This window comes from Saccostrea echinata, unplaced genomic scaffold, assembly GCF_033153115.1.
Source record: "Saccostrea echinata isolate AGI-Se365-2 ecotype Australia unplaced genomic scaffold, CSIRO_AGI_Sech_v1 ptg000047l, whole genome shotgun sequence".
NCBI lineage: Eukaryota > Metazoa > Mollusca > Bivalvia > Ostreida > Ostreidae > Saccostrea > Saccostrea echinata.
This window is the reverse complement of record NW_026889796.1, coordinates 12,799,841-12,944,019: the sequence shown is the minus strand read 5'-3', so window position 1 is coordinate 12,944,019 and position 144,179 is coordinate 12,799,841. Positions and strand designations below refer to the sequence as shown.

The 144,179-nt window shown below is 32.6% G+C and overlaps 7 protein-coding genes and 2 long non-coding RNA genes across 10 annotated transcripts; 3 read left to right on the top strand and 6 right to left on the bottom strand.

Annotated features, from left to right (window-relative positions):
* Window positions 1–5,871: 5,871 nt before the first annotated feature.
* LOC133202289 (uncharacterized) lies at window positions 5,872–6,901 on the bottom strand. Its single transcript, XR_009723240.1, has 3 exons — window positions 6,816–6,901; window positions 6,125–6,221; window positions 5,872–5,900 (listed from the first exon to the last, which is right to left on the bottom strand). It is a non-coding gene; the product is annotated as an uncharacterized LOC133202289 (long non-coding RNA).
* A 359-nt stretch (window positions 6,902–7,260) lies between these two features.
* Window positions 7,261–8,096, top strand: LOC133203070 (uncharacterized). Its single transcript, XR_009723332.1, has 3 exons — window positions 7,261–7,417; window positions 7,749–7,847; window positions 7,999–8,096. It is a non-coding gene; the product is annotated as an uncharacterized LOC133203070 (long non-coding RNA).
* A 15,318-nt stretch (window positions 8,097–23,414) lies between these two features.
* LOC133203002 (uncharacterized) lies at window positions 23,415–37,243 on the bottom strand. The gene is made up of 4 exons (XM_061338855.1): window positions 36,466–37,243; window positions 30,582–30,618; window positions 24,454–24,549; window positions 23,415–24,349 (listed from the first exon to the last, which is right to left on the bottom strand). The coding sequence occupies exons 1-4, from the start codon at window positions 36,934–36,936 to the stop codon at window positions 23,913–23,915; spliced, it is 1,041 nt and encodes a 346-aa protein (XP_061194839.1). The 5' UTR covers window positions 36,937–37,243; the 3' UTR covers window positions 23,415–23,912.
* Window positions 37,244–42,962: 5,719 nt separating this feature from the next.
* Window positions 42,963–53,675, bottom strand: LOC133202584 (sulfotransferase 1B1-like). The gene is made up of 6 exons (XM_061338425.1): window positions 53,436–53,675; window positions 50,165–50,391; window positions 49,217–49,346; window positions 48,771–48,865; window positions 48,370–48,547; window positions 42,963–43,411 (listed from the first exon to the last, which is right to left on the bottom strand). The coding sequence occupies exons 1-6, from the start codon at window positions 53,581–53,583 to the stop codon at window positions 43,299–43,301; spliced, it is 891 nt and encodes a 296-aa protein (XP_061194409.1). The 5' UTR covers window positions 53,584–53,675; the 3' UTR covers window positions 42,963–43,298.
* Window positions 53,676–54,501: 826 nt separating this feature from the next.
* LOC133203040 (uncharacterized) lies at window positions 54,502–60,586 on the top strand. The gene is made up of 11 exons (XM_061338897.1): window positions 54,502–54,979; window positions 55,101–55,196; window positions 56,035–56,261; window positions 57,694–57,886; window positions 58,256–58,344; window positions 58,439–58,643; window positions 58,805–59,062; window positions 59,250–59,348; window positions 59,456–59,694; window positions 59,869–60,076; window positions 60,432–60,586. Exons 1-11 carry the CDS (start codon window positions 54,508–54,510, stop codon window positions 60,536–60,538), a joined length of 2,193 nt encoding a protein of 730 aa, XP_061194881.1. The 5' UTR covers window positions 54,502–54,507; the 3' UTR covers window positions 60,539–60,586.
* Window positions 60,587–63,964: 3,378 nt separating this feature from the next.
* Window positions 63,965–71,837, bottom strand: LOC133202448 (calpain-5-like). Its single transcript, XM_061338274.1, has 12 exons — window positions 71,655–71,837; window positions 70,891–71,022; window positions 70,585–70,793; window positions 69,864–70,050; window positions 69,542–69,732; window positions 68,655–68,732; window positions 68,192–68,366; window positions 67,788–67,910; window positions 66,233–66,429; window positions 65,204–65,328; window positions 64,899–65,032; window positions 63,965–64,534 (listed from the first exon to the last, which is right to left on the bottom strand). The coding sequence occupies exons 1-12, from the start codon at window positions 71,829–71,831 to the stop codon at window positions 64,346–64,348; spliced, it is 1,917 nt and encodes a 638-aa protein (XP_061194258.1). The 5' UTR covers window positions 71,832–71,837; the 3' UTR covers window positions 63,965–64,345.
* A 720-nt stretch (window positions 71,838–72,557) lies between these two features.
* Window positions 72,558–85,733, bottom strand: LOC133202432 (calpain-5-like). The gene is made up of 13 exons (XM_061338249.1): window positions 85,581–85,733; window positions 83,823–83,993; window positions 77,948–78,079; window positions 76,705–76,907; window positions 76,373–76,556; window positions 76,007–76,197; window positions 75,763–75,840; window positions 75,498–75,672; window positions 75,130–75,249; window positions 74,812–75,008; window positions 74,527–74,660; window positions 74,307–74,440; window positions 72,558–74,164 (listed from the first exon to the last, which is right to left on the bottom strand). Exons 2-13 carry the CDS (start codon window positions 83,982–83,984, stop codon window positions 73,967–73,969), a joined length of 1,908 nt encoding a protein of 635 aa, XP_061194233.1. The 5' UTR covers window positions 83,985–83,993; window positions 85,581–85,733; the 3' UTR covers window positions 72,558–73,966.
* Window positions 85,734–86,354: 621 nt separating this feature from the next.
* On the top strand, window positions 86,355–92,236 carry LOC133202305 (uncharacterized). 2 transcript variants are annotated; one of them, XM_061338098.1, is made up of 11 exons: window positions 86,355–86,389; window positions 87,552–87,752; window positions 87,958–88,110; window positions 88,352–88,494; window positions 88,807–88,947; window positions 89,223–89,371; window positions 89,722–89,751; window positions 90,767–90,847; window positions 91,426–91,570; window positions 91,726–91,835; window positions 92,112–92,236. In XM_061338098.1, the coding sequence occupies exons 2-11, from the start codon at window positions 87,555–87,557 to the stop codon at window positions 92,234–92,236; spliced, it is 1,275 nt and encodes a 424-aa protein (XP_061194082.1). In that variant the 5' UTR covers window positions 86,355–86,389; window positions 87,552–87,554. The 2 variants fall into 2 exon arrangements, with proteins under 2 accessions (XP_061194082.1, XP_061194083.1); XM_061338099.1 differs by lacking the exon at window positions 89,722–89,751.
* A 9,457-nt stretch (window positions 92,237–101,693) lies between these two features.
* On the bottom strand, window positions 101,694–103,346 carry LOC133202493 (peptidase inhibitor 16-like). Its single transcript, XM_061338333.1, has 5 exons — window positions 103,281–103,346; window positions 102,886–103,015; window positions 102,374–102,483; window positions 102,174–102,280; window positions 101,694–101,790 (listed from the first exon to the last, which is right to left on the bottom strand). Exons 1-5 carry the CDS (start codon window positions 103,344–103,346, stop codon window positions 101,694–101,696), a joined length of 510 nt encoding a protein of 169 aa, XP_061194317.1.
* Window positions 103,347–144,179: the final 40,833 nt, after the last annotated feature.

The following is a 144,179-nucleotide window of genomic DNA, read 5'->3' as shown; positions in this document are numbered from 1 at the left end:
GGGCCAGAATGTAAAATCTTTGACGCTTTATATTTCAAAAGTGTGAAATATTTTGATAAGCAATATTGAACAAAAGATGTTCAAAATAATGATCTAAACAATATGCAACGTTTCATTTTTCTTTAAACGTCACCATTAAGGAGTTAAAGGGCCGGCCCCTAAATACTTCTTTTGCTAATATCTCGGAAACGAAAAAGAATTTCTGAATAGTTGTTGAACAAAAATTGTTCAAAATCATAAGAGCTTCAAAGTGGTATGAATAAAAAGGGGCTGGCCCCTCAAAATAAGGACCAAGAGGGACCGAAAGTCTTTAATCAATAACTCGTTAACGATCAATATTTTGTAATGCATTACTGAAGCAAAAATGTTAATATTAACGATTTACAACTACATATTATGATATTCACATTATATGTTACATAATTAGGGGTCATAAGGGGCCAAAATGCAAAATCTTTAACGCTATATATCTCAAAAGTGTGAAATATTTTGATATGCAATACTGAACAAAAGATGTTCAAAATAATGTTCTGAACAATACACAACCTTTTATTTTTTGCTTAACGTCCCCAATAAGGAGTTAAAGGGCCGGCCCCTAAATCCTTCTTTTGCAAATATCTGGGAAACAAAAAAGAATTTCTGAATAGTTGTTGAACAAAAAATGTTCAAAATCATAAGAGCTTTAAAATGATATGAAGAAAAAGGGACTGGCCCCTCAAAATAGGGGCTGACAGGGGCCGATAGTCTTTGATGAATAACTCTTTAATGCTCAATATTTTGCAATTCATTATTGAAGCAAACATGTTTATCTCAACAATTTACAACTATATATTATAATATTCACTTCATATGTTACATAATTAGGGGTCACAAGGGGCCAGAATGACAAATCTTTGGCACTCTATATCCCGAAATTGGGAAATATTTTGATAAGCAGTGTTGAATAAAAGATGTTCAAAATAAGGTTTTAAACAGTATGTAACCTTTTCATTTTTGCTAAACGCCCCCATTAAGGAGTTGAAGGGCCGGCCCCTAAATATTTCTTTTGCATATATCTCGGAAGCAAAAAAGAATTTCAGAATAGTTGTTGAACAAAAATGTTCAAAATCATGAGAGCTATATGAAGATACCAAGAAAAAAGGACTGGCCACTCAAAATAGGGGCCAGGACGGGCCGAAAGCCTTTAATCTATAACTCTTTAATGATCAATATTTTAATACACACTACTGAAGCAAAATTTTCGTCTTAACAATTTATTCTTATAATTATATTTGAACAAAAATCTCAGTCAAATTCTGATCTCATCTTATCAAAAATCGGATGGAAGACCCACTCGTTGCTCGCAACGAGATCGCATCTAGTTATTATTATTTTTTTCTGTCCAAATTTTGTGCAGACGATTTCTCGGAGATGGTTGGATGGATTCACTTGAAATTTTTTAGAGATGATGTATCATGATGTAAACCTAATACATTTTCTTTATTTTTTGGAAATTCACTTCCGGTCGGAAGTTATCGCCCTTTAATCGAATTTTTAGTGACCATTTTGTCTACACAAAAACTCAAAAATGACAAAAGCTAGAGTGCTGAAATTTTCAGTGATAATAGAGGACATGTTCTAGTTGTGCACCTCAGTTTTCAAATTTTCTTGAAGTGCCTAGTATGGAAGCTCGGTAGGGGTCAAAATTTAGGACATGAATCAGGAGTGAATTTTCGAGACATTTTCTATCATATCTTCAAAACTATAAATATTTTCTTAAAACATATTGAACAGAAATTGTGAAGAATAATAAGATCTTTTTTATGATATCAAGAAAAAAGGGCTGACTTATCACATTAGGGGCCAAGAGGGGCCAAAAGTCTTAAATCCATAACTCTTAAACGATCAATATTTTGATATACATTACTGAAGCAAAAATGTTTATCTGAACAATCTACAACTACATATTATGATAAAAATCTCATATGTTACAAAATTAGGGGCCATAAGGGGCCAGAATGCTAAATCTTTGATACTTTATATCTCGAAAGTGGGAAATATTTTGCTAAGCAATATTGAACAAAAGATGTTCAAAATAATGTTCTAAACAATATGCAACCTTTCAATATTTGCTAAGCGTCCCGATTAAGGAGTTGAAGGGCCGGCCCCTAAATATTTCTTTTGCATATATCTCGGAAACGAAAAAAAAATCTGAATAGTTGTTAAACAAAATGTGTTCAAAATCATAAGAGCTTTAATGTGATATCAAGAAAAAGGGGCTGGCCCCTCAAAATCGGGGCCGATAGGGGCCGAAAGTCTTTCATCAATAACTCTTTAACGATCAATATTTTGTAAAATATTACTGCAGCAAAAATGTTTATCTGAGCAAACTACAAGTATATATTATGTTATTCACATCATATGTTACATAATTATGGGTCGTGAGTGGCCGAAATACTAAATCTTTGACGTTTTATATCTCGAAAGTGGGAAATATTTTGCTAAGCAATATTGAATAAAAGATATTCACAATAATGTTCTGAACAATATGTAACCTTTCAATATTTGCTAAACGTCTCCATTAAGGAGTTGAACGGCCGGTCCCTAAATATTTCTTTTGCATACTCTCGAAAACGAAAAAGAATTTCTGAATAGTTGTTGAACAAAAAGTGTTCAAAATCATAAGAGCTTTAAGGTGATATCAAGAAAAAGGGACTGGCCCCTCAAAATAAGGGCTGATAGGGGCCGAAAGTCTTTCATCAATAACTCTTAAACGATCAATATTTTGTAATACATTACTATGGCAAAATAGATCATCTTCACTTTCCTTAACTTTATAACATGTTGGTGGCATCATATGTTACGTTATAAGGGGACATTAGGGGCCAGAATGCTAAACCTTTGACGCTTTATATCTCGAAAGTGGGAAATTTTTTGATAAGCAATATTGAATAAAAGATGTTCACAATAATGTTCTGCACAATATGTAACCTTCAACTTTTGCTAAACGTCTCCATTAAGGAGTTGAAAGGCCGGCCCCTAAATATTTCTTTTGCATATATCTCGGAAACGAAAAAGAATTTCTGCATAGTTGTTGAACAAAAAGTGTAGTAGGGGCCAAGACGGGCCGAAGGTCTTTCATCTATAATCTTTAATGATCAATATTTTGTTATAGATTACTGAAGCAAAATTGGTCGTCTTAACAATTTATTTATATCATTATATTTGAACGAAAGTCTCAGTCAAATTCTTATCACATCTTATCAAAAATCGGACGGAAGACCCACTCGTTGCTCGCAACGAGATCTCATCTAGTTATTATTATTATTTTTCTTCCTGGGTACTTTTTTGTCCGTGAGTGATCTCCGAAACTATACATCCGATTGAGTTGAAACCTTTTTAGGGTTAGTAGGAATGTTATGTAGATTTGCGGAACGAAGGTCATTTTGCGCGCACGTGCATGCACGTGCGTGCGCGTGCAATGAGTAAAATGACCAATATACTTGATATAGCCATAACTTTTATATCTTTTGATGAAATACTTTGATACTCAGAATATAAGGATATATTAATAGTGTAGACAAGATGACATGGTCAGAATGTACATGCATGCACGTGCGCGCATGCGCATTGATTGAAATAACCAATACAATTGATATAGACTTTACTTGTACATTTTTTGATGAATTGCTTTGAAACTCAGAATATAAATATATATTAGAAGTGTAGACAAGAAGACTTGATCAGCGCACACATGCATGCACGTGCGTGCACGTGCGTGTGCGTGCAATGAGTAAAATGACAAATATACTTGATATAGCCATAACTTTCATATCTTTTGATGAAATGCTTTGATACTCAGGATATCAGGATATATTAATAGTGTAGACAAGATGACATGGTCAGAATGTACATGCATGCACGTGCGCGCATGCGCATTGATTGAAATAACCAATACAATTGATATAGACTTTACTTGTACATTTTTTGATGAATTGCTTTGAAACTCAGAATATAAATATATATTAGAAGTATAGACAAGATGACATGATCAGTGCGCACATGCATGCATTTGCATGCACGTGCATGCGCGTGCAATGAGTAAAATGACCAATATACTTGATATAGCCAGAACTTTTACATTTTTTGATGTAATGCTTTAATACTCGGAATATATAGACATATTATAAATGAAGACAAGACGACATTGTCAACATGCATATGCATGCACGTGCGCGCGCATGCAATGCTAAAATGACCAATATACTTGATATAGCTGTAACTTTTATACTTTTTGATGAAATGATTTGATACCCAAAATATGTAGATATATTAATAGTGTTGACAAGATGACATGATCATCATGGACATGCATGCACGTGCGCGCACGTGCAATGCGTAAAATGATAGATATACTTAATATAGCCGAATTTTTTTTATCTTTCAATGAAATTTGAATATAAAGATGTATTAAAAGTGTAGACAAGTTGACATGGTCATTTTGTACATGCATGCCCGTGCGCGCGAGTGTAATGCGTAAAAAAAAAACCCAATATACTTGATTGCCTTATTTAATGAAGCTTACAGGGAATAAGACACCAAAAGGAAGTTGGGGAGCGTTTGGGGAACATCTGTAACGGTCCCCGTTACAATTAATACTAGTCATGTATGTGCTCGACTTCACACGCCTTGGAAAATATGTAATTGGTTGTGGTAGATGCTTGTGTGTTTGCATATGTGTCCAGCTTCACACATTTTCATGTATGTGCTCGACTTCACACGCCTTGGAAAATATGTAATTGGTTGTGGTAGATGCTTGTGTGTTTGCATATGTGTCCAGCTTCACACATTTTCATGTATGTGCTCGACTTCACACGCCTTGGAAAATATGTAATTGGTTGTGGTAGATGCTTGTGTGTTTGCATATGTGTCCAGCTTCACACATTTTCTTGTATGTGCTCGACTTCACACGCCTTGGAAAATATGTAATTGGTTGTGGTAGATGCTTGTGTGTTTGCATATGTGTCCAGCTTCACACATTTTCATATGTGTGCTCGACTTCACACGCCCTGGAAAATATGTAACTGTGGTTGTGGTAAATGCTTGAGTGTATGCATATGTGTCATGCTTCAGAGAGAGAAGTTTTGTGTGGTCTTTTCTACAAGATAATGATTATTTAAATATACTCCAAATACATCCTCTAAAGAAATGGATAATCATAATGAGTTACATACTAAGTCCCTCAGTGCATAATATACACAATTTTACTGAAATTAAACTTGTGCAAAAACTCTCTTGCTCAATAACTTTCATTATTATAAATGCTTGAATGTTCATCTATAAATTTTCAGATATTTTCTAGTCAATGTATATATTCTTGATCACGATGGCATCCATATTTGATTCCCCTCTCTGCCATCTTTTCTTGGTCACCAATTCAACAGTAGGCTGGATACTCAGATCTCTCTGGTGTTGGACAAAAGGAGGTGCTAATAATAAACATAATCTTCGAAATTATAGATAATAACATCCAATTCTTTTCCAGGTTTGCATTAATTAGTTATCTTTTGAAATTAAAGCACATCTGCAATATCCTTGAAAACTTGCCAAGATACATAAAATGTTTGTAGCATGCTTTAACTCCTTTAATTTTATTTTTGGAAGTTTAGAATATTAGAAAAAGCGAGTTCAAATATAAAAATAAGATGTAAAAGATCTTAATAATGAAGATTCATTTACACAATGTGATAAACACTGAAGTCAATTCCTCACCTGGCTTGCTCGTAATTTATCTTCATAATGGAGTTGATTTTGTGCTGATCACTTACAATCATTTAAAAAAAACTTCTTCATCTCAAACTATCTGAAGGTCATCCATCTTCCCAACTGCCACTCACCCAAATTGTACCGAGACTTCTGACCTGTATAATATCCAAATTCAAGATTAAAATAAAAAAAAAATCTCTTCACCATATTGGTCTCTTTAAAAAATGTGAGAAAATAATTTTAAATACTTTTCTAAAGATGGAATAATGTAGTGAGTCTCTAACAATGTTTAAAAATATTTTGATCTCTGTACAGTAAAAACATGAAAAAGTCATGTCCCTTATATTTGAAAAAAAACTTCCATTCTTAAGGACATTACCCAACATGGAAATAATGTACATTTGTCTCTGGCACAACCAATCCACAAGAGACCTTTCCATACTTAGCACCATGCATTAGCTCTCCACTCTTTGTTTCTACAAAAGATAAATTATGAAAAGGTAATTTTTTGACAGCTAAGTCAGATTAATTATTTTCCAGCCAGTGATGAACAGAATATTTGATTTCCTTAATAATCAGGGACAGATTATTCATGTTTATCTATAATGAACAAAGTTTGACCCCCCTCCCCCCCCCCCCCCTTATTGCCACTACAAAAGGAAAAAAAATAAACTGACTCAGAAACTCTTATTTCAGTGAGGAAAAGGCAATAATGGCATCAGACAAGGAAAGATTATTATTCCCCTTTCCAGTTGAGATGAGATTATATCTCTGTACATTTTGGAGGTTAATATCTTTAACCCCCCCCCCCCGCATCAAACAAAAAATAGTCGCCTCTTTATTTAGCTGTCCTAAATCTATATCAAAATTTTTATTATGATGATATTTTTTCATTTTAATTTATTATATCCTGACACTGATACACAGTGGTAGGAGATGCAACAAATTAAGAGGTGACCCCTCTTCCCTCCCTCCCCTAGATGTTTCGTCTGAAATTTTAAACGACTGTTGTTCAATATCTTGAAAGACAGAAAACAGTTATACACAACAAATAAGCACATTTTCATTACCTTGCAGTCAGTGTCGAGTGACACACGTAAACAACATCCCGCAATCTCTTTCAGTCTTTGTTTATTCTTGGCGGAATTTTGTGGCCTTGTAGACTGGTTCCCATACATTGCAAATGCCCTGAATAAGTCATACGCTTATTAGTTCTGTTTATTAGACTGGCTTGCCTGTCTGATATGCGCGATATACAGTCTCTTTCGAACGATAGAGACAGGCAATACCAGTCTATTCTGTTTATAAGAGGTAATATCAGTAATATGTCCCATTCATTTGACAACCTTTACTTTAAAATACTGAAATATATATTATCATATTATACAGATGTTTTCCACCTCAGTATTGTGTAATCTTCTTCATCCAAGTCTTCTCGAATACAAAACGAACGATCTACTTTTAATAGTAACCCAAATATGGCACAGTGTATTCGGTTGAATAGCCAATCATTTCAAATCAAGTTGAGCGGGTCTCATCGGATTTTCTGGTATTTTTGACGAAAATATGCAACCAGTGATCAGTTGATTTGATACCTTTTCATCTACCGGTAGATTTAAGGAGGTTATTGCTTGGAAAACTGCTCGAGCTCCCGGGCTGGCATGCACTGCAGGTTTGTTTACGTTTTCCATCTGTTTTCAGCATACATTGTGGAACATTGAAACTGATGAAAGTCAGGAAAAACTACGCTAAATACGTATTTTAGATAAGTTACTTGATAAATTGGGAATACTGTTCCATTTTTTTCTGTAAAGGATCATGGATTAAACAAGACCAAGAAAAACAATTCTAGGTCACAGTTTTAGAATGTTTAGCAGTTTACATTAGTGCTAGAAAAAAAATAGAAGCCAGGATAGGGGAAATGTTCTTAATAGAGGGCAAGTTCGTTTATATTTTATAGATATTATTTTGTATTCTAATCCATGTCCATTTTTCAAAAACAGGTACAGTGAAATCAATTATGCAGGTTCTTGAAGAAAAAAAGTCATGGATGAGAACAATGTATGATTTACCAGACCAAGGGATACCAATGTTTTTTGACGGTACTTGTATGTATTAGTTTTAAAAAAAATCAATAAATTGTATCATAAAAATGTTACTTAAATTATTTACATTATCAATTGCTTGACTTGTTCGGGAGTCAGTATAATTATACATTTCTGTTTTCAAAAAATGTGTTATTACTTTTTCCAGGCTCCAGCTACTCAGCTTACTGTGAGAGAGTTAACGCCTTATTGACAGATCTTTCATGAAGAAGAAACACTTGAGAAGGGTTCAATAGTTTAATTTTATAGATGGCAAGTATTGCTTGCACCTAAAGTATTCTTTAATTGTGAAGAAAACAAACATAAGGGTGTTCGGCAATTCATAGCTATTGACTGTGATTGCATTGTGTATTTTTAAAATCATTCTTTGGTATGCTTCAAACTCAAATGTATTTATGAAAACATTGACTACATTTCTCCAGATGTATGAAATGTTTATCAAAATACGAATTCCATTTTAGCATGTTATCTTCAACATGAGGGACCCCTCAAATTTACAATTCCAAGATCAGGAAGTAATTCATGAGCAGCAACATGCTACTGGGAGAAAGGTACATATATCCTAAACCATAACTTGAGTATCACATTATAGCTCGATAAGCAGCAACTATTGGTCCTTTTGTTACCTAATTACTAGAAGGAAAATGGAGTTTATTATATGTGTTCAGTAATTATCCATAGATACTGATGCCAGTACTTTTTCACAAATTATCTTGCAAGTAAGACAAACATTTTCCAATTCTGCAAAAGTATCTTAGCTACATAAGGTCACGAGAAATCTTATATTACTCCTACATTAGTATATTTTGTAAATAATCCTTTCAAAAGAAAAATTAGGTAAGGATAAACAAAGAAATTACAGTTATTAAATTTTAATCTTATGGGTAAGATAAGGGCTAGTGGCCCAGTCCATTTATATCATAAAATAAGTTAATAACAACATGTTCATCTGTTTGTACCTGTCTTATTTAATAAGATTAACATCGTCTTTCTGGTAAAAATAAAGGCTGACATTAATGGTTCAAAATATTTTCTTTTTGAGGTTAAAGGTCATGTATGAAATTTTTATCTATTAATATGGTTGCATCTTGTTTCAATTTTAATTAGTCATGATACTGTGAATACTGATATCACAGTTTATTTGAATTTATAACACAGATGCCTATGAAAATATTCATATTCATGTTACTGAATATATATATATATATTTTTCTTTTAAGGAAAATAGTAGAAGACTGCCTGCATGAGAATAAAAGTTTTGGACTCTGAAAAGGAAGATGTGACAAAATATATATTTGGACAGTTGTTGATTTCCACAGAAACACATGTCCAGTAACAAGAAAGCGGAGTGCAGTTTCATGTCAATTCAAATCTTTAAATTCAAGGATGAACAATTGGTTCTTTATAAAACAAAATGACATGTTTGAAAAGGATTTTGGTGAAATGTACTCTGTCCTGGATACTTATTTATGTGTATGGGATTTGCAGGATAGACTATGAACAACAGATACTGTCACAAAATTTGATGTTTTTGATTATATATTTGTATAAAAATGTTTGGTATAGTAATAAATAAAGTTTAATTCAATCTGTTGTTACTTAGTATATTAAGGAAGGAAAAGCTTATTTATCATATGCACAAGCTTTATTCAAAAGAATGAAAAACAGTTATTATTAACTTTTGTGGCTATTAAAGATGGTATTTAATTAAATTTAATATTTGTAATTATCAGATTTAATGTACCCCAAATATTGTGTTTAATGTTTGTAAATATTAACTTTACTTTTTTGTAAAGTCAAGAAAAAGTGGGACATTACATCATATTTAAGTGCATGTAAAGTTAATGTAAAGGTTACCTTTTCCAACTTTGACTTTTTTCAGAAAAGCCAATTAAAGGCATTGTAAATATTAAATTTACATTATCTTTACTTGTTTTGTAAAGCCAAATTTTCATGCAGTGAGAGAGAGAGAGATTAATGAATGGAATCGACAAATTGTGCTGGTAGTGATGTTGCACATGTAGATATATAAAGGGCAAAAGAACAAATAGATAAGAATTATTCAAGATGTGTATATTTAGACACACTTTTATGATGTTTGCACCTGAAAAACCTATCATCATATAAGAAAAAATATCGGTATAAATCAATCAAACTTTGACCGGAGATATTGCATAATCGCTCTTTCGATTTACGAACAATTCTGAGAGCTGACATTAAATAAATAAATGAAAAATCACTTAAAATATTTTGTATCACTAACTCGACAAAAACTCAAAATGGGAGAACGTTACGATAAAGAAAAATTCGGTCCCTTACCTGACAAAGAAATCGAGACACTGTTAAATTTGCGATATCTTAAACACGAACAGCTAGAGTACATTTAATTATAAACCTAATTGAAAGTCAGACAATTAGAATATAAGCTAACAAGAAAAAAAAAATAGCGCACTTTATCAACTTACTGCCTTCCAAAATTGATGACTGGACATGCTGACCCGGAGAAGTCAAAATCTAAAGACCGCCAAAAGTAAAAATAAGCAACAACAGCAACAAAACGGATATTCGCAGAAGTTTGGAAACGGACACACAGACACTAGAAGGAAAAGATGGAAGGTCTGAGCAATCAAAATAATGGAATTTAAATAACTCCAAAATGTATCAGCATATTAGGGATTGCAGACTGAATATGTGTTCCGCATTTTGTGACAAGACATGCCACCAATGCGGAAAAATAGTTCAGCAAACATTTCATTCAAGTTTATGGGAATTAAAATCGCTACGAAAAATAATCAAAAGGCAAGATATCTTCACCATCCCTAACTCTACTAATTGTTGGTCATGACCCCAAACTCTTGACATGAAAACTTTAACCGAAGATCATTGACAACTGTAATATAGATGCACTAGGCCATCATTAAAAATATCTTTGTTTCCCCTAACCCGACCCTAGAATCTGAAGTTTGGTAGGTAGGTAGGTAAATATTTATTTTTTTCTGACAGCAGCTTTGAAAATACATTCTGAATTTCTGATAAGAACGGGTTTTGATGAAATTGTATTTTATAAAAGTTGATAAACATTTAAAAAAAAAAAAATTTGAATAATCTTCTTAAAAAAACTTTTCAGTCGGCGGGATTTAATTGGGTCGGTCGCGTTAGGGGAAACAAAGGTATTTTTTATTTTGGCCTTATAGATTTTGTATTTTTTTCAGCAATTAATAGAAAACTGTAATCTGATCACGTTTGTGACAAAAGTGAAAAATGGTATTGTCTCATGACCTTGACGAGTGATCTTGATTCAATATCAGCTATGCTTACATATATTTTAATTCAATGCATTCAAGGGAAAACAATTGATTGAAAATGAACTGTTCATGATATGATCTACATATTATATAAATATTGCATGTATGGTTTTTGAGAGGTGAAAATTTTCAATGTTACACTCAACTGCATGCAATATTTATTATATTATGCTGAATGTTTTCTACAAATACATATAACAGTGAGTCTTGTGCGCATAAATTCTGCGCAGGCAATATTTTTTGGAATATCACCAGTCGTCAAGCAATGTTGACTGTTGCTATGTGGCTTCATCATTCAGCGGGTAACAGTGTTTTTTAACAAATGTTTCTCGACGAATCAGATTCAACTAATTTACATGAAAGTATAATATTTATTATCATTAAACCTTGACACCATAAGTAAAGATCATAGCAAAAAACCTAAACATTGGACATTAGCATAGTCATTCTTATCCAAGGTAACAAAAGTTCCAACTGTTTGTTCACAATTTGTGACATGATTCAAAATTTTATTACATGTATCATGTAACCTTGACCTTGTATCAGATTACGACACACCTTAAGGATTCACTCTAATCATTGACAAAGACGGGATAATATGTTCAGTACTATTAGTGGCGGACAGCTAGATCGAACTGCAGACATTTGCAAGCATAGCAAAAGGAATATTTATAGTTATCTAATTATCAACTTTTTGTTATTTTCATTGACAAGTCGTCTTTAAATGCCAATTCAAATTGGAAATGAATTTTTAACAATGCGAGAATTTTTTTTTAATCATTCAACCACATATATTTATGGAGTCTTTGGAGTTTCAGCAAAAGAGGATCAGAATAGAATATCATTTGCATTCAATTAAAAAAATATAACAAGTTATTGTACAAAGAAAGGTATGGTGCTCTTGCTTTAAATAGGTATTTTTATGCCCCCAAAGAAAGGACAGGCTAACATAATGGGGTTTTTTTATGTCTGTCCTATCTGTCTGTCTGAGAAAGCTTTAATTTTTAATTATTTAATTTGGTTTCAAGTTTACCACATTTCTCCAACTACATGTACACTGTTTAGGTCCTTGCAGGTGAACTCTGATCCAGAACCCTGTGTTTGTCAGTTTGTCCACACAAAAGTATCCGACTGGATTGCACAATGTTTTATAACACAGATCTGGATCATCCCAATGTTTGTGTTTACAAGGAGGTGATGATCCAGACTAAACATACTTAAACATACTCCATCGGGATACCCAGAGTTCCTCGCGTGGCTCGTACCTCGCACACAAATATAAAGTTTGTATGGAGCGTAGCGGAGTCAGCCAAGGATTGCCGATTGCTTTACTTTAAACTACCATCTTGCCAATGACAGTTGCAGAACAAAATCAAAAGTGTAAGTAGGTCACAAGGTGATGGGTTGGACTAATAACATTTAATGGCAAATTTAAATTTCAATTAAAAACAGCCTCACTGTATCCTCTTAAATCTCATATAATTACATCCATGTAAATAGTATGTCTAGCAACTTATGTTCCCAAAAATTGATTGGCCACGTTCTCGGGCTTTTTGATGCATCAGACAGACATACAGTTTACTAATATAAACAGAATTTCATGTACTTATATATCACTTGTAAATTTCACATTTCAGTGAATTATTTTGCTCGACATATTACAATTTATTTAAGGAGGGGAACCAGTAAGTTGTAAGAACTGGTTTCCCATCCGGTTGATTTAGTCTGAAAATCAATAAAATATGTTCAAATCGTAAAATAAATATAGTGCATGTTTTGAAGAGTAATAACTGAAACACACATTATAGGATCTACATGACTGTACATATGCATGTATTACTTATTAGGTCAAATTCCAATATTCGGTTAATTGAACTGCCTAGTTTTAAAATAAAATTTACCATGGCTGAATACAGAAAATCTAACAAATAGCAGTCTTGAAATTTCAGAAATCGATTACGAAATACGCCAAGAACAGAATGGAATGAAGAATTAACTGTAAAAATCAGCTTAATTAGGAAAATTAATTAGGTACACACTAAGATTAAAGTCAGTGGTCAATAACTGTATGGAACTCATAGCAAAACTGGAAAAATTCCTTTTATTCTCCTTGGAAATCTGTTCACTGGCGCTGACAGTAGTACCACTTGTTGTGACAGATACTCATTATAGTTTATTTTGCTGGATGGAGTCAATTTGTGAAAGTAGAATTCCCCCCCCCCCCCTCCCAACGGTTATGCCTAAATATTTTCAGAGAATGTCGAATATTCTGATGAAATTAATTGATTAATTATAGTTTTTATCATTTTTTATGTTTTCGATATCCATAGCAAACATTTCATTTTCTTACCTATTTTGTTAAATCTTTACACATGTCTATTTTGTCTTTTCACAGTTAATTTATTTTGATTTCTAATTTAAGCACAATATTGATTCTTACCATTTCTTCCCTTGCGACTCAATATTTATTGATAAAATGGATTCCATGCATCAATTTAATTGCTGCTTGGTGCATTCGAACCTGTCCAGACTACTATGTCCTACGATAACCCTTAAACTTCTTGACACTGAATCATTTATTTACAGGCATGCATCTGAATCTGACGGCCCGGGGTCACCGATAAGAATTAGGAAGCCCTTTTTGACTTGCAAAGTAGCTTAATTAGTATTCCTAATGTTCATTATGAGGTTAAGGTACTTCGTTGTTAAATCTGACAAAACCACAGGTCCAGCCAAAATTAATTGTTACGTTGTCGTTTGTGGTTTTCTTTATTTTATGTGTGGTATTTGTTCCTCGGCTGAGGTGTTGACACCCCCTCCCCCTTAACAAGGACATATTTACTTACTTTCATATACGTTCCTGCAGTACCGTAATAATGTGCTTGTGCACAGGACCCATATATTAGATATTCCAGCCGGTTCCAGAGATTCTACATTAAATTATTCTTCGGGCAATATTAATGATGTGTTCTGTATAAAGTATCAAAAAAGAATGTAGAATGAACGTTTTGTTAAAAATCATATTTGTTGTACTATATATTTATTCATATTTTCACTATGTACCTGATACATGACATGATTTTTCATAAACGTCTATACCAACCCTATTTATGTATTTTTGATATTGAACACATTGTAAAAATATGCTAGAGGAATAGGTTCTGCCTAAATATAAATTAATATAGTATTTTAAATACATGTATAGGGTTGTTCAACTTTTTCATCTGATCCGAGTTTCATTTCTACGTAAGCTTCATTGGTTGAGGAAATATGAATATAATTTACTGATGCTAAAATATAACATATGGCTAAGATAAACAGGTGCCCTGACTAATACCTTATATATATATATATATATATATATATATATATATATATATATATATATATATATATATATATATATATATATATATTACATATGTATTAAAATTTGTAATTGGTACATATGGAGGAAAAACGGAAACAAAAGAAAAGGGGGTCTTTTGTACTTGTCTATGAGGAAGTATTGAAGAAAAGAAATCTTGTCTCGCGGTGTGCATTTTCAATCAGCGTCGATATAAATAAAACTAACCAAGGGTGAAAATTTGACAAGTTCATTTATAGAAATTTTATTAGTCTGCATTGATGAAGACAGCTACAACTGAAATCTGACATTTATCTGTTTTGTTAATGACACATTTAAGCGCTATTTAATTAATTCTTGCTAATAAAGGTTAACGGGTTCAATACAACTCATCATAATTATATCTTCGTCTACATCTATCAAATTTGAATAAAAAAATATAATCATTTTTAGTCTAGAGAACAGATTCTTTGATATGTTAATATTATTATTTGTGCATATTTGAGGTTTTTTAGTGCCAGTGGCTTGAATTTTTGCAGGTGTTTTAACATGTGAGCGAATTAATGTGGAACCCTTACCCTTCTCAATATTTCAACTCCGCAGTCAAAGAATTATATGAAGACTCGTTGCAGATCCATATTCACTCTTAATGATGATGATGGGTATACTTAATGGTGTTAACAGGTCAAAGTTCATTGAACTCTCACTTTCTCACAAAATCGATTGACATTATTCTTGTTCATCTACAGGCCCGTCCGTCATACTTTCTTGTCTTCGTTTTTGAAAAGGGACAGATTTTCTTTTTACATGATTATGATGTGCAAGAATGTTTTAAAATTTAATAATTAAGCATGTTCACGGGAACTCCTCCTGCATTTTAAGAGGTAACAAAAAATGTGCATATGGTCAGCGGTGACATACAGATGCGCTAAAAGGTTTCAGAATTTTTACATTGTATCTCTCTCCAAGCCCCCCCCCCCCCCCCCCCATGGGCTTTCTATAGTTTCCATATGAAAGTCCTTGGTACGTTTTGGGCCAGGGCTTTAAGAATTTGATGCTGTTATGGAAAATGGATGCTAAAATAAAAATGTTTCGGACGCAGCAAGTGACTTAGCTTTCTCAGATTAGTGATCAGGTGAAAATATTTCAGCAGGTCTATCTTCGCTAGCCAAGGGTTTCTGATACGCTACTCTCCTCATGAGGAGAGTAGCGTATCAGAAACCCTTGGCTAGCGAAGATGGTCCATTATCAAGAAGTTATTATTCCTATCTTGATCATGATGACAATAAGGACACATATATTAATTATGCTGCGATGACGACTTACAAATTACAGTCTATTCTTTCATTTCAAGCATTGGCAAGTCTTAAATAAATATTAAACCAATTTTGAGTGGAATTTTTCTTAAGCCAAATGCGTCTAAACAGCAGTCATGTTTAGATTTTTTTTTCGAAGTGTGTGTGTGTGGGGGGGGGGGGGGGGGGTACGAGCAAAAACTAAAAGAGGTGGACAGTTTCACAAAACTCAAATTTTTACATGTAAATCATGTGTGTGTGCGGGTGGGGATGGGTGTTCGAGGGCTACATTTCATTCTTAATTTCGGTAGAATTTATTCTTCGGTACAATAACGAGAGATGGTTCGACCATACTGCAACAAGAAGATGGGCAAACCGGATAAGAAGGAAAGTATTTATACAAATTACAATAAACCACAAAGACTCTTCTCATGAAAGAGTAATTAGCCTACAGGGGTCTAAAAACTAAACTGAATAAGTGATAAGAAAAAGTAAGCTAAATTTTCCTTAAATGTTAGACAATACTGTACACTCAAAAGTTAATAATTGCAGAATAATTTTATTTAAATGAGCAAAAGGTCATCGCCCCTTGATTTTATTCTTGACACACTTACAGGAATCAGGTACAAGTGTACCCAAAACAGTGGCGCAATATCAAGCTGCAATACCAATGTTCTGCTGTTGTTAATAATGTACTTCAAATATTTTATGATCATATTGTAAATTCAGAATTAAACGAGGGGTAGTAATACGTACAAAATAACTAATGTGTCAATTTATAATAAAATTTACTACCACCCTGTAACACTGTTTGACATTATTCTATTTGGAGTATCGACAGCAGAGTTTAGTTTTTCTATTGATTGAATATTTTGTTGGTATTTTTTTTTTTACGTATTTTTCGCAGAAATATAAATTTATAAGGAATACTTGACTTGTGTAACCATTATCAAGGTAAAAAAAATATATTAAAATTAAGGAAAAATAGGGATTTTTCACAAAAACATAAATAAAGAGAATCAGGGATTTCAGCCAAAAAAAATACATTTGATCAAAGAGAATCAGGGATTTTAACAATTTTTTAAAAATAAATATTCGCTTCAAGAATTCAGGTTAAATTTCGTAGAAACTCGTATTTTCCCCTCATGTGTGTATATGTATATATAAAAGTATTAGAAGAAAGACAACTCGGTCGGAATATGTAGTAAAACAATTTTGATTAAATTATTTCTCTTAGAATACGTGCTTGTAAACTGATTAAAACGATGATTCAATTTCAATTATTCATGATGGACCAGATTAAATGGTATGCTATGAATACTAGAAATCTTTGTTGACACCCTCGCCCTTTCATATATATTTCTTATACATATATGCTTTTATCTTCCAATATCATATCATGTATTACATTAAAAGCAGTTGTAGGGAATGATTTACATAGCATGAGATTCACAAATTTTTCTTTAGCTTTGAAATTCTCCGACTTTCAATACGAAATGTCGTGCATGAATTTAAATAGAAATTGAGATAAAATTAGTCGCAGTATAACACGCTTTAAAAAAACATTAAAAAAATATAAACACTTAAGAAAATACTGAAAATTTCCAGATAGAAATACATTTCCCCGATTTTTAAAAATAAGTACAACGTGGTATTTTACTTTAAAAGCGTTGTACATTGTACATGTATTTGATACACCGGTAATGATGTCTTTATCATGCTAGATAATTATGTTGACATGCAACATTTTTATGCTCAGCTTCACTTTTAAAATGAACTTTTTTCTTATCAACTTTAAATGTTGAATGTTGACATAAATAAGTCGCATGTCAACATAATTATCTTGCATGTTGACATATTTATCTTGCGTGTTAACATACATGTAATTAACTCGCATGCTGACTTAATATAGTCGCATATTAACATATAATTAACTTGCATGTTGACATAAATAAATCGCATGTCAACATAATTATGTTTCATATTGCATAAATGATGCAAGATACTAGCATTAGTAAGTAAATTTACCCATATTAAAATCAGATTCTCTACAAAAACTGGTAACTAGCATGGTAACCTTATTTTCTTGCATGTAGATCTTGCAAGTTGACATACTTTTCTTGCATGTGAACATAATTTATCTTGCAAGTAGGAGGCAGAAATATGCCACCATAAATTGGCTATCGAAAATTGTTAATTAGCGAAAGAACAGCTCGAAGTCTTACTGCTTCAAGAAGTACCTCAAGAGTTATATCCCCTAGCACTTGATTTCGAACCAGATGACGTTAAAACGGTTTGCAATCTCTTAAATTTTATGGCCTTACTGTCAAATCTCATGATAAATTTTCTTATCAAAATTGCAATTTTTATTACTGTATTGAGAAGAAAGGACAGTTTTATGATAATATAAATACGAAATTAAGTTGCAATACATCAGAAAAGTAACTTCAAAAATTAAAATGTCAGGTCGGAAGTTTAGATTTCTATTCTGATTATCAACCGAAAATAAAAAGAGGGTGTTTCAAAAATCTTCACACCCAAGGTCAGAATGCCTTCATTCAGTTTTGCAGACCCTGTTGTGTTTCATCATTTTTTTTAAAAATTCTGTTTTCATCTTTTTCCTCTCAAATTAAAAAAAAACTGATAACAGGGATTCAAATTGCTGACCTAAACATTTCTTCCTGTTCAATAACATTGATGTATACATATTTTGTAAATAGATAAAGTCTGCCAACACAAAAGCAGTACTTCCTAGTGATATGTAAAAAAGGAAATAGCAAGTCCGGTCTAAAACCCCATGTACATCAAATTCACAAAACTTGCTTCAGATTTATTCCATTTATTTGATTACCAGACGTGTTCTTTGCCATAAAACGCCACACAAAAATTTCGTATCATTGTAGGCCTTATCAGCAAAACTCCAGTGCGAAAATCAATTACAAGACGCAGTTAGCCGCTAGTATTCACCGTAAAAGATATCATTTTTGTTCCATTTCTTTAAAAGGGTTTTGATTTACATACCAAAAACAGAAAACGTAACTTGATAGTGAGTAGCAAATTAGCCTGGCGTGTTTTCGGGATGAAGAATCGCCTTTCTTAAGAGATTGTGACGGAAAATCAATGTCATTCGATACAGTGCGAAAAATAAATCATCTTTTCGTGCCAAAATTGTGAAAGTTGCCATAATTCTACAATTGAGTTCCTTTGCTCACGCCTTTTACGTACTGAGTATTACTAAACAGCCCCAACATCTACGGAACAAAGCTCTGCTTCTCCAGGACTGTGTATAATACATGTAATTGCGAGAAATAAGTCATGTGAAGCAATGTCCAAAGATATAATTCCTTACAATTTGTATTGATTAATATCTGCTTTTTATCTATCTGTCCGTCTGTCTGCATGCAAAGTTACCAAACATGTCATTGTCTTCATAGGAAGATTGTTGCTATTGGCACATATAGTGGAATATCAAAATGGTTATAATTATGTTTATTAGACTGAATTTACCGACGTGCGATTTTTCAATATTTAATCCCATTTAAAATAAATATGTTGTGTAAGTGAAGAAAATATATGCTACATATATTCCGAATTAGTACATGAACTATACATCAATTTCATTTTAATAATTTATTCAAATCATAGAATCTTTTTAGATATGTTTTGGAGCAATATTAATTTTCAATCCTGTTATAAAATTGTTATATAAAATAAATGTTATTCAGTTATTCTATTGAGCGTTATCTTGATCCCTATAATGCATGTATTGTGAGAACAAGAAGTGTCTATTTGTGTAAGTATAAGATATATATTGTCATCCAAAATTACGACATCCAAACTACTTCTCATAGTACGGCATCATAAAAGAGCTTTCAAGATTTTCTTAATGGTTTTTATTGTTACCGTATGAAAACACTACAGAGACATCAAAGTAAAGGCTGGTGATAACGCTAAGTCTTGATGTAGTAATCCAATCATTGTGAGCACAATAAAATGATGACTGAGAATATACAATGCTGTGTCTTGTTTTACTGCAATGTGTTTATCATTACGATTCCGATAATACGGAAGTAAAAATGATATTGAAAGCAATTTGTATACAATAAACATGTGATGCAGATTTTTTGTATCTTTCATAGAAAATAGATGGAAATTTTGCTTATATGGTTTGTTAGAACCTTAATTATGTTACAGTATTTCACTAATTAATAGATTTTAATTGCTACGCCACTATTCGTACTCACTGCAAATTGGAAATCGTTAATTAGTGAAATACACTTACATAAAAATCATTTTGACGAAAAACCTATTAATCCCTGGAATGTACCTTGGTCTAGACAATTGTCGTCGATTTGTCCGTAGACCCATCTTATTTTCATAGACATTGATTGTGAATGATATATACATATCTACGATACGGAGAGTACTTACTGAAAACTAATTAACAACAGACACAGCGCGGAGCTTGATAAAATTAGTACCGTATGCCTTCCTACAATCTGTTTTCGACATTTGGTCACATGACGTTCTGAGAATAATGGCGTACATGCATGCACACGGGGCTATTATCATTTTTGCTTGTCTTCGACAAACGCGTTCCCTGCTCATCGAAAATCAATCATGTGTTTTAAGAATTTACATGAAAATATATTTGTTTGATGTTTAAAACGTAATTAAGGAGTCATCTAGTCTATTCACAGAGGATGGAAGCTTTTGAAGTTTTTGTTTGTTAATACCGGTATTTCTTGACTACATTTTAAAGATCACAGTTCTTGTGGAAAAAATAGTCTTTATTTTTTTTATAACAATATGGTAAAATCATTCCATCAAATACACACTGGTTTTAGACACACCTTATTTCTTAATTTAATTCAATCAGATTTTATAATTTACAAATTTTGTATGTAAAAGAAACTGAAAGATGTCTCTCTTTACTCCTGGACTAAAACGCTACCTTTCCGTCGCGATAAAAAGTTTTGGTGCATAAAATCATATCACTGAACATACTGAACAACAGCATTGTAATACCTTATATTTTGACATCTAGAATATAAAGATTGTCTTAATGAAATATATAGCTTATTCAAAACAAAGGAGATGGGCGAACAAAGCATGCAAAATGCCTATAGCTTCAAACATATAAAAGTCATATTCAATTTGTAAATTTAATATTTAGAGTAAGGTTCTTATTATTGAAAGGTATGAAATTATGACAAACAAAACATTTCTACGGAAAAATCTGTCAGTAAAAATCATTCTATGATTTAAAAAAAATATGTGATTATCTTGTGGTTCGACCGTTCGAACCTGAGAATAAAAATCCTGAGTGTCACTTTTTTTTTTCTTCGAGACTAACACGCCAACTACTACACAACACAGTTCATGCCAAATTAAATCACATTTGTGAAATGACCCTTGGCTAAATGGACTTCAAATATTTCTCGGAAAGATACGAATGTCTATTTGTAGGTATTGTGGGTCTTTGTTCGATGTTTTTGTAAACCGAAAATATGAATAGTTTTACGCATACTTTGAGTGCAATCTTTTTGAAAAATGGAACGAAGACCCACTCATATGGAAAAAATTGTGATAAAGTATGAAAAATTGATCATTTTTGCTGTCTTTGGTGTGTATATGCTATTTCATAGACGAATATTTTCAATCTTTGTAAGATTGTTGCAATTGTGGAGATTCTACATAAAGAATACATTTGATATGTAAAAATGGAATATCAAAGAAAATTTTACACTTTTTTGTCTGTCACACAGTAGGCACTTTGCTCGCCTTGTTCGCCCATCTTCTTTACTAGGAACATGTAAGATAAAAAGGAAGGGGGGGGGGGGGAGTGAAAGTAAGAGACCTAGGTAGAAAGAGGACAAAACGGGAAGAAAATATGGGAAATTTAAAGAGGAGTTCCTTCCTGTTGCCACCCACATTTAAAGGTCTAGAATACCCTTGATATTGGAAATATGATAGGAACTGAAAGTGCCTTGACCTCAGGAAATTTAGAACCACCATGACCCCCAAGTGGATATAAGGACAATTGTGAGTTTGTATTTACCATAATCCCTTTTCTTCCCCCATGGAGAGGGGTGATTGTGGTGTCCATAAGTAATATATTGGGGCACAACTGGTTCACTTCTTACAGCTATCAAAGTTTATGAAGCAGAAATCTGTGCACAAGGTTTCATACAGAAGAAACAGCTCTTCATTGATATAAACATGATCTGCAGATTTAACGAAGCAGGTGCAACCTGTGCAGATATTTTATAATGAAGAGTCGATAAAAACTACACACCTTATCTTTGATCCATCATTATCTTTAATTAAATGTTTTATCGCATAATTCCAACTTCCTTTGATGTCCTTTGTATACAACATGGCACTGATTCTGCAGGCGGACAAAAGAAGGATATATAAATGTTAAAACCAAGGCTGTTGATTGATATATAAATAATATATAGCAAGAAGTATTTGATATGTTATGTGTTAGACTTTGATGACTAAATATCAATAAAGCAACTGTAAAACTAAACGGATTTAGTGGGTGTTTTTGTGGCGCCAAATTTGTATTTTCCCGCCCCCTTTAAAAAAATCAAATACATGTATATCATTTTCAGGTTAGTGAGTGCATTAAGAATTAAAAATAATTGATATCCATAAAGCGTATATATTAGAAATATTGATTTCTAGTATTATATGAAAGACGTTGACAGCAGTTTGATATGTTTTATACCCGCATATTAGAGTAGATTGTCATAGCAATTATTCTGAAACACTTCTATATTAATTGGATATAAAAAGGGGTTGGGTCATTCTCATTGACCAGCTCCCCTCATTCCACCTTCACCCACTTTTGAAAGATCTGTGACTGAACAAGTGCTTCGATCCTCACAACGTCAAGGGTCCTTGAGTTCACTCCTGGTCGTTGAACCAATGGCCCGAGTAGACTCGGGACCCCTGAGTGGGCTCGGGACCTCTGAGTGGACTCGGGACCCCTGACGTTGTGAGGATGAGGCGCTTCCAAAGTAAAATAAACTCGCACTTAGAAATTTTCTTTTATTTCTTTGACATTGCGTCAATTTCAATACAAAAATACATTAATCACTACATCAGGAACAAAACTATTTTTAAAATAAAAACTGGCTTCTCAAGTCAGGAACAAAAGAAAAATAAATTTCTACGTTTGACAAAAAGTCAAAACCCTCTAATCCACAAACACGTATAATTGACAAGCATTCAATATTACTTATATTGATAGAATAATGCCAAAAACCTGTTATCGCAAACAATATACATGTATATATATTTTCTTGGTTGAAATAACTACATTGTACTCCTAATTTAATACTTATATTATCTACTAAACAAAACCTATCTATAGTTTTATTTGACTTTTTAATACTTATTATTGCAAAATCTCTTGAAATCAAAGAACATAATGGAAAAACTCCTTTAGCTAACTATATCGGCAGTTTTACGCATAAGCAAGTTATCACTCAGGGTAAAAACTCAAACAAACAAGTTACGATCACCGAGAACAAATTGGGAACAAATTACATAAATTTCTCCAATATACCTTTCAAACAGATCCAAGCACACTGCCCCCCCCCCCTCCCCTTTCACCTTACATGCCTGCACTAACTTGCAACGATTAATGTCTTAAAATCTCTCTCACTCTCACTCTCTCTCTCTCTCTAGCTTGCTCAATCCGATCAACAAATATACATGTACATGTACTTGCTATTTTTCAAATCACAATATATTACATTACGATTGACAATCGACACACTGGTTATTGCAATATGCAATTTGGAACACATTTCTTAGTAAGCTCCAGTTGGGCAAAAATCGATGAATTACAAAACTGAAAATGAGATTTTTCTCTTATTCTAGATCCTTGCTTTTAAACTGTATCTCCAAACTAATTACATCTATACAATTAATAAGCATTTTTGTCTGTTTCGTTCCTAACAACTTTGATATTGTTGCTACTATAATAATGTTCAAAAAGCAATCACTTTCATAAATCATGTATTTATATAATTATATTAATTGAATGAAGGCATTTATGAAGAATGACAAACGCTGAAATGTGGATTTGCCTGCACTGTAGTTAATCGTTTTGTGTGATATTAGACAACTTAAAGATACCAAAGTAGTTTCTCCTAACATCTCGAACCATAAGAGATAAATCCGAGACTTTAACATACACTTCGTCGTCTTTCCGCAATTTAAACAACGCTCCAAGATGGCTGCTGTATTCTCCGACAACTTTGCTGTTAGATGCTTTGCTGACGGCATTTTTAGCCAGAATTTCCTCTCCTCCGTTAGGATAGATTATGTTATAGCGACACAAATAATGGGATATGGAGGATGATTGGGTGGCAGGGTTACTTCCGGAATATAGCTCTACGAACGACACCTGGCTGTAGACGTAATAATACCCGTCAGAGGGCACCACTAGTCTTCCGTGGCGATATTTCACGTTACTGAGGAATGCAATGTCCTTGTCGTATATCCAGTGTGGTACGGAAAACCGCGTGCCTGGACCTAAACAAGAAAGAAATACATTAGATTGCAAGATTTTTGCCTATACTCCCAGATAGAAGTACTTTTTGGCGCCATTTATATATTCTTATTCTATTAATACATACCGATGTCTTCGTCTAGTCTTTCTTGAGAGCCTAGCAGGTGCGCTGCCGTCTGTTGACCCTCAAAGGATACCAATTCACCAGTGCGAGGAACATTACCTTTAGAGCAAAGAAAATTATTCAAAAAATGTACATCTGATTTTTTTAAGAAAATCAACTTTATAACATTTTTAATTATATGAATTTGACAAGTTCATTACAAACTTTTACAAACTTGTATTTAAATAAAACTAGAAAGCTGAAAAATTTAAGGACATTAAGAAAAGGGCAGGGTTTCATAAAATTTCTATATTTTTCATGACACTCCAGAAATGCATTATTTGAAGCTAAGCTTGTATTATATATACATGTATACGTTGTTCGGCAAAGATAATTGACTAAGTGTCAGAAGTAAATAATTTCCGGTCCATGTCAACGTTCTAGCGTTCGTTTAATTTTTAAGACTTTTTAAGATTTTAAAAGCATTTTAAGTCAGGCCCTAAAGATATAAGTGATCCAATGAAAAGATGTGAATGTTGATTTGAAATGTGTATTGTACGCTGTGCATTAACCTCCCTCATTGATTTCATATCATTCTTCATCTAAACAACATAATAGCGGGTCCCGGCGCGTGCCTTAGAAATAAGGCATGAATAGTCCTATATGGATGTGCAATAAACGTAATGATATTTTAATCGAAATTCTGAGTTTTTGCTGAGAACATTGCTATGATCTTTTATTAAAGTCAACACCCTGTGATTAACACTAGAGTCCGTATTGTTAGTCGATTTCAATTTAGCAGTCAGGATAAATGATACACAAATCCATCGATATTGTAAGCTTTCGAAAGAGCATCACAATAAATTAAAAAAAAATATCTCAGGCAAATAAAAATTTGGAATTTAATATCTCTCTCTCTCTCTCTCTCGTTTTCAGCAAATATGCCTTTTTTGGTTATGCTTGTTTATGCAATAAATGTCATAATATGTATTAAAAATCGAAAAAAAATCATAGCTGTATTCAGACGAGTCATATTTCGTATCGATTACTTTTTATCACATCCAACGATCATTTAAACCCTGTCCGTGGGCAAAAACTCATCATTTAACGGTGTAAAGTTTAATGTAATTAGTGCCCCTGTCTCTAGCTCTTTGTCCTATGAGACTTTGACTCTGGTCCAAAATATAACGCCTCCTGGTGAAACGGTACACATATGCATTGCAGATGTTATTTACTTTTGAAAATCATAATATAATAACATGAATGGATATGTTTTAGTAAACAATCTCTGGTGGTTTTCATAACTGTCAAACAGTTACTTTTTGACAAGGGTGTGAAATAAAGCTGACGTTACACAAGGTCTAGGTGTGAGGTTCTGCACTTCTTCCAATAAAAATCTGAATGTCATAAAAAGATCCTCTTTACGCAGTGCATGCCTAATTTACTCCGCACAGAAAGAAGTGCTTAAATGCCAGATGATTTTTTTCTCTTCAGCGGCTGTTTTAAGTCATACGTCGGATAAAAAGAACAGACATATCAAGTTTTTTATACGATCTATTACATTACCGATACATTTCAGATTCGTTAACGTTTTGTCTTGGTAATTAATTTTACAATCATTATATGGTGCATTTCTTACTTCCGATGCACGAAATTCGTGACACAGATGTTTCTAAGATCAGATTACCAATGTATCCGATACCATCTTTTTCCTATATTTTAAAGGAAATAAAGTAATACAAATTCACATGCTATTCTCTTATTGATGTCCTGGAGAAAATTGCAGTTCCATGGTGATGTGTGTAAAACTAGAAATGATCCAGAGAAATGTAATAATACAGTGCTCGTTTAGCTGTTGTTGTTTTTCTCTGTAAACTCACAGCATGTCAAATGTAATTGATCCTCAATGAAACTTTATATATATATATTATATAGACTTATACACAGAAGGGAAATAACTCATCTAAATATAATAATTAATTTATACAAGAAACGGTAAATGCCAAGAAACGACAAGGAATATTCACATGAATAGAACACGTGTCGTTTTCAACAGAACGGAAAACTAGAAACACTTGTTGATAAAGCAATGACCCACCAGTTGTAAACAGAGCAAGTCCACTGCAAAAGATGAGGATGCTTGCACTATTTATCGAATTTCAGGGCTGATGAACTCTCAGAAAATGTGCACTCTAATGATTTTTTACCACTTACTGAAATAGCGATTAGCGTCAAATGTTTACTAAATTTTCATATCTTCATACAAAACTGTTACAAATAATAAGAATGCACTGCTTATTTTTTTTTTTATTTTGATCAATTTATAACTGAATCCACTCCTTATCAATGTGATATTTACACCATACATCATAATTTGTGTCTAGCCATTACATAACTGTGCATTTTCTATTTATTTTTACACAAAATTTTTAGAAACGGCTATTGACGGCGAATTAAAAAAAATGCTTGAGAAACCGTCCGATTTACTTTATTTTTGCTTTTAAGTAGCGTTCGGTTGTGTTCATTTTTTATATATTTTCTGCGTTTGTAAAAGTACACTGTTAGGATAGAGTGTTGTTTTCTTTAGTGTGTTTCCTATACAGAAAACAGATGGTCATTATATTGAAAGAGAAGCCTACTTCTGAGGTACATATTCACGACTATGTCTTTTAGATTAAACATATCAATCAAGAAATTACCGTATAGATTTTGGGGTTTATAAGGGTATAAACGTGTATGCACTGGATTACATGGTGATTCGCATAAAGGGCAAAGCCTAGGTTATATTTCTTACTTTCATTTTAATTATTTCTCGTGCCCACATAGACTTAAGGAGGCTGGGGGGTCAACAAATTAACCACAAATTAACCACCAGATTTAACTTAATTTTTTAGATATGATATCTTAAGCTGTCAACTATCATTTGGCAAAGAAAAATTTTAAAAATTTTAGTTTTAAAATTTGATTATTTTCTATATCTTCATATGGAGCTCTTCAATATAGTCTAAAAATGGCCACAACCCCCCAGCCTCTTTAAACACTATGCAGTAATAGTCACCGAAATAGACATGTTCATGTATAGAGTAAACGACTACATGTAGGTCTTTAAAGGTTATCGCAGTTCTATCATCAGTAAAATATAACAGATTTTTTTCTCGGTTTATCGGATAGTAAAAATTCATTTTGTCCTGTTGAAAGTTAATAATACATCAAATTTTATATCAATTTATTATTCTGCACGACACTAATTTGAATCGTAAGTTATAGAATTATTTTTAATGTTAAAAAAATAGCAAAATGCGATAAATTCTTCACTGCTTAAAATGCCATAATGTGGGTACTGCCATTCATGTTGTAAAAAAATATCTCAGTGAACAAAATATAACATATTTTCACCATGGAGCAGCTATGAAAAAGTGAATCAAAGCTGATATAAAATTCATTCAATCCTAAATTGTATGTGACTGACATGCATGCACGTGGGCAATTCTGGCAGAAATAAGTTGACGAGGTGCTTTTAAGAGTGTCATTTTGTCATTAATTCATACATATCTTCATTTCAAAATAAATCTCTTTATTTTTAATCACAACATTCTTTCCCGACTTTCATATAAGCAACAACTCTTATCCCTTTCAGATTACTGAGTTTTGTGGGATATGGATGTTTGTGTTTTGTGTAATATACATACGTGTATTTTTTTTCTTCGAATGTCAATGACGTCACGGTGTTTCGTTAGTGTACTCTGCATGAAACTAATCCAAAATCTTATTAAATTCTCTACCGGTTTAAAAAATACAACTTTTTTCCAGGGTTGATTTAGTGTAAAAGATTCACTTGTTTTTAAATAAAATATTTAATTGATACCTGTTCTTTGTCAAATCACACGATTATATTAAGATCTTTGATTTATGTAAATTAGTACTGAGGCATTCGATAGGAACCAATCCCCTCCCATAAATAAATAAATCAAACCTTAGTCAAAGTATATTTCAAGATCAAAGTTTCAACTTTCATAACAAGCCATTATGATCAATCAAAACAAATTCTGAAACATTGTAACATTATAAAAACTTAAACTTTATAATGTTATAACTTTCAGTTACTGAAAAACATACTTTAAAGTAGATATTACGCGTACATGTGTATATGAAAAAAGATTAAAGTTTATTTTTTTAGGATGGTAAAATGGAAAGAAGGAAGGTCTCGGGTACCAGTTAAGAGTTTACATATTTTACCTACAATTCAACTTTTCAACTTAGTAACACATTCACACTCATGACTTTGATCCCATTGTGTTTGCTCTTGAAGACACGTCTTGACGTTTGAATCAAGATGACAAAGCCTTTATTGAATATTTATGCCCTCTCAAAAGATTTATTTATTGGTTTCAAATGGGTTTAGTTCTAAGGGAGTATTTTCAACGCCGTTTGTGTTTTAGAGATGGGTATAAATAAACTGTTTGCGATCTGTAATGGCTTCCGCGATTTTCAAAGGAGTGCAATCTATCTATTGTTAAGAGTTAGAATTCGAGAATTTAAAAATCGTCTCAACTCCATATAGAACACAGGGCCTTGAAAAAATAATAAATAAATGTAAAACCCTGTGTCAACACTTAAAACCAATGAACCGTGAACGACGTATTGATTCTTCAAACTCAATGACTTTAAACTTATCTTTCCGAACCATAATTAAACAAATTTAACCATTTCAAAATGAGAGATATATTTGCTTTTTTAAATCTGATGGAAAGTGGTCTGGCGATCTTTCAAGTATTTCCTACAATCAGCTTGGGAATGTTTGTTAATTCAGAAGATAAACGGCTGACTTTGAATTATCCCAAATTGTGTTGCACATTTGAACCCTGTGACATTCAGTTAAACGTTTTACAAAAATACTTTAACTGCTTAATTATTTTTTAATCGTATCTACTTGCTCCTAGAATTTGCTCTGGTTTCACTGTTTTATCCTGTTCTTTAATAAATTTTGAATTAATAACCTCCACGTGGAAAATTAACCATTTACAAAACAAAATTGTATTTTTTATTTTTCTTATTTTTTGTATGTATAATTTCATACATGTAGATGTACATATGCACATTTGATGTTGCGTGAATTTGTTTTCAATTTTCTTATGGCGCCTTTAATAAACATTTGCATTTAATTCTATACTCAACTGGTCCACTCCGTCATAAGCAAGAGTCCCCTCAAATTAAATAAAATAAGTGTCATCCTTTAGTTTACCATGACCATTACGTCCGCGATTCAAAATGCAAAGATGACATTAAAATTTACTTAAAAGATTTAAATCCAGTCTCCTTGTTTGTTGAAGTAATTAAATTTCTTGTTTAATTGTTTGTTTCCCAGGCAACATTAATAGCACCGGAACTATTACCTTAATGTATTCTTATCCCAAAAGTTAAGCATTTCAAAGATATCTAAAGACTCAGTTCGAGAGATGCACTCGATTGATTTCCATTATTTCTAAAAACAAATGATAGTAATTTAAAATCGTTAGATCTTGTTTCTAATGAAACATCACCATACAACAAGAAGGGGGAAAAGAAGAATGTAAAAACATGGGAAAAATTCAGAAACATTAAATCGATGGATGTCTTTGTAAATGAATCAAGGAAACTAGTTTTAAACAGCATTAATGGAAATCAATGGCGGTTTTTGGTTGCTTCCGTGAACGATCTTAGCAAGCATCATTTGATGCTGTCAACAGCTTCTACATTCCAGAGAGCAAAAAGCTAAACGACGAAGCCTGCTCAAAGAGGAGTCATAAATCCCGGATCCTTCATCTAACGTAACGACATTTATAAAATACCAGGCTTAATTAAACACAATCTAATTTGGACTGCTTTTCCATCAAAGGACGCCGTTAAGCAAGTGGTTTGGGCAACAATATGAAGCATCTAATTTTGTGTCGTATAAATATTGATTTGGAGGGAGCGTGACAGGGCTAAGCAATAACACATAATCATAGCACTGAAAGCACTCGGCCGTTCTTGTGGCTATACAGCGAGAAGTAATATAAAAGTCACTTATATAAAGAACTATCGACTCAATGTTATTGAAGTTCTAATGAAATCTTTTTTTGTGGAATATAGTTAAGTGAATCTTTAGCAAGATTACAAATTGTCATGCTTACCTTTTGCCGATTCTTCTCTGTATCTTTTTTCAATGAACTACAAAAAATGAAACAAAATCACTCAATTTTATATCACATATAGATATTTTTCATGACTTACATCACGGAAAATTGAATTTTGTTCTGTGCAGCTTCGCTTTATTTTTGCCGTGCAAATATGACCTTTAGTCCTAATCATCGTAAATTCTGGGCACAAAATATAAATAAATAAATAAATTTCTCTCAGCGAGCAAGCTTTGAACAATTGTAACTTAACCAGTGGAATGAGGGAAAAAATCCTCCAAAAAGTGTTCCAAATGCGAAATTGCCATCACATTTAAACGCATATTAAGATAATACTTACATGTATGTATAATGTGCGAGATTGAAACAATTTAAAAAAATAAACTCGGAAAGTTATTGCTAAGAATTACTCTAAATTTACCATCCCCTTTTTAATTGACAAAAATCAGACAAATGTACGTATAAGTGACGTCTTGTTCTGATAATTAACGGAAGTCATCCGTCGAACGTCAGCTTTTACGACAATCATTCACGGCGATTCATTAAACGCCATGTCGACGCTGATTTCCAGAGTCGTTTGAAGATAAGTCAAAAATCAATACAATGCTTTTATGTTTCACTCAAGGGGTTTAGGAAGAAAATGTAAGTCTATTTAACAGAATCGATAAAACAGCCATGCCAAATCTCTGCAATACATGTTATGTTGGGTTCTTCAAACTGAAAGGTGTTGGTTCCAAACAAAGGCAAGGAGGCACACCAGTAATGTATCGAATAATTTGCCCCCCCCCCTCTTTTAAATTACATTTTTTACAGCAATTTTACATTTACAACAAGCACTTTTTTTTCTTAGTATCTCAACTATCAACATGCTCTATAATATAATTTAATCATATTGTATATATATTTATAACAAACTCTTTCCCAAATCTTCTTATTTAAAGAACATACTCCCTAGACATCGTTTTATTAGTAATTAAGTCTGGAAAAATTCCCTTAATTAAGTAACTTATTTTTACATGCACCATTCTATTGATCTCTTCATTAATTATCGTGAGGAGAAAAAAAAATTCTACAATTAATTAAAGCAATAAACAGAATTCACGGAAATATCGACGAATTGGGGTTAATTTGGGTTCCTTCTGAAAGCGCAAGCTAAATTCATCCTCCCTATTGTTATGACCTTGGGTGTTTGCTATATAATTATGACAAGATAGATGTCAAAACTTTACATGTGCATAAACCCAAAGAAATAGATGCCATAAGAATGAAAACCATATGACAGAGTGCTTAGGGGAAGGAAAAGAATGGCTGAGTTACTACTTCTTCCTTCAAGAGTTATGTAAGACCCGTCAGATTAAATGGAAAAGAAAACAATTGATGTAGAGAAGTCACTTGTTGCTCTTTGGTGCACTCTGAGGAAAGAAAAACTCTTCTCTCCTAAAGGTGGTTCTTAATTGAGAAGCGAGTCAATAAGTATTTTTAACATGACTAAAAAATATTATCACTTCTATTTTAGAAGTGAAAATTCATATTTTTAACCCCCCCCCCCCCCCCAATGTTATCAAACTTAGAAAAACATTTAAAGTGAAAATCATTATGTGGTTAAAATCATTATTTGTATTATTGCATTTTGATAAAAGTACATTAAACATTTTCCCCCTCTTTTCCTGAGGGCATTATTTAACGTATAAGCAGTGAGTTTTAGCGATATCATTAATATTGTTATAAGTGAAGGATACAATCTAATTCAATTCCGTAACTTTATTTCTAATCCTTTCAAACTGAGCAACATATTTAACCAAACTGCCAGAAAAATTCCATTAGGACAACTCATTCTAACGTGAAACCAAAGACAAAATCTCTGGAAATTGAATTGCTGGGTCATAATCCAAAAACATCCGACTATTCAATTTTCCTGCAGAGATTTTGACGTCTGAGTTTGGGGCACAGGGGAACAAATGTCACAAGGAATTAGCTACAATATGTATTTCATTTTAACAGTAGCCCCATAGTTAGGGGTAAATATGGAAAATATATAAAAGTCAAATGAACCATTGATAGAAACATCATTTTCTACTTCCAGGCAGACACAGGTTTGATACTGAGCATACGGCTGTAAAATATATACGGAAATTTAAACAATTTTGACATAGCAGTGAGCTTAAAGATAAACACACTCTTATCCCTAACGACTAGGAGCTATCCAGGTGGTTAGATTTGATTTAAGTTGGTCCCTGAATCTCGAATTGTGTGGAATATCGGAATAAATGTAAGGAGGAAGCAAAATTAAATAAAGCAATTGCTTTTGTATGCAAAACAAAGGGGCGCTATAAAATAGAGACATTTCTCTTTTTATTCATATCTAGAGCATACAAATATGGTTGCGGGAACAACGGTCTAGTCTGGGAAATCTGGTACCTAATTTTGTTTGGGACCGAAGATATAAAATTGTGTATTCTCTCGCGTCTTTTATCGGAACAAACAGATGCTTGTATTATCTTGCAATTTGTAGGAAATGGCACGCTCTAGCTTTTTTGTGTCCATTGATTTCGACACATGACAGTTAAATGCAAATAAAAGTGCTAGGATAATAAAAGGTTTTTTAAAAATAAAAGCTTCATGGGAATTTCTGCCCTATGATGATTTCTCCTCTGTGATTTAAAAAATATATAACTAAAGAAAATTTCTCTTTTTATTTTTTTCCCTGACTCTTCAGAAAGACTTTAGATTTTTTCTTCAATTAACATTATATAATTTCTATTTAGAAATGACAACGAGTTAATCTCTGTAATCCTTCGGATTAATGAATAATATCTGATCAATCATATGGTTCATGTAATATTTCGTCCCTTGGTATACGTAATGATAACAATTTTGTCGTTTATCCATACATGGATAATAAAACCGACACGATTAATTATTGCATTGGATTACCATATCTATTATTATTTAAAGCTATTAGTCATATTTCCACATTTTTTGTCTATATGTGATCACAGTTTGAAATAGAAGATTAAAGAATTTGTAAATATCTCGATTCTCGAACCCATCCTTATAAAAGTCCCTTTAACTCGGGTAACATTAAACAATAAGATACCGTTAAACAATAATTAAGTCGTGATTACGTATATATGTAGAAATATGACACGCATATCAAAGTTTTGGTTTTCTTAGCCACCATGGAGTGTTAATTCACAGCAGTACGCCACTTTTATCCGATATTACCCACGAGTATTTGACAGTCGGGGAGAGAGATAAATCTTATATTGGATTTAGGTAGGGAAAACCCTATTATTGCGGATTAAACTACATATCTATTGACGATACGTTTGCGATAAGTTGTAATCTTTAACAGATATACTTTTTCTAGAAATATTAATCTTCAAAAATTAATCGAGCGCATGAAAGGTTTGAATGTTTGGAGTTCGCTTTCCTGGACCGAATTTCCTTCTTCGCACCTTGATAATCTGCAACATATTTGAAAGATATGCAAAACAACACGTGTTAATCAGGAATATGTAATCGACGCTGTCTGGATACAGGAAATGTTTATTATTAATACATTTCTGCAACATATGTTATAAACTATAACATATTTATTATTATACTTCAGAATCATGGATAAAAAAGATTATCAATTTACCGAAATACCGAAAATGTTGATTTTTTTTAACTAAACAGACCGTTCTTATCAAAAACAGTGGGAAATTAAGAGATATTTCAGGAAAGTATAATACGAAGTACAATTCATAAACATGAATATCATGGAGACACGTTCCCGTTGTCAAGACGATAAAGTTGTTTAAATGAGAATCCTTTCTCGAAATAGGAGACGTGTTGCTATATCTTTGTATTGATTCCGAGACAATGAGGTTTGACAGGAAATAACAAGACAACGGGTCAAAGGTCCGCTAAACAGCACTTTTCTATTTTTCTACAATTAATGGATACCAGAATTAGTATTGAGCATTGAGAACGCATATACAGTACTACTAGATCTACAGAACAAAGGAAAATTTCATCCAAAGATATAACCGTTACGGTTTATCATGTTTATTGAGAACACATGCTATACGCTCGTCTTGTATTAGAGATATTCTCGTGACTGGCTATAGTTTAACTAATATAAGGGGCAAGAAAACACGGTATTTTGTTATATTTTTCAGAACTAAATTATATCTATATGTATTTCATACATTCTAAATTATTACATCTGTAAGCAAGCTGATGCTTCAACTTTTGTTAAAAAAAAATGCTTCCTGGATTGAAAATAAATGTTCCGACTGGAAGAAAAAAAAAACTGTGCTCTATGCATCTGTTTGACAAAATCGTAACAATTTATTATAGATTTATCAGATGCAGTATTAGATTTACAATCACTGCCTTACTACACCATTAAAGCATGTTCGATCCCTCCTATTGTCCGACGCTCAGAATGAATAGGGTGCGATTGATTACAATGACGACCCGATCAATCCCTAACGAACTAGGCTGTCAACACCCGCGAAAATAATGAAGTCTGTCCGTATTGACGAAAAGAGCTCGCCATTCGTTCACTGTCAGTGTTTGTTTATGCTTAATGAGGAGGGTTTTTCATAAATCACACGTGATTAAGTATAATGTCCAATTTCATTATCCAAATACCCCCATAATCTTTCCATAAGGAGAACTCATCACCAAGTCTTTCATTATTACGGAAGAAAATTACGATTCGTAGAAAAAAAATATGATCTATAGATTTGTTTTACCTATGTTAATTTGATTTTTTATTATTTTGACTTTGAACCCATTAGCCAAAAGAAAACAAAAAGTGTGTTATAAAACTTAACGATCAAAGTGCGATCAACGACCCAACCCTGAGGGACTCCGAATGCATCCGAGTCATAACGACAGAAACTGGGCGTCAACGGGAAGATGAGTGTTCACGAAATATGTATTTTATACTCAATTATACTTCATATCTCAATAAGCTAGAAAATAATCTCATCATTCATTCCTGTCTGTTCCAGACTCGGAAACAAATTACAGCAACTCAGATCACCGCTGTGGAGAGCAGATTTTTTTTGTTCCGTTTTCAGTTCGAACTCGTATCATTATCTTTGTAATAATCATTCGTTATATGAAACCTGTGCAATATGATTATCTGCAACAAATATAGATTGAAATCATACAAACTATAAAGCTTTACTTTAAGTTTTGTATATACCTGTAAAAAAAAAATCAATAGAGAGTCATATCCCATGAAATAGGAGGGAAAAAAAAAACATTTGAACAAACAGCTAAAATTTTTGCCTACAGCTGTCAATAATTTTATTGTCATTTAAAAAACAATTTTAGACTGAGGGAAAAGGGATTAGAATGGTTAGAGCTTAGTGTTTTAAAACAAACTTAATGATACTTAATGTCTTGCACAATAATTTTTAACATTTTTAACATCATTGCTTGTGAAAAAAATTTGCAGACTGCGAACTTTAGTTGTTTACATTTAAGAAAATTACATGAAATATATCAGCAGGATTTGTTTATGCTAATGTCAAATACACACTTTTTTCTGTCTTAATTTTTGATTTCATGTTTAGGAAACTTATAACAAAATGATTTATTGTTTTAGAATGTACAGCTGAGGTTTCAGAAACTTGAATTAGAATTACAAAAAAGACTCTACAAGGCAATTTAATCCACTCATGTTAAAGATTTCACAAGACGTCTGGATAATTACAAACTGAAGTGGAATTCAAGTATATACACTTATCTTTTCTCTCTCAAGTTTCTGCCTTTGTGAAGTACTTCCGAAACAAAAATGATATTTGTGACTTTTTGTGTATACAATTAAACAAGAGAGAGAGGGAGAGAGAGAGAGAAAGAGTTGTCAAATACCTACCAATTCTAACATAAGCAGAAGCTCTGACGGAGTTTCAACACAGCACATTTCAATGTTTTCTTCGTACTTTCTGGCAAATTCGTCCAAAACTTTGTTTTCTTCAACACTTGGACCTGACCTAATGCTGGCACATGGAACACATAGTTCATTTTCTTTCTGCATCGCCGAGATCTGTTCCCCTACTTTTGGTTTGTGTTCATGATTGACCAAGTCATGACTTAATTTCCCAAATAAAACAGCTACCACTACAATTAGTATCAAAATCCCAGTCACAACGACCGCCGTTAATCCGTATAGATATCGTCTGATTCTTATGTATTCACTCTGTAACAATTCCATCTTAAAGTTTGGACAGTCCATCTTTGACTTTCCGTTATTGTAGAAGTCATTTGGTTTCACTCCGTTCCTTAGTAACACATCGTAACTTTCTGGTTCTTGATCATCCGACATATTTTTGATATCCTCTGACATTTTTTCCTCAGCGCGGTTCTATACGCCCGGTCTCTATTAGCGAAACCAGCGTTTGAATCAATTACATGTGTTTGTTGGATAGCGAGGAAAACCGATTTCCACGGAAGTAAATAACGGGCGACCAACTCTACTGCACGGTAAATACAGACTTCACGCTCCCGATAGGTCTGACATAAATCTCTCGTTGCGTGATTTAAAACTTTAAAAATGTATAGATGTGTACACAGTCAATATATGTACGCGCACACTCTTGATAAGGATGGCTCATTGAGTCCCCGTGTTATTGTGTATGCCGTTATTAAAAGCAATACACACGTGGTTGTCTGTTTATCCAATAGATTTTCTCTGTCAAATTTATACTCAATCCTATACGCATGCAAGCTTTTAAGAGAAAAGGGGTACTGAAAAAAGGATATGCTTTTCCCCTGATTTAAATGTACGCGGATATTGTTTAAAGATTAAATCAATCGATTTATAATGAAAAATCGCAGGCGTAAAATCTATTGCCGATATGATTACACATATCTAAAAAAAAAAAAAAAAAAAAAGGCGGTTACAATACGATTTTTATACATGAATAAACATCGTATATCTATTTCAAAAGAACGAAAATGCAAAGTACAGGTTTTCTTTTCTTTACCTATATATCTTATCAATAACCACGTTATTTGCTTTAAAAATTTGACAAAAGGGGTTTCGGTTCTGTAGGAAAGCTGATTAGGGGCTTAAGAACTGTGATCTAATTTCTTAAGACTTTTAAGTGCCCAAAATGGATTTGACTTGATCGGGACACACATTCGTATATAGACTTCAGTAAATATTTCAACCGAGGGGGGCGTGTTGACACAATGACTAAATTTAATTTTATTTCAGTTTAAATTGTGGACTGAATTTCCTAAAATAATACTTATCTGCGATAACAAATGTTTTCCTTACCTGGTCATTCTTCAAAAATAAATTTAACCTTAGGATTTTAAATTTTACATATATTAAAGCAATCTTCCACCCGCTCGAATGTCCTGAAAACCGCATGCCAATTCATGGAAAATTAAAACATGATATCTTTTCATAATTATTATTAATTAGTTAATTAATGTACATGTCTTAAATATAATTAGTCTATTCATAAATTCTTATTATAAGATCAACCAGTTTCAGGCCCTTTTTAAGATATGGTATATTTTCCATTTTCTTCTAAATCTCGACGAACAAATTACGTCTCTGAATGACTCAAACATCTCATGAAGCCCCAAAACTTCATTACTACGAGTTTCCCCTGGTGTGTCATAAAAGCTAATTCCAATATCTTTTTCTCAATTTCTTGATGTGTTTTGTGCTTATATGCAATATAATTCCTAAAGATAAGAATCTTATAAATCTATCGGTCGATTTCTTATGGGAAATGTTTAAATGACTGCAATGAATTCGTGTGCAACCATATTTGTTCCATGAGTATACGTTTTAAATATCGAGGGTTTGAATACAACAAAGAAACTCGTCGAAATAGTTGGCCGATTAATTTGCACATAAATCCTCAATATGTCCTAGGTATATCTTTTTACCTACAGGGTATACGTATCAATTATGCAGACCTAGCACTTGTTACAACCTGTCCAAGTGTAAAAAACACGGACTTTAGACTGAGTTTAAATTAAAAAAAAAAAATGAAACGATCGGCAAAGGATATATGAAACTTACAGCAGAATGTATACATGTACTGCTCTTTTTGAAAAGCTGACATGCAAGATAGAATGACAAAATTGAGGGAAAATTATGAGTAACGTTCTATATTACAATGCGTTTAAACTTGTCTCCAACAGCTGTTCTGTGTACTTTCTTTGGGTAAAAATTTAGAATTTGATCAAATATTCTTAATTAAAACAACTGAACAGCACTTAAGAACATCTTCGATATCTGAGACTCTTTTTAAAACTGTAATGAAAAAGAAAGAAACTAACAAAAAATACGAGCTATTCAGTGAAGATGACATTGATAAAACAACATAGATTTATGTTGAGCATTATTTACAGTATTAATATATTATTTACACGGTATTTATTTCCCCCATTCCTTTCCTCTCCACCATGCATACCCCCCTCCTCTCATTTTGAAATGAAAATAAGTAAAATGTATTCATGTCAATACCGGGTATATATATCCTGATCATTAAAGTCATATATGACGTATTTTTGATAAGTTCAGACAAACTAAAATTAAAAGGATCTTACTATTTTCTTTATTACTTTATATAAAGATAGGACTTTCCTGTAAATTACACAATTTAAATCAATCGCGTTTCATAAATATTAGAAATTTAGAACAATAACCGATTAATTTACCGACACCGCATTTAAATATCAAACACAGTTTAAAGTCAATTTAGCTATAGAAACGTGGGATTATTCATGTTCAAAATCGGTGAAAATTTTAATTTGAACGTAAATAACAAATATCATGTTCATCTACATTCAATCTCGTTTTTTTTTATTTTTAGCTCAGATACGTCATATATAGCTTTAAGAAATAAAAGTGTTTCTAAATGAATACTGATAACTAAGTATCAAGAAATTTTCCCTTATATATCTATCTACTAAGAGAGAGAAAGAAAAACTTAGTAAAAAAAATCTCTTCCACGTCAATTTCTATTTTCAAACATGAATTCACGAGGAAACTCTTTAAAAAGTTTGTGTGGGTGATAATGATTTCCTAACTTCCACAAAATCTACAAATCGGGATCATTGAGTTCATACACATACAATATTTTCAAATACGGAATATTATATAAAACTAAAATTTTTCCCCTTTCTCAGTTGTATATGATTTTGAAGGCACACATGCAGACTTCATACAGTTTCCGTTAATCATAGATTGCGCAAAGAATGAAAGAAGGAAAAAAACCAGGATGGTTTTTACACTTGGACAGGTTGTAACAAGTGCTAGTTCCTCATAATTGATACGTATACAGTGTGGGTAACAAGAATAGAACTACAGAAGTAAAAAAAAATTAAAAAGTTAAAAAAAAAATAAACTGTAGAAATAAGGTACTATATGTACAATCAAAGAGTACAACAATCCAAAAGACTAACAGATATAAAATAAACCCCCCCCCCCCACTCCTACTCATATTCCAGTTGGAATATTAATTGAGCTTCGCTCTCGTCACACTTGCTTTTTTTTTTTTTTAGTAATTCATTCATTTCATTTTGATATTTTTTCACTTTGAAAATTAACAAAATTAGGAAAAGAAAATTTTAACTTACAGATTCAAATACCCACGGCGGAAATTTGAAAATAAACAAAGCTTATGGCAGGTGATTGAGCTCGCTACCAGAATGAATATTTTTTTTAATTTTAGCCTAAATATCTTCTTTTTTTTTTTTTAACTTTCAACGATACTGATTTATAGTGGTATTCGTACCATGCTTCCCTAATTATTGAGGAAATAAATTTGGTATTTATAACATGTGAATCTTTATAAATATATTTATATGGATGTTAATATATTTGCACTTTTACAATTTTAAACACATAAATGTAGAAAAGGTGGTTAAGTTTTGAACAGGAAAAGATAGGTAATACACGTATACATGTATAAGTATTTAAAAAAAAAAATCCCATCGTCATTTTTAGGCTTTAAACTTCTCTCTCTCTCTCTCTCTCTCCTTTTTTTGAAATAGGTACATGTAAATACTTGAAAACCTAGTTTATGTATCAAACTAAAATAAACATAGACACTAAAAATTCCCACCAATCTGTGTAGCAAAACGCAGATGATTTTTGTATAATAATTAAATTATGAAACACTAACTTGCTACATGTATGTGTCTGAATCTGTTGCCCATTTTGTTTTACTTTTATAAAACAAAAGCACTCCAGGTTCTCTCTTCAAATCAATTTAGTATATAAAGAGTCCACATGTGCTTTTTGCATATACATGTACATGTAGGTATATACGTAATGCATAATCTTCAAATGACGCGTACGTTTTAACTTGCAATGAACCACAAGGCCACATACATGTATTCTAACAATCTAAAAATCCTCAATAGTTGAAGCAAGCATAAATTATTATACCAGAACTATGGCAGAAAACTCCCATCACTATCGAATCTGCGAAGTAATGAGCTCCGAGCATATACATGTACATAATTAGCTCATTATAACAAATGAGTCACATGAAAGGACTTGAAAATTTGTTTAATTAAAACTGATATTTCAACCAGTTTATTTAAGATAAATGTTATAAAATACATATGTATTGTTTCATTATCTCATGACCTTATTGAAAAAAAATTAGTATTTTGTGTTTCTGAAATTCTAATTATAACTTAGTATTATCAATTTTGCATTCTTTAAATGTACTCAGTTGAAAAAAGAAAAATACACAGCTGATTATCACGAACTTCTGAACAGACTAACAATTATTTGATTTGTGTACAGATTTTTTCTGGTATATGGATTTAAGGAAAAAATAAATTTCTCTTATCATGACAGAAGTCTTTTCAGAGAAATTTCTTTCCTGCTTTTAATCGGCGTAATTTTGCCTGTAATTTTCCAGATTTTTTAAAAGCCGTAATTTTCTGGTTGAAAACAACTTCCGTCGCCATGATGAAGGGAGACATGCATGCCGACTGAATTTAAGATTTTTTTCCTCTGTCACCGAATGAACAATATTTGCTTCCATAAATATGACCGATGAAGCAACCATTAGCTTATCAGAACGTCAAAGCACGCTCGTAAAATAATTGCTTAATCAATATCGCTAAACCGGAAACACATTTTCGTAATATTTTCAACAATTCTTAATCACCATTGCGCTTGAGTTTGAGCATCTTTGTGTGTTGTTTCTGTATATCGATTTCTGGTAAATCTTGTTCACTGGTTTTATTCATGAAAAGCAAATAAAGACTAATGACACAAGACAGGCAATTAACAGCTTTATTAAGCACTGTGTTTGCCGACTTTATGCATACTAATGCTGGATTTTTATTACCGATTCCTAAAAGACCTGAGTCAGATGATGATGATGTTTTGCGCACGATCGGTTCGAGTTTTTCTATACATGTACATGTATATGTATCAGTCAATGAAATATGTATATATGGGTAACAATTATTAAATTTTATACATACACGGTAGCAAAAGTATGTTTTCCATGCTCTTAACACTATAAAAATTCTAGCACGAACATGCATGATTGTATTATATAAATACTGCATGTAGTTGAGTGTATCATTGAAAATTTTCACCCCAAGAAAACTATTGTCAACAGAGGCGCAGCCGAGGTTGACAATGGTTTTCGAGGGGTGAAAATTTTCAATATTACACTCGACTATACATGGTATTTATTTTATTATACTGAATGTTTAATGCCAATACATGTCACAGTGATCCTTACGCGCATAAATTCTGCGCAGTCTGTATTTTTTGGAATATCACCCGTCGTCAAGCAATATCGGACTGTTGCTATGCTGGAGGGCGTGGCTTCATTATTCAGCGGGTAATAGTGTTTCTCAAACAGATGTTTCTCGACGAATCAGATTCAACTAATTTACATGAAAGTATAATATTATAGATTGTTGTATACGTATACGTTGTTTTCAGTACAAGTCTGTCTGATCAACAAAATTTTGTGACCCAATGAACACAAATCGTTTCTTCCTTCGACACTTTCCATTTCAAAGTAGTTTACTTATACATCTTGAACCAAGAATTCGGCCGTGGATAGGGTTGTACATTTTTTTTTTGCTTTAACAATAACAGGCATAAATTTCTGCTCACAAACTATTATATACATGTATCCGAGAACTCAGAAAATAAATACTTAAACAATCTCTGCGTGTAATAAACTCAGTGTGAATATGAATTTCATATTCTGCTGAACTACAAAGAAAAAATTTATTGGTCACAATGCACAATCGCATTTAGGTCTTTTATTTAAATTTTATATTTATATATAATTCTTAGAATACAAGAATAATATTTATATAGAAAATCAGTTTAAAAAAAAAAAAAAACCATCACACTATTACATGTACAACAAAGGTGTATTCAACTTATATTCAAAATCTCTAATGTTTTTGAACTTCGACCATTTTATATACAGATTTTTATTCTTCGACTCTGTCCTGTTATGGCGTGCCAAGATATTGCGACGTAAACAATCTATGTTATAGTCGAATTTCATGGTCATGTCGGACTGCTGGTGAAAAACTGTCAATGTTCGAGATAACAAAGTTGAAAACGTTTCTTCCCATATATATTTTAAGAACAAGATTACATTCAGGTGAATAATATCAAAATAGCATTTTACTGAACAAGTGTATTGCATATAAATAAAGATTCTATTTTATTTGACTTTTCTAAAGCTGATACTGAAAAGGTATGTCGATTCCCTTCATTTTCTCGGCGTATAACAAGTCGAAATATCCCGACTGCTCGACAGTGAAGTGAGATTTCCAATCTCCAACCATACCTGTAACGATAGTCAACAGAACTACAATGTAGGTAATACCCTCCAAAAAATAATTATAATGAATTAAAAAAAAAAATAAAAAATTGCAGGGACGGATCCAGGATTTGCAATTCCCCACCATGCCAGTAACGATAAGTTACCCCCCCCCCCCCCAAATGAATAAATAAAAAGAAAAAAGAAAAATAAAATAATATGAAATAAAAAAATAAAACAAAGGAAAAGTAGCACTTGGATTTGAAACTTTGCAACATGCAGCAATAAATAGAATTATGTATCTTAATATAGTCTACTTGTGTACCAAGTTATATTGAAATCAAACAAAATCTGTAGGAGGAGTAACGTTTTTAAAGTATTTCACAGAAATTTCTATTTTAGTAACCATGGCAACACCGTTCATTGAAATCAAAAACAGGTATATACATGTGCTATTATGTATCATAGTGTAGTCTATTTGTGTGCCAAATTAGATTGAAATCAGACCAAAATTCTAGCAGGAGTAATGTTTTAAAGGAAATATACAGAAATTTCTATTTTAAGCATGGCAAAATCATTCATCAAAATAAAAAAAAAAAAAACCAATTTATCAAATTATGTATCTTAGTAAAGTCTACATGTGCCACGTTATATTAAAATCAGACTAAAACTGTAGGAGGAATAGCGTTTTCAAGGAATTTCACATACATTTTTTTTATTTTTAGTAATCATGGAAACACAGTTCATTGAAATCAAAAACTCAAATATCGATGCACTAAATTATGAATCCTAGTGTAGTTTACTTGTATGTCAAATTATATTGAAATCAGACCAAAACTGTAGCAGGAGTAGCTTTTTGAAGTAATTTCACAGAAATTTCTATTTCTAGTAACCATGGCAACATCGTTCATTGAAATAAAAAACCAATGCATTAAATTATGAATCTTAGTGTAGTCTACTTGTATGCCAAATTATATAGAAATCAGATCAAAACTGTAAGGGGGGGCGAGGGGTATCGTTTTAATGTAATTTCACAAATATTTCTATTTTTAGTAACCATGGCAACATAAGTCATCATAATCAAAAACCGATGCACAAAATTATGTATCTAAGTGTAGTTAACATGTGTGCCAATTTAAATTGAAATCAGACCAAAACTGTAGGAGGAGTAGCATTTTAAAGGAATTTCACAGAAATTTCTATTTTTAGTAACCATGGCAACACCATTCATCGAAATCAAAAACCGATGCAATAAATTATGTATCTTAGTGTAGTCTACTTGTATGCCAAATTATACTGAAATCAGACCAAAACTGTAGGAGGAGTAGCATTTTAAAGGAATTTTACAGATTTTTTTTTATTTTCAGTAGCAATGGCAACACCGTTCATCGAAATCAAAACAAGAGGCCCATGGGCCACATCGCTCACCTGAGTAACTTTGGCCATGCTGTTCTTTACCAGATTTCCCCCCATGTAATACCTACTGTGGCCCCACCCTACCCCCGGGGGCCATGATTTGAACAATTTAGAATCTACACTACCCCAGGATGCTTCCACATAAGTTTCAGCTTTTCTGGCCCAGTGGTTCTTGAGAAGAAGATTTTTAAAGATTTTTCCTATATATTTCAATGTAAAACTTGGATTCCCTACTGTGGCCCCGCCCTACCCCCAGGGGTCATGATTTGAACAATTTAGAATCTACACTATATCAGGATGCTTCCATATAAGTTTCAACATTTTTGGCCCAGTGGTTCTTGAGAAAATTTTTAAATGACCCCACCCTATTTTTTTCTTTTCTTGAATATCTCCCCTTGTAAGGGGACTTGGCCCTTTATTTTAACAATTTAAACTCCCCTTTATCCAAGGATACTTTGTACCCAGTTTGGTTAAAATTGGCCGAGTGGTTCTTGAGAAGAAGTTGAAAATGTGAAAAATTTACAGACGGACGGACGGACAGACGGACGGACGGACGACGGACAACGGGTGATCAGAAAAGCTCACTTGAGCTTTCAGCTCAGGTGAGCTAAAAACGATGCACAAAATTATGTATCTTAGTGTAGTCTGCTTGTGTGCCAAGTTATATTGAAATCAGACCAAAACTGTAGGAGGAGTAGCATTTTAAAGGAATTTCACAGAAATTTCTATTTTTAGTAACCATGGAAACACTGTTCATCGAAATCGAAAACCGATGCACTAAATTATGTATCTTAGTGTAGTCTACTTGTGTGCCAAGTTATATTGAAATCAGACCAAAACTGTAGGAGGAGTAGCGTTTTGAAAAATTGGTTACAGACAGACAGACAGACGGACGGACGACGGACACCTTACTATCGCATAAGCTCTTCTGGTCTCTGACCAGTAGAGCTAAAAAGTAAAAACCAAGTATATTCGGACAGGTCTTGAAACAGGTAATGCATATGTCAAATATAATTTTTTTTCTTTTTCCTATGAAAAGTAATTGTTTTTTTGAAAATTAGGTCAAACATCAAGGTCAAGGGGTAAAAAATCATAGCATGTTCGGAAACGTCTTGTCACAGGTAATGCACATGTCGAATATGAATGTAGCTGCAGAACTGTAGCGTTATGGTTTTACATTTTAGTCTTTGACCATAAAGCTTCAGGTCCTGTGATGCAAATATGGTGCAATTTACGGCGGAAGATTTTCTGCGCACGGTTGGGGATGTATTTCTCCACTTTCCGGCATTGGTCAATCAGCTATCTTTCATTCCCTAATTCTAGATATATTCTGTTACCAACCTGTATGTTTTATCCACCTCCTAACCCTTTTTAGTCGTCTATGCAGACCAATAAACTCGCTCGTTTTGAATTTTCTTCCACCCGACAAAAAATTCAAAGCAAGCGAGTTTATGCTGTATCTTATTTCATTTAAAAGTTATAACTTTGTAAATTATGAATTTTGAAAAGTAGGTCAAACTTTAAGGTCAAGGTCATGGGGTCAAAAATCACAGTACATTTTGAAAGGTCTTGTCACAGGTAACGTACATGTAAATATGAAATCCCAATCTCTTTTCATTCAAAAGTTATGAGCAAGGTAAGAGTAATGTTATAATTTTTGAACAGTAAGTCAAACTTCAAGGTCAAGGTCACGGGATCAAAACTCATAGTATATTTGTAAAGGTCTTATCACAAGTAATGTACATGTTAAATATGAAAACCCCATCTTTTCTCATTCAAAAGTTAATTTTTTGTGACAGACAAGCTGACAGACGGACAGGCTGACAGATTGGGTTTTTTTTTTTGTTTGACGTCCCTCTCGAGAATTTTTCACTCATATGGAGACGCCACCACTTGCCGGTGGACAGCTGCAAATTTTGACCTATACTCGGCACTCAGGGCCATTGAGGAGTAAGGGATCTTTTTCGTGGCGACATCTACTGCGCTGCGACACGGGACCTTGGTTTATACGGTCTCATCCGAAAGATCGGTCTTCACGTCCCTTCACGTGGGATTCGAACCCGCGAGGTAAGGATCAACTCCTTACTCCGCGACTCCAGAGCAGACACTCTACCAATGCGCCACGTGGGCGACGGCTGACAGGCGAATGAGATTTAATGTCCCATCGCTTTCGTGAAAGCGGGGGACAAAAGTTCTTGGAAAGAATGATTCAAGATTTCCAATTTCCCATCATACCTGTAACGAAAAGGAAAAAAAACCTAAATGTAAGTAATACGAAAACATTAAACAGGAGAGAATCCAGGATTTCAAATCCTCATCATGCTGTAGGGAGGGGGATGAAAAGCACAAAAGAAGCAATTTTCGAGAGTCAGACATACAATCATTGGCATGTCTCCAGAAAAAAAAGTTATATGGAGAGTACACAGTCTAGTATTCACGCTTTCATAAGGAAGAAAAGGGGTATACATTAACTTATAAACTGAAAATAAACTGAAAAAGTTTGTACTTTAATTCAATCATGTATATATATATATATATAGAGAGAGAGAGAGAGAGAGAGAGAGAGAGAGAGAGAGAGAGAGAGAGAGAGAGATGATGATGATGATGATGATGATTATCATTATTATTTTTTGCTGAAACCTACAATTTGTTACATATAGTGAAAAATGTTATTCATTTCAGTCAGTTTGGAAATAGCAAATGGATGAACACATTTAAATGACATAATATTTTGTTAATCATATTGATAGAGTACCTGAACACAAGAAACTAATATATCATCTTTTGATGCAAAAATGAAAAATCACGAATAATTCTCAGCATGTACTAAAAGATACATGACAATTAATTTACTTTTGTATATTGATATCCAAATACGCCCACTTTATCACAGCTTGAAATGTACCAGAATTGCAAGAAAACTTACATTGTATCATATTCCTTCATGAACATACTAATTATAAACCTACACATTTGTATTATATATAAGACTTAGAGTATAATCTTAAAAAGTACAAAACAACGTACTTTTAAAATTGTAATGTTTAGTACAGGTGAAGGGTGATTAATTTTGTTTTCAAATATTAAATAAATATTGATTATTTCACATAATAATGATATAACCCTAGAGATAAAAACAAGAGAGAGAAATCGTCTTTTCTCCTATAGAACAACAAAAGGCCATTTGGACAATTATTCATTTATTTATTTATTTTTAAAGTCAGTTACTTGTTAGCATTAAGCAAGCATAATTTAGTATTTAGACTCTCTAATAAATAGGCCTGGCTTTTAATGTGTATGATCATAATCATTACATACATTTTAACAATGTACTTTCTTTTTGCCCCATGAGGGCCCTTAATTGGTAAATAAACGAATTGAATTGAATTGAATTGTTCAAATCCAACCCCCACCCCCACCCCTCTTGAAAAGACGGTAATGACTACAGGATATGATCTTGAAATTAACAATTTACATATCTTCATCTTTTATTCAACAATTTAACCGACAAAGAATTACAATGTAATTTGATTCTTTAAATGCTTTTAAAGAAATACCATATATACAACCTTTTCGGAGTAAAGGTGAAATCTCTTTGTTGATGGAATATACGTCGTGGTGATTTGTCATAGGGTTTGTGCGCATGCTCTCAAAGCAGCAGTGATTGGCTATTTTGTCCACTGTATCTTCTGATATGTCGCTCTTATCGAGAAAGCAGCTCATCTTCTTAATTTCATTTTTCAGATCCTTACGAAAAGAAAAAAAAAGAGACGATCCTTTATACATCGATAAAAAATGCGGGCACAATGACAATCATATACATGTACATGTATATGCCATGCATAATTACATGTACATGTTATATACCCAAGGCGCACCTATACATATTGAATACCTTAAGAATTTATATCAATGAAAATTTTTAAATAACTTTTTCCCCTCACAGAAAGAAATGTCCGATAACTCTAACCTTTTTCATATCCTCGTAATACAAAATATAGACATCAGAGTTATCCCTCTTATCCCACCATCCTTTTGTGAAATCAAACCAGGAACCATGGTCGACTGTGGAAAATGAATGTTAACATTTAAAGATTTCCGGACGCCACGATAAAATTAAAAATTACTGTAAGCTTAGCAGGAATTTGAAAAAAAAGATGCCATTTAAGTCTAAAATTTTAAATTTATCTGGATGAAAATTCTGCACTTTTTATATTACACTGGGGATTTTCTGACGCCGTAGTGATATCGATATAAAAGAGGCCACTCGAGAGGTGGTGCTCACATTATAAATGCATATACAAAATAAATATTCAGTATAAATTTTCAGTCAATACATATATTAATTTTCCAACATAAAAAAATAAATTCAGTTTAATTTTTATGAAAAGGAAATTAATTTATTTAGGATTATACCATGTCCATCTAAAAACATTTCCAGAAACTCCGGCCAACTTCCTTGGAAGTTTCCAAAGGACGAACTGGAACGATAAAAGTGGAAATAGGAGACGCAAAGGTCCTTTGGATTCCTAAACAGGACTAATTTCTGTTGAGACAATAAAGAAAGGTAACCATGGAGAAATACATTTTTAAAAAAAATCCTGTAATATTTGTAGATAATAAAATTTCATTACTTTTTTTTTTTACTTGCAAGTGAACAAATATTGGATGCATGAGAAAAAATTATATAAGTTCATTAATTGTTGCATGATACTGAATTTCTGTAATTCACAATTATAGAAGAATTAACTTTCCTCATGAAAGAATTTAAATTTATAAATCAGATCATATGTTTAAGAAAATCTGATTACAATCAGATCCTTTGATCCGCTCACATTGATCGCTACACAAGGTGTGTAGCGATCTATTTGAGCGGATCAAAGGATCTGATTTTAATCAGAGTGATGTTTAAGATAAACAAAAATCATGTAAAAATTTGAAATGAAAAAATAATATTTGATTGATTGTGTGTTATTTTACATCTCGTTCGAGAAATTTTAACTTAACGAGAAATTTAAACTTCAAAACAGTTTCTTCCTGCAGTGGAATATCTAATATAAAATTAATTTTCATTTGGCCTCGTTCACTATAATTAGAAAATAATTGATAAAATAGTAAACAATTTGAAATAATAATAAGAAATAAATATATATTTTAAAAAAATACTTGGCAGGTAAATCTTGTTTTTCAAAATTCACTAACTAAGTTTAAACTCCGCTTGAAGTTATTAAAAACAGCTTACTCAAAAAAATAAATGAATAAATAAATAAATGAATAAATATATAAATAATTTTTTTTTTTAAAAACCCTCAAAATTAAAAGATAAATAAATGAATAAATAAATTTGAAATAAATAAATGTTACTTTGCATTTGGTTTTGAAGATCCCAGTAGGTGCCAGATCCACGGGGAGATGAGTTTTTATGACCCTTGGGGAGGGCATGGGTTTAGCAAGTTCGAGGCCTACTTCGTTTAGCACCAGGTCTTTGAATTCCAAAAATGGCGACCGAAAGTAGACTTGCTCCACCTTTGCTTTTTGGATGTTTCCATCGTTTACAATCAGCCATACAATTTCTTGAAGCCAAGTTGTTCCTAAAAAAAAATTGAAGATAAATTAATTTCTCAGGTAGGAGAGCTTCATTATAACGAAAAAAAAATAGCGTAAATTTGTTAAGATATGGTTAGTTCAATATATTAACAAGTGCTTTGTATTTCAAAGTTACAAGGACAGCATTTCGAAATACATGTAGTACGTAGAAATTCGAAGATCTATCGAAAGTATAATTCATGTATTCTACTAAATTACTTTACAGATCGATATTCATTAAAACAAGTACCTATTTACTTAAACGTATAATAGTTTTATTATATCAATATTGTTAAATCAGATCAAGTTATGTGAATATAAAAATATACAATTTGATCAATGCCACAGTCCCCCCCCCCCCCCCCCGGGAAATTCAGTTTATTTGATAAACTTATGGCTTACTGTAAAATGTCAATAAAAAACTTTATACATGTAGTGATTTTTTGAAAATTTGCAAGTTTGAATAATCTGACTTTATCGCAAAATATTTGCAAAAAATAAATAAATAAATATATAAATAAAATTAAAAAAAAACATGCGCGAATCTAAAGGGGGCGGGGAGGGGGGGTCCGGAACCCCCCCCGGAATTTGCAGAGTTATAAAAAGTATAAAAAATGGCATTGGACCCCCCCCCCCCCCAAGAAAAAGTGGACCCCACCATCACGACCTCGAAATAGGTTTTTTTGACCAATGGGAAATGGATTTCACGGTTTTTTTTTGTTTTGCTTGTCAAGAATTTTTTATGGTTTAATAGGTTTGGTTTGGAAGGATATTTATTTTTTTTTAGTCAAGGAATTTCTGGGTTGGAATTTTTTTTGACTGGGGTGGAACCCCCCCCCCCCTTCTGGAAAAAATTCCTGGATCCGCGCCTGAAAAATATAAAATAAAAATTATGATATTACTCTAGCGTAAATGGTTGTTGAAATAGGATTTTACTGTTGGAAGATAAGGATTTTAAGTGATTCAAAAGGACAAATTTCAGAAATTATTATTGAACAACATTATCTTTATTTAATAGTTTAAATCGAAATCCATAATTTGCATATACAATGTATGCAACATATATGCTATGAAATTCTTCGTGCTTTAAAAGAATGGTGTACCTTTTTAATAAAGGTAATGAATTTACCTTTTTATGGTTTTGAATATTTAATATACTCTTTTTCATTTTGTTTAAATACATAATGTATATCATTACGGTGTAATAAATATCAAACACTCCCACCGTTCCATATTTTAAAGTCAATTGTCAGCTTATCCGGAAATAAAAAAATTGGTGGGAAATTAAAGGGGGAGCCTGATCATAATTTTGCTTGTTTTTAAATACTATTTTTGACACAGCTGTCAAAGATTGGGGGTTAGGGTGGGGCTGGGTGGATCTCCTGGGTGTCCCTTTACATCAGCTTATGTTGTCAATTTATTTATGGGGAACCGAAAGTAGACTTAACAGGAAATCCCCACGAGTTGTAAATACCTTTGATCTATTTTTAGATACAGAAAATTCTCAGTAGTGAAAATTTTCTCCCGACTTCGACTCCACACTTTTTTTTTTTTTGAAAATTTTCTTCCTCAAGGTAAGTTGAATTATATTCTTAAGTGCATGGTCATTAATGGTGGGTCGCTGCAGGGCAAAACAAGGGTGGGTCGCCTGGGTCGGCGAGGTTATTTACAGTACTGCACGGGGAAAATGAATCTGATGACGCTCATATTTTTTTTTTAAATTCAAACAATTAAGGTTGTTAAAGGATTATAACCACGTCAGCAAATAAGGAAATGATTCCTAATCTGTTTTCAATACCGAAGATATGTAAATGTATACGCGTTTCATTCTAACTTTAAGATAATAATGAGCTGATCAATGCACATTTCAATACAGATTTGGATCCCTCTTGGTCATTAATTTTACTATTGCGAGGAGTACAAATCTCATATAAATTGAATTTTATAAAAGGACCTATCAAAATTGGTGTTTCCTTAAGATGGTTCTTAGTTATATAGCCTTGAAACTAATACAATTATGTACATGTCATCTTTTGAGATTTTGACGTTCAATTAATAGACTTTATAGTATTACACATTTCAAATTTAATATAATCATCTATACAATGAAAAACATGTATATTAATTCCTATAATTAAAACTTAAACATTGTAATGAAATATTTATTCATTATTATCGAAAAAAAAAATGAAATGGTTAAATACTTGTAAAACGGAAACTGTTTGATTGTTATTCATTTAATAAAAAAATCTAGATAATGAAGTAGATGTATATTTATTTCCTATAATTAAAAAAAACTTAATAATTGTAATGAATCATTCATCCAGTATTATTGAAGAAAAAAAAATGAAATGGTCAAATACTTATCAAACGGAAACTGTTTGATTGTTTAACGTTTAATAAAAAAGAAAAACGGGGAAAATATTCTTCACGAAAAAAGGGTATCGTTTTTCACAACCATCATATGTTATTATTATTAAAAATAAATTTGGAAAGAGATATGACATTTTCATGTTACATGGTCTCTTGTTATATAATGTCATTCTGGTGCAACATCCGGCCCTGACTTAAACAAGAACGGTCTGATAATGCGTCAAAGTGAACTATTTACATAATGTTGTTTGAAATGTTAGATGAAATTGGAGGGTTAAAGACAATAAATTTATAGGATGATAAAAAGAAAAAGATAATTTACAAACAGTATTATCAGAGGTTAAAATCAACTAGGAAAAACTCAAATAATTTTAATTTCTGTTTATAAAATATATATATCTGCAGTGAAGTTAATTATAATGAATCGATTTTTAATTATTACTAATAATTATTAAATGATTTTAAAAAGTTATTGGCTAATATAAAAATATGCCGAGATAATTGTGATTTTCATGATAGTAACAAAAAATTCCGAAGGATTATTATTATTATTATTATTATTTTTACAGAGAAAAACACATACTCTTTTATTCAATTTCCTAAATCCTTTAAAGTTTCTTTGTATGAAATATGTTCAACATTAAGATTCTGATTTAATTTAAAAAGTTATAGATACCTGCTTTTGGGTACGTCACAATAAAAACGTCATCTTCTCTGACGTCAAAATCTTTGACGGCATCCAGAACATCTGGTGGCGAAAAACCAAAAAATAAACGTCCTTTATAGACATGCTGTCCCGGTAGAACATGCTTATATTTCTCCATTTTTCCCCAGCTACTGAGATGACAACAAAAAACCTAGGTCACAACTTCACCATTAATGGAAGCCATTCCAGAATTGTTTATGTTTGGCGGTCGAAGAATTTGTCAATAAGTCTTTCACTGGGTATTACGGTCGGAAAAGCTCGATTCTTTTAGTCATTGCATATTGGCTCGAAAATGGACCTCTTATTGGAAGTTCAAAGCGTTTTCTCTAATCTCATCACGACATTATTGCAGTTTATTCCTGTTTTCTGCTCAGTGGCAATGAAAACGTCTATAGACTTTATAAATGGTTTTTAGTAATGGATATTTCAGCAAACATATCTAGGCTTTTCAGAGTAAATCTCATTTAGTAATATGTCTCTCAAATAACTAGCTGTATATAGAACTAACATGTGAAATGCATTTATGTTCTCATTTTCAGTAACACTGATCTCCAGAAATGATATACAGTGAAACCTGTCTAATCCGACTTGCACAGGAAGACAATTTTTGTGTCGGAATAGACAGGGTGTCGGAATACACAGTGTAAAAAAAAGGAAAATGTTAGTAAATTAGGAATGAAAATAAATTCGGAATTCACAGTAAACGAACTGCACAACTGTCGGATTCTAAAGACAGTTTTCATTGCATCTTAAAATTGTAGAGTTTTTATATCTAACTATTGAATCATAGAAACCATCCGTGATTTTTATGGGTAAAAACAAATAAAAGGAGAAAAAATAAAGCATTTTAATTACAATGAAGATGTATTTAGAAACTGTGTAACAATGCTGTAATGCTGTTTGCAGAAAGGCATTAATGCCTTTCAAAATAAGTGATTAACTAATATATGTGAAGTCTCATGACATGTACACGTAATTATATTAAGAAATTATCAATTCAAAAATGACCGTTTTCTTCTTTTTCTAGGGATTGAATTTTACAATGGCGGAAGCGCGCCCACCTGGTGACGATTCCAGTGACGAAGAATATGATTGGATAAAGGGAATAGACGACAGTGACGTCACTATCTTTTACAATGAAGATGACGAATATAGAATTCTCAAAACCATTTTAAACAATTTTGATCGGGAAAATATAAAATATATTCGTCCTGGTTTCTCTACTCCACTTGGAGCACATCAGTACAAAAGCATTGCAAAGGCAATTCAGAAAAGTCGAAAAACACTTCTAATCCTATCAGAGAGCGCAAAGGAAGTAGACTTTTCTTTAGAGACCTATCTCGCTTTAGAACAATGTCTGCAGACTGGTCGTTTGTCTCTCATGGTGCTTCTAATTGACGGCATGACTGTCCAAGACTTACCAAAAATTCCCTTCCTTCAACAAGCAACTCAGATGGTTTTAGTGGACAATTATCATGAACGTTGTATGGAAACCGTGTGTCGGACTTTAAAAAGTACGGAATTGTGATTTTCATTTCGAGAATATCGGTTTGTTTTCCAACTGTAGAAATGGTTTTATTGCATGCTATTGAATTCCGCTGAGTATTGTAACACATTGCTCTGTACGTTATACAGGAGAGGTACAATTAAATCAACTTCTACCAGCTGGAAACTTCGCTGTTGGGATGGCCTGGTCACATTTCGCTGGGTATTTGAAGTTGATATTACCAGGTATCATTACCTCTTCCATGATATGATTAACAAAAATATGTAGCGAAATTATTATTATTTTTTATATTTCCTGACTAGAAAATCTTACTTGAACAAAATCTAAAAACCTTTTAGCAAGAAGTTTCAAAATTCATGTTGACTAGCAAAATTGCTAAGCATACCGTCACTAGCGAACCCATTACCTTTAATATGCGAAGTGCATTTTAACTGAATTGCAAAAGGTGTGAATGGACAATTTAGCGGAAAATTTTTAGGACATTTTATATCCTAAGAAAATGTAGTTATCTGTAAAAATGCAATATACATTTTAGCGGACTTTTTTCACAGGTAGATTTTATTTATTTTAGACAATCAATACAATGTAATGTCAGCAAAAACTGACCAACTATTTACTAAGTTCCCAACATCAACAGATACAGAGCCAATAATGACATGTAAATGGTGTAAATATGTTTTTCTATGCTTTTTGGTTGTCTTCATATTTAATGACTGCTGGTGTTTTAGACATTAAGTGTATTTTTATGAACATTATATTCCGCTCAAAATTTTACTTCCACCTCCCCTGTTGCTAAGCAGGAGGCAAAGGAGTTAGTCGGACTAACGGAAGAAGCATAAATACATTTTACTTAGATTTCCGCTAAAATGTCCACATACTAATTTAACTTCCACTAAAACCTCCTATAAATCTTCCGCTAAAATATTTCCCCTTAAACGTCCACTTATTTTCCGCCAAAGCATTCTGTCTGTCCAACGCCGACCTTAAATATGAGTCAATAGTATAAACGATGCATATGGTGTTTAATTCTTCGGCTGATTGAAATGAAAATTGTTTTACTAGATCTAGCTCAACAGATAAAGAAGTCTGATATTTTCCAAAATAACCTAGGCAGAATGTCAACTGTATTTTTTATGCTGTGCCCTACAAGTGCAACAGGTCAACGAGACATCGCCGACGTAGACTCAAACGTTAAAAATGTAGGAAAAGTCGACTTGGTTATTAACGGCCGACCATTTAATCCTACAATCTACAAAGTTAAAGGGAGGAATAAAGAGGGCAATGAGGAGGTAAGGAAATATTAAACTAGCAAAAACTTCACACGTTTTCAACTTCTTCTCCAGAACCAATTGGTGAATATCAACCAAACTTGACACTGAATATTTTTGGGTGAAGGGATTCAATTGTACAAATAAATGGACCATGCTTTTTTAAGGAGAGATAATCAACAAAATGCAAAAATAACGATGGGAAATTTTAAAATCTTCTCAAGGACCACTGAGAAAATATGAAACGTAATCTATCTGAAAGCTGTCGGACTTCTAAATTGTTTGAATCATGGTCCATAGGGGTAGAATGGGCCAGGATAGGGGATCAAATTTTAATATCGAAATGTATAGGAAAAAATCTTCATAAACCATCTCCTCTAGAACTGTAGGTTCATGATTAGACTTCGATGATCAGGGCCATGATTTAAATGAAAATCTCCAGTACAGCAAGGCTTTGTTAGCCACATTGATATGTATGTATATATATATATATATATATATATATATATATATATATATATATATATATATATATATATATATATAGAAGCATCCCAATCTTGTGTGCTTCAAGTTTTATAAGTTAAGACCTCTTAAGCTTGAAGCTAGGGTGGGATCACCAAATGAGATCAAAATTTTTTTCACGAGAATAAAGAGAAATAAAACTTCTTCTGAAGGATAACATGGCTAAGGTACTCAGAGTGTTGAGGCCCAGGGGTCTCTTGTTTAATGATTATAAACTTATAAGTACATTTATTATTTATTTCTTGGATTCTTTAAGATTTATTCTAGTAGAGAATACAACAAAATATTGACCTTAGCATTTTTTTGAGCTGACGACATCTCTAAATATCAAACTTTTCTTAATAGTTCAGAGTAAAGCTATACGCTTTCAGCTTAAGTCACATGTTGGAGATATAACATTGCATTGTACCGTAAATAATTAGTTTATTATTCATAATATTATCCCTTATAATTATTCGGTGATCTCTTATTTCAGAAAATATCGTTTCAGTGGCAGTGGAATTGCCACACTCTGCAATAATTTGTAGATTTGTAGATTAATAATTGATTGATGTAAACAAAAAAATTGAATTTTGCTTTTGTGGTATATGTTTGTTTGACATAGATTAATATGTGACTTTGTTTCGAATTTAAAGTCATCTCAAAAGGTTCAAAACTACGGACTTCCGTCATATGTCCTCTTTTCCTTTGTACTTGCTTTTGACCCCATAGGAAAATATGATAATTTTATGTGGGGAAATATTCCAAAATAAACAAAAAGAACATATACATTCGTAACTTAGAACAAACGATTTTGATGAACCCCACCAATGTGTATTCCATGTCGGTAAACGAGAGCAAACCATTGCAAATGCAATACATGCATTCCTATAACTCAGTTATTAAAATACATGTTCCTGTAGAGATAAACATGCCTAATTTCTCTTAGGAGTATTTTTGCTGTGCCGAATATCCCAGTGCTCTGTGTGCTCTTGGGCTCATTGCAGACGAAGTACTCAATCTCCTAACTCCCCGACAGCGCAAAACGGAAGTAGAAAGATTCAAATACAAGATAGAGGAAATACTGAACCATAGTCGAAATGAGGAATGTATTGGAAGAGCAAGAGTCCTCATGTTTGATGGTTTGTTCGACACATTTTCTTACCTTAAGACTGAAATATAATAACGTTAGAATAATTTAATGTATATTATGAATCTGGAACATATATTTTGTCCTGAAAGATAGGAATTTTAACTTTTAATGAATCGAAGATTATATAAAATAATTTGTCGAAGTAGACAAATACTAGTAAATGTTTGAAGAACAAATAAACTCATGCTCTGCATATTTTTGTTTAATCTGTTTCTAATAAAATACATTCGCAATATTTAAAAAAAAAAAAATTAAACACAGAATTTTGTGGAAATTTCTATTCGTTTCGATATTCCCGTTTTAATTTATTTACTTTCGCATTTTAAGAATAATTTTACCTCCTTTTTTACCAATTTAGATGAAGGTAAGGGAGAGAAAAATACCCCTTCTTACAATTTGTTTAATGGTGTCAGAGACGCAATAGAAGAGACAATGATGAAACCACTGGTATTAGAATTGTTCCAGAGTCACTTTCTTTCTTTTTTTTTTTTTAATCTACCATGTAACGTCAGAAATTTAGCAGAGTATTTCCTTATTTTAGAGTGACAGACCAGCAAGTCATCTGATACGGTCGACATCAAATTGTGCAGTAGATGTGTGCTTTTTGTACAGTGACATTGACGCTTTAGAAAACCGGAACTCGGTTCGCAGTAGCCCGGATAATAGAACTATAAAGCAAATTCGGATGTTTTTGGAAAATAAGAAAACTCGATGCTCTATTGCACGACCACCCGTTGACTCTCCAGGTAAAATAGCAATAAAACAAAATGTATAAAGATTTTGTATGTTGCTTTTAAAATAGACTATTAACTTAAAGATGTTTTCTGTGAGCTTTCGTTTTTCCAAAACTTTTGAATGAGACAGTTTTACATATAAAAACAACATATCACATAATTTATTATTTTAGAAGTAATAGAAGAACGAATAAAAGATGCAAGATGGGTTTGTTGCTTGATATCGGTCAATACAGTCAGAAGAAAAGACTATATCGAATTTTGGTTGGCAGGGTTACTGAACGATTGTATCGAAAAAAATGAGTTGAAAATCATTATTTTACTAAAAGACGTTGATAGTTCATTCATTCCTAACTTTATTCAATGGGTGACTTATATAGACATTTCTAACGAGCCCTCTTATGAAGAAAGGATATATGAGATCATCAAAGGTATTTTTTTTTCAAATTCAACTCATTTCTGAACTTTTTTTTTTATTCAATGTAACTTGAACTCACAATTTGGCTTCTCTACGAAGAAAATATACTACAAATTACTTCAGTAATGCACCTGGTTTAATCAGTCACACAGTTCAAAAAAAATGTTGTGCAAAATTACATATATATTTTGTATTTGAAGGTGATGTTGTAACCTTAAGGTCACAGGTCCCGGCTGGTAACGTGGCTTTTGGATTGGCCTGGGCATTTCATGTTAACTATCTCAGACATGTCCTTCCAGGTACGGAATCCCGATCCCGATTTTCAACTTAGTTACTCGAAAATTTCATTGATCTGTTAAATTCTGGTATTAGAAACAGATTGAACTGTCATTTTTATTTCTTCTAGATTTCAACGAGCGACTTGAGAGCAGAATGGAACAAGACGATATTCGAAAATTTACAGCAATTAAGAAAAAATTTAAAGTTTCAAGAAGTCTCCTACAATTCGTCCCTAAAAGTTGTGAATTTAAACCATTATTAACTATGGCTGACGACAGAATACAAGGCCCGTTTGAGGTTAAACCTATAGTGAAACAAATGGCTGCTACAAGACGAGTTTTCCCGTGTAAGCTCTACAGAGTAGAGGTAAGATTACTTACTATGAATTGTCATTTCCACTGAAGTAGGGTTCAGTTTTTACCAAAGAACATCCCTTGGTTGATCTTTATTCTACCTTCACTTTCATATTGTTTCTGAAGAATTCTCAGTTTGTGCTTCAAAATACCCAGTAAAAGTTATCTTGTTGTATATATTTGACAGGGTGAAAATTGTGATTACTACTTTGCGGGCGAAATGTTGACACCAGTAAAAGCCCTTGCAGAAATGCACAAATCAATGATAGCAGGGCTGTCTAAGAAACAGATGTATGATCAGTGTGACTCATTAGTAGAACAACTTACCGCCATCTTAGATTCAGCGGCAACCCCGGAGGAGATGCAGAAAAAATGTAGATGCATTAAATATGACGGTAAGTTTTGTCCAACCTACTCAACCAATGAGTTTTTTTTTTATGATATAGGTGTTTCACCATCTCCAGAACTGGAGAACGTGAATTCCTTATTGGTATGTATGTTTTGTCGCTTTCTTGGCATTGGCTTCAATATTGGTCACAGTTAACAACTGCATTTCTCGAAAACGAAATTTCTAACTGTCCTTACCAGTTGAAGTTTTCAGAACAGTATAATATCTTAAGGTAAAGGTCAAGTGGAAATTTGCCTTAATAGACTACCCAAGTCATTCATTGTGTTTCGTAGATATTTCTTTGCTATAAGTGAAACTTAAATTCGTTTGAGAAACTTATATAATTGCAATATATTATCCAGATACTAAGCGGAAGTTGTCTGATGTCATAATGGAGGAAATCGACAAAGAACAAAGTCGTGACCATGTGGAGATGTATGCAAGCTGGTTAAAGAAACAAGAAAAATAACACAAACTTTAAGTTTTGATATCTTAAAATTAAATACATTGTAAGATGTTTTTCTTTTTTTTATTCATATTAAAACAGATTTGCAATTTCATGTCGGTGTCATGTTGGTAATGTGCTCCTTTTTATAGGTATATACTAACACACAATATTCTTACGTTATCTTACCTGTATGAAATGTATCCCTCATTCAAAAGAAGGTAAATAATTATGAAAAGGCAGCTGTTCACATGGAATACTCATAATGATAGTTTAGTTTTCATCAAAGAATCCAAACCGGCTATTGCGAGTATGAAGTTAACGATATATACTTCATTATCTATTTTTGTTGACATGAAAAACTCGTTTATAATTATCCAGAAAATTTTGATACTGAGTTTTCCATGAACAATGTGATGTCCAATGAGATCCTACTCTGAACTTGATATTAAAAAGATGCTCGAGTTTCTGATTGACAATATCTATGTGGTTTTTGGAGACCAGGTCTTCCAACAATCTATTAGAATTTTCATGGGTACTAATTGCGCCCCGTTATAAGCAGACCTATATTTGCATTCATATGAAGCAGAATTTGTTCAAAATCTTTTATGTGAAAGGAAGAAAACACTTGCTGTTGCCTTCAACTCGACATTTAGATATATCGACGATGTATTGTCAATTAACAATGGTTATTTCCATTCTTATGTCGACACGATATATCGCGGTGAGCTTGAGATAAAAGATACCACAGAGTCTGACACATCTGTTTCATATTTGGATATTTTATTAGAAAAAGACGTTAATAGTAATCTAACAACAAAGCTTTATGATAAACGTGATGACTTTTACATTTCAATCGTCAACTTCCCTTACTTATGCAGCAATATACCCTTATCACCTGCATACGGGGTATATATTTCTCAGTTGATTCGATACGCCAGAGCATGCTGTACGTATGAACAATTTCTAAAACGAGGTAAGTTATTGACAAACAAGTTGATGAAACAAGAATATCAGCAGTCTCGTTTAAAGTCATCAATTCGTAAGTTCTGTGATCGATACAATGACCTTGTCAGCAAATAAATCTATCATTAAGTCAAATGCTGACTGACTTTTTCCATACTAATTGTTAAGCCATTATTTACACACTGAATTGTCGACGGATTTTCCGTTATTTCCCGATCATGACAAGGAGCACACGGCGGGTGTGACCGGTCGGCAGGGGATGCTCACTCCTCCATGGCACCTGATCCCAACTCTGATGTCTTAGAGGTCCGTGTTTGCTCTGCTCCTATTTTGTAATGTTTAATGACCTTTTGAGCTCGAATACTGTTCGTTATCCCCACATATTTCATCTCGAAAATTTTGATACCGATAGTTTTTCATTAACAATGTGAAAATAAGGGGGGTATATCTCTGAAATTAACAAACTATGCTTAGCATGTAGACATCTCTAAAACGCTACTATATTGCGTCGATATAATACGAATGTTCTTGTTTGTTATCAGAATATTTTGTAACTTGTTTAAGTTTGTTTTTTTAAGTCAATTTCAACTATAGTAACTTGAAACTTCTTATAAATTTATTGTTAACTCGTTTTATATTAAGTTTTCATATTATATTAATTATACGAGGAATATGTGTTCATTCTTGATTTCCAACAATTATTTTACATGTAGTTAATATTTCATATCTTACTCATGTATCTAAAAATAACGTGCCATATCAAAAGCCTTTGAATTTAATGATTAATGAGTATAATTTTAATGTAGTTAAGATAAAAAAAATTTCGAATGTCATTAATGGTTTTAAAATATTATCATACATGCATTGGAACTAAAAAAATATCAAATCATTGCATTTTTCCTTTTGTATTAAACATACCGCATAAATCGAAAACTGTTTCTAGTCACTTGTGCACAGTGTGAACATTAATGGTTAAACTGATTTGAAATCATTTATTTTTTTTTTAGAACAATTGCAGTTCTCACAAATTAAATTGGAGTGTCATTTTTTTGCAATATATATATTAGTCAAATTAAAGAGAATTAACAGTTTTTTTCTCTCTTAGAAACTGTGTAATCTATTATGTCAATATAACATCTTAAATTTAACCATCATGTTTACTAAAATTCATCGATTTTATTTGGGACATTTATTTTATGTATTACTATTTTGTTTTCTGTTTTTGTTTTGTTTTGTTTCTTTTTTTGGTAAAACACTAATTTATTACTCGGCAATTACCTCAGCACATTTTTAGACTATAAACAAGATAATCAAATCGTGGTTTCGTTTATTTATATATAATATAATAAATACATATTTATTTATAAATATGTACAATAAAACAAGTGACTTCCGAATGAAAACCATAAATGGAGGGGACTCCAAAATAAAAAAAAAAGTCTTGTTTTATTTAACGAAGCTCAATTACTGTTATATTCAGTGTTGCCAGTGTCATTAATAAGTCGGGTACTTTTTATATTTTACAAGCAGTTTATCTTATCTATCATTAAACGAAACCGGAAGTTGATGTACCTTATTTGGTCTTAAAATGTTTTGAGGTAATTATTTCGAGTGCACGTACATTTACTTCTTGTTCGTAGTTGTTTTAGAGGAACCACCACTCTATCAAACATGCAATGTGTTTTGACTTTGATACAACGGAAATACTGGTAACTGAAAAACCTTATTAAGACAGAGTTTCGGGGTTTGCCGATAGAACATTCCAAAACATTTGGTCGAGATGATTTACAAGGTGGTTACGTATTACAAATTATTTGAATACTCTTCAATAATATACAACTTGGGAGAAGACTTAATTTGTCCCTTATAATTTATTACTACTGTATCGAAAGAAAGTGAAAATTCATTCCAAACACCCCAGCATTTTGTCGGAAATACTGCTTTGTTTATTCATTGACCTAGATAAAGTTCTGTGGACCTTTTCACAAATATCTTCGTTCTGTAATGTACCAGGCTTCAAAACGGGGCATTTTTCCATATGTCCGCACACCTTACGACTAAGACAAAAATTTCCCTATTCTCCAAAAAGTATCTAAGATACAAACATATATCTAACACTAATTCAGACACCCCCACTTCAAACTCTTATTTTACAATTTTATCAATCATTAATCTACATGTACTTTAACAAGACATAGTTCGCTTCGAGATACTTTTTCCTTTTCTCATGAATCGTTCCAGACGTCCTTTGTCGAGCCTCTTTATTGCAAAACAATCATTTATTCCTCGAAAATTGCCTCAACACATTTTAAGACTTTACAGAAGATACAACTTCGGGTTAGGCTTATAGTGTAGAATAAAACCAGATATTTCCGAATGAAAAGCAATTTTTTACAAAGTGTAACATTAATATTTTTATTTATCTAAAACAATTCATGTATATAAAACACTTAATATCTGGCAAATGCAACAACAATTTACAAGTTCATGATATACAACACTCTTAGAAACTGTAGTTATCATAATAGACTAAGTATGTTTAATTTCCATTTGTTTGCCGTAGAACTTGTAATTTCTCCAAAAATTACGTTGACTCAGTATACACTGAGTAACTTCCCTCTAGATCTGTTAAAAAGGAGGGGAAGAGGGGAGAAAGTAACTTTCTGTATAACCATGGGAAATCCAAGGGCTAAATGTTGGTGATTAACGAAACACTCTCTTTGCACGTTACATGTACTTATGGATGTATGAAGGCGAAACAGTGGTAGTTTTTTGCACATTACATGTACTAATAAATGTATGAAAGCGTGGCTACACTTGGTCTGATAAAGATGTTCCAGTCGGTTAGCCTCGAATTCGAGGTCATCATACGGTGTCCATTTCCTTTGTATGTAATATAGTCACACTAATCGTTCCTTTTTGTTTCGTGCTTTCTTCCTTTCCTTTCCCCAAAAGAGGAAATTGTATCGTTTTTCCTGTGTATTTAGATTTCTCTTTCAAAGGAATCACACATTGTCCAAGAAAATCGTCCTTTATTAAATTGTCATTCCAAATCTAGTATGAATTAAAAAAAAATGGTGTAAAAGTCAAACTAAAAAAACCTGTAATTTTTTATTAGATCTTCAAGAATATTCAAAATACTTCCACACTACCATACATAAATTTATAAGAAAAAAGATAGTTTATATCTTTTACTTTTTTTCAATGAATTTTTGGAAAATCTAGATGTTCATTTCATCCCATGAATTAAATCCACTCATTTTTGAGGGAAAATACCAACTTAACTAGTTTGGTATATCAATGGTATAAATGAATTGTAGTAATGTACTGCTAAATTTTTATAATTTAAACGACATATTGCTTTATAATCACCAAAATTACAGAGACATTTTTTTTTATATTTATAGCAAAAACGTACCTCTATTTTGATATCCCCGTCTTTTTTTTGGTAAAAGGTAATTCTTTCGTTCCAGTTCGGGTTTTTGGTACTTTTACAGACACTGGTTTTTACTTTGTTCCCCTCACAGAAAATCTCACAATAGGGATCTGGGTCTGTACGGGGATTTAAAAAAATGTAAATATACTGTTATGTGATAACATAAATATTACATTTTCAGTAGAGGATTTTTTTTAATTTTCCATTTTTTAACATGAAAAACACTTTCATTGATTTGTTTAATATTCTAGATCTAGAAGTTTCAATTTTCTTTGAATTGGCTATACCTAGGAGGGGCGCAGTACTCTCTAGATTGTCGGCACTGTTTATCGTGATTTGTGTCGCAGCTGTTGGAGGTTTACACAAGAATGAACAACACTGAGGAGGCTGTGGCTCGTCAAAACACAACTCCCTTAAAAATATGTGCGTTATAATAAGTTTTTTTTTCATGATGTTTTTTTTTCTTGCTTCGTCTTGGCGTCATTTTCCACTTACATATAATACCAAGTCACACTCACACATACACACATGTACATGATTGTATATAATTTATATAATTTCATAACTAACTGTGACAAGATATTAAATATTTCAAAATAATTATATATATACGAATAAACGTTTTCTTCGAGATAAATCCAAAGGATAATCTAATCAAGACTACAAATATTTTATAATTTCTGTTTTAAGGTTCATTGACCTTCAAGTAACCAAGAACTACAATGTAACAACTATTTCACTAGGATTGATGACTATTATTGCTTTATAAAATTTCTAATTAAGGTTGATCGCCCCTCTGTTCAATCATATAAAATTTCGCTTTGAAACTTACGAATTTCTTAAAGAAATCTAATTAAAATAAAAATAGATACAATTTCAGAGCATACCCTGGGGGGGAGGGGGGAATTTGAAAATTGTCTTTTTACCCGACCCTAAATAGTATTTTACACTATTTCTTTTATAACACTTTTTATGACCCCCTCTTAAAGAACCTCTGTTTTTTTTATAATGTCACAAACTCACAATAATTACCTATCAGTTGAAAAATCGTTTGGAAAAAGAATCAGTTTTAAAAATGAAAACAATTTTTTTAATCTCTGATTTCTTTATTTGATAAATCGTGATAAAGTAACTGCTTTAAAAAATGATAATAAATACACTTCTTTTTCACTGCACTGTGCAAAGTACATGTAATGCAAATCCCAGTCAGCCCCCTTAACTTCGATGGAGGGACGATGAACCTTAACTTCAAATTGTGGGACGATGAACCTTAATTTCAAATTGAGGGACGATGCACCTTAACTTCAAATACTCACTTGAAGTCGGGGGAGGAGCTGAAGTACATTCGTAAAATATATTTCGTTTTCTGGTCCGGCTTATGTGTTGTAGGAAATATCACATATCGCCCTCGCTTGAGGGTGGCGCGTTCCATAACATCTCTGCTAACGGCATATCCTGAACAATGGGCCGTCTCCAGCTTATCGTGCATTCTATACTCACGATTTAAATCAGTCTGAAGTAAATATTTCAAAATCAATGGGTTAAATGATAAAGAATGATTCAAATATCACGAGTTTCTTATAATATCTATTTTATATTGAATTGATTAATTTCTATTCTTTAAATGCAATGTGTTAAATAAATGATGAAAAATCAAAACAAAATAAAACTTCTTTATTAAAATACGATGCTTAAGATATCCTTGCAGATAAAATTTCAGTTTCAATTATACAATAACGTGTTAAACTTCTTGGACTTTTCCCGCAAAGTTCGGAAAACACTCTGAATACATTAACATCGCCAATTGTTAAACTTTTGTACCAAGTTGAGCCGTTTCCCATCATTTAAGCATCTGACAAGGAAGAGTTGGTTTCTCGTCTGTATTATGCTATTATTATATTGTTGCTTTCAACAAAGTTTAGTCCCAGAATTTACAGATAAGAAAATTCTTTACATTTTTCAATGAGTTGTAATGGACGCCTTCATGTATGTAATACCATTGAGGTTGTTCTTCCGATTGCACAGTGTATTAGCCGTTTTCCAAACCAGGAAAGAGGGGCAACTTGTACACATGTGCTTCAACACTAAGGGATCCTGCACCAAGGCTCAGCCTATTGCATGGTAAAAGGGTTATAATCATGGAAAGTCACTTAAGGATATCCGATCCTCAGTCAGGAAAGATAACTCTTAAATTTACTATTTTATTTAAAAAGTTTCAAATTGAAGCATGAAATTGAGATTTTTTCATGCAACAATTTTCATTTTATGCATCTTATTATGATTCAAGGTTCTTTGAAGTCTTAGAAACAGTCTTGTAAAAAGATGACATTTGTAACCCATAAAAGAAAAAAAATTGAATTCATTTTTAGAGAAATCGAATTTCCTTTAGTCTAGCACTAGATACCATTGCTTATTAGCATGATAAGAACTTAGATGTGATATGTGATGTTTAGCAATGATAGCACAAGCTTTTTACACTATGTATTATTTGTCAATTGAAGTAAAAAGAAGAACTAAAATACTATACAAGCATAAAAAGATCCAATTTTCTCCAAATGCCTGGATACCTATATTTTTCTATCCTAAATTATATTTGTTCATCAATTTTCAATTAGAAAATGCATAACTGGTGTTTTTATTCGCATTTCCTTAAAATATATTTGAGATTTGATAATTTTCCCTACATAATATGATTAACTACAATGGTGGACTTTGAAGAAATTCCATGGGTCAATTCACGTTACTATGTGAAATCAGAGACATTTCTGTGAGCATTTTCAATTACTTAAAAGCTGATTTTCAGAACCTGAGGATCTGACTACCTTAAAACAAAAGTATGTTTTATGTTTCTGAATTTTTTTCCATAGTTACCTTAGTAATGAAGAAACCAATTCCGTACATTTCTTTTCCTTCCTCGCCCTTAAATGCCCGTGTGTCTGCTTGTTGTAAAGAGACCAAAACCTCGTCCTCTTTATCATTTACGTCAAAAACATACTGGAAAAATAAATAAAATAAACTAAGTAATTTGAAAAGATTGTCTTCAACATTGCTTGAATCCCAGAATATATATATAAGAAGTAAAGTCAATCTATTTTGAAGTCAAACGGGGTCGAACCAATTCGAGATTCCGAGGATTCGACATTGAAGTTATAATGCATATAGAAAAAACGGGTTGAGAGTTCAAACTCATTTCGACATATCCATGGTATTCGTGATATAAATGTTTAACTGTATGCAGATATAAAACCTTGGATGCTATAAATAAATTTTGTTACCTGTGGATTTTTTAGGTAATCTTCGTTTCCAAACGATCCCCCACATCTACTATCTGTCCATTCGCCTTTTCCTACACCTTCGTGCCACGTCTTAGACAGGGAGAAAAATGAGGTATTGATTAGGTGGCAAAGGTCAATACTTGTGAAGTTCTTACAGAAATCCTCAAATGACATCCTAAAAAAATATTGAATCCCTATATCTATGCAGCAACTAAACAGAAAAATAAGCGAAAGATTTTCGATGGAATGTGAGTACATAAAATGGAAATTGTATTTCAAAAGTGAAATCGGAAATATGTGGATATTTCTACATTTTCAAAATTTAAAAACACGAACTTTTGTATTGCAGTATGCGTATAATCATATAGTAGCTGATCTTCTTGCAAACTCTACTCAATATTTTTTATACATATTTCTGCATTGTGCGTAAGATTTTGGAAAAGATGATTCAAATTATTTTTACCAAAATTCTCCATTATCTTCTATGGTGATTCCTAGTTCCTTTTTCTCGCTATCGCTGACTTTAGCCCACTCTTCGGACCTACAAGTACATGTACATGTAGCAATTCATTAAAAAAAACCTACCCCGATTTAAAATGACAGTACAGTTCCTATGCATACACATTAACATGATATACATTTTTCTTTCGATACAGACAAAAATCGTTAGTAATGACAGATAGAGATTTTGTTGTTGTCTTCATCTAACACATTCAACACAATTCACTGAATTTTTAGTTGAATACCAAACACCAAGATACAATTTTAAACAAAAATCATACTGTTGTGATTAAAGTGATACTGTTTTCCATTTTTCTAAGTAGACTGATAATATTTACTAAATGTTTTATTTTTTCCGGGAACTTAATTTGGCTTATTCAAAATTCAAACTTTAAAACATTTTTTTCTGAGTATTTGAAACTTGAAAGTTCTGATTCATCGGCGTTATTGCATATTTTAGGTTTACAATAATTTATTGACAATCCAAAATCTACTATATGTCTTAGTCTTTTTTCCCATTTCAACACCTTCACAACGTCAGGGCCACGAATAGACGTGGGACCCCTGACGATGTGAAGATGTCCAATTGCAAAACAAATTTTTGGGCAAAAAATTAAATTTCAGAGTTTTTGTCGCACTACTACCATCTTATTAAATGATCGCTCCCTATAATATTATGTCTTTCTAAGATCAACTCCCCCATCTCCTTTCTCCTTCCCCAACATCAAATTCCTCTTCCTCTTTCTCTCTTCTCCCATCCACTATTACATCCTCCCAAATTGCATTCGAAGCAGTTGCCCCGTCGTTCAACTTGACAGGGAGGTATACATATGCTTTGTGAATCCTTACCCATCACTCCAGGCCCCAGTCCATTCTGTGCCACCCCAGGGATTGCGACATCGAACCATCTCCATAGACTCTCTTTTAAAAAAAGCCAGAAGACCTTGACCTAGTTTTATTTTCCTTACGTCTGTGACACTGTAGGCGTGACCCTTCACCAGGCCTGTTTTGGTCTTATCCTCCATTTCACCGTCTTTTGCCTAAAGGAAATAAATTTAAAAGAATATGTATGACTTTAAAAGGAAAGCGTTTAACACACTTCTAAGTGGATGGTTAGGCTATGTACATGTATCAGCATAATTTACCTTTTCTCGTCAATATTAAAACTTACATTGATTGAAGCACTAATCAGAGAACGATTAGAAATGGCTGAGCTGAGTATATTGAATAATTTTTGTTTCTTTTCCTCTGACTCTGTGTAGTTTGACACGGTTATGTCCTCCCCTACCCCTCCTGTCATGTCGACCAGAGCATCCTTAGCATGACCTCCTTCCAACACTTCGTAACTACCATAAATCCTACAGTGAAAAGAAGTAAGACGTCCGTTGCAAAGACTTTTGGAATGAAATTTTATAAAAGAACAGTACTATGTTTTACGCGAATGATTTTCTTCTTTAGATCAATTTGAAAAAAAAAAAGATATGCCTATAATTGTTTTTACGAATTTCAAAAGATATTTGCAGAGAGCAAATTTATTGAAAAACGGTAGGTAGGCAAGATGTTAGGAACAGCTAAAATTATTGGTCTTAGTCCTTAGTTCATTTGTAAAATTTCCACTGACAGCGTGGAATTTTCCGTGTTTCCGAAAACAGGGAAATTATGTAAGCATATCCAATTGATAGACGAATGCGTTTTATCCATCGATTAAACTTAGTGAAATTTACTATAACTTCTTTTCGTACTTGCATAACAAATCTAGCTCTGATACAAAATATACAGCATACATTGTTTTCCAGTTCGGTGTCATGCAGGTGTAATTAGTATGTCACCGTCCATTGAAATTCCATACTATCAGTGAAATTGTTTTATTAATTGACATTTCTATGACTCACTTTGCGTATGCTTTCTCCAACAAAGCGGACCAAAATTCGTTCCGGGTATTAGAGTGGATGTAAATAAGGTTTCCATTTTGAGTTGGTAAGTAATCGTCAACAACGACGTCCGTCCATTCTCCTAAAACCCAGAACCGGAAGTGAAATATTCCTGCATATTTGTTTTTATTCTCCGGAAGCCATTCCTGTTTTTCAATGTCCGGGACAATCTATAATCAATCATGGTCTTCTTAATATACACACGAACAATACAAATTCACCATTTATTGAGCTGAATATTATAAAGAACATTATTTTTGGTCGTACCTGTTTGAGGAGTTTTGGTTTCTCTGCTATACATGCTGCTGCCGCTACAAACCAACAGTTTCCAAGTGAACCTTGGTGAAAGTCATCAGTACTGGCACCATCAACGAAGAATTTAGGATCTCCAGTAATCTCCTAATAAGAAAACAGGTAATTACTCTCCAGTAATCTCCTAATAAGAAAACAGGTAATTACTCTCCAGTAATCTCCTTATGAGATAAAGTTAATTACTCTCCAGTAATCTCCTAATAAGAAAACAGGTAATTACTCTCTAGTAATCTTCTAATGAAAAACGGTAATTACTCTCCAGTAATCTCCTAATGAGGTAAAATTAATTACTTTCTAGTAATCTCCTAATGAGGTAAAATTAATGACTCTCCAGCTGCAGTAATCTCCTGATGTGATAAAATTAATAACTCTCCAATCATCTCCAACAGAGATGAAGTTAATTACTCTTCAATTATGCCCTAATGAGATAAAATTCATTAATCTTCAGTTAGCTCCTTAGGATTTGATAGAGTTAGGGACATTTGCAATTGATGTAAAAATATTTGAATATTTGCTGATTGCTTCTATATCCGTGGAATTTATAGTATACGAGTTGATCTTTACAAAAAAATAAATATGTTCCACATTAAAATATTATTGTCTGGGGGAATAAAACATATGGAGAACACATACAATTTATGCAGAGAATATTTATTTAATTAATTATTTATTTAATCAACACTGGGGTCATATATAGCGCTAAACATTAATTTTCTTACTCCGGGTCTTTTCCATACAATGTTAGACGGCGCAGATTTAGTATAAAACAAAGACGAAGAATCTGGGGGGAATTCCGGATCTTGAAACAGCGTCCCAGAACTCACACACTGGGACTTCAGTTTACTGTACACCTGTCCCTTGAAGGGAATAGCAGAATCAAACAGTCCTAGAACCATTGTATCTGTAATCGGTCTGGAATGTTACTGAAAATATCGAAAATGAAAGCATGATAGGTACACCAGAAGATGGGGTGCTTTAAATCGAGTTTTGAAATCTATGCTTAAAACAGTTATGAAAATTGATTGTTAATTATACATAATAATAAACAAAACAGAGTTGTGCATTATATATTATCTATGGTGGCAACTTATCTAAATCGATAGACTGTCATCATTCTGGAACATTAATGTTAGAATTCATGTTTTACAGCTGTTTTATGGTAGAAATGCAAACGCAATGATATATTATTTAAGTATAATACTTTATTTTTACCTGAAATGATGATTCCGCATCAGATAGTGTTCTTAAAAAAAATCCTTGACTATTATAAAATCATAAATCCTACATACTTGAACAGCAGTTGTTTACATGTCGCTAAGCAGACGCTGCTATCAGAAGCCATTTAAACAATCTGTTTATTGATACGTGAACGCAGCCGGGTATAACGGGGCGAATTGCGCAACTTATATTGATCGTTTATTTCTAAATACCAGTTTTTCAATTAAAACTAGTGGGATTTAATTTATTTCAGAAACAATCTACACCGATTTAACTAATATCCGTATATTGTCAAGTAAAACCCCGTTGTCTTTGATACAAATAAATCTATAGTATAGCATATTTTTCGAGATCTTTTTTATTAGAAATATAAAAAAAGCAATATAATTATTGTATATAGCACACAACATGAAGAGTATATATATATAATACAACATGAAAAATAAATAAAGTACAACATATAACGTATATAAACAACGTAGAGAACTATATAATAATGAATAAGCGAATATACAGCTATTTTACAAGAAGTAAATAATTATAGTTTTTCTCAAATGAAATTTAATGTTTGTTTGTTAACCACAAAAAGTTTGCATAAACGTATAACAGATCTTCTAGCATACAGGTTCCATTGAAGGTTTCATTTTCAAGAACATAAACTTAACTTATAGAATATTTAAATACAATAATACCAATATTATATAAAAAAAAATTGAAAAGAAGTTCTCGGATAACGTAATGAAATTCTATTTCATATCAAAAATGACAAAAAGTTTTTAAAAAATAAAAAAAAATTAACACATTCCATGGTTTGCACGTCGTATATGAACAGCCCAATGTAAAAGAACAAGACTCTAAAAAGATAACGAAGAAAAATCATAATTTATAACCTGTAGTCTTATTCTAAATTAATTGTTACTCTTCCAAATCACGTATACTTTAAAAATTTGTTCAAGCACTCGAGTCTAAAGAGAACGGAAGTTGTACCATCAGTTTATTCTATTTACTAATTAGACGAGGGAATAAGTCGAGAAAAATGCCAATGTTTCGACAAATAAGAAAGTGAAATATAACACAATTCTCTTTGATATTTCATCTAACATTGTACACGTGTATAATGTATATTGTATTAATGTATACTTAGTATTTCATGTTAAGTCTCCGCAATTAACATCAGGTTCACCGATGTTAAAATTATTCGTTTATAAAATTATAGCAGATACCAAAGAGGGCTTTACAATAATCATTTCTCCATTCTATAACTCAGCTTCTCTATATGAGTGGGTCTTCGTTCCTTTTTTTGAAGTAAAAGAGTGTCTTCAAAGTTTGTTTAGAAATATTTTTTGCATAACAAAAACATAGTACAAGAACCCACTCTAGCTTTTAAATAAGCTTTTATGAACACAAAATTTGTATCTATCAGAGAAATATTTGAAGTCCAGTTATTCAATGGTTATACATGTATCACAAACAACTTGAAGATTTACATACCGACATATACTGACCTGTGCAGTGAAATGGGTAACATGTCACTCTCAGAGATAAACAAACTCAGGGGTTCCAATCCCAAGATTTTTTAACCGTAGAATAATTTTCGTAGAGAGAATTTTTCCGCAGAAAGTTTTGTTTTTCAAAAAACCACACCATTCAATAATAATAACTTTCCTCTTAATACTTAATTCTCAAATTGAGTTCATGTTTTTACACATTTGAAGCTAGAGGCATTTTGCGCGGCTTGTTTACCCATCTTCTTTGATTGAAAATTTCCTGGAATTCGATCAAATTTTCACATATCAACGACAATATTTTTTTTTCAAACCCTGTCCATTTCGTTCGTGTGAAGAATCTTGAGCCAAATGTACCCTGCCTTTTTCTCTGTTCCGTTACCATTCTGTCGGGAATTCAGATCATACCGTCTAATGGTGTTCCCTCCCCGATAGGTGGCGCTCTCGGACATCGGAATCACGCACTCGCCCAGAAATTCGTCCTTTATAATGCTGCTGTCCCATACCTTACAATAAATTCTCAAAATGTTTTGAAATGTCATAAAAATTTAGGATAATCTAAAAAAAGTGAATAATTGTAAGTTATTTGAGTTATTTTTTTTTAAATAAAAGAAACCAATTATTTAAATACAAATTAGTTACACGTACCTCAATTACAACGTCCTCCTCTGGCTTTTTCCTATAAAATGTTACTCTGTCATTCCATTCTGGTTTTAAAGAGCCCTTGCATACTCTTGTCTTAAATACTTTACCCTCGCACATGATTTTACAATAAAGGTTACCTGTAAAACAAAAAGGAGGTATAAAAAAAGGTAAGCAGAATAGAGGCTAAAAAGTAGTAAGCCGTTTGTCCAAAATGATAACCCACATCCTTTGTTTTCGTTTCCCGGAAATCCTTCCCCCTTCACCATAGTAACCTGTGTTGCGCATGTTTTCCTCTTCTTTAGATTGGTTTCAATTCCGCACAAAGTTGGGGGAGGTGGCTCATCCAGCCATAGCTCTCTGATAAAAAACAAATCCAAATTTAGGTTAAGATATTTTTCTTAAAATAAAATAACGCGACCAAGCATCATTCTCATTGACGACCGAATTTTGGTAAGAATCAAATGGAAGACTGATTTTATATGCTTCAGAAGCAAAATCGAGATATTACCTAAGATTTATATTACAATTGCAATACATCCTTAAAATGTATTTGCCATGACACCCCGGATCAAAGGTTGATGGAATGATGACGTAACGTCCGGGATGCAGAGTAACACGAGCGAACACGTTCCTGGCGTTGGAAAATGGTCCGGAATGTACCCTCTCTAATCTGTCATGCATTCTGTACTTCCGGTTTAGATCTGCCTGATGAAAAAAAGGAATCAGTTACAAATGTAAGTATTTCCTTTCTACATGTATAATAACATAAAAATTTATAGTTTTGAAAGAGAAAATATTTTGTCCTGTATAACGAATAAAATCGTACTTTCATAATAGTAATGCCAATTGTGTAGTTGGACTTTCCCTGATCTTTCTCTCTTCGTCTGTCGTATTGTTCCAAAGATACCAGAAGTTCTTCGTCTGCATCATTTATCTCAAACATATACTAAAACATTGAAAGAACAAGATAAAAAAAGATCAATTGCATTTGGACAATTTTCAATTTTACCTGATTGTGATTTATTTAATTAAGAAAATCTCTGTATTGTAACTCTAAGTAGTAAACTTAATAAAGGTCTTCCAAAAGCTAAAGAAGTAATGAAAATCATTAGAAGGAATCTTGATATTTTTTTTCAAATTTAATGAACAAATCATCAAAACTGATCTTATAACGTAGACATAAAAACTACTCACTTGTGGATTTTCTAGAAACGTCCCGTTGTTACCACAGCCTCCACATCGATTCCTCTTCCACTGTCCTTCCGCTTTGCCCTCCTTCCAAGTCTTGGACAGCGAAAATAGGGACGTATTGATGATGTGGCATATGTCGATGCTGGTGAAATATTGGCAGAAATCCTCAAATGACATCCTTCAAGACAGAAAAAGTATCGCTATTCTTTCGAAATATATTTTTTTACAATCTGTTTCCGTATCCAACATGAATCACACGCTTATTTACCAAAATTCGCCATTTTCGTCAAATGTTAATCCAAGTTCTTTTTTCTCACTTTCACTCACTTTCTTCCACTCCGGGGACCTAGAGATGAAAAGCTATACAATATTACAAGATATTGATATTTCATTAATTTTCACAGGAAAGCGTCTTTTAAAATACTCTCCATTTAATTCGCTACTATTTAAGAACATTTTTGTCATTTTGAGGCTTAACTTCTTTTCCCGTAGAGTTCCTTTAAAGTACCAACCCATCGCTCCACGCCCCTTTCCATTCGGTACCACCCCATGGATTGCGGCATCGAATCATATGGATTTTTTCTCTGCTGAAAATGGACTTCAGTCCTGTTCCAAGCTTTATTTTTCTTACGTCAGTTATGCTGTAGGCGTGGCCCTTTACTAGACCACAGGCAAGCGTTTCCTCCATCTCTGCTCTTGTCGCCTAAAAATATACAAATCTTTATATTTTAGAGTACCGTCTAGTATAATGTAGAAGGGAAAAGTAATGTATAAAATGGGATGAATAAAGAGTAGATAGAACTAGTTATTGCGTTCGGTTTTTAAAGTTTAAGATATGCAAACGAGTTTTCAAAAAATAAAATGCTGCAGATGCATACTGCAATAGACGTGCTCATTAAGGACTTGTCTTCTTTTGATTTTCGCAGAATCTTAAACAGCTTTTTCCTCTCCTCTGTAGAATTATAGTCTTTGATTTCTATGCCCTCGGCCACGCCCCCTGTCATGTCAACCATGGCGTCCTTAGCCTTCCCAGCAACCAGCGACTCGTAATCCCCGAATAATCTAAAAACGTTTGGGAAAGTTAGAATCTATTTCAATCATATCACAGATATTGTGCGTCACAATACATGTACTTGCAACTGTAGATGGCAATTTATGTGTTGCATTAATGTCGTAAAGATGCTTATCAAATATTGTTTTTGTCACTCACTTGGCATATGCTTTCTCGAGCAGAGCTGACCAAAACTCATTCCTGGATTTAGAATGCATGTAGATTAATCTCCCTTGACGTGTGGGAAGATAATCGTCTATGACGACATCGACCCATTCCCCACACTGCCAGAACTTAAAATGGAATATTCCAGCGTACTTTCGGCCTTTACCCCAATCCTGTTGTTCAATATCGGGAACTATCTGAAAAAATGTTGTAATAAGATGTTAAGTCAGATAGATTCTTATTTTCCATACAAACATGTATGGCAATATATTTCAGAACATATGGGGGGGGGGGGGAGATTTGGAAGGGGTGGGCTAAACATAAAAAAAACCTGTTTGGAGGGCTATAAGCCCCAATTTTCAATGCCTATATTATGTCTACCCCCCTCCCCGCTTCCGACCTCTCTACAGAAGTTAACAGCCTTGAATCTCCCTTGCCGAGTTGTTCTTTGTTCCTCTCTCAGACAACTCTGCAATGGGCTCGCGACAAGATTTTTGCCATAAAGTAAAAACATTCCAAGGATTATTTCAAATAAAACTAATAGTTCGATTCGACCTACGTGTAAATATTTACCTTAAAGGACAATTTAACTATGAAGGATCAAAGCAAACGCCCTTTGACATACGCGAGCTGGTCAAACAAGTTGAGAATGCATAAGCAGATGGTTGATAGTGATTTGAACCATTTGCTTTGGTCAAGGAATTCTGGTTTTTAACATCTAGTCGTTAAGGTTATACTGTATTAGGGCTGTGTCAATATATTGATTAATCAATACGTATCGAATATTCAGGAATGTATCGTATCGAAAAATAACTTCCAATACGTATCGGGCAGGCAGTTTTTCTTTTAATTATGTGAAAAAGTTGGGAATTTCAGTCACCAAAGGTTATCTTAACTGTTTTTAATTCAAAATGATCAATAGTGAAATAAACATTAAGGAGATAGTACATCTTATATAACTATTACAAAATACATAGACAACTATATTTTAACATGTTAGTTTTACAGTCATTAAAAGTTTGAATTTGAAGTGTACTTTGTAAAGACAGTGAGACATGAACTTCCAATTTGGTAATAAAACACCCAGTTTTTATCAAATCTATGGATTAAATGATATAAAAGACTTTTTTGATAGACTTGTTAAAGAATCCAATATATTGCATATCGCTTCATAAAATATCGTATCGTATCGAAATATTTTGCTCAATACACAGCCCTATACTGTATATACTTGTACCTTTCTCAGAAGGTTTTTCCGTTCTGCAATGCATGCACAGGCTGCCACAAACCAGCAGTTACCAAGGGAACCTTGGGAAAAATCGTCTGCACTACTGCCCTCAGTGAAAAACCTGGGATCGGAGACGATTTCCTGGAATGACGAATACTAATAAATCAAATAAACTTCCATAAAAGAATAATTTTCTTTACATTTCTATACACGTTTATAATCGTTAATAGTCATCAAAATCCAAAATATCGCGAAGTTGGTTAGTATATTGATGTCTTGCATTTGAAAAATCGAAAATAAACATTTGTCTATAACCTTATTCATTATTTTTAAAATACTTTTAATTGATTTAAAACCAGCATGGAGACTTGACACTTGATGAAGTGGTAGATTTTATGCGATGTACAATTACCTAAAATTCATACTACTGAACATTATACAAAAACTGCCTGTATAGTTACAAGAAAAAATCAGTCGCTCATAATTGGCTCACTGAATACATAGCTTTTTTTATCTAGAAATTTTGTTACGAGACAGGACATACTTGCACGTTAACAAGGCCTGTTTCATGCGGACTTTTATGTTACGGGCCGAAAAATTGGCATGAGTGAAAGTTGTCTGCTCTTTTGTGATTGTGACGTCATAGCTATCTGACGCTTAGTTGACGTCACAATTATCACCATAAACAAAGGAACTAAGCAGAAAGCAGGTCAGTATGTGAATTGCAGCTATGTGCTATTTACTTAATTTGGTTAATTCACGAATTAAAGTTCTGAGTTACAGTTATAAAAACTCAGTGAACACTATGTTTACTATTTCTTTTGTAGAATTTAGAAGCATTTATGATGGACTACAGTGAAATACTGGATTTCAGTGACAAAGGGGTAAGCGTAACTACATACCAAAGCTTTAGTTTACGTTCGATACTGATATGCATACAGACAGTGAGTGCTGGAACTTTTTGGTCATTTATCTAATTTTTTATTCTTCATTTTTTCAATTTTGTGAATAACTAAAAAAGTTGAAAGTGTTTTGTGCTTAAATTATCTAATGTCATTAATTGTCTTAAATTCAGGAGACCAAACTGGAGATATTAAAGTTTAGTTATAACTGGGCGGAGGAGGTAGAGAGGCAAGAGAGATTGGAGGTAATTAATTTATCTATTGGTGATAATTTCTTACCATTATGTGGCCTTTACTGTTTATGATATATTGTTGTTATGAAATATAAATAAATTGATACGCGCTGTTAATGTGCATCAATGCTCCTTGAATCCTTGTTAATTTTTGTATTTAATTTTTATTTGTGAAAGGCAATGGAGTTAGAAGACAGAGAAAGAAAGAAGATTGTGAAAGCCCTTATGAAGAAAGTTCACCAAGAAATGACTGTAAGTAAAATTGGAATTATCTAATACCACAACCCTGGGTGAAATAAATGAATCGAATAAAGTCTAAGAGTTTTATGTATAATTTATAAATATCAAAAATATGAAAAGGATGCAGTGAGATATAAAGGACCCCCATCCACCCCCATTCCAGTTTAATTCGCCAAACCAATCGTTGAGTCAACTTAATTATCAGTTGTTCATAATTGTAGTTAATTATAAGCAAGATATGCAGAATTATGATTTACTTATTCACTTATATTCTTTTCACAGGACATTATAAACAGAAAGTCAAAGGAGATGCGCAAAATACGGTCCGACATGGCAAGGAAGACAGATAAAATGGAGGCTATCCACAGAGAGCTAAAGGTACGTATAGTAATCGCTTATTAATGTAAATTTTAGGAACAGTTGATAAGAAGCATATTTTCTAAAATGTAACCAATATGTAACCAATGTATACTTATTGTAGGACACTACAGCCAGAAAGTCAAGCGAAATGGAGAAAATACAGGCAGACATGATGCGAAAAAGGGAGTTAATGCAGGATATCCACAGAGAGCTGATGGTATGTGGTATTCACTGATTCATGACATTGTACATTTTATGAACAATGAATTAGAAGCATGAATTTAAAATGTACTGAATGTTTACTTATCCTAGGACACCATAACCAGAAAGAAAAACGAGATGCAAAAAATATGGTCCGACATGATGAGGAAGAAAGATCAAATGGAGGCTGTACACAGAGAGCTTAAAGTACGTAGTACTTACCAATTAATGTTGATTTAATGATTGGTGAATTTTAATCAGGTTATCTTAAATGTAGCCAATGTATACGTATTCTAGGACACTACAGCTAGAAAGTTCAGCGAGATGGAGAAAATACAAGCCGACATGATTCGAAAAAGGGAGCTAATGGATGTTGTGCACAGAGAACTTAAGGTACGTAGTACTCACCATTTAATCTTGGTTTAATAAACAGTGAGTTAGAATCAAGTTATCTTAAATGTAGCCAATGTATACGTATTCTAGGACACTACAGCTAGAAATTTAAGCAAGATGGAGAAAATACAAGCCTACATGATGCGAAAAAGGGAGCTAATGGATGCTGTGCACAGAGAACTTCAGGTACGTAGTACTCACCATTTAATCTTGATTCAATGAGCGGTGAATTTTAATCAATTTGTCTTAATGTAGTCAATGTCAACGTATTCTAGGACACTACAGCTAGAAAGTTAAGCGAGACGGAGAAAATACAGGCCGAATTGATTCATAAAAGGGAGCTAATGGATGCTGTACACAGAGAACTTAAGGTACGTAGTACTCACCATTTAATCTTGATTTAATAAACAGCGAGTTAGAATCAAGTTATCTTAAATGTAGCCAATGTATTCTAATTCTAGGACACTATAGCCAGAAAGTTAAGCAAGATGGAGAAAATACAGGCCGACATGATGCGAAAAAGGGAACTAATGGAGGTTGTTCATGAAGAACTTAAGGTATGAAGTACTCGCCAATTAATGTCATTTAATTATCGATATGACTTCATTGGGTACTTTAAATACTTTCATTTTCATATTAACAAATTCTTTTGTCGAAAAGACTTATCTTTTATTTATTTTATTTTTGTGTATATTTTCAGATCGAATGTCAAAGAAAGAAAATTGCTCGTGCTGTTATAACGAAAGTTCTTCAGGAATGTATGGTGAGTAAAACAACTTTCCAATTATAGCTGTTGATTAAAATGACATGATGGATTCAGATTTTTTTTTTCCTGAAGATGTACTAATCCATGCTTATAGATATTTCAAAAATGTCAAAACGATTTGGTGTTCAACTTATTGTGATATCTTGATTGATAATCTATCAATAACGAATTGAGAAATTGTCTACGCATTGATATTATCAGCTTAATATTTTTAGATTTATAATTTATGATTATTTAAGTCCAATTAATAAATATGTTTCAAACAAAATACTACTTCTCTTGTAAATCCTTGTATACAATTTTTTCTTCCCTATTAATAGGAAACAGTAACCAAAAGGACCAATTATATGAACCATATTCGAGCAGATATATACAGAAAACTAGAAATGATGAAAGCAGTCCACAGGGAGCTTGTGGTAGGTACATTTTATAAGATTTATTTCTCACGTGATATACACATGTTCAGGCGCGGATCCATGATTTTTTTTCCAGGGGGGGGGGGTCCGTCCCAGTCAAAAAAATTCTATCCCAAAAATTTCTTGATAAGAAAAAAAAAAAAAAAACAAAAACAAAAAACAAAAACAAAAAAAAGTGAAAAACACCTATTTGGTGGTGGTGGTGGTGGTGGGGTCCACGTTTTCGGGGGGGGGGGGGGCATAGTCATTTTTTATTTGCTTCAGTGTATACTTTTTATAACTCTGCAAATTCCAGGGGGACCTGACCTGATACCCCCCTCCCCCCCCCCCACACACCCCTGTAGATCCGCACATGATGTTAGTTGTGTTTGAATGTTAATATGTTTGACTTAAATATTAACATTAATATTGATACTTTTTTCCAGAGAATGGAGGAAAAGAAAAAAGATAGACTCAGTAAGGTATGGTTGAGATTATTATTATACATGTGAAGTTAGCATTGAAAGATTCAACGTTCGATGCGCTGATTTACTAACTGTTTACTTTAGAATAAAGCAAAATATTGCATAGAAAATATTTCTATAAATTTGTTAAAGGAATTCGATATTAATAATATTGAAATAATAACCAATATAAATCTGACATTATTTTTTTCTTTTTCCAGGAATACGTTAAAAACATAATAACCGCTGCAAACGAAGAACTACAAAAGGAGTTTACACGTGTAAGTAATTTAACCACAGATTTTAATTTTCGTTCAATATCATTTATGTGCTTTTTGTGGGTAATGTATGCGAAATTTCAACCCCTATTAATTTGGACTTAGGTAAATGTGATATTCTACGTCCCATGCAACGAACTCGAAAATTTCCAGCGATCCATAAAAATTTTTTTCGTAACGAATTGAAAAAGACTTCAATGTCGTTTACCAGTTTTTGAAATATTTTTTAGGAGTTCATCAATAATGTGATTCAAATGGCTAAAGAAAAGCTTCAAAAACAACTTGAACAGAGTTCAAGAGTAAGTTTGGTATTTATTCTTTAAAATATTTTAAGATTTCAATTTTTTATTTCTATCTGTCTGCTAAATCAAAAGCTAATTATTTACTTTCTTTAGGAGACAAGCTCGGAAATGAAATCACACCAAATCCAGCAAAAAGTACAAGAGAAATCAAAAGTAAGCTGCGTGAATAGTTTAAAATGAACTTTTGAATTAATTTTCATACATTGTCGGCTTTTCTTCGAGAATTAACTTTCAATTATTTTCATATTAAAGAATTCCTGCATGGAGAGAGAAATGGAAGCTAATGAGGAGAATAACAATGAATTGTTTGTACCCAGGAAACTCTTCCTTTTCAATATAGACTATTTTAAGGACAGTCCAAAGGTAAATAACATTTTATTTAATTTTTTACATCCCCTTAGCGAGATGACATTCAAACAAAAATTTATATTTTTTCCTATAGGATATTAACAATAACATGCCTATATATTCCTTTTCTTTCAGAGTGAAAAGCTAAATCAAACCAAGTATACTCCTAACCCTTTATCAAGCATACTAAATTATGAGGATAACCATGCTCATGGAACGTGTTCAGAAAAGGTATCTTTTTGTTTGACATTGATAAAAGTATTAAAATCTGTTTAAAACGTCTCTTTTATTTGACTGACTTTTCTTAAACAGTTTCAAATATTTTTTTGTGCGTACACATTTTTTTTCTTTTCTTCAGAAATCCTCTCCAACCAAGACAAGAAAAAGCATCAAAACCCGTGTTTTAAAGTTTTTGGGACTGAAATAATATGGAAAATGAGTCTGAGAGACACTTAATGAATTTAGATTATTTTTGGAGTCCGATCTTAAAATTTGATTTTTGTAAAATATATTAATATTTGTAATTGAAATAGATGATATTGAAAGTTTTCTTTTGTCTTGCTGTTTTTTTTTTTTTTATCTAAAACAACTTCACCAGAGTTTATTGCTGTTTAGTAATTCTGCTCAAAACATTTTTTTACTGCTGAAGTAGCCTCCTATAACGATGTAAAACATACATTCACCCCCCACCCCGGGCCCCCCTTCCAAATTTCTGTCGTTTAATTTTCGTCATTTCTGTACATATTGGCAAAAATCTTAGAGTCGTATTTGGAAAGGAAGTTCTAAAATTACACTCCGTTGGCTGTTTACTAAAAGAAAAAAAATTCAACCGAATATCCATAAAATCGTTGATTTCTGGAATTCCCGGGGTTCTTTTTCCCCCTGTTCACAAATTTTTGCTGTTTGTAGATTTTGTTAGGTCGATCAATATTCTTTACTTTTACCTTTTTCTTTTATGAGTTTCGTCATATCACCTTTCACTAATTATTGATTGATATTCACCCCTGGTCGTTTCCAGACAATGTCTGCCGGGGCTGCCCTGCTGTAAAATAGGGAGGCACCCTCGGGAGGAAATTCACTGTCCCTGAACAGCGCCCTCTTCTTGATGCATTCCTTCTTTATCTTTTGGTATTTCTGATTTTTGAATGGTTTGGCTGACACCATTATTTTAATCTGATGAGAAAAGAAGATATATAATAAAATACTTTGCTATAAACAAGGAGCATTAAGTGTCAATCTTCAAAACTGTTATCTTAATTCTTTATGTATATCGATTTTACATGTACATATAACAACCGCTATGAAATTGTCAACAATTGCCACGATCATTATTTTGCATGACAGGCACATAGTATATCGCTATTGAACCGGGGAGGGCAGCCACAAAAAAAAAAATCAACTCACTTGGAAAAACTTTGACAAGCCGAAAAAAAGCCCAAAATTGTCCAAACTCTAAAATCTCTCCCACTCTTTACCAGTAAAACATACCACTTTGTTCAAAATTCCATGGATAGTTTAAGAGCAGTTTAAGTATAGATATACACATGTACGCAGGGCCATAGTATCGGGAGGGGAGGGGGAGGGGGTCTGCCCCCTTTTTTCCCAAACCTTTTTTTTTTTTTTTTACTATTGAAAATGTTAATTAAAAGGCTGGTCACTCCCTCCTTTTGTTGCACACACACCCTGTTGCTACATGCCTGCACGATCTCTCTAAAGTGTCGACACACGTGCATTCTCGAAACCCATATTCAATTCTGCAATGCCATTCTCATTTTGGCTGTTGCCTACACCCAAAAAGATATTAGAAAAAATATTTTAGCAATCTGGTTGGCTTACTGATATCATGATTTTTAAAGTTCGAAGAATGTAATATCAAATGCAATTTCAAAATACATGCCGTGTATTCTGAAAAGATATAAAATTCTTATAACCCATGCACCGAACTGAGTCATAAAGTACATCTCGCGAGACTGTTTTTACATTCCTCAGACAGTTTATTTAACAATTTTCTTATTCATTTAGAATCTGAAAGATAACAAAGGGACCGTTTTAACAAAATATATACAGCTACAGAAGAGGATACTTTTGGAAACCTACATCAACGGCCGAGAAATACGGCGTCGACAGATAGAAGTCTGATTGTAAACATCCGTGTAGAAAATGATGGGCATCGAAACTTTTTGTGTTGTGCCACTTATAATGTTTTGGTGATCTTGACAGTAATTTTGGCTTCTAGATAAAGCATGATAAGTTAGATTTATTTTAAGCCATGAATGGAACTCACGGATAGAGCGCGCGTTCTTATTTACTATCTCCCATACTTGATGTGAGGGTTTGCAGATCAGCTATATAGATATTGCATGTGCACAAATGTTTACATACAATATAAAACACGCGCGATCTAAATAGTGGTTGCATGTATATTGTTTTTATGTACGTTTCGTCGAGGCAACCACTTGCGCGCATTGTATACATAATGCCGTAAATTTATAATTGTAAATGCTGTGTATTTCTCTGCCTTTTGTTTTTTGTATTTAAACGCAATATCCGGATGATGGGTGAACACCTAGTAGCTGTTAGCTTAAGCCTTTTTAAAACCAGAAAAAGACACCCCCAGTATTAATATTAACAGCAGCATATTTAGCGCAATTTTTGTCTCAAATCCATAAAACAAATTTTAAATACTTTGAACATCATATGAACTAAAAAGAATATATAGTATCAACTTTTGCGATGACTATCAGATAATTAAGTACATACCTTTGGAATGATTTTGTTCCGTGTAGATATAAGTGGTGTTTTGGATGCACCTCTTTGTTCTGTTTGGTGGCTGTCTATATATCTACAGCTGTACAGTGAGTCACACTTCAGAGTTTAGATATTGTCAGGTCTTCATCACAAGATGAATCAAACAGCTAATGCCGACATCTTGTGGGTGTTTAAAAAAAAAAGTAAATGATATGTGGGTTTTTTTTTACATTAATTCTTATAGTTTATTTCAGTCTTTCACACATTGGATTTTTTTCAACTGCCCACTTTTATTATGTGTATCTGAATATTCGTGTAAGAATGCAACGAGATCGTGCAATGATCTAAATTATGATACATAGGTACAATATACAGATTCCCATTTATTATAGTCAAAGAAATATAAAGTCATTGTCCATTCATTTAAAAGAGTTATTCTGAAGCTCTGTTATTTATTCTTCTGTTCATAAAAAACAATAACAACAACAAAATTATTTCCATAAGTCCGGCGTGCATTTTCTGAATGTTTTCATGCACTGTCATATAAAAATTTTTATCTACATATACTTGATGAAGGGGGATTTCTTAGGATTTCAACTTATATAATTTCTTTGCAGATTTATTACTTGTTTTTGAACATCGGATGTAAGACTTTTGAAAAAATCTTTAGAAGATAAGAATGAAGACAGTAATGTAAATGTTTATTGCTGATCGAATTAATTTTGTACAGCTGCATACTACATGTATTGTACGAGTTACCTTTCCATATGGGAACTCTTTGGGCATTCGGGTACAAAAGAACGTAACAACAGTCAACAAAGGTAAATTTCATCGTTAAAAAAACATGAAAAAATGTCTAGGATAACAATTATTGAAATAATTGATTAAATTTGTTTATTTCTGTTTATCTATTCGCGTTTAGAATGTCACTACTTAAGAAAAAAAAATGTGAAATGGTGTTGTGATACTAAGTGAGTAGGTCACCTGCAATCTAATTTCGAGTTTCCTCGATTTGTTTAGGTAAAATTTTCGATCACTGCACATTGCTTTGTGCCTTTGAAAAATATCAAAGAAATGCTCTATTTATTAAGCTTTGAAATTTTTGTTTCAGTTTTTGTATATTAGTTATTTTAATGTTTGAAGAAATAGGAGGGAATTAAAGGTGCTTAGACACAGATTTGAACTTAATATTTTCTCAAATTTTCTGCATAATATCACGACTTATATATTGCAATAGCATTTCACACGAAAAAATAATTAAAAACGTATTTTATCTGGAAATTATTGGAACTATGAATTCCTTGACGCGTTTGATTAACACACCTTTGTACTTACACAAATTTTAACTTTATCCTTAATATTTAAGAAAAGAAGCGATTTTATTATGTATTAATGAAAAATATTACATCTATAATCCAGAAAATAAAGAGTAGAAATGTTCGAAAGCAAAACCAAATCCCCAGTATTATCAGTCCGTGCTCTGTGATGTGTACAGAGTTAACAAATTGAACACACCCGTGAAACGTAAACTGTTTTTGTAAACAGGGCACAAGCTCTGTTATTGTTAATGTTTACGATTCACCGGATGTGTTCAATTGTTAAACTCTGCACACACCACTGAGCACGGACTTACAATACTGTGAGTGGGTTTTGCTTTCGAACATTTCTACCCTGAATTTTCTGGGTTATAGTTTTAATATTTTTCATTAAATTAATACACAATAAAATTGCCACTTTTCTTAAGTATTAAGAATAAAATTAAAATATGTGAAAGCGCAAGGATGTGTCAATCCAACGCATCCAGAAATTCAAAGTTTTAATAACTTCGAGATTAAATAAGATTTTTATTATATTTTAGTATGAAATGCTATAGCCACATATAAGTCATGAAATTATACAGAAAATTTGAGAAAATACTAACTTCAAATCTGTGTCCAAGCACCTTTAAAAAGGCTAAATAAATTATGTATCATATCCACTTAGGAGATGCCAAAAAAGAGTGGAAAGAAAGGAAAGGGGAAAGGAAAGAAGAAAGCCAAGAAGACTGTTGCAGGCGCAGAAGACATTGTCCAGAGTTTCCTCAAATGTTACGAGAGAAACTGTGGTCTGACCGAGTCACAGATTAGTCCTAGAATTAAAAGTGCCTTAAGAGCATGCAAGGAAAATGAAACTGTGCTTTCCACTGTATGTTTTTATAAAATTTGAATAATACAAATGAATTTTAAACACTTCTGTTTAATTTTTTTTAATGTTATAATTCTTTGAAATATACATATATAATAACATATCTAAATATATTTTGTTTTAAGATTGTAATTTATTAATATATAAGTATTAATTTTGTCAAATTGGAAAAGTTTTGTCCCTAACAGTCCCTTTATGAATTTAGTTTATTTTGGAGCCTGCTCCCATTGAGAAGGAAGGGGACCTTCCAGTTTTACTGGAGCCTTTGATTGCTGCCTTTAGACAAGAGCGATATGTCCACATACAAGATTTGTATCTGTGGAATTACCCAATGACGTATGAAAATATGGCAACAGTGGTGAGATACACATTTAAACATCTGTATTTAAAGTGGTTTTAAAGAAAGTATTTAGAAATACAAAGTTTTTTTTACTAAAGAATCAGGAAACATTTTTATTGAAATGATTTTCAAAATTTGAGATTGTCTGTAAATGAAAAAACTGGTAATTAATGTAATGCATTTGCACATATTATAAAATTCACTTTTGTTCATTACCCAGGTAATTTAATATATACATGTGTAAAATTGTCCGTTGCAGGCCTTGCTGTTAGAGAAAGGCTGTTACCCCTTGAGATATGTCGAGTTTCTTGATTGTCTGTTGGAGGGTTACTCACTTCAGCGCTTCTCTAGGTCCTTTAACATCTGTTCGACACTAACCTCTGTCACACTGGATTATAATGAGTATGTTCTGAGTGACCATATTTTTTAACCAGAAAACGTATCTTGTAATAATCCCTTTAACACATTACTGTTAAATAAACAATTGTATGCAAATTTTTTTTATTTACAACTAGTCAATTTGAATTAAAAACTGGTCTGTGACAAAGAATATTCATTTTAAATAATGACCATACATGTAAATATCCAAAAGCTTGACTTACACGCAAATCTTGTGGAAATTTTTAGCACTTGAGTAAAAATTGGTTTTCAGTAGACCACTTTGTCTTCTAATAAAATCTTGACATGAAATAAATGCTATATATTATTTTCTAGATTCGGAGATGAAGGTGCACGGTACTTTTGTAAAGGAATGGAGGGAAATGTCACCCTTCTATCCATTAGCATGTGTTATTGTGATCTGGGTGTAGAGAGTGGAGACATACTGGGGAAAATGCTGGTGAAAACAGCAGTCAGGTACATGTAATAGTAAGGCATAAAAAACGTCAATTTTGCGTTTTGTCAATTTTGAATTTATCATAATTGAAACTAATTCCCCCTTCCCCCATCCCCCACGCATCCAAAGGGAAAAAACTGAAATGTGGACTCCTTCATATACTTTAATTGTTGCTTGAATAACTTAACATGAACAAATGAATTTCGATGAGAACAAAAAGTTAATTTTTTTTATAAAGGAAAAAAAAAACAACAACATTTATATATGTTTATATATACATGTAAATCTGTTGTAGGGAGTTGTTCTTGGATGGGAACAACTTAGAGTGTAAAGGGGTGATCAGTTTGATCGATCTCTGTGCTGAACAGGCTTTTTATGAGTCCACAATGAGGGCAGAAGAAGCAGCAAGAAAACTCCAAGAGGAGGCTGAAAAAGCTGAACGAGGTATGTTACGGGAACTGTGATTGGCTAAATACATAGTTGCATTGTTTCTGACACAAGGATGGCAAAATTTACTAAAGAGAATTTAATATCCTGATTAGAGACTTAATGATTTATTAATCAAATGAACAGGTACATGTATTTTTATATATATATATATATATATATATATATATATATATATATATATATATATATATATATATATATATATATATATATATATAGTAAAAACGTTTTGTGTATTTTAATGGATAAGATTAAAAAAGAAAGATTTTAACAACTTTTAAAATTGGATATTTAAGTTTACCTTTTACCTTCATTTTTAATTGTTTGTTAATTAATAAAAACAGAGAGTAAGCTTACTCCTCAGCAAAGACTTGGTATGTATTTGATGTTCCCTTCAAAAGACCACAAAGTATGCCTCATAACAAAAACTTTCAAATGTAGATGATCTCTCTCTCTCCCTCTCTCTCCCTCAACTGTTTCATTCAAAAAATCATTGTAGTACATGAAACAATTGGTCAATTTCTTTTTATCTATTGGTACTGTTTTATTTCCTAAATATTTTTAGATATAAATAGAATACTATTTTTTTCTTTTTCTCTCTCTCTCCATCTGTTTATGGAAAAGATTTCTAGCAGTTATAGATTTCTCTGCATCTCTGTAGTTCAGTATTAGATTTCTTTTGCCATAACCAATGGGTGTAAGGTGGCCTGTCTGACATGATTCATGTGCTTTAATTTTTCTTTTAAAATTTGCTTATTAGCCCAATTCCTCAAATGAATATTCCTAAAAGAATATTGAGGATGATTGAACTTCAAGAAGATTTTTTTTTCTGGTCTTTTGAGGACAAAATAAATATGTCATAATTTCTGGGTACACAGTCTGTTTGCCAGACTGAAAAAAAGAGGTCATGAAAAATGTATAATTACAATAGCAACAATATCAGTCGATCAATTGTAGAACCAAGCATGCATGTTCTTTTAAAACTGCTTAATGAATGTGACAAAATTAGTCCACAATAATTTCTTTCCCAAAATATTCTTTTCTGCTATTTCTTCAAACAATTTGATATATAAAAACAGTTTTGCAAAGTAAGTGGATTTTTAAAAAAAAAATTGTTTGGCTGAAACCTGCCCCAGCACTGCATAATTGAAAAAAAAAACAAAAAAAAAAAAACAAAACAAAAAACAGCAAAACAAAACACCACCATTTATATACTAGGTAGACATTAGTTATTGGTTCATTTAAGTTGTTAGTTATTGGTTCATTTAAGATGCCATATACATGTATGAATAAAAAAAATAATTAAGCAAAAATTTAATGTCTTTTTCAAGTTGCCATCATTTGATGTTTCTATTCTATCTGTTAACCCAAATATCCTTATTTAAACAGAAAGAGAGCAAGGTTACCGGTCATCTGGATTATCAGGAGATGAAGATGGTAAAGATGGAAAGAAGAAAAAGAAAAAGAAAGGTATAGTAAATATGTTTAAGCTTTTAACTAAAACTAGATTTGTCTTTGATATCTGCATTTCATAAGTAATATGTCTTCAAGAAGTCAGAAGTACAAAAGCACCAAAACGATTATCTCAGAAAGTGTCTACTACACTCATCAATGAATAGGAATAGTTGACTGAAAACAAGAAAATTAATTGCTACTGCTGTGCTGCAGATCCCCAGCAGTTTGGCCATTTTCTCAGTTGGGTAATTTTTTCAACAGGAAGGACCAATTACATGTACATGTCAGGTTTAGTACATGTATCTGGAACACCAATACATGTATATCAAATACCAGGGATATACACAAGTATATCAAAGCAACTCTAGGGTTTCAACTACAGCGGGAATTTATTATCTCAAAGTTTATTGTGAATTCCACTGAGATAGAGATACGGTGGTGTTTCTGTAGAATGGAAAACTATCATTCGGTAGACTTAAAAAAAAGAAAATTAAATTTGAATAAAGAAAAAAGGGGGCAAACACTTTTCCTCCATTAAGTGTAAATAATTTTCCTGTTTATAATAATCCAATGCTAATTGTATCAAACAACAGGAAAGAAAAAGAAGAAAAAGGAGCCACCCCCACCACCAGCTGTAGGTCCTTGGATCCACAAACTACATGTGGCAGACAATGGTATTGATGGGTTGGCATACAAAAGAGAGTTAGCTCCCTTACAAATGATGAGAGTTCTGAAAAAGTATGTGTGACTCTTACAGTTATTAAAAAAACGTCTTTTCATTCATGGAAACAGATCAAAGTAAATAGGAGTGACATAATCAATTTTTTAAATCAAGATTAAGGAAAATAAAATAAAACAGACAATGTATTAAAATTGTGTTGATTGTTTTTAAGGCTGATCATGTACTCTAACTGCTTTGAGGAATTAGACCTGGAGAAAAACTTAATTGGTGATATTGCTGCAAAAGAAATTTTGGAATCATTGGAACATAGAAAAGAAACAGGTACTACTCTGCATTTTTACAGGTCAATTGTTTAATATACCGGTATGTACATGAAGTTGCAAAATACAAGTATTTGGAGGTACAGTACTTGTCAATAAGTATTTTTTTTTTCATTTTACAGCTTGATTTAATGTAATGAATTTCATTATACATGTATTTTGCATGTGAATTTTATGTAAAATTCTCATGATATCAATGCTACTTCATGGTAGCTACATGTAGTGCTTTTAAAATTTGCTTATTATTGTTGTGATATTGCATGTTTTCAATCTACAGAAAAACTTGGAGGGTGTAAGGTGAGGGTAGGCAGTAGGATAAAGAAGGATACATTTGATGGCATCCTCAAACTTGGCTCTGGTCTCAAGAAAAAGAAGAAAGGGGGTAAAAAGGCAAGGAAGTAGTTTTTTGATAGATATATTTTGGACACAAGATAATCATGATTCAGATTATAACTCAATATTCTTTTGATATTTTAAGGTTCTTGACTGTCTATATTTGGGGCTGTTCAAAGGCCCCATTTCCAATTCAAAAATGGTACCTTTTTTCCATACTGAATGTTTTATTTTTCACAATATTCATTTTCCCTAAAAATTAAACATAGATAGTTAGATACATGTATATTACAACTGAACATGACATTCATATTATTCTATACAGAAAACATAATTTAGATTATAACACCAGAACACAATATTTAATGATTTTATTGTACAGTGATTTTCCCTAGAAGATCTATTTCCCCAATTTTAATGGTCCTTGCCCCTGCCCCAAAAAGTGGTGTGAAAGCCCTGAATACATACCCAACAACCTTTCAAATGCAAGAATGTTGGAGTTGTTCCATGTACTTCTAAATTCTTAATGTTTTATGACATACATGTAGATATTTTCTTAAAATACCTAAAACCCATTTTGTGAATTCAATTTATTTTTAAATTAGTCAGGCTATAGCTTATCCAAAATAGAACCAGAAATGTAGGATATCAGTTGTTATTCATAACTTGTTTTCATTAAATGAATCATTTTTTTAAATATATGTAGCATTTTTTTGAAATAATTGAATCAAGAAAATATTGCTGCTTCAGTACTTACATAGAATTATTATCTGTTATCTGCATGTATTGGATAAGTTGTAGGTGTAAGTGACAAAATAGTCTTCAAATAATATGATTTAGATGTATAATTACCTGTTTGGGTGTGTTTTTGCTATTGCAGAAAAAGAAATAATGGACTGACACTACCTCATGCAGTATCAGACTTCCTGTTCAAAATAGTCATCCACAAATGGTGAAAGATGAGCAGTGTTAATGTCAAAACAGACTGTGACGTTATTGCAATAAGCAAGCAGACATCATCAAAGACATCTTACACATCTGAATTCATCAATATCCATTTTAGAATAAAACTGAAAATAGGACTACATTAATGGATGTGTTTAGTTTAGCTTGGAACAGTAGAAGGTATGCACATACATGTAGAATGTTATTGATAAAATTTGAAATAAGCAAATGTACAAATCTAGTCAGATAATGGTCGTTATGTACATGTTTGTATGATTTCCTTCTTTACAATTTAAAAGGCACATGGATTTTTTTTGTTAGAAAATGTTTGATTTACAGGCATCATGTTTAGAACATTATCATGTCTAGCTCGTTTTTATTAGTACTTTATGAGTAAGTTTTTTGGATTTATGTTGATACACCTAGAGATCTATATCACATCAGTTCCTTGCAAATAAAAAAAAAAATCTTGATGTACTTTTGCCTACCTGGAATCCAATGCAAGGAGTATTCAGCTCTGCTGTTACTTCTAGATGGTAAACTGACGTGAAATGATTAAAAAAAAATTACCAAGAATAACATTCAATTATCAAAAATGAAATACATGTATCGTACATGTGAGCATTGAATGATAATTTTTTAAAAGTAACAGACTGAGTGTTAATTAACATAACAGCAATGTATCTTTACATTAATGATGTTAAATTGTTAAATTTATAGATAGCTCAAAGCATGCAGTTACAGCACTTTATCTCTTAGGAAAAGGGAAATTCAAGTTTTTAAAATACATATGTAATGAGCTCTTCATGAAATGAGATGACCCGTTTCTTTCCATTTTCTGTGAAATGAATTCTAGTACTCTAATTTGCATAAATATCAAATACTTAAAACTGTACTGTAATAAACTTCCCGAGAAGGATATATCCTGTAAACCAACAAACATAATTCACTGTATTTTTTATCAAGTGATTCGTCAGTTTGAAATCCATCCTCAACTTCTAATTTTCACCACATAGAAAACAGTCTGTGTAATTCCACAACCATTTAAGTACATGTATTTGCAAGCAAAAAAAAATAAAGGTCGTACAACCCGCGGATATTTCTCGCACATGTGTAAAAGTTGTCTAACAGTACTAGTATGTTTTTAATACTGTATATGATATACAGTATTGTACTTTCAAATTATTAATGTATAATAAATATATTAATGTTCATAAATTTCTCAATTTTTGGTCGAACTGTGATAATCATGGTAGAATATTTGTAGAATTTTTTGTAATGATTAAAACCACACAGTCAGTGCTATTGAACAGAAAGGATTGCCTGATGTTACAGTAATATGATTCCACGTACACTTGTCTTATTTTAAGATTACTTTGTTGTTAATTCAGATAAATATTATATCATTGTTAATTGAGAATATTTTTCAATCTGCTTATTTGTAATTGTATTGTTGATACATGTAACTAATACCCTTTATTGCAGTGTTTATATATGGGTTGACTGAGAAATATTTAGAGGTATCATAACAATTTTTGGATGAGTTGTTGTATGATGTCTTTGTATCATTTTTCATTATTACTTTGTTGATCATAATATGTAGTCTGTGATATTTCTTGTTCTTTTTTACTTTCTATCAACTTACATTGAAAATAAAACAAACATTTTATTTACATTTTAATGGTATGTGTTGATAACAATTTTTTTATTTAATGGAATCTTGGATGCTAGCAATTTTTATAGACTCGCAGTCAATGATAAAGTTCATTAAGGTACATATTCTACATATAGCTGTGCTGATTTTTGTCTTGACTGATTTTACCAAAGTTTTTTTTTTTGTAAAATGTAATTAGTAATTTATATGAGGTGAAAGACTCGAAATGGAAAAGGAATTTTATACAGTAAAACTCAGTTATAAGGAAGTCACTGGACCTCGAATTTTACTTCCGTATAATCGAGATTCATAATATCCTTGTAAGAAACACAGTGAAAAGTCCTTTACCGGATTTGTTAAAAGTTCCTTATTATAACAAAGATTTCCTTATAAATGAGTTCCTTATAACTGAGTTTTACTGTACATGTATTTTAGGTACTGTAATCTAAATTCCTCTTTGAGATAGTAGAAAACTCTTGCAACATCGACTTATTTTTCAGTAGCCTTCCTCGGTTTATAAAGTTATTGTGCTCAGAATATGCTCTCTTTAGGTACAAAATCATATGGGAGACATAAACACCATTATGCAGATGATAGAGGAATATTGATGGCAAACCTGAAGTCATCCACTAAGTCGTTTAATTTAATTGTTAGATGACCACTAATGTCTCTACTCAGTAAAACATCCAAGTACAAAACCGATGTATCAGTCTCTGTGGTGTTTTTTTATTTATAGTTCACTGGGATATATATTAAGTCGGTATATGGATGAAAGTAACTCAGTCAATAAAAATTGAGAAAAAAAATCGTCGATATATCAAAATGTTGAATCGAAAGCCACAGCAAGTTTTCTTTTTTCAGATAGAAGTTTCTGAATAAATTCTGTTTCATAAGTATATAAAAACAGATTGCTTCATAAGTATATAAAAACAGATAGGCTAAAAAGGAGCACAATTAGTACCCATTGAAATTCCAACATGTATTGTAAATGAAGAATGGTGGTGTCTAACAAATTGATTTTGTAGATGACCAATAACAAGATATAAATGCTAGTACCTTCATGATATAAAGTAGAAAGCTATGACTGTTGTGTATTTGTCTCTCAAAGGGCCGTTAGTTGAGTTAACACTCCTTAGTAATACTATACAAATTTTAAAATAGTACAACCAGACACAATCTAAAAATACAAAAAAGGAAGATTTATGGCGGGCATGGAGGGGATAACAATAATTAGAAAAATGTGTTGAATTTAAATAACGAATTTTCAAATAATAATTAAAAAAGTAAATTGCAGCACCAACTTGGTAATTGTCTTATTACCAAGCCCCTTGTATCAATATTTTTTTAACAAGATTTTTTTTCTTAAAAAGATACCGTCTTTTTTTTTCTTCTTTTTTAGTTTAATGTCATACTTTTTAAATATATTTTTGGTAAGTGATTTTCCTGATAAAAGGAATAAGAATTTTGTCTGCTAGAATTATAAAAATCATGCAATGATAATGTTAAAATATTTACATTTCCAAATATTTTTCCTTAAGTTTTTTTGCATAGTAGAAAAAAATCACGTTCTCATGAACTACTGTGGGATGAATAGGAATATTTCCATTGTGAGGTAATTGAAGTCAAAAAATAGTGCAAACTTTTTTTTAATGATCGTTGAATGACAAAAACTTGTGGCAAGTCGTCAGAAAAATAACGTTAATATAAGATATGAGTTTAATTTTTGAGAATTCATGAGGTACATGAACTACGACGCTTCACGCCGGCATATTTATCATGAAGCGCGTTAGCTAACGCGTTTCGTGAAATATGCCGGCGTGAAGCGTCGTAGTTCATGTACCTCATGAATTCTCAAAAATTAAATTCATTTCTTAAATACCTACAGTGAAGCCAAGCGATATTTTTTTTTCATCGAACTTAATTAGAGATTTATGCAATATTGCAATGAAATGAATTCTCATGCTTGGCGGATGTTTCAGAATGATCACAGTATATTAAATTTACAGAGTTTTGGTCAACACAACCAAGTTCTGATTTCTCAATGAATGCTGGACTTAATTTTGGAAGCAGCAACTCCCGAGGTGTAACAAAGATATTTTTTAATATGGTTGATGAACCCAAATTTTGAAATCAGTTGTTCACTGCCAATAATTTTAATATTGATAGAATTTGTCTTGAAAGTGTGGGCATTCTGCTTATTTTTCCTAAAAGGTACTGCAGGAGTTGACCTCACAAAATGATATATATCCCCATACCATATTAGTAAAATGGCAAAGTGCATTAATTTTCTTGGCAGTATGTACACGGGATTCTATGAATGCTCCATGCATTGAATTTTATTCAACAAAATGAGTATTCCTTTATCGAGTACATACATAATGACAAAGACCGTGTTTTGCTATGGGAAACCTCAAATATCTGTCCAATCACAACGTATAAAATACTAGCAGACGTAGAACAATGGTACTTTGTAATAGGGATCATTGTAAAAGTTTCATTAAATTTAATTCAGTGGTAAGGGAGGAGTGGCGGATAAGAGATGGGTACTCCAAATATTATAGAAAGAATAGTTTTGCTGTGGGAACCCCCAACAATGTGTCTAATGGAAACGTAAAAAAGGAGATGCACAATATTACTAGGTAATAAAGTTTCATTAAATTGCATTCAGTGGTGTAAGTGATAAGTTACGGATACACCCCCATCACTTTATACTCACCACATTTTAAGCGGGGGTATAATTACAGGAATTCATTACAGGAATTCTGCGTTTGCAAATTAGATTTCAACAGATTCCACCATTGCAAAAGGTTGTAAAACTTAAGTCCTAACTTCCCATGTTTTCATTGTAAAGATTTTATGGCCATACTCATTGGTGCCAAAGATGTTTGGTCTAATATATTAGTATTAATTTCAGAAAGAATAATTTTAATGGGCGATAAAAAAGTATGCTATTCTATCTTGTATCATCTTAGTATTTGCTAAATGAAAATGAATAAAATATACTTTTTCACAATTTTACTAACATTGCTTCAATTTATTGTACTTCTCTGTCTTTAAGCATTTCCGCACCACAAGTCCTAAAACAAAAATAAACTATACAAGATTATGTCATGAAAAATCAAATTTTAAAATATTACAGTCATGATTAAATAGCAGATAAACAGGCTTAGGGTTTGCTAATGTCCAACCATATAAGTAGTGAACTGTTTGTATTTTACAGTTAAGTAACCATGATGATATGTGGAATAAAATTTTAGTTGACTTTAAGCTATAGACAAACATTATACATGTAGTTTACACTTATTATTATTTATTATTAAAAATTTGTTAAAGCGCTCAATTTTACATACGATATGCAATCATTGGCGCTGTACATACAATAAAATACATACATATAATAAAAAAAAACAATGCATATGTTAAAATATCAAATAAAGTCTAAATGATCACTGGCTGTTTAAATAAAATATACTAGTGTTCACAATTAAATGTTATTTAAATGCACATGTGTAGTAAAACGCCTTGAGATGTCGTTTAGAAATACAGAAATCAGTTAACATTCGAACGTTCGTTGGCAAATCATTCCAAATCGAAGGTCCAGCTACCGCGAAAGACCACAAAAGTTTTGCGTCTTACGGACGGGACGTTCAATGTTTTCGCTGCAGAATTTACGGATCGAATGCTATATGATGATGTTCGTAAACTGAGCATTTCTTTAAGATACTGTGGGCTGTCACTGTCGTTAATGCACTTGAAGACAATGCATGCAAGTTTGAATTTAATGCGGTAGTGTACCGGTAGCCAGTGTAGTCGTTTGAGTGCTTCAGTAGAACTATCCGTAGACCTCAGCTTCAACACAAGCTTTGCAGCACGATTTTGCAACAGCTGTAGTCTTTTAATGGTACACTCTGGCAATCCGTACAGGACACTATTTGCATAATCTAAATGGCTAGTGACAAGGGACTGTACAATTTGTTTACACGAATCATCACTAAGATATTGGCGAATTTGTTTAATCAAGTACAAATTCAATGAAATTGTTTTGCATTTTTCACTGACAAATTTTTTGAAAGTTAAATTTTCGTCCAAATAACATCCAAGATATTTGATACAAGGAGATGAATTAACATCCGTATCCACTACATTAAGGGAAATGGAAGATGATAGAGATAACATCTGTTGACTGCCAAATAGTACAAATTCAGTTTTACTAGGGTTAAGTTTTAGTCTATTCAGATTCATCCAGTCATTGATGGTAACCAATACTTTTTCTAAATTTGTTGTTACACGTTTCTCATCAGCGAAAATCTTCGGATTAAAACTATCGTATGCAGAGTGGTCATCTGCGTAACCTAATAATGACACACCCGAGTCTTTGATGTAATGTTGTAGCGTACTCGCGTACACGGTATATACATTTGTAACACAGGTCCGCATATGCTGCCTTGCGGTACCGAAAAGTCCAGACATCTAGGCTGTGATTTAGACGCGTTGATATGCACTTCGGCTTTTCTGAACGAAAGGTATGATTGAAACCAATGAAGAGCCACTTCAGATACTCCGAAAGTAGTTTCTAACACGTTGCTAAGTATGGCATGGTCGACTGTGTCGAATGCAGCAGAGAGATCCAATGCGACTAAGGCAGTAACTTCCTGTTTTTCCATTTTCCACAGAATGTCTGATGACAGTTTCAGGAGAGCTGTTTCGGTACTGAACCCTCTTCTATATGCACTTTGATAGCTAGGTAGTAATCTGTTTGGTTCCAGATATTTCATAAATTGGTTCAGAGCACATTTTCCCACAATTTTTGATATAAAACTTAAATTGCTTACAGGACGATAGTTTTTCAAAATCACATCTAAACCACTTTTTTTTAACAAGGGTCGAACTATAACAGTTTTCCATTCATTAGCGAATAAACCAGATGTTAGTGATTTATTAACTATGAAAACAATTGTTGGCAATAACACATCAGAAAATTGTTTGATTAATTTTGACGGTATTGGGTCAGTTGGGCAGGTAGTGGGCTTTGAACTTTTAATCACACGTAAAACATCCTCATCTGAAACTGGATCAAAGGAATTAAACTCTTGTGTACATTTAAGTCCGAGGTTTGGGTCAAATTTTTCAAAATCGTCTAAACTTTTGCGAATGGCTAAAATTTTATCCATAAAGAAGGAACTGAATTCCTCCGCCAGTGATGCGTCGCTGGCGTTAAGTGGCATAGGATTGCAGTTTTTTCTGCCAATCAATCCAAATATTAATTCATACATTTTTGAAGAATCATTTCCACATTCGGCTATGTTTGAGTTAATATGCTGATACTTGTTGTATCTGAGATTTTTCCTGTAGGCTCGTTTAGCACATCGGAAGGCGTGGTCATTAACCGGGGTCTTGTTTCCTCTCCATCTTCGTTCCGCTGACCTGCAACGTGTTTTAAGGAGACGCGATTCTTCTGTAAACCATGGTAGGGAAGGTCGAATAGTCACAATTTTCTCTTTTTCCGGAGCGTGTTTGTCTAAAATATTTCTGAGTTCGGAATTGTAAAACTTTGCTGTATCTTCTAAATTTTCATATTTGGTGGCACTTTCGTTGAATTGGATTAGATCCGCCTGAAATTGCGTTTCATCTATGTCCTTTAGTTTTCTAACTTTTCTGATTTCCCTTGTTACCTTAGGCTTAGGAAGAGATATATATGTATGAATGAAACAGTGGTCACTTATCTGAAAATTTTCGGTCGGTTCAGACAACACTATTTTGTCGTTGTTTTGGATCATGATCAGATCAAGTATGTTTCCAGATCGATGCGTTTGGCAGTTGACAAGTTGCACTAAACCCATGTCATTGCACATTTCATTTAGAGCGATCGTGTCTTAGTCATTAGTTTTATTATAATGAATATTAAAGTCTCCTGTAATTATAACTGTGCGATGGGTTGACAATATTTCTTCAAGAGAGGGTGTAAATTCGTCAAAGAATTTCGCCGTAGACACTGGATGGGCTTTCGAGTATGGGGGACGATATACAACCAAAATATGTATAGTCGTGGAATTAAAAGCTAGTTCAAACAAAGAGTGTTCGAATGCATCTTTTTGACAAGAGTCAGTTACTTTGATTTGAAGTGTGTCTCTAAATAGAATTCCAGTTCCGCCACCAGATCGGGATTTTCGGGGTACATCAATAAAGGTATATCCAGTTATATTTAGATCAGATCTCACAATTCTGTGTTTCGGATTACTGTCGATTAACCAAGTTTCAGTAACACAACAAATATCTAGTTTGTTTTCTATAATGTGATGAATGAATTCCTCGACTTTATTATATATTGATTGCGTGTTTACAACCGCGAATGAGAGATTTCTGTCTATTGAGTAATCAATTAGCCTTCTGCTAAGTGGTCTTAACAAATCTAAATGAACTCCCGTGTTCCAGTCTTTTTGTTTCGGTTTCCTTCGTCTTGATCTGTGACCACGATAGCGCTGTTTAATTCCAAATAATTTTATTTTATGCATTACATTTTCATTAAGTCTGACAGACGACATGGTATTGTTATACCTGAGCGACTTTAGCTCGGCAGGGGTGTACACAATAGGAGTTACGGTCAGCACTTTGCATGATTTCAACTCACCCTGGTTCACCGACAAAAGTTTGAATATAAATTCATAAAATATGCACAAGAATGCTAAAATATCCGCAAACGAACAAGTGAATCTTGTTCTTGAAGTCTTTACCAACATGCTGATATAAAAATCCACAGAATTGCGCGCAATATAACACAAAAATAATTGATAATAGCAGAGAGCAAAAATGTGCGGCCATTCACGCGGCGCACTACTTTACATTAAGTGGCTGCAAAACATGATTGTGAAGAACATTTTTATATTATTAGTAAAATAAAAAATAGACTTACTTGTACACAACCCACATTTACAGGCGACATAGTTTATTACTACAGGTATATCCCGAAGGACATTGACTACAAGGTGTACCCGAAATATAAGGCCGATTTCCATTCATGTTCCCACTAATAATAAAAAAGGCATAATAATTTACAGGGATGATTTCCCTAGCTGCCTTATGTGCCACATGGCATGAAGAGGCCTAAGTAAGTAAGTAAGTATGATTTCCCTAACCAAAAAAACTCCAAAATAACAACAAACAAACAAACATACATACATAACAATAATTGAATGATTAGAATATATATTAGCTGATACACTGTTTTTCAACTTAGAAAGAAGGTGATAGATGGGAGATATTTTTAGTTACAACATCTTCCAAGTAAATTGTCCTACATGTATCACATTGTAATACAGATGGTGGATGGATTGATTCCCTTTTCTTAGCAAAATTTCACTTATATTGAATACATTTTCGTTCATATACTATTATATTATTTTTTTTTACCGTTCGCCATAATTGCAGACATAGTAGTAGGCGGAGTCGGACTTTCCTACCAGAGGTGTACACTTGGTTACAGCACATCCCACGTATTCAGTCTCCGCCCATGCCACCTTCAAAGGACAGCGAAATTTTTTACATAGTTTCTTTAAAAAATGAATAAAACAAATTCTTTGTCACTTCTTCTCAAAATTGTTCAATCTAACCTGAGTGTAATGCCCGCACTTCTTATCAGGAGCACACGTATTGGCATTGTAATTGTAATCAATTCTTTCATCATCCCAGCTACTGACAACTTCCAAAGGAGTTTCTTCTCCTGTGAAATAAATGTTTAACATTTGTTCAAATGTTTAATTAATTTCAGTGCATATTCATCTACTGGATGACATTTTTTTAATAATGACTTATATTAGAATTATTTGATTCAGCTTTTAAAATTGCATGTATTTTAGCTGCAATAATGTAGCCGTCTCCGATTTTTTTTTAAATATCTGATTTAAAAATAAATAAATAAATAAATAAACAAAAAAATTATTTTAAAAAAATTGAGAGGGCTATATCATTGCAGCTACATGTATTTAGTTGTTATTACATGTAGTTTTATACAATGTATTTTTGTTTTTTTATATATAACTTAACATTAATATAGAAGATTTTAAATTTGCCAAGTGTGAAACTAGATAGAAGAATACATGGAAAAGATTTAAAGAATCCTTACTTGTAGAATAACGTAGGTTTTCTCCCACTCGTTTAAAGCTTGGTGCCTCATCATATTTGTTTGGATTATGTCCATACACGCACTTCCTGGAATAGTTCTCGGCCACAGACGCCAACTCTGCACTCCATTTCTATTCAATGAATATTAAAAATATAAAATTAAAAACTAAAACATGTATTTAGCATATTCTGCAAAAAATTTAAGGCATTCGATTTTTTGACCTACCGGCGCCTATAATCTTGAATGTGTAACGGTATTTCATCTACGTATGATTTAACTGTCTAATAATAACGTATATTTAGTAACTTTTATTTATATTATAGCTACATGTAGTAGAGACTTGAATACGCGTCAATTATATAAAAAATGATGAATTTTGTAAAAATTTTACTCACCAGTTCTATCATGTTAGAAGCTGTTGGCACCACGCTCCGTCGTTTAGCGTTATGGGCCTTGCACATAGGAAAATAACACAACGAGAAATAACATGATACGGTTCGACATTTTGTTAAAAAAAAGAAAAAAAGATTAAATGAAGCAAACATGATGTAAACGATTTCAGGCTACAATTATATCTTTAAAAAATACCCCTTTTGTTCAAACAGCGTCAGGGTGCTTCAGAGTGTTAATTTTCTTTTAATTCTATATATAAATGGAAGAGGAGTTGTTAAAAATTTGAAGTTATACTTACATCTAAGAAGTTTTGTTCAAATTGCGTCAGTGCGGCTGCTAGAACGCCACAGGACGCTGCAAAAACGATTACAAAATAAACTTGTATCATTTTACGACCAAAGTGTGTGTTACCTTTCGTGTAAGATGTCTCAAGATCAATTGCAATGCAATATATATAGCGACTAAATTAATTTTGATTAATAAAAAAAATTATATATTTTTTCAATTCATATGGCTCTTTTAAGAGAGACAAAATGATGATAACACTCGATTTGAGATATAAAAATTGATTACATTTTGCACGAACAGGATATTTTTTTGAAGGAAGGACAATCCTATCCGTGTATTTTACTTTTTCAAACAGACTGAAAAGTGCAATTTTATTAATATACATAGTACATTTGTGCACCCTATGACTTTTAATTTCTCCTGTCATGATTCAGTTGTATGTTTAAAGATTTTCTATACAAACAGTCAAACCAATCCTATGATTTGTTTTTATTTTATTCTTTCCTTCATTTATACAAAAGTACATTTTGATATAACAATATCATTTGACAGCAGATACCAAACATCGATGTTGTTGATAAAATTTTATGAAGTACATTGTCATGTTTTGAAAATTCATACAAACCGGATTATACTTTTGAAATGATGATAGCTTTAACACTCGTCAGCTGCTGGTTTGGTATAAGTTAAAAATTTAGGTCTGAAAATTCCTGAATTTATTTAATATTTGATAAGAAAGACAATGGCAATATTTATTGAAAACCGTCTCATCTAATGTTTATTTGAAGTAGATTGGCTTATGCGTCTGCTAAAGAATGTGCGATGCGTGTAATGTGTTGGTATAAGTGTCTGTGTGCTTTTCACCTCTCGCTTTAAGCTCTCACGCTTGCTAGCAGAAAAGGGGCCAAATGTAAGTGTTCCTTTACAAGTACATAGCCTCTCCACAAGTCCTTTGCGATGCCTCCTCGTGGAGGCAGATAGATGCTTGATACCATACGGCCCCAGACTGACTTCCCAAGGGCGCCCAGGAAGAACAGGCTCGGCAGCCTTGGCTGGGATCTCATCTGGGAGAGGAAACTCTGATCATAAACCCGGTTTGTAGGGAGCGTTATAAACTGATATATTTGTCCTCTGGACATGAAGATGGTGGTTCGGCACCTCCTTTCATAAACAGATGATTCCGGAAACCGCTACAACAAACAACACTACTACAGGAAGGGCTATGCGACATTTCTAACAAAGATTATCTTCATTGGGAACCCGACAGTATGATGGCTATTAGAAATCAATCAGAAAGGTCTTCAATGGCCTGGAAGGAATTCGAATGCCATTCATCACGACACCCGAGAACATCATCAAGATAGATTGTTGGAATGTTAGAACAATTTTTGAAGTCGGAAAACATGTAACATCATAAGAGAGATCAACAGCTATAACATCGACATAATTGGACCAAGTGAAGTAAGATGGACATTCTTTGGCGAACTAAGGACAACATCAGGAGTAACCATCTTGTACTCTGGAGCTGAGAAACATAGAGGAGGAGGTTTTACACTCAATGATCTAAGACGGATTGAGTGGAATCCTGTCAATAGAATCAGCACTGCACACTTTTTCTCTCTCGTTTTGCTGAAATGACTATGATGCAGATATACAGTCCAACAATTGACGCAGATGAAACAGATAAGGTCATCTTTTATGAACAACTACAAAGAGAGATTGTAAACATACCGAAACATACTGAAACATGACGTATTAATAGTGATAGGCAATGCAAATGTTTAAAGTTGGAAAGTCTCATGGAACAAGAATGAATAGGCACTATGAATGAAAATGGGGTGAGGTTAGCTGAAATGTAAGCCTAAACAACTTGGAACTCTCTTTAAACACTTTGATGTACATGAGAAATAAAACATTTGCAGATATACGATCGATCCTGTATGCGTGGTGCAGATATCAGTTCAGATCACCATCTTATAAATGACGGAAGTAAGAAAGGTTGGCATAATGCCAAGAGCAAATATCAGGAAAATGTATGATGTCGGCTGACTGAAAAGAACCAAGAGTATACAGAAGATTCCAAATTGAAAAAAAAAACAGGTTCCAACAACTGTCAGAAGAGGAAAACACAGTCAAGAAAAGTGGACCCAAGTGAAAGAAATATGTAACGAAACAGCAGAAAAAATCTATGAAGTGAGAGAGAGTGGAAACATTAGGACTGGCTCACCAACGAAACATTCCTTCAACATAGATGAAAGAAAGAAATTGAACGAAGAAACTGAGAGAGAGAGAGAGAGAGAGAGAGAGAGAGAGAGAGAGAGAGAAAAGGGGAAGATAAGAAAGAAGAATATAAAGCAAAGGATAAAAAGGTTAAAAGAAGACCTTGTGCGAATAAAAGGAGAAACACAGAATATTTAGCATGAAAGGCAGAAAATGCAGCAAACGCAACTATCTGAGCTAAGCGTACTAACCGACTAAACAGCTCCGTGGAAAGAAAAGAAGCAGAACAAGTGGCGTAAGATAAAAAAAATGGCGAGCTACTCAAGGATGGAAACATATTAGAAAGTTTTCAAGAGCTCTTTGGGGGAGTTCAAACAAATCCTTCAGAATGTATCATTCAGGTGAGTACATATACAGAAATCGATACATTGCCAATAAGAGAAGAAGTTAAGAAGGCAATCCTTGAAATAGAAAATTGAAAAAGCCCTGGCAAAGATAACATCAAAGCAGAATTATTTAAAGAAAGTATAACGTTTACAATATCAGAATTAGCAATACTGTTCAACAGAATCATCAGCGAGCAGGATATACATGTACATGTACCACCATATTGGAAAAGATCACTCAATGCAAAAATACTAAAGAAGGGCGATTTAAATATTAGTGTATGCGCATTTAAATAGGAAAAATCACAAATATCAGTAAAACTAAAGTGTTTTTCAGAATAGTGATTGACAGAAAAGGAGTTGGAATAGAAGACGACCAGAACAAGCTGCATATCGGAGAAGAAGAGAAACTTAAACAAATGTATATCCTAAGAAATATCCGGGGGCAGTCCATTGAGTGGCAGGCAATATATATATATATATATATATATATATATATATATATATATATATATATATATATATATATATATATATATATATATATATATATGTTCAATGTTGAACAGGAAATTTAATAGAATCTTCGCATTTATAGATAAATTAATATTATACTTACATTATAAAATCTGCTGTTCATACTGACAGTACTTTGCGATAGTTTTATACCAGTAACCAGCAAGTGAGGAAGAAGATTACATTGATATTGCTACCGGTCAGAAATAGCTATTAATTTTTACCTATATTTCTCTTAATCGATTTCAGAGTACCCCCCCCCCCCCTTCCCCAAGAGACCTTTACATGAAACTTATTTTTATTAACATAACACATTATTATTTATATTACACTTGATAAAAACTGAATCAAAAATAGAAATGTTGGACTTCCCTAAACTACGTTATATTTATGCCACTATAAGGCTCCAAGGAACATAGAACTTAATTAGCATGGATAGCTTTCATCAGCTGAAAAAAAACCTATTATTTAGATAATGATAAATTAGATAAAGATAAATTACTAAGAGAACATTTGGAGCTTTTTTCAAACTTTTTTTCTTTAAGGAGGGGGAAAAAGATTGAAAAGGTTCTAAAGGTTCTCTTAGGAATTTAAAAAGTTTAAAAGTTTCTAGTTTTAATTTTAAACATGTGAAATTTAGAATTTATTCAAAGATGTTGACATTAATCGCACTGCACCACACTTATAGGAATATCAAAGATTAGTTTAAATTGCGCTTTTTAAAAGATATATTCTTTTTTTTTCATTTTTATTTCTGGGCAAATAATATATTGGCCCCCTCTCCCTAAAGAAAAAAGTTTAAAAAAAGTTCCAAATCTTCTCTTAGGAATTTTAAAGTTTCTAGTTTTAATTTTAAACATGTGAAATTTAGAATTTCCTCAAAGCTGCTGACATTACTGCACTACGCTTATGGGAATATCAAAGATAGTGTAAATTGCGCTTTGATCGACTTCTGCCTTAAACTAGACCGGAGAAAAAAGAGCAAGATTTCTCCGGATGTAAGAAAAGTTTTATATCACTTTTATATCAGTTGCCTAAAATATTTTGATAAGGTTATTACTTTTATAAAGAATTGTATTTTCGAAAACATACGAACTGTAACATGTACGTGTATATTTTCTTCGTTCTTGTTTTTGTTCATTCTTTTGAGCTATATAAGGTTAAAAAATAAAAGAAATATTTCGGACATATCTAAATAATGATTTTTTTAGCTGATGAAAGCTATCCATGCTAATTAAGTTCTATGTTCCTTGGAGCCTTAAAGTGGCATAAATATAACGTAGTTTAGGGAAGTCCAACACTACTATTTTTGAGTCAGTTTTAATCAATGTGAAGTGTAATATAAATAATAATGTGTAATGTTAATAAAATAAGTTAAAGTAAAGTAATATTGTAAAGATATCTTGGGGGGGGGGGAGGGGGTAATTCAGAAATTGATTAAGAGAAATATAGATAAAAATGGATAGCTATTTCTAACCGGTACCAATATCAATGTAATTTTCTTCCTCATTTGCTGGTTACTATCGCAAGGTGCTGCCAGTAAGATCGGCAGATTTTATATTATAAATATATTATTTTATTTATAAATTCGAAGAATCTATCAAATTTCCTGTTCAACATTAAGAAAATGAAATGCATCATTATTATTTTAAATTTTGAGCTTGAATACTGTTGGTTATCTCCATATATTTCATTGACAATACATTTAAGTTGATTTGCCTCAAAAACGGTGAAGGATATTCATATTTGATCATAATTAACCAAACTTTAAAGAACGTATATGACATTTTTCACCAGTCGTCACCAGCTACAGTCTAAGTGTTGAGTTTGGTCAGACTTCAGGTTTATATAGCATAATGCATAGCTCACACGTATTCTTTGATGAAGAAAAAATTCTCGGATCTCGTCTTGCTAAGAATCCAAACATAAGAACATGGAACTTTTTAAAATAAAAATATAAATAAATGAATGAATAAAGTGATTGTTTGCGAAATTAAGATTTAGCTTGCAATGTTTTTAGTTAATGAACTGCATTGCATTTTCGTAACTGGATGTAAATACAAACTCTTTAAAATGAACAAAGTAGCCATATAATAACTAATTTTTTTTTAGAGAATGACAAATTTACAGCTTGCTTCAGAGGCTCTTTACTTTGGACTAAATATCGGGCTTGGTAGTAGTGAAATAGTGAAAATGAGAAGAGACTTAGTACAACTGAGAGACATAATTGAACACGTGATAAGAAATGAAGTTGATAAGAGTATGATCAGTGGTAGCACACGAGAAGGATACCGGCTAGAGTCAACAGACTTTGACTTAATGCAGTGGCCGTTAGATCACAAATTGATATCTATTTTATCTCAAGCTGAGCTTTATGAATCCACAAACAATACATTGATCTTAATGGAGAGTGAACACTGTCCTCCTGGTTTTGTTCTTCTTCGATTGCTGAATAATACCAACCGTTACAAGGTTTATCTTGCATGCATTGAAGAAAATAATGCTTTATACGTATCAAGCAGTAAATACAGGGAGTTGATGCTTCATCATCATGGCAATCCACAAGATGAATCGAATGGTCCATGCGCGAGTAGAACATGTGATGTGACAAATCAAAAATATGACCATGCATACTGTTTTGTGTCCGACGTATGGCCCACACAAGCCTTGTCATGGATTGAGAGATGTGAAAATAAAACATGGCCATCAATTGCTACACTAGGCAAAATCTTAAGCAGTGGGTGTCATGCTGTAGCAATTGGTCATAAATTATCCTCGTACGAAGACGTTGAATGGAGGATTTCTTTTTCATCTGCAGAGCACATCCTGGTGTTTTCTATGAATCACTGTCAGTTCTTGTGTTACGGGCTTCTTAAGCTGTTTTTAGAAGAGGTCATAAATAAAAAGACTACTCAAGACAAAGTTCTATGTTCATATCATTTGAAAACAACATTATTCTGGATAGTTCAAGAAAATATTGTACAGAATTGGTGCCCACGAAATCTCATCAAATGCTTCTGGGTCTGTTTTCAAACCGTCATAAATTACGTGTATCATGGCGTGTGTCCAAATTTCTTCATTCCTCAGAACAATATGTTTCTAGGAAAAGTTGAAGGAACCGTACAGTGCGATTTGCTTCAGCAGCTCATGGGTTTATACGGTCGTGGTCCTTCCTGCTTATTGGAATCCAGATCAATAAATATACTATTCAGAGGGGCATTTGAATGCTCATTAAGTAGAAATAGTTTGGAATATAGAGTATTACATGCATTTTGGAGTGGAACTTCATTACCATTGTCAGAGTCCCCTACTTTTATCAAGCTTTGTCCTCATAACTCATTTTTGCGCTTTTCTTTTGATAATAACGATGCAATTTCAGTTACATTTGATATTGAATATTTCAGAGAAATAGACATGGGATTTTCTTCTGCAACTTACTCAAGATATCCAGTGAAGTCTCTGCAGGCTTTGGAGATGCTTGTCGCATGTAACCATGATCTTTCAATGTATCAGAAAACTTGCCTTCATATTTTTGCATCTGAATGCTTTCAATCTAATGCATTTAAACTTGTTGATTGTTTATCTACCTTATCCTGCAAGACTAAATATGTTTTATATAAAACATCGCTTAAAATGTTGACGCTGTCAAACAAATTTGGATATCTATACACACCTCTTTATACGGCGCTTTTTCACCTAAAAATGCACAATTACGCAACAGCATTGAGACTTTTGGATCATCTAAAGGTGAAAATGTCACAAGAAGCTCTGGTATATCATACAAATGTAAACACATTAGCATATGAAATGGCTGTGGATAGACTTCCATTGCCTCTACGGATGAAAAGACATGTTATCAGAGAAATGTACTTTGATTCCAGTATCTCGTTTATCGATGAATTAAAGCTCGAACAAGAGATCAGCAAAAAGAATCATAAGGAAGCATTGGTTATCCCTCCATTTGTTATGCTTCACTTCTTGTCATTCTTGTGTCTCCGACGCGTGGATCTAAATAAAGCACAGACTGCTCTTCAAGATTTACATGTTCTACTTCACTTCGACCAGGGAATATATGTAAATGACGTTTTTGCAGATATCTCGTGGCAAATTCTTGGTATCTGTCAACAAATTATGGGACAAATAGAGGATGCCCTGTTGTCATTTCACAAAGTGTTTGAGCAACCCCAGCGTCACAAAATACGTGAAGCAGCAGAGACAAGAATTCGAAGAATTTACTCGGGGCATCTTACTACTATATGACCATTCAGTGATTTAAATAGGAAGGGAAATAACATTCAATTGAAAAGGACAAGGAATTAAATTTTGCCACCTCATTCAACATAAAAATTAATGTCATTGTAGCTCAATCGGTAGAGCGCTCGCTCCGTGATCGAAAAGGCGTGGGTCCAAACCCTGGTTGCGACTCAACAAAGTAGAAAAAAAGGTAGCATCTGTTCCTTCCCCAAGCGCTCAGCACTTTGTAGTGAAAGTTACGGGTCTTTCGGATAGATCTTAAAAAAAATCGAGGCCCCCTGTCACGGTGGGCGTTGGCACTATAAAGATCCCTCACTGCTCAATGGCTCTGAGTGCCGAGTAAAGGTCTAAATTTGAAACCCTTCACCGATAAATGGTGACGTCTCTATATGAGTGAAAAATTCTCGAACGGGACTAAAAACACGATACAATTGGACCAGAAATGTATTATCTATGTAATGTAGAATCATAGAACTTACATGTATAAATATTTTTTTAACACATCATATATGATTCATTGATGGAAACAAGTTGATTGTAAAAAATCTTTACTAAGAATCTGTCTATTTTTACATAGATTTGCTCACTAATTAGAGTTATACACTCGTTAACTATACATGTACTGATGTAACTGAATAAAAGAAATCAAACATTTATGTCTAGCTCAGTTGTTAAAAACATCACCTTTGCTGTCTATCCATCGTATATTTCCAATTAGGATATCACACTTTCATATTTTTGTCAAAAAAAGTCATGAAATACATGTAACCATCTGTTTTCCAAGATATATATATTTAATCAACGATTGCTCATGGTACCGTAAAAATCTCACAGGTGTGGATTTATTATTACACCATTGACAAATAAATGCAAATATTTTGTCAAATGTTTGCAAGAAGAACAAGAATATGTGGCTGAAAAGTGTTTAATCATGTGGGTACTGTAAACATATTTTTAATTCCGCGGAATCACAATTTCTGTTCAATCCGCGGGTAGAAAAGAACGCGCATATCTTAGACTCCCACTATAGCCCTTAAATGTACTTTATGTACGCCGGGGCAAATTTCCGCGGAAAATTGTGACCATGCATATAGCGTAAATTAATACCACGAGGAAATAATACTTCTGCAATATATTAATTGCTGTACCAGGACATCAAAGGGACATAAAAAGGCCAACTTCATGAAAAAAGGACGAAACATAGTCAGTAAAACTTAATAATTTTAGTTATCCTGATGGAATTTTGTGGACCAAAAGATATTTAAAATATTATACAACCTTACGATATATATGGGCGTTATTATATGTCAGTCTTATGATACTGTGAAGTAAAACACATACCAGTGTTTAGGCAGAATAAAAATAATAGAAATTCATGTATTTAAGCGGCAAATTCTTGCATTCTGTACTTTTACTAAAATGATCTCGGTTAAGCATAATGATACATATATTACATGACTGTGTAATTGTTTTACAGTTCGAGTTGAGTTTTCTAGACCAAGGTTGACTTTGAACCGTGGTAGCAAATAATCATGTTTTAATTGACAGAAATGTGAAACTGGAAAATGATGTGATAGGTCTATTACAAAAGAGATTAGCAATTTAGCATAAGTAAATTTAAAGCATAACGAAATCATTAACACTGACAAATAAGCAATCCATACAAATTCGTTTATTCGTTTTGCTTTGCAATTTTTTTATTCGGCCAAAATAGTACTAGATTATGCATTTTAAAATGGAAAAATGTACAAAAAGTAATGCTACAGATGTCAAATTTTGTTTAACTTTCTGAATGCGAAAGGTTATATATATTTTTTTCTTTATAAGGTTCAGAACGCTCACTTTATGACTTGCAGCAAAGTCTGTACAAGTTTTAATCTAATACTTCCTGTTCACACGAATGGGCATTAAATATTTTATTTGCAGTAAATTAATGCATAGTAAAATAATGCGACCTAAATTAATGCGATTTACATGTAAATTGTATACACTCGACAGTTAATGCGAAATATTTACACTCAAAATGTGTTTTGCTTATAAAATGTGTGGAAAGCTTCGGCATTCAATACACCATAACACGGACGGGGAGGTCGAAAGGTTAAATTACGAATTGTGTTCTGACGTCACAAGCGCTGAACGCCGTGCAAGTGCAACGTCATAAGCGAAAATTAAAATTCACGATCACATTGACAATTTTTTAAGCATAAGGGTAGTAGCTGTTTAAATGACTCTTCCATTAAATGTAATTTTCCCGAAGGATAACACAAGGATTTTGAAATATTAATCACATTTACAGATAAGACATTGGGTTAAAAATATGATAATATAAGCATTGAATAATTATTTTTGGAATGATGTAGTTTCATAACTGTAACGGTGTGGGTAATCAAATTTTTATAACGCATTACCGCGCGTTACTCATTTTGTTTGCGCACACAGTTACAGTTAAAATATGAGACTACATCTTTCAAAAACTAATTATTGAATACTTAATATACATAATGCACATTTTAAAAATTCATTTGCAAAACGTCATTTGCAAATCACGTCACCTATGCGTAACATAAATATCATAGTTTCCGTACATACTTTTAGTAATAATCTTAAATTTTATTTTGTTTTTGATTCACAAATAGCATAAGTACTTATATCTGTCTACTGTGTGCCTTAATTTGCTTTCATGGATGCGTCAAAATTTTAAACTTCGCCCAGCTTTCACAAGGAGTTATTGCGAGTCAATTTGATGCGCAGTTAAGCTATTTTTGTCAACTCTTTTCCTCTGAATGATTCTGCTCCGTTTGATTTTCAACTTATTAAACTCAAACACATATTAGAATCAAAAATGGTAATTTAATAGCAAAATGACGATCAACGTTTTCATATACACAACATATGTACAATATGGAAAAATAATAAGAAAACATATGCTAAATAGTTATAGTAAACTATTTTGAAACACACTGGCTTCTCCGTGTGAACCAGTTTAGATTTATTCGCAGTAACTTTCGTTTAATTAATTCGAATTAAACTTTGCGTGTGAACAGTGCAAAACTCATTTTAGAAAAGGTTTAGATACCGCTTTTGTAAAAATTGGTAGAACATTTGAAGAATATTTGAAGCAATTCTACTCCACAAAGAATTATCTTGCTATGAAATATGAAAAAATGACTTAGAAGAAACTAAAAAAATATAAATATCCAAAATATAAACATCCAAATATTTGAAATAAATTATATGTATAATTTTCATCTTAAATAATTCAATTAAAAAACAAATGACGCAAATGCCTTGTTTATCAATTAATGCCTTCTTAATTTTATTTATTCAAGTTTATTTATTTACTAATTAATAAAACTAAGAATAGAATAAAGGAAAAATATTCAGCAGATTTTAAATTGCGCATTGCATTGTATTAAAAAATAAGTAAATAAGTGAAATCTTCATTCTGATTAATAATCTCTATATATAGATTTTTTTTTCTTTTTAGAAAAGTTCTATAGACTATATATATATATATATATATATATATATATATATATATATATATATATATATATATATATATATAAAGCACATTTTACAACAACTCTTAAACTAACATAACTGCCATAAGTGAAGAAATATTAATATAGAAAGCACAAAGAAATTCACTTTTACAAGGATACCCACTTCCGCCCCAGCCCGGGGTTGAACTCTCGACCTACGGAATCTGTCTCCTAGCAGTACAGGAACAGCGCGCTAGACCACTCGGCTATCTAGGCAAGTCAAAAACCTTGCTTTCGATGCCGATGGAATTCTCGCGGCGCTGCCCTACACTACACGGTCATTTAGAATGGAAGTGAGATACAGTTCAACCCTCTAATAAAACTAATATCCAAATAACTGTATCTCACTTCCATTCTAAATGACCGTGTAGTGTAGGGCAGCGCCGCGAGAATTCCATCGGCATCGAAAGCAAGTTTTTTGACTTGCCTAGATGGTCTAGCGCGCTGTTCCTGTACTGCTAGGAGACAGATTCCGTAGGTCGAGAGTTCAACCCCGGGCTGGGGCGGAAGTGGGTATCCTTGTAAAAGTGAATTTCTTTGTGCTTTCTATATTAATATTTCTTCACTTAGGGCAGTTATGTTAGTTTAAGAGTTGTTGTAAAATGTGCTTTATATATATATCTATATAATATATATATATATATATATATATATATATATATATATATATATATATATATATATATATATATATATATATATATATATATATATAGTATATTTGTAATCCTTTGTTATCATCTTCAGCTAGCATATGTACTTAATTGTGAAGAATAATATTTCTTTGATGCATTTGGAAAAAAATGCAGTTTGATCTATATTTAACGTTTATTTATATGCTATTTGGAAAAAAAAGAAGGAAATAAAAAGAGACAATTTTGACGCGTGATACTTAGCTCTCAGAACAAATTATATTTATTTATATTAAAGGAAGAATATAAAATGAATCATGATCTTAATTTAAAATTTTCTTTTCAAAATATACGTGGAGAAAACGCTTAAAATCTATACGGAAGTGTCTCTGTAAAATAAGAAGTAATCATTTTATTTCTGTCTTAATACTTCGTTACTTGTAAAGACATTTTTTCGCATCCCCCCCCCCCCAAAAAAAAAAAAAATTCCGTCTTTGCTGTTCCTAAAGTTAGCCTTTTTAAAAAAAAAAAGGAGAGAAGAAAAAAACTGATTGATTTTAAGAATCATGCTAAAAGGAATCTACCTGACTTCAAAAAATAAAATACAGATACCATGCTATTTGTAAAAGACATCTAGTGCAGTTCACTTAAAGCTTGATGCTACAAACAAGCTCTTTTTCAAAAACCATTAAACTAAAAACTTAAAGAATAAATACCTTTACCCACATTAAGTTAGTTATTTTAAATTGCAAAAAGTAACAAAAATTGAACACCATAGAAAGTTTACAAGTTCTTAATATTTTAAAAATTTGATATTTGCATATTTTATAACCAAAAACAGTGAAAAATGTATACATACCAATTTTTGTTTGGAGCTTCTTTCCTTATTTTGGGGACAATATGTCAGATGTACGTATTGTTGATACAAAAATAAATGAATTCAAACATTGATGTGAAATGGAACTGAGAACTCAAGGTTTATCAAAAACTGTTTATCATGCTAAGCAAATTGTTCTAAAGGATCATTCATTTTCCATTTTAATCATGAGTTAGAGATGAAAAAAAATTTATGTTTTATAGCTCTGACTGCATGTGTGTATCGAAGACAATAAGATTTTTCTTGAGAAAGTCACTTTTATAGGCAAATCATTAAAAAGAAAAGTAAGAACCTTATCATTCGAAAGAAAACGCTAATTGCATGACTTTGAAATCCTCGCCAGGAGAGCAATGATCCTAATTTGGAAGGACAATTGTCATTTTTAAGATAAGTATCAGACCATTATCATCCTTGTTCATACAAATTTAAGCGTCTAACTGAAAACATGTAGCAGATTTTTTACTTAGTAGTAAGAAAAGAGAGAAATATCAAAGGCTTGCTAAGAACCAATGCATAAATTCTATATTTGCAGTACATAAATGCATGCATTGTGGATTTGCAGAATTTGTTATTGAACTTCCCTGCATATGAATTTGCATAGTTATATTGGAATTAATCTTCTAAAAGACTTTAACTGATTCCAATGAAGGTAGGTATTTAACAACATCCTACAAGTCATAAACAACTTGTTTGTTTCTTTTTTTAATTCTCCAAAAAAAAAGGTTTATTTTGTTAATACTACAAATAATAACAGCTTGTCGGTTTACAAAATTACGACTGAACAGTTGCTTTATATATGAATTTGTATGACGCAAACTCTTAAGATGTATGACGTATGTTAAATATCTAAAACAGAGACAAATCTTTTTTTATAGTTAAACATGTCAATCTGAGTATTCATCGAGCGAATGCTGAGTCTTCCATTTGCTAATACTAATATCCTCATTAATAACTGTAAACGTTTAAACATACAGAGAGAGAGAGAGAGAGAGAGAGAGTTTTCATTTGTTATGTTAATTAGAAATAAGACCGCACATTAACTGGCAAAATTGGAAATATGCAGCTTACGTCATTTCCATCTGTAACAGTGAAAACATTTAATGAAATACAATGAAATGGATGGGTACAATTCGACACGGACGTCGAAGAAAACATTGGATTGAAATTTTGGTTTGAAATTCATTTTCAATCCACCTCAGCTACGCTAGAACGCCCGGTGTTACTGATTGACCCAGAAGACAAATGATTTCAATTTCGGAATAGTTTGAAATTTATATAAATCAGATTTTTCCGTCCAGTGCTTTTAAAGAAATATAAAGGGACAAATATTTTATTTCTGTTTGGTATGTGTATGTGTGTACTGGGGGGATGGAGGGGGCTAAACGATCTTGGAAATAAATAAGAAAATGTTCTTTTAGTTTGGACACCCCCCCCCCCTTCCCGTTATGTTTGTCAAACATTTTTCAGTGAAGACAAAACTAAACAAAAGCTCTTGTCAACCTAGAAATATATATTCTGTCATGTGAAGCATGATCTGACTCGACAATTTTTGACAGTCACCCACCCCTTCTTGAATCAAATGGCCGTTCCCGGTAAAAATAATCCCTGGCTTCTATGACTTTTACGTGTCCTTAAAATTATGGACTAAAAAACTCATATAGATATGAATTTCAAGCAACATATATTTGGGAATTGAAATTATTTGTATTTTGGATCATACAATCGCATTTAGGTTTCAAAACAGCTCAGGTGGATTGAATATTAATTTCAAACTAGAATTTTAATCTAATGTTTTTTTCGGACGTCAGTGTCGAATTGTACCCGCCCATTCTATTGTCTATCAAGAAACATTTTGACTGATGAAGTAAGCTGCATATTTCCAACTTTGTCAATTAAGATTCTGCGGTCTTAGCAAATTGAGTTAAGCAACAACGAATTGATTAAAAACTTCTTGTTAGAGTGGTATGGCTGTATGAGTTATATGAGTAAAAACAAACGAATTCAAAACATGCAACATTAATTGACAGAAGATCCGGCCCCATCTTCTCAACAATTTTAAGTCGGATAGCTGTTCCTCAATAATATATAATGATTAATTTCCTCAAGCCTTTGTGCAATATACCACAGAATTTCCTATATAATCCGACTGCATGGAAATCATTTCAATTGCAAATATCACATTTTTTTGCATTTTTTTTGAAGACAGTTTGTAAACAGTTTAGAAATCACACGATAAATGATAATTACTAGGGCCATCTTTAAAAAATTGTTTGGTTGCCCTCTCCCGGCCGACTGGCTAAAAATGGCCCGACTCAAACATTTTTTAACCTCCAGGAAGCAATTGTTATTTTTATGCATTCCGGAAAATAGATTTTGAAAATTCAGCATTGATTTTGAAATTTTCTTTGAAAAAAATTTTCTCACCTACCTACCGACTCAATTTTCTCATCCTGAGTCGGGAGAGGGCAAGCAAACATTATTTCAAATCTGGCCAAGTATGAATAATTTTTGATATATTGCTAAAAAGTACAAAACATATTTTAGGAACTTGTTTTTAGACCTTAAGGAAAGTTTAAAGAAATTCTAAAAGGAAATCAAACTAGTCTCCATCTGGAGAGCTTGCCAGCACTAAAAGTGAATGCTCCGATTCTTTAGATTGTTGCTATACAACTGAGGATATTTTTGCTAGAAGAAGCTAAATACAGATTGTTGGACAAATAGTTAAAGTATAGGTTTATTTTTCTTCATTACATTCATAATATCTGGAATTCAAGTAACACTGTGTTTCATTGGGATTTTTCTTAAGGACCCTCTATACACTAAAGGGAACTAAAGGAAAAGATTTTTTAAGTTCTGATGCTTCTTCTTTTTATAAGGGGTAGCATTTTTGCGCTCTAGATAGCTTGCCTGGTCGATAAATGTACTATATCAAAAAGAGGGTTAGAAGGAGGGGGAAATAAGTTGGATTCAAACTAAATTTTTAAAAGAAATAATCTTGAATTTAACACGAAGCGTTGAGTTTGGTTCCATGATCCGCTTCTGTCAACAAAGACGTGATACGGCTCTTCGGATCAAGATAAACTAACTGTTATAATGATATTTTTTATATGCCTATCTATTAGAAGCTACATATAATTTAAAAGAAACTTTTTTCCAGGAATTTTTTGATACGCAAAAAAAGAAAAAAAAAGATTTAAACGTCATGTTATTTATATATGTTAAGTGAAGAAAGTTATCATTTTCAGAGAGGGGTGATACGGGTCCGTAAAGTCGGATCACATTGTCACGTGATTGCATAAAATCAACAGTAAAATTGTAAAATAAAAGCGGGTACAAGACTTGTCTATTATATGTGAACTCTGGACACCAAATAGCATGCGTGGATCAAGAGGAGGGTCAGGGTCCTCCTGACCCACCGTAATTTTTAGATTTATTAAATTTCTAGCTGCAGAACTGTAGCGTTATGGTTTTATTTATTAGTCTTTGACCATAATGCTTCAGATCCCGTAATGCAAATATTGTTCAATTTACGGAGCAAGATTTTCTGCGCACGGTTGGGGAAAATTTCTCTACTTTCTAGCATTGGACAATCAACTACCTTTGCCTCCCTAATTGCAGACATACTAGTATTCCTTAACCAACCTGTATGTTTGATCCACCTCCTAACCCTTCATAGTCATCTCTACAGACCAATAAGCTAGCTTGTTTTAAATATTTTGATGGCAGAAAATTCAAAACAAAAGTCAGACTTTATTGGTCTGTTATGTATAGTAAGTTATCATTTTCAGACAGGGGTTCGGAAAGTCGACTTAAAAGAGTTAGGAGGTGGATAAAATATATAGGTTGGTTAAAGAATGTGTCTAGAATTAGGGAGTGAAAGGAAGTTGATTGAACAATGCTGGAAATGGAAGGATTCTGTTCTGTTCATGGTTGTTTTTTTTTAATATGTTAACTTGTTACAATTATCCTAAATATTGATAACGTAATCTGGATCGACAAAACACTAAAAATTTTGATTTCAGACTCATTTCTTTACACACTTTCGTTTTCTGTGACATGCGCATGTTCAAACACGGATCATTTTTTCAAAATTGTAAATACTGAGGAATATAATTGATCTCTGATCGTTAACTCCACATATTTCATTGCTTTGAAAACAGAAGCCTTCCTGATTTTTTTCTGATTTACATCACTGCGTAATATATTTATTAATATTATACTTTCATGTAAATTAGTTGAATCTGATTCGGCGAGAAACATTAGTTAAAAAACACTGTTACCTGCAGAATAATGAAGCCACGCTCTCCAGCGTAGCAGCAGTCAACATTGCTTGACGACGGGTGATATTCAAAAAAATATTAACTGCGCAGAATTTATGCGCACAAGGTTTAATGTGATATGTATTTGTATAAAACATTCAGTATAGTATAATAAATATTGCATGTAGTTGAGTGTAATATTAAAAATTTTCACCCCTCGAAAACCATTGTCAACCTCGGCTGCGCCTCGGTTGACAATGGTTTTCTTGGGGTGAAAATTTTCAATGTTACACTCAACTACATGCAGTATTTATATATTGTTTGCGGGAAATTAAATCTTAAAGATATTGTAAATCACTTTCCAACCCGAAACGCGATTCTCATGCTATTTCGTTGATATGGATTTTAATATCCAAGATATTGATGAGAAAGTTTGCTTTTGGAATTAATGTCCCCCGTCTTTCAGAGATATCTGATTCTTAAAAACGTCTAAGGATTTGAACTGGTCAAAAGCGGCTTCTATTTTGGTTTGGTTTTATACTTATTAATAAACTTTTTCTGGGATAAAAAGCTATATGAAACTGAAATTTAATGCGAAGATGTGAAAGTGTCAAAAGAGAATTTTGACACCTGATCATCTGAGATGGGGAAAACACCTTTCTCTCGCTCTTATATTTCAAGTTCAATTCACAGTTCAAATATAATGTGCAATAATAAAAGGATGATCTCTTATGTACACTACATCACTTTACTTAATTGTCAATTACTTGTCATGTTTTGCTTTGTCCATTGTCCATGTTTTGATACAGGAACCCCAAAACAGGTGTCCGATCAAAAAGTAAAATAGGAGGTGCAAAATGGCTATATGTAATAAAATTTCTATCAAAGTATCATTTTCAGTGGTATAGGAGAAGTTGTGGATAGGAAATGTGTACACCTGATAGTATAGAAAGAATGGCATTGTCCATGTTTTGCTATGGGAAACTCTAAAGACGTATCCAAGCAAAACGTAGTACAAAAGGTGCATAATGACTATTTGTTATAAAAATTCTACGGAATTATTCAATTTCATTTGAAATTTTATTACAGGAGGAGTTGCGAATAAAAGATGGGTACCCCCAAAGACGGACGGATGTACAAACACCCATCACTATACACAACCCGCTTGAAAAGCGGAGGGTATAATTAGATTTCATTAGGAATATTATCATCATAAGGGCAAAATCTCATGAGTGAACAACGAACTTTCATGAGAAGGATCTGAGGATATGTAACTAATATCCATCATTCTTGACGTTGGCAGAGTCAGCAAGGATCGCATATTAATATAATAAAAAAAGGTACAAAATAGCTGCTATGTCATCGTTATAGACATGAAGGATTATTTAGCATAACTAGCAACTGCATTTTGTTAATCTTTACCTGTCCGACTCAATTGTTGCTAATTTTTTTTGGACAGCCACACCGACGGTCTAAAATTGACCAAATAAAAGGTCAATCTAAAATAAGATCAAGGTGGATATTGTAAATCAGCATAGAGTTTAATTCTTCCTCTTCCAGTCAAAGCAATTTATTATTATAATTACATGTATAATACATGTGATAAGGCTAGTATGGCTTTTTCCAGGCACTTGCTCTCGAGTCATGCACATGCGAGAGTATCCCGCTCGTGCGAAGTTAATCCGAGGAAAGCGGGACTATGATTTTAAATCGGAAGTTTCTTGATTGCTAGCACTTTCGAATGCTAGCAACTACATTATTCTTTTTTACTGGAATACGCATACTCGAATTCACGGTAGAGCATTCTTGGAAAAATACATCGTGTCATTTTCATATTATATTTCGGAAACGGACATTATGTGACGTTTTGAGTTTTGTCATTCAGACTGTACCAAAAAGTCACCAGTATTTTTCGCCCTATTGTACCAACACGGATAAGTTATTTCGAAATTTGAAAACCTATTTTTTTCTTATCGAGTCTTTCCGGCAAGCTCGGAAACAACCTCGAATGAGTTACGCAAGCCTCCATGACAACCCCCTTTTCAATATATCTAGGGGAAGTCTTTTCTATTATAGAGATTAGAGCCAAATATCAGTGTTTTATGGCATGGCTTCGACGCAAGCTCGATCATCTAATAGTCTATTTTTTGTGTATATGTTTATATAATGAGTGTACTGATGACTTCTTACAGCTAAAAGGCTATACTTATTTCGGTTTTATTAAAAAATATCAATGTCTTTAATTTATCATTCATTTATTTTTTTCTTACAAAAATGATTTACAAATATTAAGATACATGTGAATTCTGAAATAGTGACCCCCGTCCGCGCCGTTAATCTTGTAAATTTGATTAAACAAATCTGTATGCTTTTGATTGCCGAGTCCAAGCAAGATCCATGATGATTCAATAAGTTACAAACTTAAGTACAATAGGGTGATGAACAATCTTCTCCAGAACAATTGGGCCAATTTCAACCAATCTTTGCACAGAGTATCCTTGGGTAAAGGGGGTTCAAATTTATTCAAATGAAGGGTACTTACCCTTTTCCAAGGGGAGGGGGTATTTTAAAGATAGTGAAAATTGAATGGGTCGTTTAAAATTCTTCTCAAGAACCACTGAGCAAGAAAAATTGCAATTTGTGTGAAACCTTCACTACATAGTTTAAATTGAAATTTGTTAAAATCATGACTCTCGGGTTTAGGGAGGGGCCACAACGAGGGATCAAAGTTAAACATAGAAATACATGGGAAAAAATCTATAAAAATCTTCTGCTCCAGAACAACAAAGCTCTGATTAATTGTATTGATATGAAAGTATCCTCAAGTACACGTATATTCAAATTTATTGAAATCATGAGTCCTTGGGAAAGGGTGGGACGACAATGAGGGATCAAAGAATTTTAAATGACTCCATTCAATTTTCACTATCTTTAAATTACCCCCTCCCCCTTGGAAGAGGGTAAGTACCCTTCATTTGAATAAACTTGAACCCCCTTTACCCAAGGATACTCTGTGCAAAGATTGGTTGAAATTGGCCCAATTGTTCTGGAGAAGATAAAAATGTTAAAAAATTAATGACGTCAACGCCGACAAACAACAGACAAATTTAATCAAAAAGCTCACTCGGCTTATTTGACCTAAAAACTAATGGCATGTATGGCTTCATATTGCAAGTTTAGTGGTTCGAATCCCCTAGCCCCAAAGATCCACCACATTAAATAACATAATAAATTTTCCTGATTGCAAGTGCACATGCTCTGATCACTCAAACCAAGCAATTTTCTCAGGTGATTGAACTCATGAAGTATAGTATTAAAAGCATAATTATATACACCTACACTGTCTGCAACTACATTTTTAATTCCACGGTGACCTAAGCGTTAATTGGTTGTTCACCACCCTATTGTACTTAAGTTTGTAATTTATTGAATCATCATGGATCTTGCTTGGACTCGGCAATCAAAAGCATACAGATTTGTTTAATCAAATTTACAAGATTAATGGCGCGGACGGGGGTCACTATTTCAGAATTTACATGTATTTTAATATTTATAAATCATTTTTGTAAGAAAAAAATAAATGAATGAAAATTAAAGACATTGATATTTTTAATGAAACCCAAATAACTATAGTCTTGAAAAGGGGGTTGTCATGGAGGCTTACGTAACTCATTCGAGGTTGTTTCCGAGCTTGCCGGAAAGACCCGATAAGAAAAAAATAGGTTTTCAATTTTCGAAATTACTTATCTGTGTTGGCACAATAGGGCGAAAGTTACTGGTGACTTTTTGGTACAGTCTGAATAACAAAACTCAAAACGTCACATAATGTCCGTTTGCGAAATATAATATGAAAATGATACGATGTACTTTTCCAAGAATGCTCTACCGTGAATTCGAGTATGCGTATTCCAGTAAAAAAGAATAATGTAGTTGCTAGCATTCGAAAGTGCTAGCAATCAAGAAACTTCCGATTTAAAATCCTCGGATTAACTTTGCACGAGCGAGATATGCTCGCATGTGCATGACTCGAGAGGAAGTGCCTGGAAAAACCATACTAACTTTATCACATGTATTATACATGTAATTATAATAATAAATTGCTTTGACTGGAAGAGGAAGAATTAAACAATATGCTGATTTACAATGTTCACCTTGATCTTATTTTAGATTGACCTTTTATTTGGTCAATTTTAGACCGTCGGTGTGGCTGTCGAAAAAAAAAAATTAGCAACAATTGAGTCGGACAGGTAAAGATTAACAAAACGCAGTTGCTAGTTATGCTAAATAATCCTTCATGTCTATAACGATGACATAGCAGTTATTTTGTACCTTTTTTTATTATATTAATATGCGATCCTTGCTGACTTTGCCAACGTCAAGAATGATGGATATTAGTTACATATCCTCAGATCCTTCTCATGAAAGTTCATAATCCCGTTGTTCACTTATAAGATTTTGCCCTTATGATGATAATATTCCTAATGAAATCTAATTATACCCTCCGCTTTTCAAGCGGGTTGTGTATAGTGATGGGGTGTGTGTACATCCGTCCGTCTTTGGGGGTACCCATCTTTTATCCGCAACTCCTCCTGTAATAAAATTTCAAATAAAATTGAATAATTCCGTAGAATTTTTATAACAAATAGTCATTATGCACCTTTTGTACTACGTTTTGCTTGGATACGTCTTTAGAGTTTCCCATAGCAAAACATGGACAATGCCATTCTTTCTATAATATCAGGTGTACACATCTCTTATCCACAACTTCTCCTATACCACTGAAAATGATACTTTGATAGAAATTTTATTACATATAGCCATTTTGCACCTCCTATTTTACTTTTTGATCGGACACCTGTTTTGGGGTTCCTGTATCAAAACATGGACAATGGACAAAGCAAAACATGACAAGTAATTGACAATTAAGTAAAGTGATATAGTGTACATAAGAGACCATCCTTTTATTATTGCACATTATATTTGAACTGTGAATTGAACTTGAAATATAAGAGCGAGAGAAAGGTGTTTTCCCCATCTCAGATGATCAGGTGTCAAAATTCTCTTTTGACACTTTCACATCTTCGCATTAAATTTCAGTTTCATATAGCTTTTTATCCCAGAAAAAGTTTATTAATAAGTATAAAACCAAACCAAAATAGAAGCCGCTTTTGACCAGTTCAAATCCTTAGACGTTTTTAAGAATCAGATATCTCTGAAAGACGGGGGACAGTTATTCCAAAAGCAAACTTTCTCATCAATATCTTGGATATTAAAATCCATATCAACGAAATAGCATGAGAATCGCGTTTCGGGTTGGAAAGTGATTTACAATATCTTTAAGATTTAATTTCCCGCAAACAATATATAAATACTGCATGTAGTTGAGTGTAACATTGAAAATTTTCACCCCAAGAAAACCATTGTCAACCGAGGCGCAGCCGAGGTTGACAATGGTTTTCGAGGGGTGAAAATTTTTAATGTTACACTCAACTACATGCAATATTTATTATATTAGACTGAATGTTTTATACAAATACATATCACATTAAACCTTGTGCGCATAAATTCTGCGCAGTTAATATTTTTTTGAATATCACCCGTCGTCAAGCAATGTTGACTGCTGCTACGCTGGAGGGCGTGGCTTCATTTTTCTGCAGGTAACAGTGTTTTTTAACTAATGTTTCTCGCCGAATCAGATTCAACTAATTTACATGAAAGAATAATATTAATACATATACGCACTGATGTAAATCAGAAAAAAAAATCAGGAAGGCCTCTGTTTTCAAAGCAATGAAATATGTGAAGTTAACGATCAGAGATCAATCTAAAAAAAATAACCTGAACACAATACAAATATGTGTACAGGGCATAAAACACACACCCCTGGAAATTCCAGAGGTGGGATCAGGTGCCTGGGAGGAGTAAACCTCTCCAATCGACCTTACACACCCGCCTTGAGGCCTATGTATTAATCAGGTAGAAAGAGTAATACGTCGTCAAATATAGTATAAATACAAAGGCCTAACAAATGGTATGAAATACATGTATGTCTGTCAAAATTCAATCAATAATAGATTTTATTTGCTAAAAAGGTCATTTTAACGACAATTCAGATCTGTGAGTTAGTATTTGAATAAATGTTCTACGACTTATTATAGGACCACGTCGCTATGATAAATATAAATACAGGTATTCATATGTCATTAACACATGCATCGTGACTTTGCTAGTAGAGGAAAAGCTAATGTTGCCTTGTGACTGTCTCTGTCTGTAAAAGGTAAGCTAACAATAAATTCTATTCAATAATGGTTTTTTGTATTTTAAGACTGTCGATACTTCTCCTTTGCATGAATATTTTCCATTTACAATTTTATTTTTGAAAGTAAAAACAACATTGAACGTTGTTATAATTTTTTTTTCTATGACCAAAGTGTCAAATCATCATACATCTGGTATTATAATCGGAAACTGGTAAAAAATGATCAGCAGTTCTTAACAGAAAGAGTACGTACAATGTAAATTAAAAACCAAACAAAAAAAGGAGCCGCTTTTGACCTGTTCAGATCCTAAGCCGATTTTAAGAAGCTTGCAAAGATTCAACAATTTAAGAGGGATATGGCTGTCAATGGAGCCGCCTTCAATAGGATCACTTACGACATATATGCAATATAAAGAAATTATCAATTGCATCCATGTTCCAAAGAATGATTGTTGCATACCCTCGTGTGAATCTCTTAGGACGGATTCTTGTCTGGTTTCTGACTAGATGAAATATTCAAAGTGTTTTTGCTTATATATCTTTTATATTAAGATGTAAGGGATTTAAAAGATCATATTTTTCTTTCCTCCTTACAAGGGTACAACTTGAAACAGAAATGGTAAACTAAGTTTGAAATCTAGCAGGGACTTTATTATTGGCGAATGGTGGCGTATGAAAATATTTCCTTTTATGCTTCTCAAAATTACTACAGAACAATGAATTTAGTTAAAAAATTCTAAACAATCAAAGACTTTTAAGAAATTTTTGTGTAACTCAAATCATTAGTCATGGATTTAAGTTTTAAAATATTTTAATTATATATGATTATCCAAACATACTACTATTTGTCAGCTTTTGAAAGTTTCAAATCTTAAAACAGATTTGAGCAAAAAATCAGTAAAAAGTATTTTTCTCTCATAGTAAACGGTCAAAACTTTTTATTTGCATATCATTTTGTATCTTTATATGACAACTTTACCATATGTGAAAATAAGAAAAATTCAATTATACGAAGCATATTAAAAAACTAATATTCCCTAAAAATTAAAGAAAAATAGAGGAAATTGGGGTTAGCCAATATCTATTTTTGTTAAATTATTTATGTCATTTGGTAGTTTCATCTGATAGACCCTATATAGTACAATCATTTAATGTAAACAGAAAAAAAATAAGTTTTTAAAATAGAAGTAGAAATAAGATGATTGGCAAGAGTAATTTTTTTTATTCTTTAATGTCAATGAAAAAGATAATGACCTTGACCTGACTTTGACTCTAAAATATAACGGTCGAATTGAATATAATTGGTACTATCTCTTAGTGATATTGTCTTCTCGAATCTGTGAAATTTTCATTAATTTTTAAATACAAAAAATATGAGAAGAATCCCTCCTTAAAGAATATTTTACAAACATGATTTTTTTAAAAATGTTGCTTCAAGATGCATTTTATGGTTTTTTTTTTTGTTTTTGTTTTTTTTTTAAATAAAATTACAGATGCAATTTTCACAAATTTTAAAATTTACTACATGTATGTTGACGGAAAAGAAGAATTGCATAATTTGGGGAGTTGTGGAAATTTTTTCATGGATAGTTACGACAAAATTTGAGAGGATAATTGTACATACATGAAGGTTCTTTATAAATCTTTCTAGATCCTAAAACGCACAGGCACCTGTGCTAAAACCTACTGAGTGCAGATCTGTATCTTAGCGTAAGGCATGCACAAAAAATGAAATGAGAAAGAATAAACAGTCTCTTTTTTTAAAGGTACCATTGATGGATATTGTAATACACATTTTTGTTATTATAAAAATAAATAAATAATAATAATAATAAATAAACAAATATTAAATAAATAAAAATTATAAATAGGTTCATACTAAAGTAATATAATGATAATCTAAATCAATCAACAGCAGTGTATTAAAAGTTAATAGAAAAAATAGCAATGATTGGTTCTAGTATTCACTGAAAATACATTTGTATCAAGTATCAGGGAAAAAGGATGAAAAAACGAAAAAATTATATTTTAATTAATAATGTTAAATTGTTTATGTCAGCTATAACAAAGCATGTCGTCCCTAATGAATTGTACAAATCCAAGGATATTACATTACACTGAGAACAGACCTTTATTATTGTTCAAAACAAAGAACATAGACGCAGTAAAAATTATCAAATATTTTAATTAATATTTTCCTAATTCAGCTTGAGCAAATCCTGCCATGTATTATCAATTATCCAAGAACAGATCTTGATTTTGGTTTTTCAAAAATAATTCTAAAAGTAGTATCATGGGTAACAAAAAATGTCCACAGAATGAAAGCTTGAGCTGTATATACATGCTAAATAAAATACATTTACAGTTTTCCTCCCTATCTGGACTCGTCTTTTAAGGGAAGTAAAATTTTTACGTCATGCAAATGATTTTGATGATAACATGACTCCATCTTTCTCTTCTGCAGACATTTTTGATCAGTTTACAAAGATGTCTGGTGATATGCAAGGAATTAAAGCGGGTTTTTTTTTCATTTTTCGCCAAAAGCAGGGGTACTTAGTGTGTTTTGTTGGTTGGCTCGTGGTAGTAATCATAAACTTCTTCCTTATTTCGCCGCCTTCTAGAGAGTTTGATCCAGGCAAAGACAGTTTCCTGCCATATGTCTTTCACGGACATAATCTAGCACGTATGATAAATACTAGGTTTTTAACGTTACCACTGTTATCCTTGAACATAATTCTTCATCTTAAAACTATTACCTATCTTCTCCAAATATCATAAGAAGGGGGATGTTATGAATAAGGCGAATGTCGTTTTACGTTTAAAGACAAGTAATGAAGGAAAGACTCAGTTACATGTTTGCATGCAATACAATAAGGAATAAAAAAAAGCAAAAAAGAGAGTCACAACTGATGAGAGCAGTGAAAGAAGACTGAAACCTGAATGCCATCTACAATTGATTTCTTCAGTTAAACGGAAAAAAATAGTTTGAGCTCTGCATTTAGTCGGTATATTGATCATGGTTCTTATGTTTTCGACAGTACCTTAGCATTTTAGATTGACAATTCTTCTTCTAGATTCATGGGATTAGTGTTTTGTCTTTATATAGTAAACTCAGTGGAAAATCCTTTTATAATTGAAATGCTCACAGCAGGTTATCCTTCGAGGCAAGATTTAACAGAAATTTAACAGAAATGTATTTTACCTATATGGTTTTACAAAGTACAAAATACAGTCAATTCTCGAATTATTGCCATTTGATTCATCGCCATTCTTGTGATAACGCCATACTTCATTTATCCCAGTTACGGTTATCTCCCTTATCAGAGGGTCGATGAACCTTAAATCAGAGTTTGTGTCATAAAATTTAGAATCAGAAAATTTTATTTGACTTCGGATTTTTAAAACAACAAACACAAGCTCTGTAGAGATTTTGAACGACATGAAATAAATAGGATAAGGAAATTTAAAAAAAAACTGTTTTAAAAGATTGTTTATCGATTGATTGATTGATTGATTGTATGTTGTTTAACGTCCCTCTCGAGAATTTTTCACTCATATGGAGACGCCACCACTTGACGGTGGAGAGCTGCAAATTTTGTCCTATACTCGGCACTTACGGCCATTGAGCAGTGAGGGATCTTTTTCGTGCCAGCACCTACTGCGACACGGGACCTCGGTTTATATGGTCTCATCCGAAGGACCGGTCTCCACGTCCCACAGTGGGATTCGAACCCGCGGCGTAAGGATCAACTCCTTACTTCGCGACTCTAGATCAGACGCTTTAACCACTGCGCCACATTGTTTAATGAAGATGACAGAAATATTTTTTTTATAGATGCAAGTTATTGAACATAAATAGTATCATATTTTTAAATGTCTTAGTTTGAAACGTGCTTTAGTGCAAAACTGTCTTTGGGTTTGAAATGTTGGGTTATACATTTTGAAAACTTGAATGAAATTGATAAATGAAGTTGGAAAGCTTAAAAAGATTGTACATAAAATTAATGTGTCTTCAAGACACACAAGATCAGAGATATCAAAAGGCAGCTAAAATGTGATAATTACTAAATAATACAAACACTAATAATTTAAAGAAATAAATACAGGATATTCAATGTTTTGTAGTTGGATATGGAATTTATTTCACAAGTGGGACAGGATTTTTTTTTTATATTTTCACGATTGCGAAGCACGAGTGAAAATATAAATAAAATCCTGTCTCACGAGTGAAATTAATTCCATATCCAACTACAAAACATTGAATTTTCTGTTTATTTCATTTTCTTTGATTTTCCCTTTGCCTCTGTCTTTTCTTAACACAGTTCCATAGGCTATGACGTCATAGCTGAGTGGTTGAGACGTAATGAGATTGAAAACATTGTAACATGGATTTTAAATAGCAACATATTTGGGAAGAAATTGTCAGTTTTAGTCTCTATCAAGATAATTTAGCTACTATCTCTATCTTATGACAGGCAAGAAATGATCTTTTTCTTACTTTGATTTCCTTTCACACTGTGAGAGAATATCTCTTTGTTATCCTTTCACACTGTGAGAGAATATCACTTTTATTCAATAAATAAATCACAGTATTTCATTGTTGAAAATGTAATAAAGATCTTTATGAATAGGTAATCACCATGCTGTGTATTAGGTTCACGGCAAAAGTATCATACCAGAAAAGTTAATCAAAACTTGTATAATGATGCACATAGCTTCTCTTGTTGAGCAGCTACTGCATGTCTGTATATTGAAAAAAAATTGTGCTTGTACATATACTTTGTAAATATTTAAATTTACAAATATTTTTCCATAAGATTCTTTGCAAATTAGAAAAAGTTCATGTTCTCATGAACTACCGTGGGATGAATAAGAATATTTCCACTGTGATGTGATTGAAGTCAAAAAATAGTGCAAACTTTTTTTTAAAAAAAATGTTCGTTGAATGACAAAAATAATGTTAATATATATGAATTTCATTTTGGAGAATTCTTGAGGTACATGAACTACAACACTTCACGTCTGCATATTTATCATGAAGCGCTAATGCGCTTCATGAAATATGCAGGCGTGAAGTGTCTTAGTTCATGTCCTCATGAATTCTAAAAAAATAAATTCATCTTAAGACAAAATTTTCATTTATTGTCTTTGATTCTACTTTCTTCCCAAAAACGTATGAATGAAAGTTATGTCTTATCGCTAAAGATATTATTATGTTAGAGTTGTTAGTATACATTAACCTTCAGAAGTACTCTTCTATGGTCAAAGTGTACTACAGTGTGAAAATGATGAAACCTGCTTTAAAGCTTTGGAAAAAATTATGAATTGATCCTTTGTTTTTTATGTAATGATTCAGACTGGTTCATTCTTGGATAAACAGGAAAATAAAATACTAGGAAAACTTTGCACATTGCATGCTTTAGTGTTACCTGCCCATATATGAAGTATAATATACACTGTATAACATATGATAAATAAACATTCCAAAGCACAAAAATTCCTTATGTCATTAGAAAATACTTTTTTAATCACATCATCACACCAATTTAATAGAACATTACAAAAACTTACTCGTGGCATTTGTTTGCAATATACACATACACATCATAGGCCTTTCGCTTTATCGCAGTACAATTAACAAAATTCAGTGATAATGACAAATAGAATCCTTCATGTCTGTATATGGATGATGTAGCAATTATTGTTTTTCCATCTATATCACATTATAATTTAGTGTGATCCGTGCTGACTCTGTGGGAGCATACTAATGGAGGTCATTAACATTTCCTCACTTTTCTTGTTAAGGTGCATCACCTTCTGTTCGATCGTATAACATTTTGCTTTAACGCATATGATGCTTTGAAAGAAATTTAATTTAAAATTATAAATGATCCCGGGCCAAAACAAAATTTCATGCAATATTCGAAATCTTCTTTAGATGATTATTAGGAGCTTCGGGTCTCTACCAAAAGACCAATACATTTAGTCGCAGGGTTGCCAGATTGACAGGTTCATTAAAAACAAGATGTGTTTGTGAAACACTGATGCCCACGTATGACATCTTATGGCGAAGGTTAAAGTTTCTCAAATGCAAGTCAAAATCCAGGTCAAGAGATCAAAAATGTTGGTACCCAAAGAAAGGTCTTGTCTCGAGGAATATACCTGTGAATTTGAAAGCCCTAGCTCGAACTGTTCAAAAGTTATGGCGACGGTTAAAGTTTTTTTAAAAGTAATTAAAACGTCAAAGTGAAGGTCAAATGGGGCCCAAAGGGAAGGTCTTGTCAAAAGTGATACACATGTTCCTGAAATGTGAACGCCCTAGAACCAAACGTTAACATATTATGGCCAAAGTTTTTCAGAAGTAGGTCAAACTCCTAGGTCAAGGTCAAAAGGTCAAAGTAGTTGGTAAATTGTTGGTATCCAAAGGAAAGTCTTGTCACAAGGATTACATATTTGAAGAATGAAAGCCCTAACACCAACCGTTCAAAAGTTATGGCCAAGGTTAAAGTTTTTCGAAAATAGGTCAAACTCCTAGGTCAAGGTCAAAGGGTCAAAGTTGTTGAGATCCAAAGGAAGGTCTTGTCACAAGGATTACATATGTGAAGCATGAAAGCCCTAGCACCAACCGTTCAAAAGTTATGGCCAAGGTTAAAGTTTTTCAAAAGTAGGTCAAACTCTAAGGTCAAAGTTGTTGAGATCCAAAGGAAGGTCTTGTCACAAGGATTACATATGTGAAGCATGAAAGCCCTAGCACCAACCGTTCAAAAGTTATGGCCAAGGTTAAAGTCTTATGAAATTTTGCAAAAGTGGGTCAAACTCAAGGTCAAAAGGTCAAATATGATTACACCCAAAGAAAGGTCTTGTCACAAGGAATACACATGTGAAATATGAAAGTTATAGCTCCAAGGTTATTGCGGACAAACAGACAGACAGACGAACGGACAGGGCGAAAACTATATACCCCCGAATCTTCGATACGGGGGCATAAAAAGGAATATAAGGCCAAAATAAAAAATACGTTTGTTTCCCCTAACGCGACCGACCCAACTAAATCCCGCCGACTGAAAAGTTTTTTTAAAGAAGATTATTCAAATATTTTTTTAATGTTTATCAACATTTATAAAATACAATTTCATCAAAACCCGTTCTTATCAGATATTCAGAATGTATTTTCAAAGCTGCTGTCAGAAAAAAAAAATTATTTACCTACCTACCTACCCAACTTCAGATTTTAGGGTCGGGTTAGGGGAAACAAAGATATTTTTAATGATGGCCTAAACATAACATATTCAGAATCTAAGTAAAGTCTACTTGTGTACCAAGTTTTATGAAATTGACCTGGTCCACAACATCAGGAGGTGTCCGAGGAGTGGCATTTTGAGAGAACTTAACAAAAATGACCGACTTATTATCTCGTTCGCACGAGATATTGTCGTTCAAACGAAATACATGTATTATTTTGTTTGCACGAAATCTCATTCGCACGAGAAATTATCTCAATCGCACGACATTATACAGGGTGTCCCAGAATATATGATACCATTTCAAGATTCTGTAAAACCCTATTTAATGTACATGTATATTGAATTACAGCAAATGCATTAAAAAACATTGCATATACTGTCCAATTTTATTCACATAATTTGACAGTAATTAAAAAGAAAACAACAAAATGAGTTCACTTTGAAAAATGCTATGGTTTTTACATGATGTCCTCTAAATGACGTTCTATCTGTGTAATGATGACGACATTGCGCAAGATTCCTTAACTTGAGAGAACAGTGCCTGTCTCGGTAGTAACTTCTGGATTTTCATCAGAGGTAAACCTTTAATATATATTAGGATTCTGGTTTGGGTTTAGCAGCAATAACCTAAGACTAGGATTGATAATTACAGTTTCAAAATGAGGGTAGCAAACTCTTTTGATAATCCATTTTGATTGAAATTGCAGTTTTTTGCAAAAGTTTAGTGTAAATTTGTTACGTTGCAATTTCATAAGTGTGAGATTTTTTTTTTTTTTTTTTTTTGAATATTTTGTTGCTAAAAAATTGTACTGATTTAAATATTTTTTGAGACATATATCAAGGAAATTGGCCAAGGGATGTGTTTGTGGCAGGATTTCAAATGGTATCATATATTTTGGGACATATTAAGAAAATGTGTCGTTTTAGTTGTTGTTGTTGTTTTTTTTTTTTTTACTTTGCACTGACTATAATTTATATTTAAGATATTTCCACCCACCAAACTGTTATTAATTTAATATCCATTAAAAATATATATTTTGCAAGAATGCTTTTCAATAAGTGTTATGAAAAATATTGTTTAGTAAAAGAATTTAAAAATTGAATATTTTCTTTATTCAATCTTAAAATAAATCACAAACAAGGGTATATATATCTTTTTAGTAACTATGGCAACGCAATGTATTACAATTAAAATACGAAAAATGGAAAGTATTCTTGACAAATAATCCTTAAATTGTTTTCGCACAGAGGCAGGTTGAATAACATTAATCAATATATACAAAACATGCTGCCCAATCACTTCACAAGATCCTAGCAAGCTATAATCTAACATAGGGTGCAGTGTGAACAAATTCTAGTCAGTATTTCTGTTTCTATTATTTATAGGTTACAGAATATGTGAAAGAAATATAATTCAGATCTATAAGTCGGTATTGGAATAAACGTTTAATGACGGGGCCGCCTATAATGGTAGGAGCAGTAATTGGTGTTATGCGGATGTTTCTGTATGTTTTATGCAAAGGTAAGAATACATCAGATTCTATAAAATAATGGTTCTTGCACTCTAAGGTTGGTGATTTTTTTTTAAAACAGTTATTCTTAACACGAATATTTTGCTTTTTTTCGAAACAAAATACATTGTTCACTGTTGTCATTATCTTTATTTCCTCTTCAATCAAAGTGTGAAATTATTAAATTTAAGATTTGATTTTGAATAAGTTCTACTTCATAAGAATAAAAAAAACAGTTCTGCTAATAATGGGGTAAAATTACTACCTATGGAAATTCCAATAGATTATTGAAAATGGGGATCATTCTTCTATTATGGAATTTCATGGAAAAATCTTTAAGGGGGGGGGGGCATGATTACCTAGCAGATATTAATATGCAGGCATCCTCGCCTAATACAGATTTAAATTTGTAAAAATCATGTCTGTCAGGTTTAGGATTGGACCACTGTAAGGAATCAGAGTTTTATATTGAAGTATGTTGGAAAATTTCACAACAATTATCTCAAGAACATCCTTGTCACTATTACCTATATTGCATCCTCAGGAAATGCAGATTAAAATTCATTAAAATTTAAACATGTCCCCTAGGGATAGAGCGGGGCCATAAAAGGGGGTCAATCTTGATTAGTCAATTTAATATGCAGTTACTAAGTAGTGCAAGGGGAATGATGGGGCAACAATATGGAGTCAAATATTTTTCTAATAATATGGAGGAAAGAAATTCGATGAAAAATCAACTTTACCTCAGTCAGCATTGATATTTTCCTGGAAAATATCAGACCATATTCACCATGCGCGTAAAAATCCTTAATTAAATGGCAAAGGTATATTTCTGTATTTAATGACTTTATTACATTTAGATTCAATGAAAAAAAAGATGACATACATTTTTCTTTTTTCTTCTTCTGTATTTTCAGTTTGAGTCATAAATATCCACCCTTGTCAGTAATACCTGTCCAAGCATATTACTGTGTACTGCGAACAGTAATTTCAACATAGAGGCAGTATGGATATCCTAAGAAACATCGAATGTCGAACAAATGAAAGCTTAAACTGTACCATTCAAAGTCAACAACTGGAGAAACCATTGCCGCCACTTTTCATCTCAGTAATAACGATTGGAATTTTGGCACTGTTGATTAATGGCGGAGTGTTTATTCTTTTCATTAAAAAGAAGACGATGAGAAAGAATCCCTACTATTTTCTAGTGTTTATGTTATCTGTGAGTGATTTTACAGTTGGGCTTGGAGTCCTTTGCATTATTCCTCCATACTTGTACTCATCATTGAAGGGAAGCAAAATTTTAACAGTCATGCAAATGGTTTTGATGACTACAGGACTCTACCTTTCTCTTTTGCAGACATTCTTGATCAGTTTACAAAGATTTCTGGTGATATGCAAGGGAAGCTGGAATTTATTGATTTTTCGCGAAAACCGGAAGTACTTTGTGTGTTTTGGTGGTTGGCTTGTGGTAGTGATCATAAATTTCATCCTTATTTCGCCCCCTTCTAGAGAATTTGATCCAGGCAAAGACCGTTTCCTACCATATGTCTATCATGGACATTATTTAGCACATACAGTATACACTAAAGCTTTGACGTTGTCCTTGCTTTCCTTGACCATAATTCTTTATCTTAAAACTGTTAGACATGTTCTAAAGTATCACAAGAAAGTAGATCCAATAGATGTGCCCAATACCAATTCACGTGTTAAGACCATTAATGTTGAAATGGCCCAGTCACCTTCCTGTTCCCTTGCTACAGACAGGAATAAACAAAGCAAGCAGACAATTACAACAGATACTGATAAAAACAGTAAAAGAAGGCCGAAACATGAAAACAACCAACAACTGCAATCTACCGTTAAACGAAAAAAAATTGTTAGTACTTTGTATTCAGTCGGTCTGTTGATCGTCTTTCTTATATTTTTTACAGGACCTTTTATTATGGCATTTTGGATTGACAATTCTTCTTCTAGATTCATGGGTATAGTGTTTTGTCTGTATATTTTAAACTCGGTGGCAAATCCTTTCATTTATGTATGGAAGCTTGTTAATGTGCCGAGTTTTCTTAAACAAGCACTTTGCTGTTTTTCCCATTAAATCATCTTTTAAAGATTTATCGTCACTCATACATGTATAAGATTTTACATTAACAATAATGATTTTCCAAAGAAAATCTAGTTCAAAATTTAACATATATATATATACATATACATAGAGAGTTTTACAAAGGACAAAATAGTTATGATTTATTCCAGTGAGAGCTATCTCTCTTGTTAGAGGGTCAATGAACCTTAATTTAAGGTAGAACGACCAAGATGTTATGTTTTTATATGTAATTAAGATAACTGTCTAATAGAAAATGGAGGTAAGAGCTAAAATCAATGAAAATTTACTATGCCAAACGGAGCAAAATTAAAGATAAACCATTCAGAGGAGGTTTATAAAGGAAACATGGTGATCTGTCAATATTAGACTTATATGTATCTTTCTGAATGTACCAGAGGGACACTTATTTGTCCATATTCTATTAACTTTTAAATAAAACTTATTCCTAATAGGTCCTTGTCGTATTTTTAGACCCTTATTGATCTGAAACTTTGTTGTATCACAAGTTGTCACAGCGTTGGTATAAAATTGCTCATTAGCTTGAAAATCGTATGATACATGTATGTTGCAACTTTGACAGTTATAAATAATTTACCATTTTAATGATACAGTTGCTCTTTTCAGGAAATAATTATAATCGTAAAAGAGCTTTGCGCTGAATGTCGATGTCCATTGTTTTAGTTATACCAATCACCAATCATTGTATAAGCACTCGGCCATTAATTCTTATGTTCTATACAGATGAACATTGGTTGATATCCATCGAAGCCTTTTAGATTATATTATTTAATCACAGCTACTTGTATTAGTTGTTCCTAAGAAGTTGTTTGCTTTAAATAAGTAGGGTCCGAAATTTTTTATTGTTATTTTTTTTTTGTCGATGCAATATCAATTAAAAAAATAGCGTATGAATGTTAAAAATACCTTTTTTAAAGAAAATACAACAATAAAATTTCGAAATTGTCAAAAATTTTCATATATATTTAGTATGATAAATTTGTTTTAAACAATTACATGTAACATGTTAAAAACTTTCTTTCTCAGGAAAATTATTGTGATCATGTTCCAAACATTTCTTATGTATGATCATTTTTGGTAATCCGTAAATGGATTTTAATTGATATTTTTAATTGAAACCCATGAATTTTTCCGACCAAAATAGATCGCATTTTCATTTGTGAGGTATATTGAGGAATTTCAGTGTTCTGTAGTTGGCTATAAGACTTGTGTGGGAAAGTTGTTTTTTTTTTTTTAAAAAAAAAAAAAAAACATTTTCGTGTGCGTGAAAATGTATATAATTATATAAAAATCCATTTTCACGATGGAGAAAAATAATTCCATAATCAATCATAAAACGTTGAAAGTTCTGTTTATTACATTTCTTTTTTACATGTATTTTCCTTTAACCCCTTTTAGTTGTCTCCTTAATGCAATTGATAAAAAATGGACTATTTTTAAATAAAAACTAAATGAAATCCCGCGCAAGCGCGGAGAATTGAATATCTTATACCACTACCGACAGAAAAAATCCAACAATATATATTGTAGTTTCTACTGACAGCCTTCAGGCTTATAGCAGGAAGAAATTATTTGTTCAAAATCCCGCATTTAGCTTTGGAGCAGAAGTAGATGTACACCCCCCCCCCCATCCCCCCTCCCACTTTGTAAAAACTTGAAAACAATTTCAATAACAATTTCATTAATTGACGTTTATTGTGAAATTAAACCTGATAATATACTATGCTATGGATTTTGTACTTCAGGTGCTCTTATTTCATTTCCGTCAAGGATAAAAGCAGCGAATATGCACATTTTAATGATAAATTGAATTTTTTTTTGGGTAAAATTAGCTTTAATGCCCTATGAATAGGCCCAGTATATGATACAAAAGACTTGTATTCAGAAAAAAAAACCCTGAAATGTATTGATTAAAGCACATTTTAACAGCTTTAATTGTATTTGAACAACACCGTATTCATTAATTTTCTCTTTTCATGTAAGCAAATTTATTACGAAGTACAAATTATACTTCGGGTTCGTTGTCACTATGCTCTAAGTTTTTTTTTTTGTTTGTATGTTGTTTAACGTCCCTCTCGAGAATTTTTCACTCATATGGAGACGCCACCACTTGCCGGTGGAGAGCTGCAAATTTTGTCCTATACTCGGCACTTACGGCCATTGAGCTGTGAGGGATCTTTTTCGTGCCAGCACCTACTGCGACACGGGGCCTCGGTTTATACGGCTATGCTCTAAGTGAGGAATATACTAATTTTACCGATAAATTTATTAGGAAAATCTACTAATGATCTATATATAAATATATTCACAACTTACAGTGTTATCAATGATTTACCATTATTTCAATGACCATTCACACAAAAGCTTTTTTTATGTTCATGCAGCTATAATCGCCTCGCTTTTCTTTTTAACATCGGGCTCGATGCTATATGACGTTCTAACAATATGTCAATATTAAGATCGGTGAATGACGAAAATAATTTGCACATTTCCCTTTTTAATCGGTTATCACAACTTATTTCTTTTATATCATTTAAATCAAGTTTTGATTGAATACTTCAGTGATGATGTTTTATGAAATTAATAAACGATTGCTTATTGTCAGTTTCATTAAAAATTGCCAGTAACTTAGATCCGCCAACCGTAACCGCCACCGTACTCACGTTTTTGCTATTTCATGGCTGTTTATAGAAAATGAAAGTAGACTTTTAATTTAATGTACGATTCTTACTTTGCGAATGAAATCTGAATATAGTTTTCGGACATCATCTTGTATCTAGTGTATTCATAGAGGAGTTAGTAAGAACTCTGGTGCACCCGTTTCGAAGTTTATTTGCAAAATTTATTAATTTATAAGTATAGATATCTAATATAAGCTTTTTGTTTGTAAGCAAAGAACTACGTCTTTACCTACAATTTAGACACTTGATATGCATAAAGGGTAAGTGGAATGGAAAATTTTTGTCATTTGGAATTGTGATAAACAGTCTTAAACTATTATATCCATGCAGGAGTAAAAAAAAATACCACAAAAGTTCATACGCATCGCTATGGTATCGATGTAACTAAATAACGCTAACTTTTAATTATCTTCTGTGTATTTTTTTTTTTTTTTGATTTACATAAGTCAGAATCGGATTTAATTGTAAATCGCTATTTTAGATCAGCGTGATTCTAATACATAATATTAGGATCAAATCATTGGGGTATCATATAGGTATCATATAAGACAAAGCAAAAGGGCGTAACCCTCTATAAAAGCGCAGACGTAACATGAAAAACGTGTTAGTCCTTTGAAAAAGCGAAATAACATATTAACGCAAAAAAGGCATTATAACGCGAGAGAATTAAAAGGCGAGAACGACAACCAAAGTATTATCAAGTCTCTCAAAAGGCGTTATACGCGAAGTGTTAAAATGCTTTTTTTAAAAAAGCATTATAGCACAAAAGGAAAAGGCGTTACCATGCCTTCTGGGAAAAAAAGTTATTTTTCGCTATTAACATGTACCGAAGAGACAATTAAGGCAGACCCCCCCCCCTCCCCCCCCAAAAAAAAACATGTGGAATTTATAAATTGTCAGACTTATACAAGTCTCTTTATGAATATAATTGTTTACACCTTATACCATGAACTCTATGCATGCACTCTACCAATGGAGCTTTCTGGCCACCGGCTAGATAGAATATTTTATCGTTAAAATGATAATTTTCCTGCGGATACTTTTTCTGAGTATAGTATTTTGCTATATCCTCAATTTTCGTTCATATGCCGGTTACCCTCCTCCTTTTTGTTGCATTGTAAATGCCAGGATTTGGAAGGTTAATTACGTTTTATTTATTTTTCTCTTGTCAGATTATTTTGGGAAGTTGGTCCCCTCACTTTTTGGTCAGTTTAACCCCCTTTTTTGCTTGTCAGATTTTTTGGGACTTTGCCCCCCCCCACCCCCCCCACCCTTTGAAACCGTTCCTACGGGTCTCTCAAAATTAAGGTTTGTTATGATTAATTTGGTAATTATTTTCAGTGCATTTCCATCTGTATGTCATTCTGTGCAATTGGTTTTTACTTATGTTAAGGTTTAAAAATTGGTCACAAACACAAATTGGTATACGGTAAGAAACAAAAGAAATACTATTAAAAAAACAACAACAACAAATACAATTAAACCACAACAACAACAACAAAAAATACCCCCAAAAATGGAGTGTTCCCCGCTTCGAGGCTGATTTCCAAGTACTAACAGTGTTAACTAATCTGGAGAAAAACAGCAAAGCCAAAGTTACTCAGGTGAGCGTTGTGGCCCATGGGCCTCTTGTATTTTTGTGGGGGCAATGCCATTATGGTTCAAGTGTGCACATTGCACTCAAATTATCAGTAAGTGTCTATTTATTACAATCTCTTACCTAAACTCAAAAAATGTAGTTATGCAAAACATCAAATATCCAAACAAAAAAAAAAAGAGAAAAAAAAATACACTGAAAAATCCATATCTTGATTATTTTTTCGTGTATGCCAACATCAAAACTTTATTCAGATTTATTCTGGGCAGATTTGTTATGGAATTCTTCGCTGTTTATGAAAAAATATCACATGGAATGGTTTTATTTATCTATGTTTAGTGATAAGTACTATACAACACAATCATTTATCAACACAGACATTTCCTTTATATCAAGCTATTCTACATTTTAGGAGCAAGTCTCATTACATCACCATGCAGGCTCCCGGGTCATTAAACTGAGACAAGCTAACTTTTGATCTTAGTCTCACTTTTACAAAAGGAAAATATAGTGGAAAAGTGAGACTGAGATTAAAAGTGAGCTCGTCTCAGTTCTATGGCCAGACATGAATCATGAAGGATTGTTCCGAGATTCGGTGAAGGCGTCAGTCCAAATATTTAGCTGAGCCGAATCTCCTCCGAAATTAAGAGAGACCCCAAACTCTAAGGATGTGATGGCAATTAAGGTACTGTGTAGTCCCGACACGCAAGAACTGTCATGACTGCTGATGAGGAGAACGGTCGACTGGAAAACACGCAGATTTATTTTTACCTGGTTTTCACGTATGAAGGGCTATGTTGTTGACAGTGACGTTGAATGCAAAAGCAATTTATATTGCCTGCAGTCGCCTGTAATCAAAAAAATATATTTGCACCATTATGGACATCCCATGTAATTGTAGACTTCTCCCGAAAATATCAGATTTAAAAATATCGGAGAAGGCTACATTATTGCAGCTACTTCGATATATGATCATTAGAATCCCACTTTCACTTCAGAACCCCTGGCCTGGGACCAAAAATTTCACAATTTAGGAAAAGGCCTTTGCTCATCATTACTGTGCACTTAGTTTATCTGCTAAATGTAAAGGGGAGAGAGGACTTTTTCACTATATGATCATTAGAGTCCCGCTCAATGATTACAAAAAATTCAAATTGTCTTGAAATATCTGATTAGAAGCCACTGGACTGGGTGTTTTTACTGTCAATTCATAAACAAGTTAATCAAAATTATTAATTTTATTTGTATATTAAACACAGAGACATTATTTCGATTCAAAAGTTTTCAAGATAATGCATCAGAGGAAACAGCAATTCACTATTCTCTACCATCTGCTCATGCAATTGTTGGCAATTTCATAGTGGTTGTTACATGTAAAATCGGTACGATATATATAAAAATAATTAAGATAACGATTTTCAAGATGGACACTAATGCTCTTTGTTTATTGCAAAGTATTTTAATATACATCTCTTCTCATCAGATTAAAATAATGGTGTCAGCCAAACCAGTCAAAAATCAGGAACACTAAAAGATAAAGAAGGAATGCATCAAAAACAGGGCGCTGTTCAGGGACAGTGAATTTCCTCCCCAGGGTGCCTCCCTATTTTACAGCAGGACAGCCCGGGCAGAAAACGGAAACTGGAAACGACCAGGGGTGAGCATCAATCAATAATTAGTGATAGGTGATATGACGAAACTCATAAAAGGAAACGGTAAAAGTAAAGAATATTGATCGACCTAATAAAATCTACAAAAAGCACAAATTTGTGAACAGGGGAAAAAAAGGACCATCGGGAATTCCAGAAATCTACGATTTTATGGATAGTCGGTTGAATTTTTTTTTCCTTTTCGTGAACAGTCAACGGAGTGTAATTCTTAGAACTTCATTTACAAGTACGACTCTAAGATTTTGCCAAAATGTACAGAAATGACGAAAATTGAACGACAGAAATTTGGAAGGGGGTGGGGGGATGGGTGGTGGATGTATGATGTACATCGTTAAGAGGCTACTACAGCAGTAAAAAATGTTTTGAGCAGAATTACTAGACAGCAATAAACTTTGATGAGGTCTTTTTTAGGTAAAAAAACAACAAGAAGAAAACTTTCAATATCTTCTATTTCAATTACAAATATTAATATACTTTACAAAAATAAAATTTAAGGTCGGACTCCAAAAATAATCCAAAATCATTAAGAGTCTCTCAGACTCATTTTCCATATCATTTCAGTCCCAAAAACTTTAAAACACGTGTTTTGATGCTTTTTCTTGTCTTGGTTGGAGAGGATTTCTGAAGAAGAAAAAAAAATGTGTAACACAAAAAATATTTGAAACTGTTTAAGAAAAGTCAGTCAAATAAATAGACGTTTTCAAACAGATTTTAATACTTTTATCAATGTCAAACAAAAAGATACCTTTTCTGAACATGTTCCATGAGCATGTTTATCCTCCAAATTCCGCGTGCTTGATAAGGGGTTAGGAGTATACTTGATTTGATTTAGCT

Coding starts and splice junctions, on each gene's coding strand:
- LOC133202432 (XM_061338249.1), bottom strand. CDS start 83,984: ATGGTGTCAGCCAAACCATTCAAAAATCAGAAATACCAAAAGATAAAG. Junction 75,009..75,129: donor TTGGCATTACTATTATGAAA/GTACGATTTTAT, acceptor TTTTTTCATCAG/GCAGATCTAAACCGGAAGTA. Junction 74,661..74,811: donor AATTGTAATATAAATCTTAG/GTAATATCTCGA, acceptor GTTTTTTATCAG/AGAGCTATGGCTGGATGAGC.
- LOC133202493 (XM_061338333.1), bottom strand. CDS start 103,346: ATGTGCAAGGCCCATAACGCTAAACGACGGAGCGTGGTGCCAACAGCT. Junction 103,016..103,280: donor CTTCTAACATGATAGAACTG/GTGAGTAAAATT, acceptor TTCATTGAATAG/AAATGGAGTGCAGAGTTGGC. Junction 101,791..102,173: donor GTCTGCAATTATGGCGAACG/GTAAAAAAAAAT, acceptor TTTTATTATTAG/TGGGAACATGAATGGAAATC.
- LOC133202584 (XM_061338425.1), bottom strand. CDS start 53,583: ATGGAGAAATATAAGCATGTTCTACCGGGACAGCATGTCTATAAAGGA. Junction 48,548..48,770: donor ATTACGAGGATATGAAAAAG/GTTAGAGTTATC, acceptor TCTTTTCGTAAG/GATCTGAAAAATGAAATTAA. Junction 43,412..48,369: donor TTCACCTTTACTCCGAAAAG/GTTGTATATATG, acceptor CTATCGTTACAG/GTATGGTTGGAGATTGGAAA.
- LOC133202305 (XM_061338098.1), top strand. CDS start 87,555: ATGCCAAAAAAGAGTGGAAAGAAAGGAAAGGGGAAAGGAAAGAAGAAA. Junction 88,111..88,351: donor ATGAAAATATGGCAACAGTG/GTGAGATACACA, acceptor TGTCCGTTGCAG/GCCTTGCTGTTAGAGAAAGG. Junction 89,752..90,766: donor TACTCCTCAGCAAAGACTTG/GTATGTATTTGA, acceptor TTATTTAAACAG/AAAGAGAGCAAGGTTACCGG.
- LOC133203040 (XM_061338897.1), top strand. CDS start 54,508: ATGGCGGAAGCGCGCCCACCTGGTGACGATTCCAGTGACGAAGAATAT. Junction 58,644..58,804: donor ACCACCCGTTGACTCTCCAG/GTAAAATAGCAA, acceptor TTATTATTTTAG/AAGTAATAGAAGAACGAATA. Junction 59,349..59,455: donor TCTCAGACATGTCCTTCCAG/GTACGGAATCCC, acceptor TATTTCTTCTAG/ATTTCAACGAGCGACTTGAG.
- LOC133203002 (XM_061338855.1), bottom strand. CDS start 36,936: ATGTCAGAGGATATCAAAAATATGTCGGATGATCAAGAACCAGAAAGT. Junction 30,619..36,465: donor TTCTGCTTATGTTAGAATTG/GTAGGTATTTGA, acceptor CATTTTTTGTAG/TTCATTGAAAAAAGATACAG. Junction 24,350..24,453: donor AAGACTAGACGAAGACATCG/GTATGTATTAAT, acceptor TTTCTTGTTTAG/GTCCAGGCACGCGGTTTTCC.
- LOC133202448 (XM_061338274.1), bottom strand. CDS start 71,831: ATGGTTCTAGGACTGTTTGATTCTGCTATTCCCTTCAAGGGACAGGTG. Junction 71,023..71,654: donor TTGTATGGAAAAGACCCGGA/GTAAGAAAATTA, acceptor TTTTCTTATTAG/GAGATTACTGGAGATCCTAA. Junction 65,329..66,232: donor AGCTCCTCCCCCGACTTCAA/GTGAGTATTTGA, acceptor CATATTTTTAAG/GGAGTTGTGTTTTGACGAGC.